General features: G+C 39.1%; 1 protein-coding gene across 2 annotated transcripts; it reads right to left on the bottom strand.

Annotated features, from left to right (window-relative positions):
* Positions 1 to 12,819: 12,819 nt before the first annotated feature.
* Positions 12,820 to 109,330, bottom strand: ttc17 (tetratricopeptide repeat domain 17). Of its 2 annotated transcripts, XM_072592665.1 has the most exons (25): positions 109,156 to 109,330; positions 84,739 to 84,828; positions 82,308 to 82,477; positions 79,475 to 79,586; positions 78,209 to 78,340; positions 75,349 to 75,458; positions 66,500 to 66,647; positions 63,240 to 63,379; positions 62,537 to 62,697; positions 59,524 to 59,636; positions 57,178 to 57,330; positions 56,156 to 56,262; positions 53,880 to 54,054; positions 52,076 to 52,144; positions 48,996 to 49,220; positions 47,260 to 47,446; positions 40,869 to 41,033; positions 37,206 to 37,477; positions 34,694 to 34,868; positions 33,214 to 33,334; positions 30,000 to 30,159; positions 27,002 to 27,085; positions 25,388 to 25,507; positions 18,576 to 18,719; positions 12,820 to 13,320 (listed from the first exon to the last, which is right to left on the bottom strand). In XM_072592665.1, the coding sequence occupies exons 1-25, from the start codon at positions 109,303 to 109,305 to the stop codon at positions 13,189 to 13,191; spliced, it is 3,615 nt and encodes a 1,204-aa protein (XP_072448766.1). In that variant the 5' UTR covers positions 109,306 to 109,330; the 3' UTR covers positions 12,820 to 13,188. The 2 variants fall into 2 exon arrangements, with proteins under 2 accessions (XP_072448766.1, XP_072448768.1); XM_072592667.1 differs by lacking the exon at positions 18,576 to 18,719.
* Positions 109,331 to 133,828: the final 24,498 nt, after the last annotated feature.

Below are 133,828 nucleotides of genomic sequence, written 5' to 3'. Positions count from 1 at the left end.
GAGTTAAGACTGCAAAATTGACACTGAAAAGGCAGATGATTGTGAGTTGTTTCATTAAATCAAAGAGAAATCCTCAGGTGATTAGGGAAAAGGAGATCTCATTGAAGATAGTTTACCACAGGGTAAAAAGGAAACCCAGGAAGGGGAAAGAGAGGTAAAAATAATTTCAGATGTTTACACTTATGAAGTTGTAGGAGTGTACTGTACCTTTTAAGAGAGACTGGAAGCTGGCACAGACTTAGAAACACAGAGTGCACTGAAAGAAGTTGAATGTAACATTTGACTGTCAAACCAATAATGCAGATGAGTTGCCATGATACAAAAATAAATTCAAACTCAGCCTGTCAGTTTAAATTATGCCCCAGATACCAAAATCCAATCAAATTTGAATTTAGTATTTTGACAACATTAAACCAATGAAACGATCTGATGTTTTGGGGTATAAAACCAGGCATTTTGAATAGTTAGGGAGAAAACGACCAAGAAAACAGACAAGTATAGACTGCTAGCCAAACAGCTGTCTGAAAGGTACCTGTTCGTATGAAAGACATGTGAAGCAGAATACTGAAGAAACGTTGACAAAGAAAAATCTACAGAGGAAGATATGAAGAGAAGATTTGACCGCTGGTTGGGTTTGAAATTTAAATTCTTTTGAAAATCTTGTTTTCTGTAAAATAATGCTCTCTTTTGGACTTAAAGAATAAAATTGTTAATTTTTTACTTTAAATAGTGACCTCTGGGGATAGTTCTTTGCCTCTTGAAATTTAACAGATTATAGCTTCTGTGTGTGTCGGGTTTAAATTAGCAGAGGGGTTTACCCCATGTCGTAACAACACTGTAATAAATTAGGATACATGAAGTCAGTGTTGATGGTTTAGAAAAAAACATTGGGAAGATCAATGTGGGAAAACACTATCAGCCAGTGGGCTTTGTTAAAATGGTAAAGGAAAGCACTGGGGAAGCTTAAAAAGCTGAAAAATAATGTACCGCCTGTTCAGAGGTTGGTTGAGAAGAAAGTACCAGACCTTTTTAAAGAATTTACATGCGTGGGTAAGCTTTACTCATGTATGCCAGGAGGAGTAGGTAAAGAAATTTAAGATTTTAAGAGATGCAAGAGCACGTCAATCTTTGGTGAGAGATGAGGATATATGTATTTCGGAAGAAGTATTGCTAGAAAAGATGGTAACATGTAGAATTCATGGTGAGAAGACTCCTGTTCCTTTATATGAGGTAAGGCTGGAGATTCTGATGAAAAGTGGTGAAGTGGTCTAAGCAGTAATAGAAATTCTTGGTTCCAGAAATGGTTAATCCGTGGTAATGAGGCAGCTGGATCACAGGTGGGAGTGATGCCTACCAAGATTGAAATGCCAGTGGAAAATTACACAACTGATGTGCTACAGGAAGTATATTCTGGTATTCTTCCTGACTACGTGATAACAAGGTCACAAAGCCATAGGTTGAATCAGTAGGAGTAATCAAGGAGTAAAGATAAGGAAGTTGAAGTTCAATTATCAGAAAATATTTCATCAAATGTTTGAGAAAAAAACAGGAACAAGTAGAAGACAAAATAGATATTTTAAGTTCAGAGAAATTACCTAAATTACAACAGAAAGAGGAAACACTAAAGTGACTGTATCAAAAGGCATATAAAGAAGATAATTTGAGTGTATCCCAGAATGTTGCTATATTAAAAATGAAGTCTTGTTCAGGAAATGGAGACCATCACATATTCAAGCAAATGAAAATTGGGCCAAAGTTCATCAAATTGTGGGTTATAGAAAGGAAACATTGCAGATAGCACGAGTTACCAGTACAAGGTCACTTGGGCTAAGGAAAACTCAAGCCAAAAAACAAAAATATTTTTATTGGTCTGGATTGCCGAAGGATGGGTTTGCATTTTGCCGGAGATGTCATACTTGCCAGTTAGTAGAAAACCCGAAGACAGTTATAAAACCTATTCCAGCATTTGAGGAATCTTTTACAAGAGCCTTAATTGATAGCATAGGACTCCTAGCATAATAGCATAATGCTAGGATAATGATAGCATAAAACAAAAAGTGGCAATCAGTATTTATTGATCTTAATGAATGTGTCTACTAGATTTCCAGAGGCCATTCTATTATATAGTATCATGGCTAAAAGGATTGTGGAATAGTTGCTTTTCTGTTTTACTAGACACAGAATACCCACACTGATACAATTGGATAAAAAAAATTATTCAAGCTAGTTATGGATTGCTTAGGAATAAAACTATCTAAGCATGCCATCCAGAGTCACTGGGAACATTAGAATATTGGCATCAAACTTCTCCTTAATCCTATTTGGCTCCTTAAAGTACAATACTTCCTGAGTCTCTTGTAAATTTATGCAGTCATGCTCTCTGTGGCTTTGGGTCTGCGAAGTTGCTTCCTTCCTCTCTCTCTGGATGGTCAGTTGGTCTCTGCCTCTTGCCAGGCTGTTCTCCTCAAAAGGTCTCAGATGATTTAAGAGAGACCAAGAGCTTCCACATGAAAGGTCTTCAGGTGAACCCTATTTTTACACCTTTTAGATGGTTTTCTAGAATTTTGACCAATCAGGGAAATACACTTAATAGTTTGAAACAATGTCAATCATTTAGATGATGCTACTGCTAGTTTCTTTGTGTAGTAGGACCCAGTGACTTTCTGTCTGGGCTTTACTTTGTTTAGTGGAGAAGTTGTTGGGAGTATCTGTCCAGAATAACTTGTCTTTTACATTGTGGTTTCAGTAACACCTGGCTGCTGTGTTTGCACTGTGTCTGGCGTGTGGGTTTTTGTGATTTCAGAGTTTTACTTGGCCAATATACCCAGCATCCTTTGTTATTTGGGCAAGTTAGCAATCTGTGTTTTAATAGCCAGGAGGCTGCTACAAAAATGGCCTGATTACATGGGTATGTGTGGGACTAAGCTGGGATGTACTAAACTGATTATGCATGATGCATCCTCATAGACTTAAACCACTAAAACTGGCTGAGGTTCAAAAAAGAATTGAAAGCCAAGCTCAAAGGCGATATAATTGAAGTGAGTTTCAGCAAATGGAGCTCACTCATAGTAATATTGCTGAAACCAGATGGTACCTAACAAATATGTGAGGACTATCACAAAGTCAACGTACTTATGAAATTTGTATTTCTTGCGCTGTTTCTGGTTTCCCATTAAATTGCGTTTCTAATCGAAATTGATTTTAGGTAAACCTCTGTATGTCTTTACTTGGAACAGACAGCATTGAGAAAATGGGACAAACAACCTATGTTCCTAAATTGAACTTAGTTGGAGGATTATGGCAGGTACTCTATCTGAAAGTCGAAGGAAATTTCAGCTTTCGGGATACCGAATGGACTTTACCAGTTTAAAGTCATGCTATTTGATATGAATTGTGTGCCAGCCATATTTCAAAGACTAATCAATAAACAAATATTTTGAGATTACCCAATTATGTGGTGTACATAGATAATCTGGTGAGTTTTAGTCACATATGGAAGGCATCTAGCAGAATTACTTGATCAAGGCAGGCTTGGTGATAAACCTGGCTAACGTCCATGTCATGTTCCTAAGCTCACATTCCTAGGACATGGACAGATGGCCCCACAGGATGCACAAAGCTTACTGGGGAGTTTCCCATACTGTTGACAAAGAGGGAAGTATGATTCCCAGGACTGAATGCTTTTTATCGAAAATTTGTACTCAATTTTAGTAGTGTGGTTGCTACATTATTCGACCTGTTGAAGCTTCAAGTGCAGAAAATTTCAGTGGACAGAGAAATGTCAGAAGGCATTTGACAGCCTGAAAGCTGTGGTGTAACTCCAGAATTAGCAACACCTCATTATGCAAAGCTATTCAAGGTGGCTATTGATGGTGTACTCTTACAAGAGAGGATAGACAGACATATTGGATACTTTGCCTAAAAGTTAAATATTCATTAAAGGAAATATTCCACCACTGAGAAAGAGTCCTTGAGTTGGGTGTTGGCATTGCAGCATTTTCACATTTGTGTTGGTAATAATGTATGAGACAATTGTATATACTGATTATAACCCCTTAACATTTTTGGAAAAATTTGAATGACAGAAATTCCAGATTATTTAGATGGAGTTTATTGTCACAGCCATTCAATTTGAAAATGATACACGTGGTAGGACAAGAGAACATAATTGCCATCAGGTTGTCATGACTCAGATGGAGGTGTTCAGTGGCAGACGAAGTGGACTGAGATGGACTATAGTATTGAATGCTTGCATGCAATGGTTTAATGTATACAGAGTACTAATAACATAAGATTAAAGGTTTTGAAAATGAAGCCATCTTTATATACGGATGGTTCATTTTTTAAAGGGGGGGGGGGGTTCAAGGTGTATTGAAGCTGCTAGATAGAGTTCTTTCTATGCTTCTAGATTCATTATTTCAGTTTTCTTTTCCCTCCTGGACTGGGGATAGAAAAACAGATTTGCTTCACATGCTGAATTTGTCTTTGCCAATGGTGTATTTATAGAATGCCGCTATGTTGGAACAGTTGATGAGTAGTGGTTGCACAATATTATTTTGTTAAGTATTTTCATAGTGAACATTGTGCCCTTTTTTGTGTGTTTTAACTGTGTGGTTAAAAAGTGTTTTGCTGAAAGATTAGTAGCTTGACCAATCAAATCATATCTGGAACCTTACACATGACTTAAATGAGCTAAAAGTTAGGGTCAAGAGTATGTCCTTGTTATGTTTAGAGGGGGGTTTGGTCTGGTCCATAAGACCAGGGATTGTCAATAAATGTTGACCCAGACAGCGACACCCAGTAATTTTGTTTTCAAATGTAATTGTATTAGAAGCAATTCAGAGCAGATTCACTGGACTGATCCCACGAAGTGAAGCATTTGTGTTCTCGTGACAGAGTGAGCAGTTTAAGCCTATACTCTCTAGAGTTTATCAGTATGAGAGATCTAATTAGGGTATATAAGATTAACAAAGTAAACCTGGAGTGGATGTTGCCAATTTAATGGACAATTTAGAACAAGAGGTCATAATTTTAGGATTTGGAGACGCCAGTGTTGGACTAGGGTGTACAAAGTTCAGAATCAGCCAACACCAGGTTATAGTCTAACAGGTTTATTTGGAACCATTAGCTTTCAAAGCGCTGCTCCTTCAATAGGTGATTGTGGAGAATAAGATTGTAAGACAGAATTTATAGCAAAAGTTTAGTGTGATGCAACTGAAATTATATGTTGAAAAAGACCTGGATTGTTTGTTAAGTCTCTCATCTTTTAGAATGACTATGTTGGTTTTGGTGTTTTCATATGTTAATCACAAAACTTTTTTAAAAAAGTTACATTTGCAAGTGAACTTTAACAAGTGGTGTCATGTCAGCCCAGACAATGTCTTGAAGGTGTTAGCTCCCTGTGAGGCTGTCTGTGCCACAATGGTCAGACTGATTCTAATCTAAAAAACAGATTTACAGAATCTTACATGGATTCATGCAGTTTTTGAGGAAAGTAAAATGTAATTCTGCAAGTACAAATTCAACCCACAAACTTATATGCGTATGTGCGCATGGGGGGCTTAGGAGTGTCTGAGAGAGGGTATGTGTATGTGTGTAAAGGGGTTTAAGTCTGTGAGAGAGTGTATGTGTGAGTGTATGAGAGAGGGTCTGTCTGTCTGTGTTAGTGCAGTGGGGTCATCTGTCACGTGACGTGAACCCAAGGTCCCGGTTGAGGCCATCCCCATGGGTATTGAACTTGGCTATTAGCCTATTGGCCACTTTTTGTTGTTGACTGTCCTGAAGTCTGCCTTGGAGGATGGTCACCCAAAGGTCAGAGGTCGAAGGTCATGGACTGCTGAAGTGTTCTCCAACTGGGAGGGAACACTCCTGTCTGTTTATTTTTCTGCGGTGTCCATTCATCTGTTGCTGTAACCTCTGTTTGGTCTCACCAATGTATCATGCCTCAGGGCATTCTTGCCTACAGCATATGAAATAGAGACCATTAGTTGAGTCACATGAGTACCTGCCACGTACATGGTGGAGATTTTAGGAGAAGGAGTGGCAGAATTAGAATTGAGAGAAGGTGAAATTATTTCTCTGAGGGTCATGTATCTGTGGAATTCACTACCCTGAAGTGTGATGGATGCTGGACACGGAGTAAATTTAAAAAGGAGACAGACGTGTTTTTAATTAGTAACAGGTTAAGCGATTATGAGAAGCATGGAGGCAAGTGGAGTGGAGGAAAAAATGAGAACAGCTATGATGTAAACAAATGGTGAAGCTGTCTCAACAGGCTGAGTCGCATATTCTGTTCCTTTTTCTTATGAAAACACACAGATAGAATTAAAGACAGACAGGAAAATTGATTGGAAAAAGCGTTGCTTCTTTATTTTAAAAAAAACAAGTTCCTCGGCAAGAGATATCTCACACGTGTAAAATTATTTCTTTCCAAACCAGAGCAGTTGTTTGAGAGTAGTTTCACTTAAGCCATTAAAAACAAAAAGTGTCTGAATGACCCTAGTTACTCCAGTCATTTTAATTCAGAAATAATGGGGTGTGAACAGCAAGTTCTCACTGTAGCGGTCATTTTAGTGTATAGTCTTGTGTGTTCTTATCCTTATTTACTGCACCGCTGCCTGCTACAATGTTAGATTAATAGTAATTGACAAAATGAGAGAGTACTTATCAAGCCTTTCTCAGTATCACCAATTTTCTTATTAAAGATGAAGAAGGAGGTTTAGAGGCTGTTTTGCTCTAATGTGACAGTTGCATCCCTCAGCAACCTCACGCTCTCGACAATCACGTTATGGAAAATCAGTATAGAAAATAGTGCTGTACAAGATTGCTACAGAAATTCACTGTGCTCGATCAGTAGAAAGCTTGCTTTATTCAAACAATGTATATGATTTGTCAATTGCATCATAGCCTATTTGTGTTAACAAAACATGGGTTATACCGGAACTATCTGTATTTCAAAATTCACAGTTTCAGGCTGGAGACTTTTAAGGACAAAGCCTCTTTGGATCATTAAGTCTGTGCAAACAGGAGACAAACCACAAACAGCCTTGCGATCTGGGCTTTGGCCTTTGCAGTAATTAATATTATTTGTTAATAAAAGCATGATGCTCCTTTAAGTATTAATGTGCAAGAGAATATTAGGACAATGCATTTTTATTCATGTCATGTAATGACTTTAATGTTAAAAAGCAGTTTACAGTGAAGGCTTAAATTAAGAAAGAGACATTTTATTGCAGAATAATTTCCTAACGTTGCAAAATGTTTCTTAAGGACACAATTCCCAGATATTCTCTGCCATTCACAAACAAGCTGCTTCCTTAAACCTGTATTTCATGGCTAATTTTAATGTTCATAAAGCTAGACAACATTTGGAAGAAGTGTTCTATCATGGGCACCTCGTGACTGATTTTTCTTATGCCTGCTTCAGATTGCCTTTTGGAAAGGCATCTTAGATAACTGGGTATACATGCTCCCCTGCTCATCCTAATTTGTTTATACTTCCAGGAATGTTAATATACTTCCAGGCTGTCCCAGGCCTTATCCCACATGAGTTAGGCAAATCATACATCTGTTTCAGTAGCTAGTTCTTCCTGGAACAGGTCATAATGTGACTTTACATCAAGCATTGTTGACAAGGAAACACTCCCACTGCCTGCCATAGGAAAACTGGAAGAAATTGCATGTTGACCAACCGGTCTGATCATATTACAAACTTATCTTCCAAAAGCCATCAAGTCCTGGAGTGAGATAGAAACTTGGAATTTCTGGCCCAGAGGAAGGTCACTGTCTACTGCACAAGACCTTATTATTATTAAAAGGAATAGACTAAGATTCAATACCCAGCGTAATTTTAGCACCTCATTTTTGTACCAGGTTTTCTGTGGTCTTCCATTGGGATAGCCAATTTGTAGGCTATTTTATGGCCTTTAACAGGTTGGGATTGAACTCATATAGAGAAGGAATCTTCATCCCATAGATTCGGTTTAAATTAAAATGGAAAGCTTAAGGAACTGTACTCAGATTGTAGCGATGGGATGAAATAAGTATCACTACTGTTCAAACATTAAGGCATAAATAAAGAATAAAAAGTTATATTTCCTACTTTCCAGAGGATTGATAAGGAGCAGATTCCAATTCAAAAAGGGATTTAGACTGAATCCAGGAATGAACAACCTGCTAGTTTACCATTAGGTGTTAGAAAATATATTACTAGCTACAGTAAAAGAACAAGACCCTGAGTTTCCACTTAATTGTGATGTTTTTCATTACTACCATGTCTCTGACATCAGCAATGACTGGTTAACAAAAAAATCTATAAAATTTTAAGCACAAATTGTAATGAGCATAACTTGAGTTTCATTAATCTCTTACACTAGTTTGTAACAATACCACACTTCGAACAGTCTCCACCCCTGGATGAATTAATCGCCATTGAGAGTTTCCACTCATTTTGATCATTTGCAATCTTCTAGGAATACTATAAAAATGAAGCTAGAACCATTGAGCACAAGAATTCTAATAAGCATATTTTCAATGGCTTTAACTTTTTTTGGAAACATAATATACTAAGAATCTGAACACCATCCCAGAGTCCAACTACAAAGAAATCATAACCAGTAATTGAAAATAGGGTGACTCAGATGGTGGACTGATACAGATTTAAAATGTTCATATTTTTTGTAAATCTACAGTTAGCCGCATTTAACAATCTTGCCACTCAAAACAAATTACACAGATACTTTAAAAATACTTTTCCAAACATTCCAGCCTCACTGTTTCATAAATTGAGACACATGATTAAAAATGAGGAGTTTTGGTATAAAAATCACAAATCACTTATTTTGAAAAGCAAATAATATGGATTGAAGTTGGTTTATAAATCTCACTAGTGGCTTATTTAATTTCCATGAGGTTAAAGTTTTTAAACTTGTGTTGCATCTGAAAATTCATTATTTAAAAACTTTTTAAAAAAATCAATTGTGTATTCTGACACAGAGACATGTTTATCAGTTTAATAACTGTGTGTGGAATTTGTAAACAGGATTAATTTTTGGGCAATGTTCTATTTCAATTGACAGCTCTGTAGCCAAAACATGCCTAAAATTGGGAATGATTACTCTTAATTCATACTAAATGGCCACCTTGGCTTCTTTTCCTTTTTTTGTCCCCTTGAGTTCTCTCGCTCTAATCTTCGAGGAGGATCTTTTTTGCAGACTCGGTAAAATATATCTCTGAACCAGACAAGAGGAATGCGTAGACTGCAATTTGTGAACCACTGCACTAGCAGTTCTTAATGTTTGATTGAAGAATCCCTTTGCATTTGGATCAGTAATCACTTACTGCCCATCCAAATTATATTACTAATTCAAGTCTACTGCTATAGGATTTCCAAAATATGTAAAACGTTTATGACTTCAACTCTGTGGCAGGTCCAGAGTAAAACACTCAGGAATAATAGTTGTATGAAGACATTTCCCCTTCATGTTACTGACATTCACTTTATGAAGGTTAGAGACGTTGGAATCCAAAGGAGACTGGAGGACCACAGTAAACCAGACAGCATTCAGAGGTGAAGTCCTGAAGAAGGGTCCCACCCGAAATATCAGTGTCTATGCCTCCCGCTGCTGACTGGCTTGCTGTGTTCTTCCAGCCTCCTGCCTGTCTACATTGACTTTACTAAAGCAGGACATTCACGGCTTGCCTTAATTGTTAAAAATTTGCTTTCCCACATTCAGCAATTAAGGAAAAGATTGGAGAGTGTGTTTTAATTTTAAAATTTTTGATTGTAATTTAGTGTTAACAACGTAAATGCAACAATTTAATGAAACTTAGAGTCAGATTGAAGGCAATCTTCCATTTTGAGAGGAAAGCTCTTTGCTTCTGAGCACAAAGGAAAATGATTATTTATTGAAGGTCCGTCATCTCAGCTCCAGGACATCTCTGCAGGGAACCAACCATCTTTAGCTGCTTCTTCAATGACTTTCCCTCTGTCATAAGGTCAGAAGTGGGGATTTTCACTGATAACTGCAACTCCTCAGATGCTGAAGTAGTCCTTATTCAAGTGCAGCAAGCCTTAGGCAATATTCAGGTTTGGACTGATGGGTAGTAACATTTTCACCACACAAGTATCAGGCAATGACCATCTCCAATAACAGGGAAGCTAACCATCGCACCCTGACACTTCCAACATGGGGCTTACCACTGAAAAACTGGACAAGCTATGCAAATACTGTGGCTATAAAAGTAGATCAAAACAAGAAAAACAAGAATAGATCACATGGCCCTTCGAGTTTGTTCTGCCATTCAATAAGATCATGGCAAATCCAATTTTAACCCCAATTCTGTATTCCTGTGTATCCCTGATGATCTTTCATCTCAGTAATCAAGAATCTATTTACCTCTACCTCAAAAGTACTTATGATTCCCAATCCATAGTCCTTTGGGGAAAGGAATTCTAAGGAATCTTAGCCCTCTTGCAGTTGGTGGTGGTTTTGCCACGTATCTGCTGCCTCTCCTTTCAGATGGTAGCGGTTGTTGGTTTGGAAGGTGCTGTCTACATAGCCCTGGTGAATTTCTTCAGTGTATACTGGAGAGAACAGCAGCAGGAGCAATGCACACTGAACATCACTGGGGGATGGAGTGAATATTTGGATGATCAATTGAGTTGCTTTGCCTTAGATGGTGTCAAGCCTCTTAAGTGTTGTTGAAGCAAGTTCATTACACTCCTGATTGTGCCTTGTAGGTGGTGAACAGGTTTGGGAAGTAAAGATATGAGTTGCTCATTACAAAATTTGCTTTGATCTGCTGTGTTTAACTTACCTTCCAAGCCACTCACCACCACACAGAAATATGTTGCTGTGTCTTCACTGTCGCTGGGTCAAAATCGTGGAATTCCCCTCCCCAACAGCATTGTGGATCTACCTACCTGAAATGGGCTGCAACAGTTCAAGAAAGGAGCTCACCACCACCTTCTCAAGACTAACCTGGAGTGGGCAATAAATATTGTCCCAGCCAGTGAAGTCCAAATTAACTGAATGAAACATATTGTAATGGTCTAAATCATTCGGCAACTTGTAATTTAGCATTTTGCTTCGTCAGAATTACTGACTTATAATACAGGACCAACGGTACGCACATTAAACCCTTATTTCCTAGCAAATCCTGGGAAATTTTACGTTAAAACCTAAATGTCATTAAACAAATCACTCAACTAGAATCTTAGGTAATTATTTACCCATTTTAATTCTCTGTACATATGGATTAGTTTGCATTTGTGGGTGAAGCACTTGTGCTTTTGGTTGCATAAAAGCAAAATGTATCTCAGAAATTTAAGTTTAAAAACCAATACAACTGCAGATGCTGTAAGTCAAACAAAACAGAAATTTCTGGAAAAGCTCAGGTTTGGCAACATCTGTAGAGAGAAATCAGTGTTAATGTTTCAGGTAGAGTGGCCCTTCCTCAGAACTAATGAGGAAGGGTCACTCAACCAAAATATTAACTCTAATTTCTCTCCATTGATGCTGCCAGACCTGCTGAGCTTTTCCAGCAATTTCTGGTTTTGACATTAATAGGTTTGTTTGATTGCTCCCCTTTATTCAGAAGGAATTTTATATTCCTTAAAGAAAGAGATCAACAGGTGGTGATGTTCATTGGGGAAATGGGAATCAACAGTTCTGCTGAAAAGTGTGTGTTACTGAAGCACATCAATGATAAATGTGAGAATGGAAGAATCATCACAATATCTGCACCAGGAGATGATGTTGTGATTGTTTGAAATTTTGGCATTTTTGCATTAGTCTTTATGAGTGCAAGAGAAAAAGCTTTGGCAACGTCTCTCTTTTTAGCTTTGGAATAATTATCTAGTCTCTAGATCGGAAAGATTTTATGATCTAAGTAGTCCTCCTGTCTCTTAACCAGTTCCCTTTACCTGCAGGTGACATTTCCAGACATGAAAGGTGGGAAATATTCCTGCATATTCTTTCAAATATATTAACTACTATATTGGCAGATTCTAAAAATAAAGAAAATAAGTAGCTTTATGGCAAAATCGAAATGAATATAAGAAAAAATGAATCAATTTATTTCTAAAGAAAGCTTGATAGAACACTGCAAGCTTTAAGAGTAGATTAAGCACACCATCTGAAGGATATACAATTTGGAAAGAAGTCAATAAGGAAGAATTAAACACTGCATTGTTAATTAAGTGTCATCAAGAACAACATTTGTTGCCTCAAGCTAACATGACTTACTGCTTAGGCAACCACAGGAAGAAAAAAATACACCCCAAGAACAATATTCAATGCTTAATATGCAAATAACTCTTCCGGTTAGATTGATTCTGTTCAACTATTACCATGTAAACGATAATTTTTTACAGGACAAGTTACTAAATATTAATTATCATGCATTTGTTGAAATTTATACCTCTCCTTAAGTAAATTATTGAATTAGCGATTATACTATTTCAAAACTAATTCTGGCACATTATATTTAATCTCTGAATTGCCTGTGTTTTTTGTAAACAACATCAAGAATCTAAGCAGAAAACAACGTAGCTTTCACTTCTTCATTAATTTACTAATTTTGTACGTTGCACCTCATTGTGAAAACCTAAGTGCTCATAAAATTACTTGCATTAAGACTGTAAACAGTATTTCTGCATTTTAAATGTTATTTGAAGTGAATGGTATAGACTGTTCTTTTTAATGAATGGGACTGATATCCATTTAAAAAAGTCTTTATCACGAGCAGCACCTACTGGATTTTACAAACATTACAGAACAGATGCACATAAGTATACAAAATAAATAAAAACTTCAGTTGTTAAGAAATGATTTATTGTTCCACCTTCACACAGGTCCCCAGTATTTCCCAAAAGGAATTAGAAGTTTCCTGACTTGATCTGCATACACAAAGCATACTTAAAACCATTTAAAGTTTTGTACATTATCATTTAAAATACAAATTCAATACTGCTGTAATCTGTTTTTAATGTAATTTATTTATTCTTTTCAGTAATTATATTATGGTGTGATAGTTACAATACTTTTTTAAAGCTTTGATCTGTAGCTCATTTCATATTCCATATTTTCACAAATGTAATCTCCCTTAATTAAACTAGGTGTTCACCATTTTAAAAGGTCTGAAGCAGGCACCAGATAATTGTGTCTAATGGTAATAGTGTTACCCTTATGGAGAGCGTCTCTCCTTTTTCATTAACAAATGGCACTGGATAGTGCGAAGACGATCTTTAGCTGGTGCAAACTCTGGTTGTAGCTTCAAAGTAGATTCATACCATCGCATTGCTTTCTCGTAGTCTTCCTAGGAGGAAGATAGAAGATTTTTAACACCTTGACAACAGTGAATCATTTTATCGTGCTTTTAACAAGACTATTTGAATGTGTCTGTGACTATGCTGCCCTCTGTTGATCTCAATCTGTTGATACCAAGATTCTAAACTGTCTGCTTTAGCCTCAGACTGTTACCAGGGAAACAGCTCGGGAATGAAGTTTGTAGAGGAATGAAGTTTGGGCAAGCAGTTGATCACTTAAAGACAGCAGAAGAGTCAAGAAGGTTAGTGGTGAGATCAAGTGTATTGTGGTCAGCTTACTTGTGAAAACTGACATTGTGTTTTCAGCTAACATGGTCGAGGAGCATGCAGTTAAGAAATAAAAGGGGCTAAAGCTACATCTACAGGAGCTGAGAGATGCAGTGGTACAGGAAGCCACTTAAGGAGATGTTCTGGGTATGGTTTGAGAGATGAGAAATAAGCCAAGATAGTCCAATCCCAGCCAGCTGGTGACGAAATGTTGGAAGGGGATGTTGTGGTCAATCGTAACCTAGAGGCTGAAGGATAATCAAAAAAGGAGGAACAGTTTATATTTGTTATAGTTCCTTACTTCCCATTTCAGAACTATATTCTGCTTGGCAGAACATTTTCATATCTTAAGCAAATGACCTTAATTCCACTAACTTCCTCCAGATAAAGAATGTGCAATGATCCCTAACTTTTATGAAGAGCATGAAGTCCAATATACTACAGAAATAAAGATGCCTTGCTTCAAACATAGGTAATCTTGGTGAATTCGCACCTGAAGTACTGTGTGCAGGTTCTGTCCCTGTATCTGAGGAAGGACAGTGCAGTGAAGGTTTAGCAGACTAATTCCCGGGATGGCAGGAGACAGGCCTGTACTCTCAAGTGTGTAGAATAATGAAAGGTGATCCGATTGAAATATACAGTTCTTAAGGGGCTGGGCTGCGTGGGTGCACAGAGAATGTATCACCCAACTAGATTCAGGGATGGGTGGGGATCTAGAATCAAGAAACACAGAGTAAGGGGAAAGCATTTAGGACCGAAGGGGGAGAATTTCTTATATCAAAGTTTGCAATTCTCTACCCCAGAAGGATGTAGAAGCTCAGTCATCAAGTATATTCAAGGCAGACATAGAGAAGGATATGGTGATAGCACAGGAAAATGGCACTGAAGTCAATGATGATCTAGAATGGTACAGCAGGCTTGAGGGGCTGAATGGAATACTCTCGTTTCTTCTTTTCCAGAATACTCAAAAGGTCTTGCATACCTCACTTACCATCTTGACACAAGTACTCTTTCTCATTCCAACTTGGGAAATCTAATTTACAGTACCCTGCCTCCAGCTTTTATCTTTCTCTAACCTTTAGACAGTAATTTCATCACCTACTTGCTTCTTGGATGTACTTTTCTTTATTTGGGGCAACAGGCTTTTTGGACAACATATACTTCTTATGTTATGTTTTTCCCCCTCAACCAATTTCGTTTAGGGTCTCCCTTCTGCTCTTTGCGTTTCACATTTGTGCTGATGACTCTGCCAAGGCAAATGTCTGCTTATTCATCCAGCTAGTTTTTCTCCACAGAAGTTATTTGATTATGCAAGTTCTATTTCCTAGGCTTTTACTCTTGCAGGTTTTGCAGGTCTTCCTCTTGTTTCTACCTTCAATCCCATCAGCGCTGCATTCAGAAGATCATCTGCTACCTCCCATTCTACTTCCTGGAGGCATAATTCCCTCACCCAACATTCACTCGTGACTTCCTATATAACTACAGTAGATAATATTTGCTCATTTACAGTTTCCTATGCTAACCATGACCACCATTTAAAGCCTGAGAGATAGAAAATAGTACAGGCCCTGTTGGTTTTCTTAAGTTCAGGTGTCTAACTTTCTGTTCCCCTTTAAGCCTCTCCATCAAGATTTACCAACAATTCCAGCAAGGTCCTAGCAAAATGACAATGTTCATTATTGACATCTGACTATAAATATCAACCTCTGGATATACAGCATGGGTCATTAATATCAAGAGTATCAACTATATAATTCAGTGATAGTTTGTGCGAACCCTAAAGGTGATCCCATTGCAAGTAGTAAACAAACTAGAGAATACAAATTCTATTCTAACAGTATGGTGCATTATTGTCAATTTCACAGAAAACTACCCCATTATTTTTAGCACTGATTTTAGTGACTGCTTCATTAACGTGCTCTGCACATTGCAATACGAATACACGATAACAGTGAATTGGGGGAAAGGGATACTTGCAGATAAATTGCACAAGATGACTTTCGCCAGCCTGGATACTTGATATTATTCAATATAATTACTTTGTACAAAGATGTAATTGGATTCTATTTCATCAGTAACCCCAAAGGGTAGATGATCAAATGACTTCAAAGCAACAGTGTGAAATGATTGAACAACGTAGGGCTTCACTGTCAGAGAGGGGTCTTGGGACCCAATACAACTTCTAAAGGGTCAGAGGATAAAGACTGAATGGTTCACAACTGTGTTTGCACTTGCTTGATCAGAAAGTTTGGAGATTTTGCTGATTGCTGCTTCTCACTACAATACATTTTAACACCTAATTCCACAAAAAAACTGATAGAGAAGTACCAAGGTAGAATTAAATAATAGGCAATTGGGAAAAGTTCAGTCAAATTGGAAAAAGACTCAAGAATCATGTGCAGTATAAAATAGGTTTCTGATTCATCATGAACATATTACATACTCTTTTTCTGACAATCCTTCTCCACAAAGCCTGCTTCCAATACATTCCAGACCCGATCAACAGTCTGCACGACAATGTTTCTCCTCTCATCTCTTTGCCGCCTTTCAGTTTAAATTTGTACTCTCTCATTCTTGATCCTCCCGATCTACTCCATCCAGACCCTTCATGACTTCCAAATGTAGCCTAACCTAAGTTTTATACAGCTGCAACATGACCTGTCAACTTTTATACTCAATGTGTTGATTGGAGGCAAATATGCCATCTCCTGCCTTTACCACCTTATCCACATGTTGTCCCTTTCAGGAAGCTATGTACTTGCACCCAAGATCCCTCAGTATATCAGTGCTCTTAAGGATCCTGCCATTTACTGTATAATTTCCTCTTGCATGTGACCTTCTAAAATGCATCACCTCATATTTGTCCAGATTAAACTCTACCTGCCATTTCTCCACCCAACTTTCCAGCTAATCTATATCCTTTGAACCAACTTCCTCAATATCCACAATCCCACCAAATTTTTGTGACATCTGACCAGCTACATTTTCATCCAAATAATTTACATATTATTCAGAAACAATAGAGGTCCTAACACTGACCGTTATGGAACATCACTGGTCACAGACCACAAAGTCAGAAAAACACCTCTTCACAACTATCCTCTGTCTTCTAATGACCAAACCAATTTTGAATCCAACTTAGCAACTCACCACGTGATAATTTTCAGGACCAGCCTATCATGAAGGACCTTGTTAAATGCTTTAGTAAATTCTACGTAGACTTCATTACTTCCTCAAAAAGCAGAGACAGGACCTCCCCTGCACAAAGCCAAGCTGACTATCTGATAAGTCCGTTCTTTTCCAAATGCAAATAAATCCTGTCCCTAAGAATTTTCTCTTAAAATGCAAGATCCAATAAAAAGGGGGTGAGAATCAGTCAACCCCCTGTATAGCATCATTCTGTTTTTAGTTTCTTACATTTAGTTTTGGAGGAGGTCTGGGTACATTAGCACAGCATTTCATTGGAATTATGCCTACTTCTGGGTATGAAGAAAATTTATACGCCAATTTAAATTCAACAGATAACTTTTATGTGTAGAGCAGTATTAAATCTTGTGGCATTAAACATTAAAATTGCTTCCCTCATAACATTCAATTAGTAATAACTCTGGGGATCTTTCTTACCATTTCTTGACCAAATTTGATCAAAAATGGAGACTTTGTACACTTTTCATGTACAGTAGTCCCCCCGTAGCCACAGAGGATATGTTCCACAAACTACCGTGGAAGCCTGAAACTGCAGATAGGAGTGAACCCATTCATTTCAATGGGAAATGTTCCTTCCCTGTAGTGACTTGGTGTTGGAAGGTTCCCTATATGTTTGAGCCAAGGCAAACCTCGGGTAACTGAAACCGCGGAAAACAATTCCGCCAATAGGGGGGTCACCCGGTATACCTATACTTGAGTACACAACAATAATATCTAATTCTAATTCTAACCTGGAGCACTGTTCTGACATTTGCTGTAAGCCTGCCAGTATTAACCACTGTTATTGACCTTTGAGCAGCTTGATGATTTTCTGGCAGGCTTTCAAAGAAAACCGAAACTAGGAAGGTGCACGAAGGTTAGAAGCAGTGACACAACAAATCACCTACGCAAGAAACTCACATGGAAGATGAGCTCAATTGTGAAGCTGACAGTTCTGAAACTTTTAAAAAGGAAGTTCTTTCAACTCTGTGCCTATGGATGCTAAATGATGAGAATCCCATTTAAGACATTGAGCTTGGCTCTGCCCCATTCCCAGTCCTGGCTTTTGATACCATATGCAACCCCTTCTCCTGGCTCTGCTGCAAACTGCCGAAAAGCAGTTTCCAAACATTTCCTATTTGCTACTCACATTATGGCTTGGGGAGGTGAATTAGGTGATTGCTTTGAGAATTGCTGTCCTCTGCCCGCAAATGTCATTTCATACTTTATGTGGTTCAATCATCTCACTTTAACCTTGAACCAAGCTCAATGCAAAGTGTAGTTAAAGCATTCCATTTTGCACATAACGTTGTTGACTTCAGATATTTCCTACATCTTTCATTTACCACGTGGCGGAGTTGCCTTAATGTGGGCTAAAGGCTGTCGGTTCCAGCCAGGTGGTGAACTGGATTCGTATTTCATGCTGCAGTCTGCTTATACATATAATTTTCAAAACATAGATTCACATTGGTAACCTTAATCTAGAGGTATAGTGTAGGTTTCACACAAGTGCAATGAGAAAAATATGTTAAATAAAAGCAGAAATTGGACCTAATGGGACCATCGTTAAATAAATCTTGAAGTTTCCCAAAATTTAAAATTGTAAGGAAGGTCAATGGTCTATATCACTTGCATGCAAAACAAACCACCTGTTCATGATAGTTACTCAAATATTTGTATGCGTTCCAAGGGAAGTTTCATTTCACCCAAAATGTGAAGTCTGAAGTCAATATGAACAGAAATTCAGCCATACCAATGGACCATGAGTGATGCTCGAACCAGTGCTACTTACCATTGCTAAATAGACGTTAGCCAGGGTAAAGTGATTGACAACAAAATGGGGGGCAATTTCCACTGCCATAGTAGCGACGATGATTGCATCATCCCAGAGTTTAGCATTGTGAAAAATATTTGCCAAACTAATGAGAGGCACATCCTGCTCAAAAATAACAAAGCAAGTTAAAGGAGGAATCGATAAAGACTTTTCAGTCCAGTTTACTGCATCTCAATGTTAGGTCATCTACAGGAGATGATCATTAAACAACCTGCAAACTTGAATATCAAGGACCGTCTCCAAAACTAAGTTAATCAATAACACAAAATTAACATTTTTCAGATATTGGAAATTTAGAATTAAAAAGGAATTCTGAAAATATGCAGCAAATCTAACAGCATGCGCAGAGAGAAATTATTTTAGATTGAACATCTTTAGTCAAAAAAATTCCATGAATATTAAAATAACTTCTCATCTTTTGTGTAATGATGGATTTGGTATAATTTCATATCACGTATTTCCAAACGTTTATCCCCTTAATTTGGATTATCACAATTCCAAAGGCTCAATACGTTGTGAATCCTGTACAAGGTTTGGTGGATAACAGAAGGCAAAACAATTTTCCTCAGTTTAACAGTAGCATTAGCAAGGTCTGCAAAAGCAGTTAAGGTAGGCATGGTGGCTACAGCTGCAATTTTTATGTCTAGATGATTAATTAAACAGGTTTAAGTCCTAAATCAAGAATATTCAATCTTTTGAAGCTAGGAATGGCAAACTTTAGTCAAAATCTAGTCAAAAGCACAAACGAATGTACATTTACTTAGTGGTACTGAACTTGAATATTGCTGATAAGACACTTGGCTGAATAAACTTTTTTTTGGCTTAGTTCTGGTTTTATAAAGTTTCACAGAGGGCTTCTCTCTGTGAAGTTGCCTAGAATCTCTCAGTGATTTCACCAAACCTATTTCATTAATACGTACCCTGCTTTTGTGGCACAGCTCTTGCCCAGTTCTAGCCCCAACCTACCACCACCCACTGTTCCTGGAAGACCTCCTTATTCACAGGATGTCTGCGTGGGTTTCCACCAGGTGCTCAGCTTTCCTCCCATAGTCCAAAGATGGGCAGTTTAGGTGAATTGGCCATGCTAAATTGTCCCATAATGTCCTGGGACATGTAGGCTAGGTGGATTAGCCAAGGTAAGTGCAGGGTACGGGAAGAAGGGAGGGGTGGGTCTGGGTGGGATGCTCTTCAGAGGATCAGTACAGAATCAATGGGCCAAATGGCCATTAGTTGCACTGTGGGGATGCTGGTCCATGATTCTAAATTTAAAAACATTCAACATAAAATACAAAATTAATATGCCATCTTTCTACTTAAGTTCCACTTGCAGATGATCTTGCTTCCTGAAACCTCTCTCCACCACTAGTTAATCTTGAACCTTACTGTGACCAAGGGCTTTACGTGAGGACAGCTTCATGAGTCAGCAATGAAAGGGTGGGTTAGGGAGTAGTAAAGGCTGAGAGCTGGTAGGTCAGCATCCAGAGAAAGGTCAGGAAGTGACAAATGCCACTGCAAAATGACACAGATCCAGTGTTACAGTCCTACACTAGATTGGGATGAAACTAATTTTGAAAACAAAACTCATGATACTAACCAAGAACACATGCCTCATTAGAAGACATCAAAGTGAAACAGATTAAAACAGGGACCTATCATATGCCCTCCTTAGGTTTGTTAAATCCCCAATGTCCATGATATTTCTGCATTGTACGTAATCTCCAAACTTTTAAAATCATAGATTCTTCATTGGGAACAGAAACAAAGGAGATTGTGAACTCACTGGATTCCCCCCCATGCTAATCTTCAGAAGATGCTTTAAGAAAATGAACATTCACTGAATTTTGGAATTAAAAGGAGAAGTAAAAGGAGCAGGAGGTACACTGAAATATATTATGAAAATTGCTTGGATAAGTTAAGTTTTAAAGGATCGCATAAAATTGATTGATTTCATGTTTTGTGGAAATACCTGGAATCATTTAAAAGTAGTAGCTGCAAGTCCACTGTGGACTCTAATGATTTTTCTCAAACAAGGCTTTTTAGAAATCAGATGACTGGTGATAACTGCTTCCATTGTTGTAGACCATTAGAGTCCAGTTTTGATCAGTGAGTGGCGGAGAGGTTTTTTTAAAAATCTAGTTCAGCTGCAAGGGAGCCTTCTAAAAACAGAGCAGGAGGGAAGGTTACTCAGAACAAGCCGTTTAGCTGATTTTCCATTGCTGATAATGAAACTGTTCTGTTGAATTTAGGGTCAAACGTCTTCATTCGTTTGAAGGGGTGTTTGAAGAAGCATCTTAAGGTAATTTTTCCTAAGCAAGCTGCATCTGAAAAGCTTCACAGACAACCATGCATGATTAGTAACTTGACCACCCATGTCAGGACAACAAAAGAAAAATCCCTAACATTTTATATTTTATCCTTTAGCCAATGGATTGTCCTTGAAGGCAAAAGTGTTGCTTCTTTCAGAAAGTCAATATCAGTAGAGAAATAGGTTTTTTGTTGCTGTTCCTGAAGAGTCACACATATTAAAACAAAAACAGTTGATAGATCTTATGTTTAAAGCCTGATACAGAAAAAAACATCTAATTGGTCATATTGGTAGCTGGAAAAAGTGCTTTAATTTTATATAAAAGTAGGATATGCAGGAGAAATTCAGCATTCTTGTGGTATCAATATGCCTCAGATTCGAGATATTCAGCTCAGAAACAGACCTTTTCAGTCCAACTCGTCCATATATTCTTAATAAATCTAGCCCCATTTGCCAGCATTTGGGCAATATCACTCTAAACCTTCCCTATTGATATCCCCATCCAGATGCCTTTTAAATACTGTCATTATTTATACCAATCTCCACCATTTCATGTTGAAATGAAAACATTAACTCTTGTTTTTTTCAAAAGCACCCTTTTATCTTTTCTAAATGTTATCAAATCTGTTGAGTTTCTCCAGAACTTTGTTTTTATTTAAGATGTCCAGCATCAGCAATATGTTGCTTTTATGCTGTGGTGTGTGAAGTAATGGGAATTTAACTCCTTGGGTCAGGTGCAGCAGATCTTTTTTAGTTTACCTGCTGGTCACTATATAATCCTGCCAAATTAGCTGCATTTATATCCTAGAGATAAGCTGAATGTTTCAATTAAGCTGCAATTGGAGTACTGAAACAGTTCCACTTGGAACATAAGGGTCAAGACTGTGATGTAGTGCGGAAAACAGAAAAGTGAATGGATAATGCTATCAGGGAAACCATAAGGAATGAACGGATCAGGATAGGGCTTTTACATTTTTAAAAAAGTCATAACATAAAATAAGGATAGCAAAGATGATTCTCAATAGGAGCAAGAGTAACAGTAGTTGTTATGGGGGACTTTAACTTCCCTAATATTGACTGGGAATGCTATAGTTCAAGTAGTTTAGATGGGCGAGTTTTTGCTCAATGTGTGCAGGAGGGTTTTCTGACACAGTATGTAGACAGGCCAACAAAGGGCGAAGCCACATTGAATTTCGTACTGGTGAATAAACCTGGTCAGGTGTTAAGATTTGGAGGTAGGTGAGCACTTTGGCGATAGTGACCACAATTCAGTTATGTTTACAACAGCAATGGGCAGGGAGAGGTATATACCACAGGGAAAGAGGTATAACTGGGGGAAAGGCAATTTTGATGCGATTAGGCAAGATTTAGGATACATAGAATGGGGAAGCAAACTCTTGAAATGTGGAGCTTATTCAAGGAACAGCTACTGCGGGTCCTTGCTATCAGGCAGGGAAGTAGTTGTTGAGAGGGGGAACCATGGTTTACTAAAGACGTTGAAGCTCTTGTCAACAGAAAGAAGGCGGCTTATGTGAGGATGAGGTGTGAAGGTTCAGTTAGGGGGCTTGAGAATTATAAGTTAGCCAGAAACAATCTAACGAGATGGCTAAGAAGAGCCAGGAGGGGACATGAAAAGTTGTTGGCAGATAGGATCAAGGAAAACCCTATGACCTTCTATAGGTAGATCAGGAATTTAAAAAATGACTAGAGTAAGATTAAGGCCAATCAAAGACAGTTGTGGGAAGTTGAGAGTGGAATCTGAGGACATAGGAGAAGCGCTTAATGAACACTTTTTGTCAGTATTCACATTGGAAAAGGGCAATGTTAGTGAGAATATGGAGATACAGGCTACTAGTTTAGATGGGATTGCGGTTGACAAAGAGGAGATTTTAGCAATTTTGGAAGATCTGAAAATAGAAAAGATCTCTGGGCTGGATGGGATTTATCCTCAGATTCTTTGGGAAGTCAGGGAGGAGATTGCAAGCCTTTGGTTTTGATCTTTATGTCATCATTGCAGACAGGAGTAGTGCCAGAAGATTGGAGAGAGCAAATGTTGTTCCTTTGTTTAAGAAGGGGAGTTGGGACAAATCTGGTAATTACAGGCCAGTGAGCCTTACTTCAGTTGTGGGTAAGGTGTTGGAAAAGGTTATAAGAGATAGGATTTATAATCATCTGGAAAGAAATAATTTGATTAGGGATAATCAACACGGTTTTGTGAAGGGTAGGTCATGCCTAACTAACCTTATTGAGTTCTTCGAAAAGGCGACAAAACAGGTGGATGAAGATAAAGCAGTTGATGTGATGTATCTGGACTTGAGTGAGGTATGTGATAAGGTTCCACATGGTAGATTATTGCACAAAATACAGAGTTTCGGGACTGAAGGTGATATAGCAGTTTGGATCAGAAATTGGCTAGCTGAAAGAAGACAGAAGGTGGTAGCTGATGGGAAATTCATCCTGGTACTCAATTACCAGTGGTGTGCTGCAAGGATCTGTTTTGGGGCAACTGCTGTTTGTCATTTTTAAAAATGATCTGGATGTAGGTGTAGAAGGATGGGTTAGTAAATTTGTGGATGACACTAAGGTAAGCAGTGTTGTGGATAGTGCCAAAGGATGTTGTGGGTTACAGAAGGACATAGATAAGATGCACAGCTGGGCTGAGTAGTGGCAAATGGAGTTTAATGCAGAAGTGTGATGCAGTTCACTTCAGAAGTAGTAACAGGAATGCAGAGTACTGGGCTAATGGTAAAATTCTTGGCAGTGGAGATGAACAGAGAGATCTGTGTCCAGGTGCATAAATCCCTGAAAGTTAACAACCCTATCAACCTGGGTGGCAAGGAGGTATATGGTGTGTTGGTGTTTATTGGTAGGGGGATTGAGTTTAGGAGCCACGAAGTCATGCTTCAGCTGTACAAGACACTGGGTAAAAACAATGACTGCAGATGCTGGAAACCAAATTCTATATTAGAGTAGTGCTGGAAAAGCACAGCAGTTCAGGCAGCATCCGAGGAGCAGGAAAATCAACGTTTTGGGCAAAAGCCCTTCATTAGGAATAGGTGTACAAGACACTGGTAAGGCCGCACCTGGAGTACGGCGTACTGTTCTGGTACCGCATTATGGGAAAGATGTGGAAGCTTTAGAAAGGGTTCAGAGGAGATTTACTAGGATGTTGCCAGGTATGGAAGGAAGGTCTTACAAAGAATGGATGAGGGAACTGAGGCTGCTTTCGTTGGAGAGAAGTTGAGTGGTGACTTAATCGAGACATATAAGATAATCAGAGGGTTACATGGGTGGACAGTGAGAGCCTTTTTTGTTGGATGGTGAAGGCTAACACGAGGGGACATAACTTTAAATTTAGGGGTGATAGAGTTAGGACAGTATCAGGGGTAGCTTCTTTACTCAGTAGTAGGGGCATGGAACGGCTTGCCTGCAACATTAGTAGACTCGTTGACGTTAAGGGCATTTAAATAGGCATTGGGCATACATATCGATAATAATGGAACAGTTTAGGTTAGATGGGTATTAGATTAATTTCACAGGTCGGCACAACATTGAGGGCTGAAGGGCCTGTATTGCACTGTAATGTTCTGTGTTCATCTTGGAGAAGGCATGGCGTCTTCAGATACTTAGCAAGTTACAGAATTATTTTTAAGTAGTACAATTTTCACATATGCCAAGGCAGCTATGATTCTATTGGTTCAAGATTATGTAAGGCAAATTTAGACTAGATGTTCTAAGTCTTTCTTTGTGTACAATATGACAAAGATATTAAGGGATATGGTATAAAGGCAATTTACAAATCAGCTGCGATAACAATGAAAGACTGGGGGGGGAAAAGGCAAAAGGGCTAAATGGATAACCATGTGACTAAGTGCCCCTGTGACCAAAAACTGCAAGATTGCAATGAGGTGGTGGTTCAGATCAGAAATGTGTTTTTGCCATAGGCTAGAATTACAGTGCATCTGATGCAAAGTTTAAGTACCATTAAACTACTTATTTAACCTGATAATTTTGCCTTCAGTACATTTAAAGTCAAAGTTCCCATCTAAACTTCACTTGGCCTTCAAAAAATGACTTGCATCAATATGAAAGAAGCAATATAAATATCACATAAGAGACCAGACCATTCTGCAAATAAACCTCATTATATTAACTCATCACATGAAAGAAACTCAACTAAGTGCAGTGCTCAAATCAGTAACATGATTTTTATGTGATGGGTCAGTATAAAATAGAACAAAAAGAATTGAAGTGCAAATCCGAAGACCTACCTGTCAAGGAAAGTTATAGATCAAATATTTTTCTGGAATTGCGATAGTCACTTAGAACCTTCATATACACCGAATGCACAGACTCACCAAAGAATAAAATATGCAGTGTCTACTTTACTGCCCAAGATTATGTTTCTTTCAAACCAAAATGTTTGACAATGTTTCATTAAAACATGACATTCGGAATTTCTTACTTTCATGTGATGAGGTGCATAGTGTAATGCTTGACGTAAGCAGTCAATAGCCTTCTTTCCTTGACCTCTAACTCTCCAATAAAGTGCAGCCATACTTGAAAGCACCCAGGAAGTTTGATTCTGTTGAATTAAAAATCATAATAATGAACTGATCAAACATTTTGAAAGGTTTCTCATTCAGCTAGGAGAAATATGTGAAAGCTGTGGTCTCACTCCATGGATAAAAAAAATGATGTTTAGACACTTTTTTTTATAATTACTTCTTTGAACATAGATGGATTTACATCAGTGTGCTGTGTTGTATTTAGATACAAGTGTATATTACGGATCTGCAAAGTGGTACTGAATTAAATATTTGACCATTAAAAAGTACTTCTAATCATAAAATTACTGCTGCTCTGAGCCACAAAGAGTTACGTATGGTCAGGTAGGCTTGCTTTAGGTTTGCATACAGCTTCGAACTGATATAATGTTTTAATGAGAAGCAAAGGCCAGAAATTAACACATGAAAAACTACAGATTCAAACCCACATTCTTTATATTCTGTAACATAACATGATACATTTTGGCAGAAAGGTTGGGGAGAGGGAACATAAATTTAATAAAGGTGGCAGGAGATACTGAAAGGGACAAAGTTACAAGGTACATCATACAGCAAGGAGACTGAGGGGAGATTTTGATAAAGGTATACAGGATATGGATATGGAAAATAAGCTCCTATTAACTGATTGTATGAGTAATAGGGACACAAACTTGATATTTGGGCATGATTTTTTCACTTCAATGTCAAAGAATGAGGGGAGACCTGAAAGAAATTAACAAAATTATGAGAGGCATGGATAGAATACATGGTCAGAGTCTTTTTACCAGGACAGCAATGTCAATTATTAGGGGATATAGGTTTAAGGTTAAAAACAAAGGGGGTAAGTTTAAAGATGTGGAAGGCCAGTGTTTTTTTTTACAGAGGGTGGTAAGGACCTGGAACATGCTGCCAGAGGTGGTGATGGAGCTAGATACATCAACATTCAAGAGACACCTTAACAGATATATGAATAGGCAGGGAATAATGGGATACAGACCATATCGAGGCAAAACATTTTTAGTTTAGAAAGGCATCATGTGTTGGCACAGTCTTGGTGGGCTGAAGGGCCTGTTCCTGTGCTGTACTGTTCTTTGATGTACAAGAAGAATGTGAGAAGAACTTCTCAACACAGTTGGTAATGACCTGGAACTTACTGTTCACAACAATGATGGATGTGCGAAATCAATGATTTCCACAAGAAATTAGGTAGGTATTTGAAGGAAATCAACTTCCAAGACTACAGAGACCACAAGGTAAAGTGGGATTGCTTAGATTTGTCTGCTGGGATTTGACATGAACTGGATGGACTGAACAGCCTCTCCCGTGCCATAAATGATTCTGTGATTTTACGTACACAGAAGAGGAGTCATTTGAGTTCCCTGTAAACTAAAAGATTTGCATGTCCAATCAAAAACTTTCATACTTAGCGCGAATCTTAAATTAGGTCCACAATGAGTAAATGGCAACTGAAACTTGGATGTCATATTCAACTTAGAACTGCAATTAAAAATTAATCACTGGAAGCAACTTACTTTTTCTAACACTTTGGCTATTCGTGTTCCAACCTGCTCAAATGACTGGGATGGATAATTGTCTTTGCCTAGATTTTGTAAAACCTATTGGTAAAAACAAGTAGAACTATTAATACTGTTAAAATTAGCATAAAATGTCACTGTCTCTTAACACTCATCACCCTTTTGTCAATTATCTGCATCCTCTGGTTATTAAAACCCTTGCCAGCGTAAGCAGGTTTTCTTCATTAACTCTGTTGAAACCCTTACTAGTTTTGAATGCCTCTGTTAATTTCCCCATAACCTTCTCTGTTCTATGGAGGATAATCGCAACTTGTCTCATCTCTCAACAAAACTGAAGCTTTGCACATTTAGTGTCTAAGAACGGAGGAGGAGAAGGCAAAGAAAATTGCAATGTAAAAATTTCAATGGTTGATGTTTTAGTGAACTTTTCAAATTTCATGTCATAACTAGCAACATTTACTGTCACATAGTTAAATCAAAGTGCCCTGTTTAAGCGCTGCATATGGTTCTTGATAAGAAACAACTTTTACATAAAATTACATTGGAGACATGGCACAGAAACAGGCCCTTTGAGCCAATCAATTCATGCTGCGTTTGGGTGATAACCTTTTATCAGAATCGCTCCAGTGATGATAATTTTTTTGTAATTTTAAATCCTGCTGACAAAGGAATCAATGGTTTTGAGGGAGAGGCAGCAAAGTGGGGTTAAGACCATAACCAGATTAGACATTATCTTTTTGAAGGGCACAGTAAGCTCAATGGACTGAATGGTATACTCCTGCTCTTATTTCTTATAAAATATCCATGTTTCTTCTGCACTTACACCTCCTCCTCCTTGTCCCATTTAAATCTAACACCATTACCAATTATTATTTCCTACCACATACACTTGCTTAGTACTCCCTCAAATGCATTTACACTATTCACTTCAACAAATCCCAGTGGTAGCAAGCCTCAGGTTCTTTCAACTCACTGGGTAACGATGCTTCTTCATTCATGTTCCTTAATCTCACATCATTACCCTCTCTATCAACTTCTTAAAGTTCCCAAACTATGAGCATTTCATTTAATACATCTGCAAATAGATTAAACTTAAATTTAGATTCTGCACAACTATTTTTTTTTCTGGGATAACCAATCCAATATCAAATAAGTGAACTTAGATCAGAAAATTATAAAACACTGCAAAGCTTGTTATGTAAACAGTACATTAGTGCAAATTTTAAACATTGTCCAACAGAATAATGCCCTTTAATAATATCCAATATAAAAGGGGGAGGGGAAGAGGAGAGGAGAAAATGTGGTAGACCGGGAGAGAGAAAGGGAGAGGGAGACTACTAATCCAGAACTCTAGGTTAATGCCAAGAGACATGGGTGCAAATCCTGTGAACCTGGAATTCAATAAACAACTTAAACAAAAAAGAGGTAAACTTAATGGTGAACACACAGTCACTGGTGATTGTCGTAAAAATCTGTCTAGTTTACTCATGTCCTTTATTTTTGCTGTCATACATGTGACTCCAGGCTCACAGTAGTGTGGTTGACTCTTAACTACACTCTGGCAGTTAGGAATGAGCAATAAATGCTGGGCTAGCTGGCAATGCCCACATCCCATTACTAAATTAAAGAGAATAAATTAAATCTAGTCCAACCTACATCAATGTATTAGAGAGTGTACAACAATGTACCACATGCCAAAAAGCTGTACAATGACTATTGAATGATAGCCTAACAACATCCTTTATATAAGTCGGGTATCCTTTATCAAAAACCTCAGGACCAACTCTTCTCTGAATAGAAGATATTTTTGGCTTTAGGATACAAGGCAGTAAAGAGGTTTGCAAAATTTTAATTGCTTGTTCTATCTGGCAAATAGGGTTAAAATCAAGATTATAGTCTGTTTGGAATGCTGGATTATACAAATTATACATTAAGGAAATACAAAGAACAAACTGCATCTCAGATGCACTGATCAAAGAAACGGATTCTGAATCTTGCAAGAGTTTTTGGGACCTGTTCAGTTTTGCCAGCTGTGTTGGGAAATCTTTGCCATCTTGCTTAATGAATCAGTTAAGTAAGTCAGTTCTGAACAAAGGTCATTGGACTCTAAACATTAACCGTGCTTTCTCTCCACAGATGCTGTCAGACCTGTTATATTTCCCCAGCAATTCCAGTTTTGGTTTAACAGAACATCAGCTTCCACAGGCCTTTGTTTTACTATGTAAGTGATTCAAAATGGTTATTACCTCCTGTGAGGGCTGCACCCAACTATTATTGATCACATTGTGTGCATAGTTTTGTATAGATAATTATTCACAGAGGAGAAGAATTTGGGACAAAATAATGACCACGCTTAGGTCCACTATGGGTCTGATAGGGTCCTTTGAGGAAAAACATGGCTCTTAGTCCAAATAGACGTGAATGGACCTTAAGGCAAAACTCTTTTTTTTCCCTACCGCCAAGGGCCTGACTGAATCCAAATGGCCTCATAGACACACTGGATTTGGACCCTTTGTGAAAAAAAAGCTTTGTTTTTAGGCCTGTTCAGGCCAAGCAAAATTCTTTTCCAAAGCACCTGATCTCGGCATATCTACAGATCTGTTTGGATCTGCTCTTGAAAGACCTTTGATATTTGGACGTGCAGATAAAGGATATCTGACCAGTACTTCAGTCAAATGGCTTCATCCATGTCTTGCATGAAACTATTCCTAGTATCCGAAATCATATTGTGATGAACCAATAAAAGATTGCACTATGACTACAGCATGCTGTAGTCTACAATCAGTCACAGGATCGGGAATAATTTGATTACTTTGCATCATTATATTTGGTTATACAGGTGATTTAATATATTAGACATATATTATAACATACATTATTTGGCTGATCAATATAGTACTTTTTAAGCTTCAAATTTGACTTAACACACAATAAATCAGTAAAGAAAACAGGAAGTTTCATGACAGAGGTGATTTCTTCCTGCATTTCAGCTCACCTCCTTCAATTGGCTTTCTCCAGTATAATGAATACTGAGTCGACTCGCTACACCATGTAAATGGTCTAAAGTGTGCATACTGGCAGGAAGATTGGCATTACAAACAGGTTCTACTGCTGGCTCTTGCAGGCACGTGGCAAAGTCAATATGTTCTGTAATACTAGAAGAAAGTTGCAAAATACATGACAATGAGTTTCTGAAAACTAAAGACAATCATTGGAACTTATTTACAATGGTGACTGTAGTGACATGGAGACTGGTTTTCTCAACATTGAATGTTAGAAGATTCCGAAAGGCACCTTTGGCATATTAGTCTTGCACTCAAAAAATCTGAACAGGTTACTTTTCCTACTGTTTTAATGTTGCGATTTATATCTTTTCCAACAACTCCCATTTCAAACAGAGCCAATTCAGTTTATTTTGTGTAAAAGTAGATGAATGCATATTACATTATCACAGATTGCTATTTGTCCAGGCTTTTGGAAAAAGTAATCCGCTTAGTCCCATTTCTTCTGACATTTGTGTGTCAACTGTTTAAATTTATTTTCTCTTCCAATTATTTATCCAATTCTCTTTTAAAAGCTAAACTTGATGTCACTATAACCACATTTTCTGGTGATATTTTATGACTAACAATAATTAAACATCATATCTAAATTCTCATAGAATACCACGTGGCAGTCAGTTGGTCCATTGAATCTTTGGATGTTCTGAAAAACCAATTTGGTTTGACCCAATTCTCTACTCTTTCCCATTTACTTGCAATTTGAAGGACTGCTTTGGAATCTCTGACTACACTAGAAGAAAAGTCCAATCACTTGTTGCTTAAACACATTTTTCTCTGATATTGCTACCTGTACAGTGTATTAGCAACATGAAATGGTTAGCTTCAATTATTGCTCAAATGTTTGAAGTGTCTTATCCTTCCATTTGTAAACTGTGCAATATCCAGGATAGAAATTAGTGGTCTTAGGCCTATTCAGGAACCTGTGCAATGTAAGGCAAATAATGATCTGACTAAGGTAGCAGGATAGTTTTGATGCAGCCTATTTCAGCATCAAGTCTACACGATAAGCAAATAGCTCAGGCACTATTCACAATGATACTGATAAAGCCAATCTTATACCATGTGGAACTGTAGGAATTCCACCCTGGATATTGACAAATGATGGCGTGCGGACAGAAGTCAAGACCATGACCAGATTTCTCAATAGGCATATCAAAGAACAGAATTGTGTTGGAGTGCTCCATTACAAAAGTGAAAATGAACACATGATCTAGCCCATTAAGGTATGTAAGAAAATTCTGAAAGGCGGTTGCAGATTCAAATATAGCAAGCATATCGTATACAGTATATATTGGAAATAAACCAGGGGTAGGAATCAGGAGTCATTCCATCAAAAACTGGACTTCCCTGCAGAAATGAGGAAAACATTTATAATCGCTGCAATCCCATAACAACACTATCTATTTAGGCATACATGGTGCGATGTTAAAATTGAGATTCAATCCTGGGAAAAAATAGTGGACAAAACTGTAACATAACATTCAGTGTTTAAAGTGTAGATGCACTTTTCAAATTTCACGTCAAATAACAAACATTAACTGCCACATAGTTGTACAAAAGTGTCCTTAACAGCAACACATGGTCTTTGATCGGAAACAACTTTGAAATCAGGCAACATCAGATATTTGGGACAATCAGGCTCACTAATTCAAATTGTAACAATTTGTCAGAACTCATTCCAACCATGGAATTTCTCTCATATTTTAAAATATACTGACAAACAAGTTGAGTTTGTGTGTACAGGCAGGAAAGTGGAGTTAAGAATGCAACCAGATCAGCTATGATCTTACTGAATGGCAGAACAGGCTCAATGGGCTGAATGGTTTATTCTTGCTTCAATTTCCTATAATCTTACGTTGGTGTTTCTGTTCTACTCAAAATTTCCTCTCTTCTTACATCATCCAAAACTCCCGTTGTAATCAAATTCATACAGTGGCAGTTTGTCTAGATCATGATAGTGACACATCACAAATGACTTGAGGACATACTAGTAAATAGGCGCATTGTCCAATGAGCTCAGGGACATTCCACTACTATCAATATGTACATCTTGCATAGTTTTTAATGATGAAGAAGGATTCTTCCACCCCTCAAAAATTTTTGCAGCATGTCTAATTTTCCTGCAAAACTGGATAATTTTAGTTCACGTAAAAAAGTGGTTTAATTAAAAAACTGAAGTGAAAATACCATGAATGAGATAGATAACTTATTTTATTACTACAACACAAATTCGTAATTTTTAGATGATGGTCCGGTCAGCACAGAAAAGTATCGAGAATGTAAAAGAGAAACATCACTGCAAAACTGTTCTAAGCACAAAAACACCACTAACATGTACAAAATAATTTCCCAAACACAAGTAACATGCCTAGTGTCTAAATGACTGACAGAGATTAAGTAAATTCATATCTTGGACCAATGTTTTATCCTTCCACCATAAAAATATTTCAATCAATATTTCCAATGATGAGTTTACAATAGTTTATTATTTTTGATTTTTTGTTATTTATAGCTAAGTTGTCCAATGCAAATTAATTCACTTACTACACATCTTAAAATAAGATGAGGTTAGAAATTAAAAAGTGCGTCTCTGGCAGCTGTGCAAAGAAATATTCTCCTTTACAAGTTATAATATCTATAGCCATGTAGGTTCAGAAATTCATTAATGCCTTGAATGTTTTTGTTACTTCAAATCATTCTGGAAACCAAACAGTATCACAATTTAAAACATTTTTAATTTTGGATAATCACAACTGATACATCAACTCCTTAAAATTATATATAATTCTAAATTTACAGTTACTTCTGAACTATCCTTTCAGGATGGAATTTCTGATAATGTTCAGTAAGACTTAATTCATTGCTGAAGAATAAAGCTTGGATATGTAGACTTTACACTGTTGGCAAATTGAAGTGCACACATGAGATAGTTTAAACACATACAAAAGGAGACTAAATTATTTTATTTCAGCTCGCGCTTTTGTCTATGTTAATTTGGTAAAAGTCCAATGAGGACAACTAAAACTGCTTCAATGTACAATAAACACCAGCCTCGTTCGTGATGCTCCCATCCTGTGTATGCTAAGGTATTTAGGACATATATGCAATAAAAAATTCATATTATCTAAGGAAAGAAATCTGGCTTACTCTATATTTTTGGCAGAAACTGCTAGCCACGTGCTTGCAACCATTGTGAGTTCCACTCTACGGATTTTCATGCATTCATCAGGGCTAGGCCATCCAAGGCTGATATAATCTCGCTTCTTTCCTGTAAGATACACAAATATGAAGCCAACTGAAAGACAGCATCTGGTATTATAAATCTCCTTGTTCTTCATAATGTATCATTCCTAAATTTTAGTCAACTTGGCACAATGCAAGACAAAAGAAAGTGCATGCAATTTTCTCATTACTAAGAAAAAACACGATAGAACAATACTACATGGTAGAACAAGACTACCTGCTAAATCAGACAGTGCATCTATTTGCAGCAAATGAGTTTCAGCAGTACTTCATTGGGCTGCTAGATGGAGCACTATGCAGTGGTATATTGATTCATCTCAGGAACAATGTCTGGAACTAATCTCAGGAACTAAATTTGTTTTGTGACTAATAAAGTGACATTAGCACCACTTTTCAAGCAATGCTGCAAAGATGAGGTTCCCTAATTTTGAGTTAGCATAAACTGGAAGTTTATAGCAAACGTATAGGCAATTCTATTATTTTCACTAATCTGTGTGACAATGAGGATTGGCTGAGAAAAATTAGAGAAAGTGAAATGCACCACATTAATGCTCCTAACATTCAGTGTTCAAAACATGTGTGGACATTGGAGATTTGCAACCACGTAATTTAATGGACACACAAAGTTTCATGAGTATTACCGAGAAGTGTGCTGACCACAAAGAAGTCCACAGGGTTTGAAATTACAAATTGGTAATATAGCAAACATTTCACTTTGGACTGACATGAGGAGAAATCCCTTCAGTTGGAAGAATAGTGTCTTTGGACAGACGTTTCTCTAAGGGAGTCAAGCCACAAGTTAGGAAAGTGGAGCTGAAGTCGAAGATCAGCCATATATTATACTGAATGGTGGATGGTCTAACATTGCTTTTATTTCTAATATTTGCATAATCCTATAACTAATTATTATTATTTTATTCTCCAGAAGAATGATCAATTTCCATGTAGGTTATATAGGTTGGGGGCAGCATGGTGGCTCAGTGGTTAGCACTGCTGCCTCACAGTTCCAGGGTCCCAGGTTCGATTCCAGCCTCGGACGACTATGTGGAGATTGCATGCTCCCCCCATGTCTGTGTGAGGTTTCCTCCGGGTGCTCCAGTTTCCTCCCACAGTCCAAAGATGTGCAGGTCAGGTGAATTGGCCATGCTAAATTGCCCGTAGTGTTAAGTGCATTAGTCAGAGAGAAATAAGTCTGGGTGAGTTACTCTTCTGAGGGTCAGGGCGGACTGGTTGGGCTGAAGGGCCTGTTTTCACACTGTAGGGAATCTAATCTAATCTTATACATGTGTTACAAAGATTCTAGTCCAAAGGGAAGAGAGGCTGATCCATGCACAAAATAAAGTAGCACGAATGAATTCCAAACTATACTTTGATAATCATTTACCTTGTGGTCCTGGTGATGGTATTTTAGGTCCACTTATTTCAAATGCAGAACGATAGCGATCATCTTCCTCAGTTACTAGATAACTGTCACTCTTCTCACTGCTTCGAATACTGTAGTCTGGATTATCTACACTGTCTATTTTTGACTTCTTAATACGTTTAACTTGGACAGTTATCTTTTCAAACAAAAATGAAGGGTTTCAAGATTTAAGAATGTAAACAAGCAGTATATTCTGTCTTAATTGCAAAAGTAATCATTCTTAAGAGTGTCAAAAGCAGTTTATGTAAGAATCGATACACATCTAGTGTAAATGTAATTGCTGACCACAAATATTACTTAGTGAAAAATATACATAAACATATCACAGCCATGCTTTTTTTTTGAGCCCATCAACTGTAATTTTGAAAATAAAGTTGTAAATAAAAATCAAACATTATATATTTCACAATAACATGACTAAATTTAATCAATGAACAGTTTTTAAAAATATTTTAATAGCTTCATTAAATCTTCTAATTCAAGGTCTTGGACTTTCAAACAGCCTGGGCTATGACAGACCATTTATACATCAATAATCGGTTACAGTTTAAACCCCACATATGTGCACTCTGAACATCTACAATTTACAATTTTCCAGCTTCAAATTATGTATCAGTTTTTAATAATGCATAATGGTGTGCTCCTGGGAACATAAGAAATTGGAGCAGGAGAAGACCGCAAAGCCTGATCTGCTGTTCATTACGGTCATGGTCCATTTTACTCACCTACACCCCTTCTCTACTGGATCCCTGAAAGACCAAATGTCTATCAACATCTGCCCTAAATATATTAAATTATACAGAGTCACAATCCTTTAGAACAAAGAATTCTGAAGAGTCACAACCTTTTGCATGAAGAAATTTCTCCTCATGTCAACTCTAAATGATCACCCTTCTATCCTGAGATTTAGATTCCCTTGTTTTAGATTCTCCAGTCAAGTATAATGTTCGGCATGGACTGGTTGTGCTCCGGGGGTGGGGGTGGGGGTGGGGAGAAGAGTGATTTTCAGGGGATACCTTGTCGAGCCCTTTCAATATTCCACTAAAGTCTCCTCTCATTAACTCCAGAACATGTAAACCCAATTTACTCAGCCACTCAAAGGACAGTCCTCACATCCCAGGAATGAATCGGGTCAACATTTGCTGTGTGGCTCCATTGCAAATATATCTTAAAGATACATACAGTATTCTAAAATGTGGACTCTCAAAAACTCTGCACAAATTTATCCTTTGTATTCCAATGCTCCCGCAATAACGTCCAACACACCACTGCCCTTCATTTTGTGAGGATTTATTTAGATATTGTTTTTGCATTTACACGTTAAAAATTGGGGTCCCTCAATGGCTCAGTGACTCCATTCAGTTGAAGATTTTGGGGTTGATCCTTTCCTTCTGTGCTAACTCACTTAATTTTACAATGGCACTAGCAGTTCTCAGTGCCCTAATCTAGGGAAGGAATTAAGGGATGAAAAATTTGACAGGTGCTCCCTGACCTACCTTAAAAGACTCATCTATGAAACTGACACCATACATCCTTCACTCATCTCACACCCTCCTCTCCCTACCTAGCTGGCAACCTATCCCAACACTTTACAGATTACGGCATGCAGCACTATAAAAAGGGGCATGAATTCAGCAATGATTCTCTCCATTGATGGCTTCAATGGTTCCTGGACACGTGTCTGCTGTTTTATAACAGGAGGCTCCTGTCCAAGAATTTCCACAGTAGTAGTCATCTAATTGCAATAATTTTTTTTATGTCTAATTAGAGTTGAAACTAAGAATTCTGATCCTAACTGTAATCTCTTGGCCAATGTTTCAAATTTAGTTAGCCACCTCCAGAAGTAGAATATAGCTAATTTTGAGCAAATATGGACAGTGTGATTTATTAACATTTGTATGACTGTTATTGACAAATGTGATAACTTTCAATCTCAACTTTCAATTTGATAATTTTTTTCAGGGATATTTAAAGAATTGTGAAGGTTCAAACCTGACAGCCTGTTTGAAACTCCCACTGCTACAATCATAAATACAAAACAATATATGTAATTATATTATAAAAACCTCTTGTCATTTGAACATCTTTTGCGTTCTTTTCAAGGGCACAGATACTAAGAGTTCTAAAGAGACTTTCATTCATCCAATACACTTCATGACTTCAGGACACCCTAAGTGGTTCACAGCCAATCAAATACCTTTAAGCTGTCACAATAAAAAATAGGAGATGATGGGCTCAGATACAAAACATCTTAAGAAGCTATCATGACCAGAGACCAATGGAATATGCACGTTTATAGATACATACGTCAATAATTTATGGATCAGTTTATAGATAACAAAGTAGCACATGGAAATAAACAAATGACCAAGTAACATCTACAGACTCTGTTTATCTACAAACCACATTGATTGCAAAAATAGCATTAACTCAAAAAAAGATTGAATTCCCTTTATTACTGAATTTATCTTACCCATTCGGCTTCATCGTCATCATCATCTTCACAATCTCCAAAACAGGATCCTGGTACTCCATCCTGGACACCTTTCTTTAAAACCCGAATCCCCTGTAGGTCCACTCGGTGACCTTTAACCTCAAATGCTCCTTCAAATGCTCCCAAAAGGTCTTTTTCTGAGGGCCAAGTATTTTCAAAAACTTCTGATGTGGCAGATGGATTTTCATCAGTCTCCAAGGTTTTGGGAATTTCTCTTTCATTAGTGCTGTTGTTTTCTGCTATAATTACAGCTATAAACAGCAAGTACCCATTAATTAACAATACTGGAAAGAGAGGTAATGATTTCTTCAGGGTGCAAAACAAATACAACATACCTTAAAGAATCCATAAATGACATGATCTTGAATTGTCTGGAACTAAGACAACAGAACATAGTATCTATACAGCAGAAGAGTAAATGAGTCAAGATATACTGTGGAGAACATTCCAAAGTGTTAGTTGTCTCATGCTTGGTGATCTACATGAAAATGTGTTATTAGCTTGTTTGATCACAGATCAACTACTGTAGTACTGCACAGGCTTCATTACTGCAAACAGTTCTGCAATGGTACAGCATTAGACCAATTACCCTTGATTCCAAATGGCTGAGTTGCTACGTGGACATGTTCCGTTTTATAAAGATGCTCCCTTATCCTACTAATAAGTGCTTCAATTTGACAGGAAGCAATTACAAGTTTCAAATGAACCAAAGAACTATGGGTGCTGGAAATCAAACAAAAACAGAAATTGCTGGAAAAACTCAGGTCTGGCAGCATCTGTGGAGGAAAAGCAGAATTAACATTTCAGATCCAATGAACCTTCTTCAGAATGGGACTTCTGTGGTTCCTGCATGCAATGACTTCTGAATCTGGAAGCTTGTCTATTGGTTTGCTAATCACACCCATCAAACAGGCTGCACAGCTGGGAGAAAGTGAGGGACTGCAGATGCTGGAGATCAGAGACAAGAGTGTGGTGCTGGAAAAGCACAGCAGGTCAGGCAGCATCCGAGGAGCAGGAGAATCGATGTTTTGGGCAAGAGCTCTTGCCCGAAATGTCGATTTTCCTGCTCCTCGATGCTGCCTGACTTGCTGTGCTTTTCCAGCACGGCTGAAGTTCGGTGAGCACCCAGGGAGGTTCATAGTAAGGTTAACAGGCAATATTTCTCTTTAATAGGCAATTCCCCATTTCCTAGTGAGAATCTTGTCATGATGTCCAGAATTTAGTTAAAGAACACAGTGAGTTGCTCCTGCCTTTGAGACAGACCTCGCTGACCACTGGTGTGATATTGCCACATTACTTGATATAGCCCACATACCACGATCTTCACTTCCAAACCTAATGTGTCATGCATAATTTTCTAACCCTTGTGTTTTGTTTAGAAAAAATTAATTGATCAAACCATACCATGGATAGTTTTGAGATTCATTCTACTGATTTAATCCCCCAACTCCTGTCAATTGCCTATAATTGTCATAAATGTCTCTAACCTCACTCCTTGTAGTTATCATTTTTTCATATTGAAGCTTTCAGCATTTATCTGGGTAGTCTCTCATTGCAGCTACAGATGAATCCTCTATCCATTGTGTTACAGCTAAATGATCAATTTAAACCATGAAGGTTGCTCAAATGTGTTGTTCCCCCATACATCGGTTTCAAAAGTGTACTTCTTTCTAAAAATCTGATTCCAGCTAATGTGAAGACTTGATCCATTTTGACACCTGAGCACAGTCCAACATTTTTAAAGGTGATTTCTGAGTTGGGAATGTCCAAATAGAACCTTTTCAATCTTGAATACAGGGGAGTCTCATGTCCAACATTGGTCATATACAGTAGCATCACTGCAATGTTTTAAGTCACTGGGGCTGGAAATTTCATTGCACATGATCAGATTATTTTTTAACATTGTTTACTATGGTACATGACCCAATCGGTACTACTTTACTACTCTCCCTTGCTCAGACTTGAGGTTGCTCTGCTCCCAGCCATACAACTTCAGCCTTTCCATGGTGTACTAATACCTGTGGTTTGCAACAGGGAGCGTCTATCAACCAAGACCCAGCCTATCTCTGACCATGCAGCAGCTCAACAGCAACCTCACCGCCACCTCCAGAAACCACCCATACAATGTGGATATCAACATCAATTAGTGGGCCAGTATTTACTCTAGTTGACTTTGGGAAGTATGATGAGCTACGATCTTGAAATGCCACAGCCCATTTAGTGTAGGTGAACCCAGTGATTTTGTTACCAACAAATAAACACTGAAAAAAAAGCCCATTGGCCCAACAAGCTCGCCAAATCACAGGAACTTAGGACCAAGACGCAGATCATATGTTCCTTCAAACTTGCTCCACTATTCAATCAGATTATGACTAATCTTGCTGTGGTCTCAACTCTACTTTCCTGCCGGAACCCCATAATCCTAAATGCCTTTGTCAATTAAAATGCAACCTAACTCTGTTTTGAATAAATTCAATCATCCAGCCTCTACTATTCTGAATTCCAAGGCTAACAACCTTTGGAGAGAAATAAATAAAAATCCTTATATCTGTATTAAAAGGGAGATCTCTTACTATTAAATGGTGTCTCCTAATTCCAATCTAGTCCAAATGAGGAACCCTATCAATCCATTCAGAATATTATACGTACTTTTCAGCGGCCATAAACTTAGTGAGTAGTGGGACAGACTTGAGCGACTGAAAGACCTACTCCTGTTCCTATTTTTGAGGCTAACTGCCAAGTAAGAAACAAAACTTCCCTTTATTAATAAATGCAACTCAACGATCACATAAACCCAGAAAGATGACCTCAGAAATTCTTTCCTTCAGGATTGCTGCTGACACCCTTAAGAAAAATAATTCTCCTCTGCCTATCTGCTATGCAAAATTCCTTCAAACAGATACTTGCATTTTTTTTTGCTGAGTATGGAAATCAAGCAGATGAAATAATTTTACAGAATCTACATTGTATTTGACCCATGACAAGGTCAACTGATGGATGTAAAATCAAATTATGTTCATTGGCATAAATTGTCTTTTCCAGATCTTTCAAACAATTATTTGTTTTCATTTGTAAGTTGTCAATATAATTCTCTTTTAACTATGTCAATTCTGGTTTTGATTGCAATTGGAAAATGACTGTTCTCAGCTGAATTTCACCAATTTGTATTATAATTTTAATTACTATATAAACACCTTTGGGATCAATAGATCAACACAAGTATCAAGCATGTTTTTAAGTTTATCATGTCCATTACAAAGCCAAGATGCGTTTTGGGGCAGACAGTGATGTTGTGGTGCGATCACTGGGCTGGTAATCCAGAGGACTAAGCTACTTTTCTGGGGATGTGGGTTCAAATCCCACCACACCAGCTGGTGCAATTTAAATTCAGTTAATAGATCTGGAATATAAAGCTTAACTACTGAAAATGACAACTGTCATTACTATGTCACCCAACTGGTGCATGAATGCTCTTTCAAGAAGAAAATCTGCCATTCTTAACTCATGTGACTCTCGATCCACATTAAAGTGGTTGACTTTTAAATCCTCTTTGGAGTGGCCTAACAAGCTACTAACTTCAAAAGGTAATCAGAAGTGGGTTACAAATCCACACCCCATGAAGGAATTAAAAAAAAGACTCACATTTAAGCTCAGATGGTGATGAATCCCCTGTTAAGTCTCCAGACAGCTGGGAAGCTTCTTCAAGGATGGCTTCCTCTGAGGACTCTATTATCTTTTCTGGATTGGTAAAATATTTTTGATGTTCATGAGCTGATAAGTCACGTTCTATGTTGTAACAATGGTCTTCTAAGAATAAGAACATTGACATGCATGTTTTATATTCTTCTTCATTTGTAAGATTGGTGAAACACCATTTTTATTAAAGCTAACAGAAAATTAATAGATCAACACATGTATCAACATAAACATGATTTTATATTGTAAGAAGCTTCATTTTTCAACACATAATGAACGCATTAAATGTTGGAAACACTCAATAAGTCCAGGCTGTATCTAAGGAAGGAGAAAAAGAGCTAATGTTTCAGGTTGACAACATTTCTTTAACAAAAAGCAACCAGCTTGTGTCAAACTTACAATTATACGCGATTCTACAATTAGATAACATTTGGTATATAACCCCAAGTGCTCAAAAAATAATAATGAGAAACAATTAATGATTGTCACTTGGTTTGCAATATGGTACACTTGCTTGTACTGAATGTTCTAATAGACAGGAAGGACCCTCTGCAGGCAAAAATAATATGTACCTGCTTCAAAGCAACAAGCTAAGTGACAACGATTCTCTTGTTCATTTCTCAGGACAATATCTTGACCAGAGTCAACTCAGTGTTTAAAAAAAACCTGATGGCTAATTGTCAAGTCATCATTAACTGATGTATTCTCCATGATAATACCTCTAGCAATCAATCCATTTGCTAACCAATTAGCAGGGAGGAGAAAGTGAGGACTGCAGATGCTAGAGATTAGAGTAGAAAGCGTGCTGCTGGAAAAGCACAGCAGGTCAGGCAGTGTCCGAGAAGCCGGAGAATTGATATTTCGGGCATAAGTCCTACATCAGGCTGGAAAAAGGAGAGCAGTGCTGAGTTGGAGGCTTGGGACTGGGATAATGTGGGGGGGGAGTGGAAATGAGGAAACTGGTGAAATCCACATTGATCCCGAGGTCCCAAGGCAGAATATGAGGCATTCTTCCTTCAGGCGTTAGGTGGTAGGGGTTTGGCGATGGAGGTGGCCCAGGACCTGCATGCCCTTGGCAGAGAAGGAGGGAGAGTTGAAGTGTTCAGCCACGGGGTGGTGGGGTTGATTGATGCGGGTGTCCTAGAGATGAAACGATCCTCAAGTTGGCGCCCTGTCTCCCCAGTGTAGAGGAGACTGCATTGGATGCAACGGATACAGTAGATGACATTGGTGGAGGTACAGGTAAATTTCTGTTTGATGTGAAAAGATCTTTTGAGGCCTTAGACGGAGGTGAGGGGAGTGGTGTGGATGGAGGCGAGGGCACAGGTTTTGCACTTCCTGCGGTCGCAGTGGGGTTGGTTGGTGTGGGTGTCCCAGAGATGTTCCCTGAAGCGATCTGCAAGTAGGCACCCTGAAGGGCTTATGCCCGAAACATCGATTCTCCTGCTCCTCAGATGCTGCCTGACCTGCTGTGCTTTCCTAGCACCACACTCATGACGTTAACCAATTAGCACTCTAATACAGGATGAATGATATATTCCCTTTAAATTGGCAATTGTTTTGAATTGTCCTAATGACCGAAAGATGAAAAGTGTAAACAAAATGTCTTTTTTTCCAGGTTAAGACCAAGACCATGAGCTTTTTAAAAATGCAACTGTCAAATGTAGATACAAACCAGCAAATTCAAATAAACACACACAATCTCCTATGTCATGCATGGCACTGGAGTAAAAACAAACAAAATCTTTCGGTTAAACAAGATTAGAGGAGATAGGAGGTAACTTGACCAAAGAATTTGAACAGACTTAATTTCCAATTTGATGATCATGTTATGTTTAGATAATATTTTCATTTTTATTTGTCTATATTTGATTTGAAAAACAATTTGGAAAGTACAGACGCACACTTGTTTGGACTCAGACATTTGCCTCGGTCTGAGCTTACAAGTTATGAAATGTAAAACATTGACATGAAAGCATCAGCTGATATTACTGTATGTAAGGTTTTTAATAGGCAATATCTACTACTACCAACATGTTTTCTGAAACAATTTGTTAAGAGAGCCTTCAGTCCACAGAAATTATACCACTGTCTAGATATATACCCTACATCCCATTCCTGTGGAACAATGTGAAGTTGTGGTTGCTCATTTTGGAAGAGATATTATTTAAATTGAGAACTGTAGAAAGATGTTACAAAGTTACAGGAGGTGCTTGTGCATGAAACTCAAAAGCTGGCACACAGGTATAGCAGGTAATCGGGAAGGCTAATGGAACATTAGCGCTTATTTCAAGGGAGTGAGAGTATAAGAGGTGGAATGCCTTACTGCAGCTGTACAAGGTTATGGTGAGATCATATCTAAAGTAATGAGGGAGGTTTTGGTTCCCTTATTTAAGAAACTATATAATTTCATTGCAGACAGTTGAGAGAAGCTTCACTAGGATGATCTCCGGTATGGTGGGACTGACGTCTGAGAAAATATTAAACTAGTTGGGTCACTAACTCATTGGAATTATAAGAGTGAGGGGTTCTCTCATTGAAACATTTAGGATTCTTAAGGGGCTTAATGGAGTAAATGCTGATAAGCTGTTCCACCTCATTGGAGAGTCTAGGACCAAAAGGCATGGCCTCAGGATAAAGGGGTGCCATTTAGGACTGAAGTGAGAAGTAATTTCTTCATGTAGGTTTGATCGCTAAGCAGGAAGGTTCATTTTCAGATGTTTCATCACTAAACTAGGTAACGTCTTCAGTGAGCCTCTGGACAAAGCACTGCTGATGATTCCTGCTTTCTATGTTTGGGTTTCTTTGGGTTGGTGATGTAATTTCCTGTAGTGATGTCATTTCCTGTTCTTTTTCTCAGGGATGGTAAATAGGGTCCAAGTCAATGTGTTTGTTGATAGAGTTCCAGTTGGAATGCCATGCTGCTAGGCATTCTCATGCGTGTCTCTGTTTGGCTTGTCCTAGGATGGATGTGTTGTCCCAGTCGAAGTGGTGTCTTTCCTTATGTGTATCTAAGGAAACTAGAGAGAGGGGGGATACTAGTTCCAACCGGAACTCTATCAACAAAGACACTGACTTGGATCCTATTTGATATCCGCACCCCCCCACCCCCAGAAGAAAAAGGACAGGAAACTACATCATCACCCCAAAGAAACCAAAACATACAAATAGAAAGCAGGAATCATCAGCAGTGCTTAGTCTGGAGGCTCACTTAAGATGTTACCTAGTATGGTGACAAAACGTCTGAAAATGAATCTTCCAGCTCAGCAAGCAAACCTACATCCAGAACCTCAACCTGAGTTACAAATCTTCTCAAATCAAGTAATTTCTTCTTTCGTTTTGAAACACCTTGCCACAGATAGCTGTAGGGCAGATTCCTTGCATACATTGAAGGTTGAGGTAAGGATTTTGATCAGCAGGAAAACCAAGGGTTAGAAGGAAAGGGCAGGAAAGTGGTTATAAGGAATGTCGAATCAGACACGATCCTACTGAATGGCAGAGCAAGCTTGAGCCTGCACCTATTCCAATTTCTTACGGCTTTATCTGAGATTCTATTAATGGCTAGTGTCAGGAAACATGCTAAAAGTTTGTTCTGTTATGTGCTTTAAGATCTTTCAAAGTCTTCTAGATTTAGGTAGTTTTCTTCGAAAAGAATTTATTGTGGGTAATAAATTTCTGTTCTGCTGTTAAAATCTGCAGCCCCAAGTAAACATATCTTTGTGACTGAATGTCATGTTACCTAACTAAACAAAATATATTAGAGTGGTGCTGGAAAAGCAAACAGGTTAGGTAACATCCGAGGAGCAGGACAATCGACGTTTCAAGCAAAAGCCCTTCATCCTGACACTTTTGCCCAAAATGTCAATTTTCCTGCTTCTCGGATGCTGCCTGACCTGCTGTGCTCTTCCGGCACTACTCTAATCTCCAGCATTCGCAGTATCCACTTTCACCAAAACAAAATATATGGTTTATCTTTCATTCTAGGATTAATTTGTTAATCTGCTCTGCTGACCTTTAGGAAACTGCATGACCTGAGACTTGGGTGGGGATTCCTCTGACTTACAGATAAATTGTAAGAAATTACCTTATCATCTCCTATTATCCAGAGCCACTTACATGGCCATTTCCTTGCCATTCAAAAGCCTATTTACATTTTCATCCCTATTCAGAAATCAATAAGAACATTATAGTTGGAATTCTGACTACTCCCTATAGTTAAAAAAAAAATGCAATTCACACCACATCTGGCCATTAAGGGATGATTTGCATTACATTGTTTCTGGAGGAGAGGTGGTCACTACATTGCGTCTTGAGTGGCATGTGACTATAGGGGAGTGGCTGGGGTTTGTCTTGTGGGCATTACTAACTGATGTAAAGTTTTTATATAAAGGAAGGACTATTTCCTTTTTTTGGAGAGCTTTTGCCACAGCTCCATAAGCCCTGCGACATGTGTTTTAAAGGTTCCTCCAGAAAACTTGTATTGTACTGTGCTTAATAAATTTGGTTGCTGTTCACAGAAGTTGGTGTGCTGTAGTTGCATCAAGTGCGTAAGAATCTCAGGAAAAAGAACTTAACAGAGCCTGATCTACCATTTAATACAATCACAGCTGATTGAACACTTTATTGCCTTTCACCCACATTATTCCCATAAACTGGTAATTAGAATTCTACAACTCCTTGTTTTGAACATACTCAAAGTTTGAGTTTCCACAGTTCACTGTGGACAATTGCAAAGATTCACAACAGTCTGAATAAAAAACTTTTATCTCATGTCATCCTGAATGGCACCCATCTCATTGTCATGAGATTCCCCTGGTTCTAGAACAAAAGAATAAAGAACAGTACAGCACAAGAACAGGCCCTCTGGACCACCCAGCTTCCAGCGACATGAGACCTTCCTAAACTAAAAACCTTTTGCCTATGCAGTCCATATTCCTCTATTCCCTGCCTATTCATGCATATGACAAGCTTCTTAAACATTGCTGTTGCATCTGCTTCTACCACCTCCTCTGGCATTGTATTCCAGACTCTCGCCTCACAACTTCTTTAAACTTACTCCCTTTTACCTTAAATGTATATCCCTTAGGAAAAAGACTGATTATCCATTCTATCAATGCCTCTCAATTTTGTAAATTTCGAATCAGGCTGTCCGTCACCTTCCAGTGTTCGAGTGAAAACCGTTGTCCAAACTCTCCTCATTGATAACACCCTTCAAAACAAATAACATCCCGGCAAACTTGTCCTATATCCTCTCCATCCTTCATATCCTCTGGTAATTTGGCGACGGAACTATGCGTAATATTCCAAATGTGGCCTAAATAAAACTCTGTACATCTGCAACATGGCTTGCCAATTTTTACCACTTTGTTCTGACCTATGAAGACAAGCATGCCACATACTTTCTTGACCACCTTATCCATTTGTGCTGCCATTTTCAGGAAAATGTGGACTTGTGTGCCTAGGCCCCTCCGCATGTTAATGTTCCTAAGGATTCTGCCATTTACTGTACACTTCCCTTCTGCATTAGATCTTTCAAAATGTTGTACTTTGCATTGCCGGAATTAAATTCCGTCTGCCATTTCTCTACACAAGTCATCTATCTCCTGCTGTATCTTCTAGCAATCCTCCTCACTATCCACAGTTCCCCAAATCTGTTATTCACAATTTATTAATCAGACAACCACTGATCACAGATTTCCAGTCAGAAAAACACCCTCACACCACTAGTGTCTTCAATGCCCAAGCCAGTTCTGTATCCATCTTGCTACTTCACTGCCAATACCATATGACTTCAACTTCTATATCAGTGTGCCATTAGGGAACTTGTCTAAGACCTTGGTAGAGTCCAAGTAAACAACACTCACTGCCTTGACCTGATCAATCATCTTTATCATTTCCTTAAAGAACTCAAGTTTGTGAGATACAATCTCTGCTGCACCAAGCCATGCTGCTTATTGCTAAGAAGTCCATATTTTCCCAAATGTGAATAAATCCTGTTCCAAAGAATCTTCTTCAATAATTTTCCTACCACTAATATAAGGTTTACTGGCCTGTAATCTGCAAGATTACCTGTTACCCTTCCTGAACAAAAGAACTTTGGCTATTTTCCAGTTCTGTACAGTTTGAGATCAGACATAACCAACAAAAATTAAGACTTAATGCAACATTATACGCTTTTAGGTGTCCATGTAGGTGAAGCTTTATAAAACAATGCGTATCTTACTTAGCAGAGATTTTGTCTGTACCCTTATGAAGACAAATATATGCATCCATCTAAAAGATGACATAATTATGGAGCTTTCTTTTTGTTTTCTTCAAGATCTACTCTGTTGCTTACCTGTACACTTAGATGATGTAAGGTTATATAAAAAAGGATAGAACTGTAGGCAGCGGATTAACTTCAGGTTGCTGTCACATTCAGGGCATCTAGTTGTTCTGTCCAGCGCTGTTCTGAAGGCTTGAAGAGCAGCACTAATGTTCCTGAGAGCCAGATAGGCATTCCCTAAGCTTAGAAGTGTTAGTGGCTAGAAAAAGCAACACATTACGGTTAATTCAACGATCAAACTGAAATGATGCAAATTTTATTATTAGATTCCCTACAGTGTGGAAACAGGCCCTTGGGCCCAACAAGTTCACACCGGCAGCACGGTGACACAGTGGTTAGCACTGCTGCCTCACAGCGCCAGAGACCCTGGTTCAATTCCCGCCTCAGGCAACTGTTTGCGTGGAGTTTGCACATTCTCCGTGTGTCTGCGTGGGTTTCCTCCGGGTGCTCCAGTTTCCTCCCACAGTCCAAAAACATGCAGGTTAGGTGAATTGGCCATGCTAAATTGCCCGTAGTGTTAGGTGAAGGGGTAAATGTAGGGGAATGGGTCTAGGTAGGTTGCTCTTTGGAGGGTTGGTGTGGACCCGAAGGGCCTGTTTCCACATTGTAAGTAATCTAATCTAATCAAAGTTTGTCAGCTATTGCAGCTCAGAAATAAAGCAAAATGCCACGTTTAGCAGTTGGCACATTTGTTACCTTTTGCCTCCATTAGGTTAACATCTGAAGTATTCAAAATGTGCAAATGGAAAATTTTAGACATATCTTCATCTCAAATGGAAGTATCAGTATAGATTTGAGTAATTATATTACTGATAGAGATAAATACAGAGGAGATATCATGCTGCAATGTGATAAGTACAAAGTGAAATAAGTCTAATGCTTTCAATTTTTCTACCACCATTTTCAAGTCATTCATAGTTGTGATACTGTATTGATGGATCTTTGTTTGGAACCAAGGAGACAAAGATAAGAAACGACAACAGTTAAAGTGCCATCAATAAAAAAAACTCATGCTTTTTTTCTCAGATGGAATTTGTGCCCACGGGCTCTCATTAATACTCATACCTTTGAAAATTATATCTCATAACTTCTTGGTCACGATAGGGTTAAGATGTCATGATATAGCGCAGGACTAAGTTCTGATTTTTAATTTGTGCTGAGTCAACTAATCTATGTCACAGTTCCAGTTTAAAACGCAAAATTATTCAGCGTGCCTCTGACAATGCAATTTTTACCGAGTGCTGGTGTTAAGATGGCATTAAAAATATTTTTTTCTAGGATGTGGGAAGTGCGGGTAATCTGCAGTACAAAACTCCCCATTTTCACTAGAAGTTACAAAATTTATGTGTAACTAATAACTGCACCACGCTATTCCACTTTTCCATTGAGTTTTCATAAAAAGCAACTAGTTCTTTCTCTGTAACACAGTAGAATCCAAACTTCTATTTTCTAAGTTTATATTTCTAATTCAAATATATGTAGTTCTTACAACTGACAGATCCACTGTTGTTAGCTGACCACAGGGTCATTGATTTCAAATTGTTATTATTGGGTCAGTTTCACTCAATTCCTACTGTGCATCTTTGTTCAACTTGGAAAGGTCCATCGATAGTATGGATCGCATGTGCCAAATGAATCCATAAAAGTGATTTATACTTTTAACTAGCATTTTGAACTCAAAGACAGCACAATTTTTGTGCGTTCTGGCTTGATGCAATATCAGTTTTTTAAAAATCTGGTTAAATTACCTCTGTGCTGTTAATAGCCAGTGCTTTTTGCAAAAGAGCAGCAGCATCCTGATGTAGCTCAATGTGAATTAGTAGATTAGCCAGGTTGACAAGTGGAATATCCATGTAATCTTCTGGAACCAGATTCAATGCTTGTCTTAAACAGCCAAGAGCAGAAGTTGTATTCCCAATAGCTCGCCAGTATAAACCAGCTTCATTCAATAGTAACCACATTGGAGCAGTTTGCTGGAAGAGAAGTAGATCTGTTGATTTTTCAAATAATAACTGCTCACTTCATCACCAAAATTCATTTAGATTAGTCAAATAGTAATATTATATAGTGTTAACAGTTGCATGAACTGAAAACATTTTTCCCAGTCATGTGTACGTTATAAATTTCTACATAGTTTTTATAATCAGAGTAACTTGCTCTGTCTTGTATGAGTTTGAGTGAGACATCAGCATTATGAGTCAGAAGAACTTGTTTCTGTCCTGTACAAAATTACTCGGCATAGAATGAAGTTTGACGTTAACAGGACAGATTGCATGACAGTTGAAAAGTAATTGCTCACGTATTAAAATGGTAAGTGTAAGCCATATAATTATGTAATCAACAAATAAACATGAACCTAAATTGACTGGCTAACCTTCAGGTTATCCAGTGAACAATAGCAAAAGTACAATAATTCAGATCTACCCATTGTGTTCAGGAGACTAAACAGATTCAAGTACCAAACTAATTGGTACAATTTTTAAGGAAATAGAAGCTTGAGATGTAGGAATAATCTTTGAAAGTGACAGGACAAATTTCAAAAGACTGTTAAAAGCCGAAGGCATTCTCGGTTTTACTAATGGAAGAGTACAAAAATAACTGGCCCACTAAGCCCTCATAAATTGCTTATTATACACCTCAACTGGAGTCGTGTGTTTAAGTCAGGACACCAAACTTTAGGAAAGTTTGCCATGACTTTAAAAGGCTGAGGAAGAGATTGGAATGGGTAAAGATACAAAGATAAGAAAGAAATCAAGGTTTGGCGAGTGTGTGGATGGAATGTCATGCAGAAAAATCTGATGTAGTTTACTTTGACAGGAAGAAAAGAATAGCATACTATTTAAAGGGAGGGAAACTATGTAAAGAGGGATCTGGGTGCACTTGTACATGAATCACAAGCAGATCAAATCACAGCATGTAATTAGGAAGGTAAACAGCATATTTGGCTTTTATTGCAAGGGGAATGAAGTATGAAACTAGGCAGGCGTTGCTACTCAGGTACAGGGCATTTGTAAAGCCACCTAGAGTAACGTGTACAGTTCGCGTCTCCTTTCTTAAGCTGGGATCTACTTGCATTCGAAGCAATTCAGAGAAGACTAACTAGGATGAGCCGTGGAATAAAGGAGCTGTCTTACGAAGAAAGGTTGAGTAGATTGTGCCCAAAGTTATCAGCATTAAGAAGGATGAAAGGTGATCTTTTTGAAACAAGATTTTGAGGATGTTGAGATGATGTTCCCTCACATGCAGAATCTAGAAATAGGGAATTCTACTCAAAGTAAGTGCTCTCCATTTAAGACAAAGGTAACAAGGAACATCTTCTAGCAGAGAATCATCTTCAGAAATCTCTTGCATGAAAAGAAGTGGAGGCTGGTTTGTTGAAAATATTCAAGGATAAGTTAGACAGTATTTTGTCAGGCAAGAGCCAAGGATTATTGGGGCCGTGCAGGAAAGAGGAATTCTAATGAAAACCACATCAGCTGTGATCTTGTTTAAGTTTGATAAGCCAAATGGTCTACACCTGCTCCTATTTCTTATGAGTTTATGAATTTGGTTAGGTCTAGAAAAGCTAGGCTCATTAAATTAAAAGTTCATTAAATGGTGTTCAAAATTATGAAAGCTCTTAGGAGAGCAAATATGGCATACACACAGACGAAGAGGGATACTAGTTTTACTAGGACAATACATCCATCCTGGGCCAGGCTAAACAAAGACAAGCACAGAAATTCCTGGAGGCCTGGCATTCACACTGGAACTCCATTACCAAACATATCAATTTGGACCCCATTTACCAACATCTCAGAAAAAGAACCAAGTGATATCACCCATCACAACAGATGAAAACACAAACAGCACAGAACACTAGCTTTCATCGGAAGCTCACTGATGTTACCTAGCATGGTGATGAAACATCTGAGGACAAATCTACAAGCTCAGCGAGCAAACGTACAATCTGAGCTACAAAATCTCCAAAATCGCAAGGAGTAACTATTTCAACTGATTAAGAACTCTTTTATATTTATAACGTTAATAATATTTTTAGACAGTGGATTACTGTGATCTAGAATGAATTGCCTAAAAAGGTGACAGTAGACTCAATAATAATAGCACCAACATTCAAATGAGCATTATAGATGGATATAGTACAGATTAAAAAAAAAAGAGGGAAAGAGCACTAGAACAAGACTGATTAGACACTCAACCAAAGACAAGATGCTATTCATGGGGCCCAAAGTCAATGTTGAGGACTATTAGGGCAATTCTCTCCTGACTGTGCTCCCATCTTTGCTTGGTCTGTCCTGCCAGTAACAGGGGACATATCCAGGGATGGTGATGCTGTTATCTGGGATGAAGGTATGATTCTAAGAGTATGATTATGTCAGGCTAGAGCTTGACTGATCTGTGAAACATCAAGTCTCATATACTGTAGCTTCACCAGGTTGACATCCCATTTTAGGTATGCCTGGTGTTCATCCTGTTAAGTACCCAAGCACTTTTCAGTGAATCAGCTTCACGATAATGGTACAGCAGGGAATATACTAGGCCATGATGTTATATTTGTGGAGAAATACAAAAAAAGTGCACAGGAGACAAAGTACTTATATTGCACATTCATCACAGGTTATGCAGAGAAGAATACTGACAGAGAATGTTAGAGATATTTTTACGTTTGCAAATTTATTTCTGGGAAGCAACAGGAAATTTTTGAAATCAGCTGATGTAGTTCAAAAATATCATTCATATTTTCAAGTATCAAAATAAATCTGTATGTTTAAAGTGCTAGAGACTGTCTGGATTTTACTTCTTTAATCTGATGAAATTATCAGCTTACCTTTTCAATAGCTTGAGAGATAACTTCTCCAACTTGTTCCTCTATAATACTCAAGTGAGAAAACAGAGCCTGTTCAAAGAAAAACAAATTATATTTGCGATGTGAACTACAAAAATGTAGCCAAAGGTTGCATTTTACATCATCTTTGAATGCCTCAATTGAACTTGCATCCACCATACTTCCAAACAATGCATTCCGAATCCTAATCACTCACTGACTGAAGTAGTATTTTTTCATTCCAACTTTTGCTTCTTTTTGTACATTATTTTAGATGTGTTCCATCTTCTGTGCCTTTTTATGACTGGTAACTGCTTCCCCCTGTCTACACTAGGCAGACCATTTATGATTTGAAACTATCAATTTCTTTTGGTCTCTCTAAGAACAGGCCCAACTTTTCAATGAACCCTCGTAACTGCAATTTCTCATTCCTGGACCCATTCTCGGGTGACATATGCATGAAATATGACACTGCATGAATAACGACATATTTTGCAACTGTCAAGTCTTCTCCACTATATCAGCAATGCCTATCCAGTTAGTAAGCTACAAAATGTCTTGAATGCATTGACTTAATTTGGTGCAAACCCTAATAACTTCTGCATTCTATGTTTAACTGAAATAAAAGTATTGTTTGTAGTATTTTCATCACACTTGTTCTATAATTTCCAGTCACTGCGCTGTACAAGGAGAAAACGGCACTTTCAATCCCACCTCTGGTGCTTTGAAAGGCAATTTATTAATTCTTACAATAAAGTGATAAAGAATTAGCGGGTGAACAGGTGAAACAATATGGAGGGAGTTTTTTTCCAAATAACTGGCCTGTTTTGTGATCAAAAAGGAATGATGAGATGTTAGGCTGTGCGTGTTTGAAACCAGGTGAAAACACACGCAAGGAATACAGAGGCGCAATTTTAAAGTGTAAAAATGAGATTGGGGGAAAAGCAGCATCGTGACTGTCCTACAAAAGGTTAAATAAATAGAAGGGATATAATCCAATAAACGTGGGTTAACATACCAACTTAAGATAAAATACTACACCTATTTTTCAGCAAGTCAGACACCAAAGGCCTTGGTTCAAGGGGCCTGGAGTGCACATACAACAAAGTCTTCCTACAAATTAAGAAGACTTTAGTCAGATCACATTTGGAGCAGTGCGTGTAGTTTTGGTCTCTATACTGAAGGAAGGACATACTTGCTTTGGAGTCGATACAATAAAGGTCCAACATATTAATTCCTGGAATGATGTGACTGTTCGATAATGAAAGACTTGAGTCAACCTGGGACATATTCTGTGGTGTTTAAAAGAATTATGTGATCTCACTGAAACATCCAAGATTGTAAAGTGGTTTTGTAGAGAGAGACAGAGAGGTTGTTTCCTTTAACTGGGAATTCTAGAACTCGGGTCACAGCCTCAGGGCAAGGGACTGATTATTTAGGCTTAAAGATAAACTTATTGACTGACAGTGTTGTGAATCTTTGTAATTTTTTGCTAAATAGGATCATGGATGCTCTGTGTTAAATCGATTGAAGGCTGAGAAAGACAGATGTTTGGTCCTTCAGAAAAACAAGAGAGATCAGGAGTGGGGTGAAAACGGAAACTAGCCATGAACTACTAACTGCAAGAGCAGGCTGGAGGGGCCTAAGGTTTACTTTACTCTCCCAATCATTTTGTTCTGGCTCATTGCTCCCCTGCAGGCTCTGGCACCAGTTTCTCTTGAACCGAAAGATGCTCCAACATTAGCATTAACAATATTCAACAAGAGTTATGCAATGTAGCTTTCAGTTAATTAAAAAACAAACTTACCTGTTTGGCATAGTAGTCTGGTATTCCTGATTTCAAGTCTGATGTATTTTCCAGTTCTTTCACTAGTTGATAAAGCTGTTCATTACTGTGGAAATCTAACATGGAAGAGCAGTCAGGAGGTCTGCCAGCCATGTCTCTATCTTGGTTTCCTGAAGGCATCAGAAATGATCGGACACTAATAAGAAAGAAAGAAAATGTCTCAATCGTTTATGTACTCACAATTTAGTAAAATATACCCAAAGATGAAAGTAAGCTATAGATACATAAGATATTAATTAGGATTAGTGTGTTTAATCCTTGTAATTTTCCTGGGTTGTTCCATATATGTTTATATATATGGAACACATCCACAGGGTGGCAAAGTGTCATCCCTATTTGGGTACATGGTTGACATTACATTACACCATTTTATGAAAATAATTATCAAAGGGTTAGACATCAAGGTCAGCATCGTTGGCCACTCTTAATTGCCCCTGAACTGAGTGGCTTGTTAGGTCATTTCAGAGGGCACTTAAGAGTCCACAAGACATTTGAGCAGAAATTAGGCCATTCACCCCATCGAGTCTGCTCCGCCATTCAACCACTTCAAAGTGGTTGGACCATTCTTCTGCTTTCTCCTCATAACCTTGATGCCCTTCACAATCAAGAACCTATCTTCGTCTTAAATATACTCAATGACCTGGTCTCCACATCCTTCTGTGGCAGCGAATTCCAAAGATTCACCACTCTCTGGCTGAAGAGGTTTCTCCTGATCTCTGTTCTAAAAGGCCTTCTCTTTAGTCTAAGGCTATACCCTTGGGTTCTAGTTTCTCTAACCAATGGAAACATCTTCCTAACATTCACACTGTCAAGGCCAGTATTCTGTAAGTTTCAATTATATCACTCCTCACCCTTCTAAACTCCAAGTATAGACCAAGAGTCCTCAAACATTCCTCATATGTTAAGCTGTTAGTTCCTGGGACCATTCTTGTGAATCTCCTCTAAACATGGTCCAGGGCCACAACATCCTTCCTGAGATATGGGGCCCGGAACTGCACACAATATTCCAAATGTGGCCGAACCAGAGCCTTATAGAGCCTCAGGAGTAAAACCGCGCCTTTATATTCAAGTCCTCTCGAAATAAATACTATTATTGCATTTGCCTTCCTAACCACTGACTCAACTTGAAAGTTTACCTCAACAGAATCCTGGACTAGAACTCCCAAGTCTCTTTGCACTTCAGATTTCTGAATTTTCTTCCCATTTAGAAAATAGTCCATGCTTCTACTCTTCCTACCAAGATGGGAATAGGAGGTAAATATTGAATATTTCCTTCTTGATAGGAAATCAGTGAATCAGATTACTTTTATAATTCCAGGATTTATGAATTGAATTTGAAGATCACCAGTTGCTGTACTGGAATTTGAAACGCTATTCCTACAGCATTTGTCTCTGGATTATCAATTCAGTAACGTTACCAATGCACAACCATTGCTCTATTTTTGGAGTTACAAATCACACAACACCAGGTTATAGTCCAACAGGTTTAACTGGAAGCACTAGCTTTCGGAGCACCGCTCCTTCATCTGGTGTTGTGTGATTTGTAACTTTGTACACCCCAGTCCAACACCGGCATCTCCAAATCATGTCTATTTTTGGACTTTTGAAAACATTTTCTTGAAAGCATTCCTATGTCAGAATTGAATTAACTGACAATTTCACTCCTATACTTTATAAATTCTGAACCATTTCTTTTACCAATTTTATAATAAGGTGGATGCTAATAGGTTGTTTCTCTTTATGGGTGAATCTAGGGCCAGCAGCATAATCTCACTCATTGATGACACAGATAAGGAGGAATTTCTTCTCTCAGATGACAGTGAATCAGTGGAACCTTTACTGCTGAAGATTGTAGAGGGTGGGTTAAGTATATTGAAGGCTGAGGGAGATAGATTTCTAATCAGGAAGGGAATTGAGAGTTATGACAAAGAGGCAGAAATGTAGAGTTAAGGATTATCACTCTTTGAATGATGAAGCAAATTTGAAGGCTAAATAGCATACTTCTGCTTCTAGATTTTATGGTTTTATAACATGGTCAAAGCCTTGATATCTCTTGACAAATGACTTTAAAAAAATACAAACCTTTAATAATAGAAAAAAATCTGCATGCATTATTGTTTTGCAGCTCTGCTGTATTTACAGCAAATACTTACACTTTGCTGCATTTAGTTGTTAAGAAGGCATTCCAGTACCTTACAAAATGGTCCAATTTTCAATAACAGTCTCCAAATTCTTACCCAAATCCTTTGTATTCTGGAGGTAGAAAATATGTTGGAAGATCAGCTGCCTTGGGAAGAGTGGGATAAGTGTGTATACAGTCCAATCTTTTTGGCCATAGTATATCCTGGCAACAGAAACAGTGTATGTATAATTATTTCATATTTTAACCATTGTATTTCTAAATGTAATACATCATTTTAACTTGAAAACTAACCAATATTTTTTCAAGTAAATTTGTAAAGAATTATAAAGAAGACAGCTATCTAAACTTGTGGTCATTTCTGAATAATACTCTAAATTACTTTTTGCAAAACAAATACTTTTCACGGCCCCGTTCGGAACAACAAGAGTATATAGGCAATCTGCTAACATAAGCCCGACTACCCCATGTTATAAAACCTAACTGCACTGAAGTATGCAATTGTAAACTGGGGTGATCCCTTCAGCTTTTCTTTTTAATTTCCCTGTATGGGGTTTCGGCAATATTAACTGTCTGCATAATATGCTGATCAAAGGAGCAGACAATGCCTTATTATTTCGGGAAGCAGCACAAATGTCTCTACTTCAGAACTGAAACAAAAATGCCATGAGTAAGAATCATTATATCACAGTACAATGGCCCAAGTCTTTTTTACAGCATTTACCACAAAGTCTAATTACTTACTATTAAAATATGGCATTCCTAAACAAAAACAAAACTGAAACAATTTATCAAATTATTTTAAGTAAATTTTTTTGTTGTCTCAAAGGAAGTTTCAGCAACGTTTTCAAACAATGCGGAATAAAAATAAATTAGAACAAAATAAAAATCGATTGAGATGTAGCTAGGAAGAAATGAAAAAGTTAATGTTATATGAATAGATTCAAACCAAAACCCAAAGGTTTGGTTTAATCTGAATGAAATCCTGAAGAAAAGGAATAGCAATGAAATTTTTACATACAGGTGTTGCCTTGGAAGATTATCATCCTGGTCAGGAACAGTGGTTCCATAAGGATTCAGAATATAGGGAGCACAAAACAAAGCCTCACTGCTACTTACATTGTAGCTTGAGAAATCCTTTCCCCATATATTCAACACTGATCGACCTGTTGGTGATGATGGAAATTGCTGCTGTATGCTGTCCCATGTCATATTCATCGTTAACTTCATCTCAACGGGCATCATACTGGAGGTGGAACTATCCTCTCCAAACTGAAAGGAGAAATGCACTTTCACATGTATTTAACTACTTTTTAGACAATTGTGAAAATGTTGGGTCTGCGCAATATTCCAATAATGTAAAAAATACCAAGTACAGATCCACAGTGCGACCCATTGAAACACTTTCTGTGCTAACCCAAACCAGTTAACCCTTCTGAAACAAATGAAATCTTACAGACATTGAAAAGTGAAAGAATTAAAGAAAGTTTGCTATACAGTGATTTTCCACCAATCTGAAAGAGGACTAAAAATTATATGCAAACTATTATATAGAATCCCTACAGTGTGGAAACAGGCCCTTCAGTCCAAGAAGTCCACACTTACCCTCTGAAGAGTAATCCACCCAGACCCTATTGATGTACATTTACCCTTGACTAATTCACCAAACCTAAACATCCCTCAACAATTTGGGGCAATTTAGCATGGCCAATTCACCTGACCTGCACATCATTAGATTGTGGGAGGAAACCAGAGCACCCAGAGGAAACCTATGCAGACATGGGGAGAATGTGCAGACTCCACAGACAGTCGCCTGAAACTGGAATCGAACCTGGGTCCCTGGCGCTGAGGCAGCAGTGCTAACCACTGAGCCACCATGTCGCCTCAAATAGATATAATGCAAGTAGTGAGCAATACAAAAGGAAGAATACCATAAAATTTTTCAAAAAAATAGAGGCTTCTAAAACATTTCATTGTAAAATAAGCTCAATTGTAATATTTAAAATCTTAACTGACGTTAACATCATGAAACAAAAATCAAATGTGAAAAATAGAATTCATAAAAGCCCCGAATGTTGTCGGTGCATCAATGGTCAAACAGTCGGCATTTGTCATAATTATCCCATGAAACCGACAGCAGTTTCTGCTGCCTGGAAACATGCAGAAAGAGAGTTTCTGTTGAAGCTTTTCATCTTGAACTCATTAGGACAGAAGCACAAGAATACCAAAAACTCAAAGGAACAACAATTTGAAGTGCGTAAGGGTGTTTGATTGGCTGGCGAGTAGACCCTGATTGGTAGAAGTGGATAGATTACCTGGGAATGCCTTTCTTCCAAGCTTTTCTTTGGTTGAAAAATGCACAATGTGTGCACATGTGCTTTCCGCTTGCAAAAGATAGGAACCATGTCACACAGAGATTGCTGGATCTTTATGGGAAGCTTTCTTCAAGGTTAGACATGAGTATTGTCTTTACTTTACTTCTGACTGACTTCTGTTGTTCAGATATTTTATTTTAATTTAGTTTTTTTTCTTAAGAACAATCTTAACTCAACAAATGTACTTAAAATAGTACTTCTATGACCAAATTTTGGTGACTTTACCATTTGTTTAAATTTTGTCAAAATTAATTACTACTTCCTTGCAGTTATCCTGTGGCATTATCCAGAGGTAGTGCTGGAGCGAGACTGGCCTCTGACATTTACACAGTTCTGCAACAACTTAAAAACTACATTTCATTTAGTATTGAAGAAATACACTACAGTTTCAAGAAAATAAAGTGCAATCCTGATGTTGAAAGATAATGGGACAAATATTTCTAACACTACTGTAGATCTGAAAAATGCTTAAACAGAAAAAAAAAGGTTGGTGAAGGATACAGAACAGGATGCCAACTATAATGGGATTAATATAACTTGGAAATGGGAACAGAAATATAGCTTTACAAGTTCACAGATGATAGCAGATGACGTTAGGTTGATTAAAGAGCTGGGCTGATGAGTTGTTCACATTAAGCATCACAGCCGATGAAAGGTGACAGACTAGGGAAGAGAAATAAACAAGCTCTAGTCACTGTGGACATTGCACACCCAGATGAATGGTGGGTACTGACTGCTAGGTCAACCACTGTGCTACTGTTTTTGCTGATAATATTACTGAAATAGCAATCCAGAAACCTTGATTAATGGTCTGGAGACATTAGTTTGGATACTTGCCGGTTCAATAACTTAAAAGTAGCTAATTTTAAAAATCTGGAACAAAACGCAAGTGCAGTAATGGTGACCATAAGCCCTGGATTACCATTTTGAAAAAAGCCTCGAATATCGTGATCTTGCAATGGGTGAAGGAGCTGGATACAGTGGAAGTGAACTGAAGATGATCAGGTACAACAACATTTTAAGGTGAGCCCAAATTGCTATCACCTTATATCAAACATAAATTAAACTACTATTTTATTTTAATTTATACCTGTACATGTTCTACTGTATCAAAAAGATCTCCTCTGGTATAGCGCACAGGCCGATCCCACTGGCAGTGTAAAATTTGCTGTTTGTTAACCCAACGACAAAGCTGGTGGTTTCCTAAAAAATTAAAAAACAAATTTAACCTAAATATTGATTTTTGTACTATTGAGTAATTTCTTACTGATCCCAATTTTGCAGTAACACAAATTAAAGAATGTTCTGTACGCGTACAAAATCTGATCACTTCTCAAGAGGGGTGCTACAGTATATGCGATGAAGCATGTCTCGTTTATGTATATTAATGCAACTTTTGGTATTTTAAATTTTAAAATATAGGCAAATGTGAGCATTGTTTACTTCTTAACAAATAAATCACCCTTCTGCAAGTGACTAAATCCAGCGTTTTGTCAAAAAGCTGGTGAATGTAGAACTCTGTGGTGCTGATGGAAAGATGTTTATAGCATTATCTTTATGACAGGTATCGTAAACATGTAAAGCCATCAGCTGTATTTTCAGATCAATTACAGAATCACAAATGTTACAATGCAGGCGACCATTTGGACTCGTGTCTGCAGCAACTCTCCAAATAAGTCTCACAACTTAGTGCCATTTTCCTGCTTCTTACCCATACTGTTGCACATTATTTTGATTTAAGCTGTGTTCTAGTGTCTTCTTCAATTCCTCAACTGAATATCCCTTCACCACACAGAGGTAGTTCATTCCACTTCCAAACTGTTGGTAGTGTGAAAAGGACTTTTCTCACATCACATTTGTTTATTTTACAATTCACTTTAAATCTACACCCACTTGTTCTCGATTCTTTTACAAGGGGAAACAATTTCTCCCCATCTATTCTATCTAGACCCCTCACTACTACTTCTCTCCAAAACAGACGTCCCAAACTCTCCAATCTATCCACAGAACTGAATTTTCTCATTCCTGGAACTATTTATGTAAATCTCTTCTGCACTCCCTACAATGCTTTCTTCCAAAAGGTGAGCCCAGAACTGTACACAATACTTCAACTGAAGTCGAACAAGTATCTTACATAAATTCAGCAGAAGGTACACAACAGCCCAACTAACAAAGCCCAAAGTACTGCATGCTTTATTAACTGCTTTCATTTCTCCCCATGTTTAAGAATCTGAATGCACGCACACACCCAGGTCACTCTGCTCCTGCACCTCCTTTAGTATTGTATATGCCTTATTTTGTTGCATCTGTCCATGCTTTTCCTACCAAAACGCACCAGCTCACACTTTTGGCATTTAACATCATTTGCTGTCTATCCACCCACTTGTCTATGTCCAGTTGAGGTTCTACACTGTCTACACTGATACCATTTCCAAGTTTTGCATCATTTGTAAATTTGAAATTGTCTGAACAATAGAATTAGATCATTAACACAAATCAGGAAAAGCAAGAGTCCTACTATCTACCCTAATGAACTCCATTACAAATGTTTCTCTGAAAAATATGATTTAATTATTACTCTGTTCCCTATTTTTGAACCAATTTTGCATCCAGATTGCTACAGTTCCTTTTATTCAACACTCTAAAGCTTTTTCACAAACCTATTTTGTGCCACTGCATCGAACAATTACATTTTACCTTTTACAAGATTGGCGCATTGCACGTAATTACAGTAATTACATTTACAGCATTTCTTAAACCCTTTCTTCAACCTCTTCAAGATCCTCCTGCAATACGATTTACCCTTTCAAAACCCATGCTGATTCTTCTCGAATCAATTCATTTTTTTCTATTAATTTAATCCTGAATAATTATTACCAGAAGCTTTCCCATGACTAAAGTTAAATGGACTGGGCTGTAATTGTGGTCTTATCCTTACAAATTTCAAAAGAATTTAGGATGCATACGTTTTTAAAAATTCTGTTCAGAATACAAACTCTCTCTCTCTCAGGAGAGATTTAGGGAAGTTCAGGGATCAGCTACCTCACAGAAATGTTTAATGTTTGAAACTTCTATGTTTGATTATTGGAATTGAGAAAATTTAGGCTCTCAGATTTGTGAAAAAGGTCACACTGCCAGATTTGGAAAGGACTCATTGAATTATTGCACAATCCACAGCAAATATCCAAGACACTTAGTAAGAAATAAAACACACAGACAGGCAAAGTTTCAACCTGTTTCCTGCCATTATCCATTGCAAATACTCAAGTCCAGACAAATAACACCACTTTCTCAACTTTTTAAGAGTTCGACTCAACTGACTACCGACAGTTTCTTGCTTTTGTTTTATTTCTTCCTTTGTACAATAAAGTTCTGTTCTTAAAAAAAAAATCTGCAGTCTTGTGTGATCATACCTTAGTGACCATCACATTAACTAACAAAACAAAAATAAAAATTTATCAAGCTTTCATTCTAAGATCTAATTTGGCCAGAAGTAACATTAGCTGGGAGCGTAACACCTGTAAACTATCTTTTTTATGTTGCCTCCTGGATAATGTACAGATCGTTCTGGTATAATGTGTTTCATCAACATGAATTGGCTATAACGCGACTGACAAATTGTGGACACTGTTAGGATAACGTCAACCTTCTACTGAGTGGGTATAGTGATTCTTTATAGCGTGGTGTTCTATGATGGGTTTCCTTAGAGTGAGCTCACAGAGGAATGTAACTGTCACGTTATAGCAGAACAACCTGTACCGGCTAGTATAACAAGGAAATAAAACAAGTAACTGCAAAACGGTTTTCAAAAAGAATTTACAAATTGAATACGTTGGCTCCAATATTATTGTATTTCCCAAAATAATCGCCCTCGTTATCCACTGTCTTGAACAAAGCTGACCAAATTGTTCCAAAAGTTGACAAAATAATTCAAAATTTACATTGTTGAAACTTGGATGTTGTAAAATAAATTGATTGTTGCACTTATGTCGATACACAAAGTAACCATCTACCTACAGGCAGCTGCGAAAACACTCATTTGAGTATGATGACATTTCCAAAACTGCTATTTGATAATTTGCATCAAAAGACAGTGAATTTACCTAGCTGAGTTTCTTTAGCCATTTGTGTTTCATGGATTATATTTCTCAGCAGTTGCTCATCTTGCATAACTTTGTGCTTCTCCAGCAATTCTTGCTGCCTCAGGTAATTATCATGCTGCTTCTGGTATTCCTTTAGTTCATTTAACGTTCGCTGCAATGATCTAAATACATGAATCATCATATTAAGTTCCAACAATGCAAAGGAAAATGAAACTAAACATGGGATGAACTTATGAGCAAAACATATAAGTTTACTTGCACTGCAAATCAAGATGTTCCCTCTATTGAATGATAAGTACAAAATATCTTTTCTAAGAATATTTTTAGTGGAGCTGAAATGATTCATGAATAATGTTCCAGGTTAAACTTATCAAATAACTGTTATGGATACATTTATGAGATAAGTTGAAGGAGGGTTATTATTCGAATGGAATTACTTGCATGAACTATAAAAGGAAGCACTGAACTTCATGATGTTCAGCAGATTCAAATGTTGTCTTCACAGAGAACTAGATAAATAGTTTAAGGAGAAAACATACTCTTACTCCAAATTCCTGCAGTATGTCAGTGAAACGACGGGATTCCTTTTTTAAAGACTTGGTTCAGACTTTCTGAGCTGACTGGTTTCCTTCTGTACTACACTCTTCTTACAGTACTACATTAAAACAAAATTGCAACCATGTTTCTCTTAAGCCCATCATACCTGTGCTGTGCCTCCAATTTTTGCTCCAATTTCTGCTGGCACAGGACAGCATGTTTCCTTCTCAGAGCATGTTCAAAACCTGGCCTTATAAGCAATGCCTGATCATAGCATAGCACTGAATGGTTATATTCTCCTAACATCTGGAAAAGAAAAAATTGCAAGTTATATCAACATTTCATCTCAAGTTACTAATAATGCTGTAAAAATGTTCTATACTTGTTTGTTACTGATGGTACCATAAAGTACAAATGTTTTCCATTCTGTGCACTGACTACCCTACTTGATCATTCATGTCATTTAGAACTTACTTTTGACAATCTGTATTTGTCCTATACTGGTCAAAATGTTGAATGTTTCAAAGAAATAGTTAGGTGTAGTTCTTAGGGTTAAGGGGATCAAAGGGAGTGGGGAGAAAGAAGGAGCAGAGTATGGAGTCTAATCATACAGACATGGGCTATTAAAAAAGGGTCCAAAAATACTTGTTTAAAATGGTATTATCTGATATAAATAGGTTGGCCAAGTTTCATGAGACCAACATGGAATTGACCAAAAACATTCTGAAATTAATATTTTTCCACAAGGGGTTTGAAATTAGTAATTACATCTGTTTGATTGACATGGTGGCCCTGTGGGTTAGTGGCACTGCTGCCTTAGAGTTCCAGGGACCCAGGTTTGATTCCAGCATCGGGCAACTGTCTGTGTGGAGTTTGCAAGTTCTGCCTTTGTGGAGTTTGCACATTCTTCTTGCATTGGTGTGGGTTTCCACACGGTGCTCTGGTTTCCAACCACAGTCCAAAGATGCAGGGGCTAGGTGGATTAGCCACAGGAAATGCAGGGTTTCAGGGATAGGGTAGAGAAGTGGGACTGGGTATGATACCTCTTTGGAGGGTCAGTGTAGACTCAATGAGCTGAATGGACTGCTTCACATTGTAGGGAATGTTGGAAATGATACATCTACTGCAATTCACAATCTAGAAACAGTAACCTCCACTGTTACAGAGTACACAAACCACTTCAATGAGCTTTTTAATAGATCAATGGAGTTAGAATTAAGAATACAGCATTGAAAACAGGCAGCCATCCCTATAAGCTGCAGTGCTTTGAATGTTACATGCACACTGATTGGCGTGTTGTCGCTGATCACAGCACTGACTTCAAGTTTCAGAAATCGCTACAGGACAAAGATCCACTCAGAAAAGGGAATGCTGAACACAAGCTGAGAACACTTTTTCTCTGTCAAGGTGAAAACAGTCTGGTTGGCAACACTGACTGTAGGAACACAAACCATCCAGAAAATTTTAAACAAACTAAAACCCAATAGATAGTATCAGGGCAACATTGGATTTAAACCATTGAGACAGCAACTTCATGTCACTGAGATCCTGGAAACCACTGAATACAATTTCCTGTTGAACTTTTAAATTCTTCACCTCTCTCCATCCTATAATTTGTTTTTATTTGTAGCTACTTGTTTTCATGTGATGGGGTGGGTTGGAGAATGGACTTTTTTTTTAAAGAAAAGCTTTACTTTTAGTATTGTAATATATTTTATCCTTGAGTGAACCTTATTGATAAACATGTTAAAAAAAAGGAGTATCTCTCTGATTTACATCTTCACATCATGTAGGATTAAGATTGGAACATTAAATTGGAACATAAAATTCACCTCTGTTATACCAGTCTCTGACATGGGAAAAGGAAGGGAATTTATTCACTGCTTTAGACTTGTAGTAACGAGTTTACACTTGAAATCTTTACTTCTGTCAGGGCAAGTCGAATTGATGTATCCATTCCCACGAGGATGCCAGAAATTTTTTTTTGAAAGATCCTGTTTGATGAAATGCTATATGATTTGCCTCCAAAAAGGCAACCCCCTTTTCTTGCCGCAGTGACTGTTGGTTAGAGTCATATTATCACATCATACATCTTCAATGACCCTCTTCCATATTAGATTAGATTAGATTACTTACAGTGTGTAAACAGGCCCTTCGGGTCCACACCGACCCGCCGAAGCGCAACCCACCCAATACCCCTACATTTACCCCTTACCTAACACTACGGCCAATTTAGCATGGCCAATTCACCTGACGTGTACATCTTTGGACTGTGGGAGGAAACCGGAGCACCTGGAGGAAACCCACGCAGATACTGGGAGAACGTACAAACTCCACACAGTCGCCTGAGGCGGGAATTGAACCCGGGTCTCTGGCGCTGTGAGGCAGCAGTGCTAACCACTGTGCCACCGTGCTGCCCACTATCTTCGCATACAAACTATTAAATATTTTAACTGATCCATTATATTTTTCATTGAATCAATCATCTTTTAACTTTTATTCCTGTTACTTGCAGTTGAAAGCATGGTTTAGCTAATCGCTATTTAACGTGTCCTAAAATGTCATAGTTGCAGAACTACTAAACCAAAACCAATTAGGATTTGAAACAATGGAGCAAAGAAAAGAACTGAATTCCAGTTGGAACTCTTATCAATCATCAAAATATTAGCCAGTTACAAGTAATCAGTTATTTTTTAATTGCTTGGCAGTACAGAACTTAAAACATTGCTAAGAGTTAAAAGAGTCTTTCATCTTGCATTTATCCGGGTTGGGTCACAAAACAAAATGGAAAGGGAATGCCAACATGCACAGCATGAGGAAAGCGCACTGAATGCAGTCAATTATAGCGAGCTTGTTAAATTCAGACCAGGCACACAGATTGTAATTGGTCTGGGTATGACCATGGGGAATGCAGCTGGGATTGGCAATGTCTATAACCCTTTCCTCAATGGCAAAGGTGCAACACATAGATAAATTAATTTTGCATTTAAAGAGCAGGGTCCTGTGTGTGATTAAGATTTTTGTGTGAATGTAAAACAGGCAAACTTCAAAATTTATTAATGCATTCTATTTAAAATACCAAAACAAAGTGATACAAATGTAATAATTCTCCTTTTAGTTCTGATGACTGATGTTAGGCAACTTAGAACGCAACTTCTGCGTAAGAGAGATAGACACATCATTTTGGTTCATCTTGTCCTCATTAGCGTAAAGGCAAGAAATCTGGCATCCTGATGATCTGGCATTTGCTCTGATGAAAAGCTTTGGCAACACATCTCTTTTCAGTAGTTCCTAGTATGACAGTTGAATATTTCTGTATGTAAACTATGTCAAATAGAACTGTTGCATAAAACTTTAAAGACCACTAATCACACTAACAAGAATGTAAACAAAATTAAATCAGAAAAATATATTCAGTATACTTACAGCATAAATGTTTCCAAGAGTGTAATGACTTGTGAGAAAGTCCGTGGATACATCCAATGCTGCATGAACCAGTATGGCTGCATCTGCTGAGAAATGGGCTCGGTGCAAGACATTGGCCAAATTCATCAATGCTACATCTTTATGTTGCCTGTTTAAAAAAAAGTATATACATATTCTGTAATGCAGGCATTTCCAAACTTTTTTCTGCTTTAGGGAACCCTTTCCTGTATTATAAAGTTCATGGAAGTTGTTCTTCAGTGTAAAAATATACAAATAACTATGTAGTTTTATTGATCTTTCTTACTGAATTTGAAACTTGTTATTGGTACAGATCGGCTTCTGCCAGGTGTTTAAAAACAGCAGCAACTCTGCACACAGCAAAATCTCAAGACAAGCTCAGACAGATCACCAGATATGATGGACCAGCTAACCTTCTGTTCAGTTCCCAGTGGAAAATGGTACACTTGCAGACAAAAAGGCACACTTCCCCAGCTGTGTGCACCTCATCTGATTGATACATCTAGGATTTAGAAGTTGGTTGGCAAACAACGTTGGGAGCAGAGGCAGTTTGATCAGCCGACCAGTCATTGCAAGTCCTACATATGAGCAGTGGTGCAATGCTTAATAAATAGGTAAGTGAAGTCTGTCATTCATTGACTTTTGATTAATTCCTGACTTATTACTCCACAAAACAGACATCAGATACCATCAACTTCTTGTTCTGCTCTTCTGATTTAAATATGGCATGCAGGAGAGCATGCACCATGACAGGAAAAGAACTCAATCCCAATTATCACACTCAGATCAGGGGAAGAAATTCACTCTCCTTGAATATCAAATGGCAGGAGCCCCATTTATTCCATTTGTGCTTTTTAAAAATTAATTCATGGGATATGGACTTCACTAACTGGGTCAATGATTATTGCCCAACCCTAGATTCCCTCAAGGAGGGCGTGGTTAGCTTCTTGAACCCACTGCAATATATTTGGCATAGGTACAACCACGTCACTGGGAGCGAGTTCCAAGATTTTAATTCAGTAACAGGAAGGAAACAGAGATATATTCCTAGGTCAGGATGGGGAGTAGCTTGGAGGGGAACTTGCAAGCGGTGAGATATGAGCTACCCTTATCCTTCTTGATGGTAGCAGTCATTGACTAGCAATGTGCTCTCGAAGAAATCTTGGTAAAATTCAACAGTACACTTTGTAGATGCTCCACTGCTTCTGAGTGTGGAGGGTAGAGAGACTGGAATTTTGTAGACATAGTGTCAGTCAAGCAGGCCTCTTTGTCCCAGATGGTGTTAAACATCTTTAGTGTTACTGGAGTTGCATTTATCCTGTTATGTAGGGTGCAATGTATCACACTTCTGACTTGTACCTTAGAGATGACAGACAGGCTTTCAGGTGGTGAGTTATCTGCTTCAAGATTCTTTGCCTCTTACCTACTCTTGTAGCAACTGTATTTACACGGCTAGTCCAGTTCTTCTTCTAGTTAGTGGTGATGCTCAGGATGTTGGCAATGGAGGATTAACTGATGGGAATGTCAATTAATTTCAAGGGGCAATGGTTAGATTCTCTTTTGATGGAGATAGGAATTGCCAAGCAATTGTAACATCTGAATGTTACTTACCACTTGTTGCCCCAACTTGGATATTGACCAGGTCATGAAGCATTTGGACATGGACTGCATTAATATTTGAGTAGTTGCTATCAGCGGTCTTCTGAATTTATGATGGAAGGTCATTGATGAAGCAGTTGAAGATGGTTGGACCCATGACACTACTTTGAGCAATATGTGAAGAAATGTCTTTGAGTTGAGATGACTGACCTCCAATAACCATAGCTATCTTCCTTTCTGCTAAGACTGCCTTCAACCAGCAGACAGCATTCCACTAATTCCAGTTTTGCTGGGGCTACTTGATACGACACTCAATGAAATACAGCCTTGATGTTGGGGTTAGTAACTTTTACCTCGCCTCTGGAGTTGAGCTCTTTTGTCCGTGTTTGAATGGGATTATAACGAGGTGAGGAATTCAGCGACCCTAGTGGAACCCAAACTGAATACTAGTGAGCCGACTGTTGAATTATCAAGTGCCATTTGATGGCTGAATTGATGATACCCTCCATCATTTTACAATGATTGAGTAGAATGATGGGTTGGATTTTCAGGCTGGACTTTCCCGTCTTTTGTGTCTAGGACAAACCTGGTCAATTTCACATTGTCGGGCAGATGCTAGTGCTGTAGCTGTATTTGCACAGTTTGGCATGGGTGTGACAAGTTCTGGAAACACATGTCTTCAGGACTATTGCTGGAATTTTGTCCAGGCCCATATCTTTTGTACAGACATGCTGGGCTCCACCAATAAGAGGATGGGGCTACTTGTGGAGCCTTCTCTTCCAGTGACTTAATTATCCAACATCATTCACAACTGCATCTGGCACCACAGCAGAGCTTAGACATGATCAATTGGTTTGGGAATGTGTAGCTCTGTCTATCATTTGCTTATACCATTTAGCAAGCAGTTCTGTTTGGTAGTTTCACGAGGTTGACACCTTATTTTTAACCCTTCACTGAACTGAGAGTGATTACCACTTTTGACATCAGGTCAGAGTAGGGGAATATTCTGAGCCATGAAGTTCAATATTGTATTGGAGTACAATTCTGCAGTCTTATGGTGCTAAATCTGTGAAATTTATCCCACTTAGCACGATCATTGTGGAACAATGGAGGTTGCCTGCAAAGTGAAGACAGAAGTTCACCTCCACAAGGACTGTGCAGTGGTCACCCTTACTGATACTGTCATGGACATATGACTCTGCAGCAGGTAGATGGATGAAGATGAAATGATGCATGTTTCTTCCCCTTGTTAGTTCCCTCACCACTTGCCACAGGCCCATTTAACAATTATGCCCTTTCGGACTTACCAGTTATTCAGTAGTGGTGCTGCTGAGCTTTCATGATGGACAGAGTATATTCTGTGCCATTGCCAGCCACCATGCTTCCTCCAAGTACTATTCAAAATTGAAGAGCACTGATTCATCAGTTGAAGGCAGAGTCGTAGATGTTTATAAACAAGTTTCCTTCCCCAGATTGATCTGATTCTGTGAGACTTCATGGAGTTTAGAGACAATGCTGAGGAGGCCCATGGCACCACCTCTGCTGGTTTTGGGCTGCTTGTGGAACAGGGATGGTGATATCTGGGATTGGTGTGAAAGGAATGATGTCACGAGTATGAAGATGTCAGGCTGTTACTTGACTAGCATGTGAGATAATTCTAATTTTGGCACTAGCCTCCAGATGATGGTAAGGAGATTAAGTTTGCCCTTATGAAAACGGTCTGTTCAGTTATATTCTTTTTTTTGAGACTTGTTAGCAGTTGATGCAACTGAATGTTGGCTCATTTCAGAAGACAGTTAACCACACTGGAGTCAACAACTATCACCTTCAAACTTTCTGTACATGGTCTCCCTCCGTTGCTGCCCATTTCATCAGAATTTTCCTGAAGCCTGATTTTATCATTGCCGTTTACTGCGTGGCACGGTGACTCAGTGGTTAGCACTGTTGTTTCACAGCGCCAGGGACCCAGGTTCAATTTCTGCCTCGGGCAATTGTGTGGAGTTTGCATGTTCTCCCCATGTCTGCGTTTGTTTCCTCCGGGTGTTCTGGTTTCGTCCCATAATCCAAAAATTGTGCAGATTAGGTGAACTGGCCATGCTAAATTGCCAAATCTGGGGTAAATATAGGGTAGGGGAATGGGTCTGGCTGGGCTACTCTTCGGAGGGTCGGTGTGGACTTGTTGGGCTGAAGCGCCTGTTTCTAATCAAACAGTGCTGTGGATCTAGAGTCACATGCAGGCTAGACATGGCAAGAACAACAGTTTTCCTTCCCAGAGAACATTAGTGAAACAAATGGACTTAGACATTTAAGTGAAGAATTTTTAAAAAATTGAATATAATTCCACCAGCTGCTGTGGAATTTGAAGCCAGGTCCCCATACCATCTCCTAGGTTTGTTGATTACTAGTCCAATGATTTCACCACTGTACCACCACCTTCTCTAACAGAGTCTGTCGTCTTACGATTAATCCTGTGCAGGCTTATGTGACGTACACTGCACTGCACAAATTAGGAATCATGCAGGAAATTTTACTGCATAACAGGAATTTTAAAAAAAATTTCCTTCGGGAAGAAGCAGACCCTTGAAACCATCTGAAAGACTCCAGTTGAGAGCTCCTGACGTAATTAATTTCTACAAGAAAAAATCACAGGCCTCACGTTCACTTACCATGGTCATAACAGTTTTTTAAAAAAAGTACCTTGAATCACTGAATAAAATTATACCCTTGGTTTCTGCTCTCATAAATCATTATCAGGTTTTGTTGCACAATGAAAGAATAGGTACAAAATAAATGATGCAGTCATTTATGAATGGACATATTTCTAATGAGTAGAAGTCCAAAATTATGCTTTTGTCTGTTGGCATCACATGCAAGTACACATTTTTTCCCAACATCTTCACATTTGGATTTTTCAACGAGTATATGGAACACAGAAAATATCTAGAAGAGTACAGTATTTGATTCCTTTCCACCTGAAGCTTTTAAAGATGCCATTATAGGGTGGAACTAGACATCACACCACTGAGGAAGTAGAATTAGTCATGGGATGTTGATTCCTGTGCATAAATATAACAATTTAACTCGGTGACAGAAAGTGATGAAATATATTTTTTGGTGTCATCTGCAAATTTACTAACTGTACCTCTTATGCTTGCATCCAAATCATTTATGTAAATGACAAAAAGTAGAGGCCCAGCACTGATCCTTGTGGCACTCCATTGGTCACAGGCCTCCAGTCTGAAAAACAACCCTCCACCACCACCCTCTGTCTTCTACTTTTGAGCCAGTTCTGTATCCAAATGGCTAGTTCTCCCTGTATTCCATGAGATCTAACCTTGCTAATCAGTCTCCGATGAGGAACCTTGTTGAATGCCTTACTGAAGTCCATATAAATCACATCTACTGCTCTGCCCTCATCAATCTTCTTGGTTACTTCTTCAAAAAAACTCAATCAAGTTTGTGAGACATGATTTCCCACAGACAAAGCCATGTTTGACTTTGTGTCAAATCAGTCCTTGCCTTTCCAAATACTTGTACATCCTGTCCCTCAGGATTCCCTCCAACAATTTGCCCACCGGTCTATAGTTCCCTGGTTTGTTTTTACCGCCCTTCCTAAACAGTGGCATCACTTTTGCCAACCTCCAGTCTTCCAGCACCTCACCTGTGACTATCGATGACACAAATATCTCAGCAAGAGGCCCAGCAATCACTTCTCCAGCTTCCCACAGAGTTCTTGGGTACATCTGATCAGGTCCTCGAGGTTTACAAAATTATGAGGGACATGGACAAAGAGACAAAGTCTTTTCCCTGGGGTCAGGGAACTAGAGGGCATAGGTTTAGGGCGAGAGGGGAAAGATATAAAAGAGACCTAAGGGGCAAGTTTTTCATGCAGAGAGTGGTACATGTATGGAATGAGCTGCCAGAGGATGTGGTGGAAGCTGGTACAATTGCAACATTTAAGAGGAATTTGGATGGGTATATGAATAGGAAGGGTTTGGAGGGATATGGGCCGGGTGCGGGCAGGTGGGACTAGATTGGGTTGGGACATCTGGTCAGTATGGACGGATTGGACCAAAGGGTCTGTTTCTGTGCTGTACATTTCTATGACTCTAAAATCCCTTATGCAAACAGTTACGGCATGTGACAGTAACATCACATATACAGAGGAACCTCGATTATCAGAATATCGATTGCCTGAAAATCGGACAATCCGAAGGGGATCTCAAGGTCCTGATAGAAACATTACATCAAACAGCTGTTTCAACACTAATCGTGTCTTTTGCTTACAGGTACAATGATTAAAAACGAACTCGGCTGAGAACAGTCTTGGACAGTCCAGGCACCGCCTCTAAATGACTAACCTCCTGCCCTCTCTCTCACACCTCACACTTTCCCTGGAGTTCTACACAGAGGTGAACTCTGAACCTCCCCACTTCCCCAGATAATCTTTCCAACATTGCCCTGTACAGGACAAAGGTGGAACCTGTCAAAATGTTTTTTGAGTATATGTGCGTTTGCATGCAGACGTGCTATTTGGAGACTTACCCCACAAAGGCAGCAGCAGTCTTACTACTGGTGTACAGTTGGGCTAACCTGGAGTGTGGGGGCGCAGATGTGGTTTGGACAGTGGGTGGGGATGGACGGGGTGTGGGGTTGGGAGGACAGTTTGGGGGCCATGTGGGAGCGGATGGGATTGGGGGCAGGCGGGGGGCATGGTGGGAGCAGACAGGGTTGGGGTAGGCAGGGAGGGGCGGGGTCTTGCGCAAAGTGTGCTGCTGTCTAGTCTCCTGAACAGGGAGCAGACTTCACAGAAAACTCCAAGCCCCAAAGGAAATCAATTAGCCGAATAATCAATTATCCAAATGAAATACTGCCCGCCCATCGCATTTGGATAATCGAGGTTCCTCTATATTCTTGTTCCCCTCTCATGAGAGTACAGGCTTGTAGTTCTCTAAATCAGAATGCAGCTCTCTCCAAGAATGGATCACCAAACAGATTGATAACTAATGTCATTTTTGCTGCAGTAAAGATTAGGAATAGGCGATGTAGCACCTTGAGATTATTCAGTACCATTCAGTGAAACATAATTGCATTGGAAGGGATGGAGAAGGGATTAGTCAGGATGTTGCTGGGTTGGAGCACTGTAGTTCCGAAGTGAGGATAGAAAGGCTCAGGTTGTTTTCTTTTGAGCAAAGGCTGCTGAGGGGGAACCTGACTGAGATGTAAAAGATTATGATGACATGGACAGGGTGGATAGGAAGGAGCTGCTCCCTCAATTGAAGGATCAATAATGAGGGGCGCCATTTTGAAGTGAAGGGCAAGAGATTTAGAGGGGATTTGAGGAATAAAATTTTCATTCAGAGGAGCTGGGAATCTGGAAAGCACTGCCTGGGAGGACATAGGCAGGAACCCCTCACAACCTTGATAAATTATTTAGTTGCACACTTGAAATTCATAGCATTCAAAGCTATGGGCCAAGTGCTGCAAAGTATGACTGGTGGAGGGAGGTCAATGCAGACTCCCTGCAGGGGGGGTTGAAGGATCTCTTCTATGCTTGAAGAATCGACGATTCAGATTTTGATGATATTTAACCCAACCATCAATTGCTTTTCCCTTGTTCCCTTAATACTCTTGGCTAGTAAAATCAGTTTGAAAATTATTAACTGCTTCACCTACAAGCATAGCTAATGGAACAAAGTTAAAACATTCTATCACATTTTGAGTGTAATTTCACTCCTGTAAGATATGGCTGTAGCAGCAGTAGATGCACTGCAGAAATTCACCAAAGATTCACCTTTCAAATCCGTGAAGGAGGACAAGGACAGCAAATACATGGCAACATAACCAGTTACAAGTTCCCCTTCAAGTTACTCTGACTTGGAAAGAGAGTCATACAGCACAGAAACAGACCCTTCAGTCCAACTTGTCCATGCTGATCAAGTTTCCCTAATGGGATCAACCAGTCCCACTTTCCTGCGATTGGTCCATCTATCTCTAAACTTTGCCTATTTATGTACCTATGCAAATTTCTTTTAAGTGTTGTAACAACATCTGTATCTAACATTTCCTCTTTCATTCCACAAACAAACCACCCTTTCTGTGAAAAGGTTGCCTTTCTCCTCTCATCTTAAAATTATGTCCTGCAGTTTTGGATTCCCTAACCCCAAGGAAAAGACCTTTGCTAATCACCTCATGATTTTATAAACCTCTAAAAGATTACCCTTCCACCTCTTACACTGCAGTGAAGGAAGTCCCAGGTCATCAAACCTCTCCTTATAACTCAAATCCTGCAGACCCTGTAACATCCTTGTAAATATTTCTGAACCCTCACCAATTTAATAATATCCTTCCTACAACAGGGCAACCAGAACAGTACACAGTACTCCAAACGTGGCCTCATCAACATCCTGTACAACTGCAACATGACATCCCAACTCCAATAACTCAATAGTCTGAGTAATGAAGGCAAGCAATGCCAGATGCCGCCTTTACCACATTGAAAGTTGTGCCACAGGTAGACAATGAACTATATTGCATTCCAAGAGAGTTGCTAGGTCAAAGTCCTGGAATTCCCCTCTTAATAGCATTGTGGGTCTACCAGCACATGGACTGCAGTGGCTCAAGAGGTCACCTTACCACCAACACCATCTCAAGGGCAATAAGGGAATGAGCAATAAATGCTGACCCAGTCAACGATGCCCACATCTCATGAATGAATAAAAAGCTTGTCCACAATCAGCAGCAGTATTTTCGCCATTTGTGACTCTGAATACCTTGAAAACTTGATCAAGTCTTCTAAATTTCATCAATTACAACCCAAGTTTATTTAATCTTTCCAAGTAACTTAAACCTTGGAGTCTAGGTAAGACTTTAATGAATCTATGTTGCCCTCTCTGTCCGAGGCCAATATATTCTTTTTAAGATGGGATGTTCAGAACTGCTCACAGTACTCCAGGTATGGTCTAAACAGACATTTGCATACCTGAAGCATGACTTCTACCAGACGGATTCAATCTTATTGCACTGCACATGCCGTTGCAAAGCATTTTACATCTAATTCGTTATTTCTTCAACTGCAGCAATTAATAATGTTCAACTAAGCTGCCAGTCTACACAAAGAAAATGAGACAAATAAGCACTGGTTTTGCTGGCTTTGACCTTGAAATATTGGTCAGGATACAAAGAGGAACCACATCGGTATTAATTTTATCACTTGGTTTCTGAAAGCTTACCGTGGAGAAAAATGTAATGCCCGAATGACACATTCTACCACCTGATATGGCTCATTCTTCATCCTCCAATAAAATGAAGCCATGTTATACAATACCCATGATGATGTATTCTGAAAATAATGACAACATTGTAATAACAGAAACATCAGATTAATAGGAATGGTTGAAATGGTGCTTTGCATCATCGTGGGCACTTAATCTGCAATTTTAATCCATTACAAAGTATTATAATGTGATCTTTGGGATCACTCTAATGAACTATTAAAGGACTTATTATTCATGTAAAAAATACATTTCTTTAATAATTTTTATTTAGGTTTGTCAACAGTACAAATATTAAACAAATATTGATCATGATCTTTCAGATTAATGGCATTTCTGAATGTTGCATATTCCTCAAGTCGAAGTAGAAATATCTGAAGCAGTAATTTTATGGAATTTAGGATGTGGCAAGTTGGTGATGTATTAATATGGTAAATTTCAAAATATTTTTAAGTCACTTTCCATTTTACATACATAGAAATTGTACTGAAAAGATAAATTCATTTTATGTTTACCATCAAGCTTGGACAATGATGTGGCTGAAGAGAAGTGGTGCTGAATAAATTGGTATTTAACATACAGAATATAGCTTGTAAAATGAGTTTGGAATCTCATACAATTATGGAAACAACTTTAACAATGACAATTATTTACTGAGTTATTCCTTGGAAGATGTCATCAAAATTAGCTAGTTATTTATTGCTTCACCATCATTTTTACTTAAAGCATATTACAGTAAGCGAAAACTCTCCTTAGAGAATAATAGTATTGGAAGTTGCGGAGACTAAAACTAGTTCTCAATACTTACAGCAGATGAAAAGAAGGACAACAACATACCATTAGGTATAAAGTGACACGATTGAGTAAGCGGTTGAGTATGTAATCCCAAATTCACAACTGGATTTCATTTCAATTAACATTTTGAACATATTAGATAACTAGGTGTTATATTGTTTGTCCAAAATTGTACAGAAGATATTGGTACAAGATATCGGAACTAGATGCTCTGTCAGAGTGAGGAAAGGAGATGGTGTAAGTTTCTCTCAGTCTGTTCATCCCCAAATACTTGGGGGTGGTGGGGTGGTCGGGGGAGAAAAGAAGATGGTTGGGGGGGGGGGGGGGGGAAGGAGGGGTCAGGGGAAAGGGGGTGGAAGAGGAGAGGGTGAGGGCGGTGGGGGGGGGGGGAAAGAGAGAGAAAGAGAGCGACGGATGGGAGGTAGGGTGGGGGCAGGGAGAGCTGAGAGGAGAGAATTTGAAAAAAAGCAAATTGTTTTACATGGGGGGGGGTTCATGGTGTGGAATGAACGTCCTGAGGAAGTGGCGAATACAGATACTGTTACAACATCCAAAAAGCGTTTGGATGGATACATGAATAGCAAAGGTTTGTAGGGAGATGGACCAGGAACATGCACATGAGACGAGTTTAGTTAGGGATTATGATCAGCATGGACTGCTTGGACTGAAGGGTCTGTTTCTGTGCTGTATGACTGTACACAATAAACATCTGGTGAGGGTTCAACTGATTAGAAAAATAATCTGCACTTTCAGCATTAAGTATTTAATGATACATTAATTTTAGAAAGTACTAAGAAGGCAGCTAGTTCATTGACATTTTTATGAAGTAATAAATGATAACCAGCACAATTTTTTAAAGGCAAATTGTGTTTGATTTGATAGAGCTCTAGTAATGAAGGTAGTGTGGTTGATGTGTAAACGGATCTTGCAAAAAATCTTTGATAAATTACCACATTATTAATCTCATTGGCTTCAATTTTTCTCATCAGCTTCAATTTTTCTCATCAGCCTAAGCGACAGCAGTTTCATAAACATAAATTAGTTAAAGAACAAAAAAAGAGAGCTGTGGTGAACTTCCTCCCACAAATCAGAAAGAAGCCAGCTGTGAATATAAACTACTACTGCTCTTTCTGATTTATATTAATGGTCAAGAGCTGGGTATGGAGCTCCAAGATAATGGTCAAGTTTTTTGAGAAAATAGTAATGGGCTGGTAGGAAAAATATAGTAGATGAAATTTAATGAACTCTGAAGGGAAGCATTTTGGTAGAAAGACCAACAAGTGGCAGCATGAATTAAATGGAATAGACACAAATTGCAATCAAATAACTGCAGATGACAGGGCTAGATAAAAAGGCTGTTAAAATGTGTATGGTAGCTTTGGCTTTCTAAATAGAAACATGGAGTATGAAATGAAGTCATTTAACTTCCTTTGAAAGTCTATATTCAATTGCTTTCCCACCACCTTTTAGGTAGTGCATTCCAGATCATAACACACAAAGACAATGTCAAAACCTTAGAGTAGAAAAGGCTTTTAAGTATGGTACCAGTGGAATAATTAGAGGAGCTGGAGGTGTTCTTTCTACAACAGATACGTTGAGAAAAGATATAATAGAGATACTCACAATCACGCAGAATTATGATACAATAAACAAGGAGAAACTGATTCCAGTAGTAGAAGGGTAAGCAACCAGAGGTCATAGATTCAAGGTGATTGGTAAATGATTCCTTTCTTTTTGCACAATGATGATCTGGATCACACGGCGGTGAAAGCATGTTGAAACTGATTCAATATTAACTTCCAAATGAAATTAGATAAACCCAAAAAGGGGGAGAAAATTTGCAAGGCTGTGTGGAAAATGTGGAAGAGTTGGAGTAATTGGATTGACATTTCAAGGCTGATTTGCTTTATTTGAACTTAAATACATTTCTTGACATGCATGCACAGCTTACATTATCTGTATTCATACGTTAACAGCTAATAAAAGTAAGATGTTAAGTGAAGATAAAAAATGTAAATTGTACCTTCAACAAGGCCGCATTAATTCTATGGCCTATTTCTTCAATACTTCTACCTAATCTTCTTGATAAGCTGATAAAGATGGGGTCTTCTTTTGATAACACTGGTGCTGTAAGATTAATCCGTTCTTGGATACCCTAAAATTAAAATTTTAGGTATTACTAGTCATTTCAATTTTCAAATCCTGAAACTCGTTAAGTTTTTTTTTACTAAAACAAAATAGTTCTGTAGTTTCATCATTCTTTAGTCTAAATTGGTTTATGCTACATACTATAGATGTTGATGACTTTTCTTACCCTTCATGCACACTATATAGATAAGTATTAGAACAGGAGTTTTTTTTGAATAGGACAGTTAACTCTTATATGACAAGATGATTGCATTACAAAATACATTAACATGAATGTTAACCTCATTTCACTACTTGATTGTTAGCGCATTCAATTGTTTTCTTAATGTCAATTAAGAAAGAGGAGCAAATTCATATTTTCTTAATGCCTCTCAAAATAAAATTACTAACAGGTACAAAAATGATTCAAAAAGCTTATTTAAACTTAATTCCAATTAGGATCTGTACAACCAGTACATAGCATTTTAAGGTCCTCCGGTGGCGATGGATTTAAATGCAACTCCCAAGGGTTAACAGTCATGTCATCCAGAGTACTCTTCCAAAATAAAGTCCTCATTAAAAATGCTCTCAATAAATTAAATACTGTTGTTTCACATTTATTGACACTGGAAATAAAATTAAACTGCAAATTAGAGCTACACACTTCATTCCAAAAAACCTCCAGGCCTGCTGTTGTACACATTATAGCTTAAAAGCTAGTTTTCAGCAGAACTGGGTTATCCAACGCAGTTCTAGGCTGCAAAGCAAAATGCCACTTTATTGTACCACAACCTTACATACTGACTAAAACACTTTCCAATTATTAACTTAATTATAGAATCATAGAATTTTACAGTGCAAAAGGAGGCCATTTGGCCCATTGTGCCTGTAGCAGCTCCTAAAAGATCTACACAGCTAATTCCCCCATGGACTCCTTACCACCAACTCAGTCTCTACTGTTTTCCTCATGCAAAGAAATTAGATGGTCTTTAATATGAAAAGTATTATAAAAATACAAATTACAACTGCCTTTCATTTAGTGAATGAGCATTACAAATCCATACAGTCCTAAAAAATAATCTTGGAAGTTAAGATTTTAATCAATTGTTATTTTAAGTGCAATTCCTGTTGTAATCAGAAGAGCCTACAGAAAAGCATTCACCCTCAAATGCTGAAAAGCATGAATACTAAATGGAAGATCCATCATTTTTGTGCAATCTGGTGTGTCTAGGTCTTGAGGTAATGGGGCCTTTGTATCAATGTATTCTTCAGGGCTAAGAAAAGAACAAAATGTCAATTTCTGCAGTTTACAAGAAGTCAAAAAAATCTATTAAAAGGCAAATTGGCTTATAAACACCATATTTATAAAATACAAACTGTATAAAATATATATGTACATAGATACATAAATATGAAGTTTGAACATATAAGGAGAGGCTGAACAGGCTAGGACTTTTTCCCCTTGGAGCAGAGGAGGCTGAGGGGTGACCTCATTGAGGATTATAAAATCATGAGGGCGTAGATAAGGTGAAGCAAAGGTCTTTTTCGCAGAATGGAGTGTTCAAAACTTGAGGGCATAGACTTAAGATGAGACACAAAAATTTACAAAGGACCTGACGGCAGAGGTAGTTGCGTATATGGAATGAACTGCCAGAGAATATTGTAAATGCAGGTACAGTTACAACATTAAAAAGACATAGCAAATCAGGGCAGGACTTAATGGTAAGGTCCTGGGGAGTGTTGCTGAACAAAGAGACCTTGGAGTACAGATTCATAGTTCCTTGGAAGTGGAGTTACATGTAGATAGGATAGTGAAAGCGGCATTTGGTATGCTTTCCTTTATTGGTCAGAGTATTGAGTACAGGAGTTGGGAGGTGATGTTGCAGCTGTACAGGACATTGGTTAGGCCATTTTTGGAATAATATGCGCAGTTCTGGTCTCCTTCTTATCGGAAAGACATTATGAAACCTGAAAGGTTCAGAAAAGATTTAGAAGGATATTGCCAGGGTTGGAGGGTTTGACCTATAGAAAGGCTGAATAGACTGCGGCTGTTTTCCCTGAAGTGTCAGAGGCTGAGGGGTGACCTTATAAAAGGTTTATAAAATCATGAGGAATCTGGATGGGGTAAATAGTCAAGGTCTTTTCCCTGGGATGGGGAAGTCCAGAAGTACAGGCTATAGCTTTAGAGTGAGGGGAAAACATTTAAAAGGGACCTAAGGGGCAACTTTTTCACGCAGAGGGTGGCGTGTGAATGGAACAAGCTGCCCAAGGAAGTGGTGGAAGCTGGTACAATAATAACATTTAAAAGGCATCTGGATGGGGAGATGAATAGGAAGGGTTGAGGGGGATATGGACCAGCTGATTGGCAAATGGGATTAGATTAGATTCCCTACAGTGTGGAAACAGGTCATTTGTCTCAACAGGTGAACAGTGACCCTTTGAAGAATAACCCACCCAGACCCATTCCCCTACACTATATTTATCCTTGATGAATGCACCTAACATTATAAACAAGTTAGCACGGCCAATTCACCTGCCCTGCATGTCTTTGGATTGTGGGATGAAACCGGAGCACCTGGAGGAAGTCCAGACAGACACGGGGAGAATGTTCAAACTCCACACAGATGGGAATCGAACCTAGGTCCCTGGCACTGTGAAGTAGCAGTGCTAACCACTGAGCCACCGTGCCACCCTCAAATTAGTTACGATATCTGGTGGGCATAGATGAGTTGAACAGAAGGGTCTCTTTCCGTGCTGTATATCTCCATGACATGTGAACAGGAACATGAACAGAGGGATGCAGGGCTAAATGCTGGCAAGTGGGACTAATTTGAGAAACTTGGTGGGCATGGAGAGTTGAATCAAAAGGTCTGTTTCCATGCTGTAAAAATCTACAATACATATGCAAAGTGAAAACATCCCTTAAAATCAAGTTGCAAGTTTATAACTTAATAACCATTGCAAGAATTAAGAGTCCACACACAAAGTAGTCATTTTTTGTTTCAGTGAAGCATTGATTTCACAATTCAGTGACTTCAGATTTTAAGTCTACATTTATTTATCGGGCATTCAATTAACCGAATTTTGGACGATCTGATCAAGATTGCAAGGTCCCGATGCGAGGCTAACTATGTTATCTGGCATTGGATTAAACCAAGCAAAATACTGCCCGCCAGTGTTCTTCGGATAATCAAGGTTCCTCTGTATGTCTAAATAATACTGTAACCACCATTCCATCTTACAGAATTCAGTCAACTCTTGACGTATGCCTTTACAGTCTCAAAGTAATGGAATTTGACCTCAAGAGGAATTTATCTTTTCATGTTTTTATTTACTATTTCTGAAGTACCACCTTTTGGATAATCAAGTAAATGGCCTAACATGTTCTGGTTTGGAATCACATTTAATGCTAGTTAAATAATAGCATTTTCATAACTTATTGCTAACTACTTAGCACTCAGAAAAAAAAAAACTGGTCATACTGTAACTTTCATCATCAGTTCACCTCTGATACCAAGTTTAACTTTTCAGATGTCCCTCTGTATCAGACACCAAATCTGGTGACATTATGAATAAGGTATAATTTCAGTAAGAAATCCTTGAAATCAAAGAAAAGCTTGATTGGAATGAAAATTAGGAGTTAACTCCGTTAGAAAGGATGGCACCAGATAAACTTTTATTAGCAACTATTTCCCTTCTTCACTAGATCCCACATATTATTAATGGACTATCTTGATGCTGATTTCAAGAGCTCCTTTTGGCGTTATCCCTAAATTGATTCATGGTTAACATCACTACAGCAGCTCCCCGATGTCATCTCAACAGAAATAACTGATCTCAATTACTAGTCAATGTAAACTGAACCCTGAACTGTCATGACGGTCACTGGCTTGGAGGTGAATAGCGCTCTTGTTCGTCAGCTGGTGAATGATACACACAGTTTGGCAGAGAAGCGAAAGAAAATACTTTTTTTTAAAAAAAACGCCTTTTTAAACCTGATATCCTTGTTTTCCAGAGGAATGAATGTTCCATCATATAGATCGAGGTCTCCAAGAGGCACTTTGGCTTTAATGCAGTCAGAATCCTCTTTGTAATGTCTCTGTTCCAAACCTGTGTCTCGATCTTCATTTTCTTCTATATGAATTTTCTGAGCAACTAAGTGTTTCTGTGTATAAAAAGTTGAAATATTGTATCTAATAGCAAAGATGAGGGTTTAAGACTTCGCTTTTCTCTATTTAAATAATAAAGTCACACAATGTCTATTAATAACTGTTTTGGGATTAGATGAATTTATATTGAAATGGTTAAATCCACACATAATTGGAATCAATGAAACTTGGTAATAGATCTTTCTTTGGAAATTTAAGATAATTAGAACACAAGTTTAGATTTTCCTGGAAGCTAAATTCTTTTCTTTACCAAATACTTGAAAACACTCATCTTCTCCAGCTAGCTAAGTTGAAATAATGGAGTGCTTTGCCAATTTGATGTCCAACATAGAAATAAGGAATTAACCAAAATGGAAAAGATAACTTATCTTTTTTTTTCTTTTTATTTAGTAGCAATCTTTTTCTTCCATCTTATTCAAATGCCCTATTCATGAAGATCATTTCGGGAAGGGCTCTGAAATTACATATCAGAGCTGATATACTGGAGAGGACAGTGTAAGCACACAATCAAGGTTGCTCGATGAACCTTTCCTTAATTGCTAGACAACAGACAATAGGTGCAGGAGTAGGCCATTCAGCCCTTCAAGCCTGCACCGCCATTCAATATGATCATGGCTGATCATTCCTAACCAGTATCCTGTTCCTGCCTTATCTCCATAACACTTGATTCCACTATCTTTGAGAGCTCTATCCAACTCTTTCTTAAATGAATCCAGAGACTGAGCCTCCACTGCCCTCTGGGGCACAGCATTCCACACAGCCACCACTCTCTGGGTGAAGAAGTTTCTCCTCATCTCTGACCTAAATGGTCTACCCCGTATTTTTAAGCTGTGTCCTCTGGTTCGGCACTCACCCATCAGCGGAAACATGTTTCCGGCTGCCAGAGTGTCCAATCCTTTCATAATCTTATATGTCTCAATCAGATCCCCTCTCAGTCTTCTAAACTCAAGGGTATACAAACCCAGTCACTTCAGTCTTTCAGTGTAAGGTAATCCTGCCATTCCAGGAATTGACCTCGTGAACCTACGCTGCACTCCTTCAATAGACAGAATGTCTTTCCTCAAATGTGGAGACCAGAACTGCACACAGTACTCCAGGTGTGGTCTCACCAGGGACCTGTACAGCTGCAGAAGCACCTCTTTGCTTCTATACTCAATTCCTCTTGTTATGAAGGCCAGCATGCTATTAGCCTTCTTCACTACCTGCTGTACCTGCATACTTGCCTTCATTGACTGGTGTACAAGAACACCCAGATCTCTCTGTACTGCCCCTTTACCTAAATTGATTCCATTGAGGTAGTAATGTGCCTTCCTGTTCTTGCCACCAAAGTGGATAACCATACAGTTATCCACATTAAACTGCATCTGCCATGCATCTGCCCACTCACCTAACCTGTCCAGGTCACCCTGTAATCTCCTAACATCCTCATCACATTTCACCCTGCCACCCAGCTTTGCATCATCAGCAAATTTGCTAATGTTATTGCTGATACCATCTTCTATATCATTAACATATAGAAGGTAGAACATATAGAACATATATCATTAACATATAGAAAGTGGCCACCCCACTTTCAACTTTGCTCACTAACATTTTACTCATTTAAATCATTAGTAGCTTCATAAAAATGTTCCATTGCCCTCCTGAGAAGTGATGCATTTGATAGCTAATGCATCAAAAGTCGTAGATTAGGAACTTCAATCTTTTATCTGCAAGAGTTTGGCATGCTGAAGATTATAATTGGATATAGATTTTCATTATTTCATGTAGTGTCCACAGCAAGTTTGTTCAGATTATATATCCCTCTATTCAAAAAAATTTCATGAAACCCTGCCTCCATGGATTTGGATTCAGACGACAACAATCTAAATGTGTAGATCAAATAAATACAATAGTTGAGCACTCAATAATGAGTCTTTTGTCTTTCCCATTAAACAAATCAGAAATTTTCAGTGACTCAAAATCTGGATGGAAGGGACAGTGATACAAACCTTATAAATACTAGAAGAAGCCAATGTACAAAAAAATTTTAAATAAGCTAAAATGAGCAAGTTTGCATGTGAGACTATCCAGCTTGATAATTATAAAAATGTCTTGCAAGTTGCTGCTCTTTAGCCTTTATTATAACATAAAACTTGATCGTAACCTTTGCTTATAATAGTTGCAAAACATCTGAAATATTCCAGTTCTTTGATTAAAATTCCTCTTCCACCAAATTTCATGCACCTGAATCAAACAAAAGGATTTCTCAACCTACTTCCAGTTCTTTGAGGTAGTTGACTGTAGCTTCCTGTCTCATAAATACTACCAAATCATGGGGATGTTTCAGATTAAGAGGGGAATCAACCTGCCAAAAATAGAAACATGATGACATTTCCAATAATTTCAAAATACATTTTCACAGTTGCATAGCCACATTCTCACAAGTTGTACACATTTCAAGATAACATTTTTGCAGCATAAGAATAAATTATTTTTCAAGAATTAACAATTTTGATTCCAGTAAGTGTTTTGACCAGCCAATGTAATCAACCTTATTATCACTGGAGTAGCAACATAATTAAATTAAATTAAAATATTCAACAACCCTCAAAATGTAACCAATTGTTGCTAATCAGATGCAATGAATAACAAATCTTGAACACCAAGTTGACAACTGAAACAAAAATCAACAATTTATTAGTACTGTAATTTAGCAGGACAAAGTTAAATGCAAAGTAATTTAATTATCTAGGACTTAAACCCAATCTTCTTTGACTATCACCCACTCCCACAGACAGAAAGACACAGTTAAAGGATATATTAAAAAGAGAAAGAAAAGAGTTGCGATTAAACAGTGTGACACAATGAATGCCACATCTTCACGCAACCCTTTGATGATAAATGTTTGTGCCGGTGGAAAACTTATCTAATTTTGAAGTCACTGGTGACTTCAAATAATTTCAGTAGACTCCCAGAATTATTTACTGATTTCTTACAGTCTGTGACATTCAACAATTCTTTAACTGAACAGAAAACTAGAAAGTTAATAAAAGCCAGTCCTGAAATTTCCAAAAATACCTTTGTATCTGCAAAACCAGTAAGAACTTTTTTTAAAAATCAATATTTTCTGTGGTTAGCTGGCTAGTATTGATCTTCCAATGATTGATCAATTCAATATCAAACCAGCTGCCAGCTCTGGGCATGGCAAAACATTGTGTTGAATAGTCTAGAGTGTTCCCTAGATTAATAATTAAGTTATATTATTTTCCATGCCAGTCACCAACAACCAACGTTCTCCTCCCTTTATTAAACACACAGCTGTAAAAGGTTCAAATAACCTGAGCACCAATTCACAGGTCCACCAAAAAAAAGTGATTTCTCTCAAGTACTCCTACTATCTTTATACTCTTCTAAGGATTGCTGTGGTTCTGTTCGCCGAGCTGGGAATTTGTGTTGCAGACGTTTCGCCCCCTGTCTAGGTGACATCCTCAGCGTTTCGGAGCCTCCTGTGAAGCACTTCTGTAATCTTTCCTCCGGCATTTATAGTGGTTTGTCTCTGCCTCTTCCGGTTGTTCTATTCCTGCATACCTGAAAGCCACACACACAGACCAAGTCCTGAACTACGAAAGCAACCACCCCAACACACACAAAAGAAGCTGCATCAAGACACTGTTCAAAAGGGCTACAAGACACTGCAGTACACCAGAACTGCAAAAAGAGGAAGAACACCTATACAATGTATTCGACAAAAACGGATATCCCCGCAATTTCATCAACAGATACCTAAGGGAGAGACAATGGAACGAGGACATGCCGCAACCCAAAGGACTAGCCACACTACCATACATCAAGAGCATTTCCGAACTGACAGCCAGACTACTGCGACCACTAGGACTCATAACAGCACACAAACCAACAGCCACTCTCAGGCAACAACTCACCAGGACAAAGGACCCGATACCCAGCATGAGCAAAACCAATGTAGTGTACAAAATCCCACGCAAGGACTGCACAAAACACTACATAGGACAAACAGGAAGACAGCGAACGATCCGCATCCATGAACACCAACTAGCCATGAAACGACATGACCAGCTATCCTTAGTAGCCACACACACAGATGACAAGCAACATGAGTTCGACTGGGACAACACTATTATTATAGGACAAGCCAAACAGAGAACAGCCGGGGAATTCCTACAGGCATGGCACTCATCCACAGATTCAATCAATAAGCACATCGACCTGGACTCAATATACCAACCATTGCAGCGGACAGCTGGAACTGACAACCGGAAGCGGCAGAGACAAACCACTATAAATGCCGGAGGAAAGATCACAGAAGCTCTTCACAGGAGGCTCCCAAGCACTGAGGATGTCACCTAGACAGGGGACGAAACGTCAGCAACACAAATTCCCAGCTTGGCGAACCGAACCACAACAACGAGCACCTGAGCTACAAATCTTCTCACAAACTCTTCTAAGGATTCACTCAATCTATCCTATCTATACCTGACATATGCTTCCTTCCTTTTCTTAACCAAACGCTCAATTTCTTTAGTCATCCAGCATTCCCTATACCTACCAGCCTTTCCTTTAGGGATTCTTTGAGCTGTCTCGAGTAGGTACTTTAACAAGTCCTCTGGTTTCTCACTATTCTTTGCCACATTATATGCTTTCTCTTTTGCTTTTATGCTATCCCTGCCTCATCCTCCATGTACCATGCTTCTATTTCCTCAGGATGAATCTCTATGTCTCCTGAGTTACTCCCAGAAATTCCTGCCAATGTGGGCAGCATGGTGGCTCAATGATTAGCACTGGTGCCTCAAGGCATCAGGGATTCGGTTCAATTCCAGCCCCAGTCGAATTTCTGTATGGATTTCCTCCTACAATCCAAACATGTGCAGGTTATATGAATTGGCCATATTAAACTGCCCATAATGTTCAGAGATGTTTAGGTTAGGTGCATTAATAAGGGGTACATGTACAGTAATAGGTTAGGGGAATGGATCTGGGTGGGTTACTCTTCAGAGGGTCGGTGTGGACTTGTTGGGCCGAATGGCCTGTTTTCACGCTGTCGAGATTCTATGGCCCACTTTCTTTCCCACTGCACCTCCTTTCCCAGTCAATTCTACCCATCTCCTCACTCATGCCTCTGTAGTTGCCTTTATTCAGCTGTAATACCATTACCTCTGATTCTATCTTATTCCTCTCAAATTTAAGAGTAAATTCAATCATATTATGATCACTACCGCCTAAAGGTTCCATCCCCTTAAGCTCCCTGATCAATTCTGCTGCACTGGACAACGCTAAATCCTGTATTGCTTGTGGATCACATAATGGAAACATCCCATGGTAGGGTCTGTCCTGAATCTGAAGTTCAAGAAGCTTCATGCTCCAAACAGAAAAACAAATACCTCTTTCATTTTGAAAAGTACATAGGTTCAAGCTTTTGTAGTAGGGGTCACCTTCAGAAATATTTGCAATGCTCAGGCTTACCTCTGCTCTCCTGTATCTATGGATTTGTTTTGATACTTAGAATCCAAGCCTGAAGTGAAGGCTCGCGCATTATATACACAAATAAGATGCTATTCAAAATGATCTCAGTTACAAAGTCACAGGGAGGAAATGACCGAGCTGTACTGTTAATCCAGATAACCTTCTGGGTTTGAATCCTGCCACGGAAATTTAAATTCAATAAATATGTAGAATTAGGAATCTAATGACGACCAATAGTCGATTGTCAAAAACCCCCATCTGGTTCATTAATGTCTTTACTGAAGGAAACTGTCATTCTCAACTAGTCTGGCTTACATGTGACTCCAGACTCACAGCAATATGGTTGACTCAACTACCCTCTGGGCAATTAGGGTGGACAATAAATGCTGCCTAGCCAGCGATGCCCTCAACCAGTGAATTATTTTTTTTAAATTTAGCAACTTGCTAACTTTTTAGGAAACAAATAACTTATTTTTATTCTACCTTGGAGTAAAACATTGAGCAAAATCAGGATCTATTATCAGACCAACAGGGATACAACTTGGAGATTGTTAAAGTGTATTTTTAAATAATGCAATTACTTTTCTTACATTCACAGATAAATTGTTTTGGTAGCGGTAATAACTCCAAACGTTCATTGAATTAATATTGAGTCTAACCAGTAGAATGCGTTGTCACTGTTTATATTGATTTTGAGGCCTTGAATGCATCATGCGCAATGACATACAATGACAAACATGATTGCTGTGAAAGGAGCCCAGTCAGTCAATCACTACAGAAATGTTTAAACATTGCCATCAATGAGTATCAATGGCTTTGAGGTCAAGCAGACTGGATTGACCAGCAAGGTACCTCGTATCACTGGGCTAAACAAGTACTGGCACACAAAGCATTTATGTTCAGTTGTTGCACTTCAAATAATGCCCCTAATGCCTTTAAGAAGTGATGAAAGACATTTCAAGAAATGAAATACAAAAACAAGTGTGGGGTAGAACTTTGCAGCAAGCATCAGGAAACCAGGAGATGAAATAAAAGGCACTAAGTACCCCAGCAAGATAACAATACAATACCAAAAGGGGAAACGATCTATTGCACAGAAACTGATATTTTTAAAATTGAAAGGATACCTGGGAACTTCGCCCATGGGTTGATGGCGATTCTTAATTTCAAGCGGAAGCTAAATAACTAAAGCAGTTGAATTAGCTTCATTTACAAAGAGAGTGGGGAGCACCCTATGAAACAAAACAGTGCAATTGATAACAGACGGTTTCTGGATACAGGCTACTACATCAGGGAAAAAAAGACATGAAACATACATTATCAGTGAATTTGAAAGAGTGAGAAATTGGAGAGTTCAGGCAATGTTTGACTGCCAGCGATCATCACATAGCTGAAATCACATTTTGGTGTGGCAAAGGAAGCAGGAATAATTAAAAAGAATAAACAATTTTAGGACAATCGCAGAATCAAAATGGGATGAATTGAGTAAAATATACTTCGGGGAAAACAATAATAATTTAGATGATATAATGCATGGACAGAAATAAAATGTACTTCTATTATAGACCAGTGAGCCTTACTTCTGTTGTAGGAAAGGTTTTGGAAAGGATTATAAGAGATAAGATTTATAATAATCTAGCAAGCAACAATTTGATTTCAGATTGTCAACATGGTTTCGTCAAAGGCAGGTTGTGTCTCACAAATCTCTGAGTTTTTTGAGAAGGCGACCAAGCATGAAGATGAGAGTAGAGCAGTTGACATGGTATACATGGACTTCAGTAAAGCCTTTGATAAGGTTCCACATGATAGGTTGATGGAGAAAATGCAGACGCATGGAATTGAGGGTGATTTAGCAGTCTGGATTAGAAATTGGCTTTCTGAAAGAAGGCGAGTGGCGGTTGATATTCAGCCTGGAGCCCAGTTACTAGTGGTGTGCCACAAGGATCTGTTTTGGGACCACTGCTGTTTGTCATTTTTATAAATGACTTAGACGCAGGCATAGGTGGATGGATTAGTAAATTTGCAGATGACACTAAAGTCGGTGGAGTAGTGGACAGTTTGGAAGAATATTACAGGTTGCAGGGGGACTTGGATAAACTGCAGAATTGGGTTGAGAGGTGGAAAATGGAGTTCAATGTAGCTAAATGTGAGGTGATCTTGGAGTCCATGTACAAAGATTCCTGAGAGTTGCCACCCAGGTGGATAATGCTGTTAAGAAGGCATACGGTGTGTTAGGTTTTATTGGTAGAGGGATTGAGCTCCGGAACCGCGATATCATGCTGCAACTATACAAAACGCTGGTGCGGCCACAGTTGGAATATTGTGTACAGTTCTGGTCGCCCCATTACAGGAAGGATGTGGAAGCACTGGAAAAGATGCAGAGGAGATTTACCAGGATGTTGCCTGGTCTGGAGGGAAGGTCTAATGAGGAAAGGAGGAGAGACGGGTCTGTTCTCATTGGCATGAAGGCGGCTAAGGGGGGAAATTCGATAGAGACATACAAGATGATCAGAGGATTAGATAGGGTAGACAGCGAAAGACGTTTTCCTCAGATGATGTGGTCAGCTTGTACGAGAGGGCATAACTACAAATTGAGGGGTGATAGATTTAAGACAGATGTCAAGAGGCAGGTTCTTTACGCAGTGTGTGGTAAGGGCATGGAATGCCCTACCTGCTAATGTAGTCAATTCAGCCACATTAGGGAGATTTAAACAATCCTTAGATAAGCACATGGATGATTTTGGGATCGTGTAGGGGATGAGCTGAGAATAGTTCACAGGTCGGCACAACAGCAAGGGCCAAAGGGCCTGTTCTGCGCTGTATTATTCTATGTTCTATATCACAATTAAACATACAACTTGTTAAATCTGGGATCTGCTTTCTGTGCTACAATTAATAAACACATGCCAAATACTTTGAATTATCCTCTTCGCCCCTTTGTCTTCTCTGCTCCAAGGAGAATAAGCCCAATTTCTCTAATCTTTCCTTGTATTTAAAATCCCTCATTCTAGCAAATCTCCTTCAAACTCTCCCCAGAGCTTTAACATCCTTCCTTAAATAAGGTGCCCAGAAACTGAACACAAGACTCCAAATGTGGTCAAATTAATGATTTGTACAGGCATAGCATGACTTCCTTGCTTTATATTCTATGCCTTTATTCATAATCCCAAGAATCCTTTAAACTGTTTCAACTTGCCTGGCCACCTTTAGAGAATCATATGCGAGAACACGGACCTTCTGTTCCTGTACTCCCCTAAACGTTGTACCATTGAGCTTGTATTGTCTCTACATGTTTCTTCTATCAAAATGCAATCGCTCACATTTCTCTGTATTGAAATTCATCTGGTGAACTTGTTTCTGAGGTCGATCAGCATCATCCTCAGAGTCCCCTATTCTCCCTCGCTTAGTATCATCTGCAAATTTAAAGACCTTGCTCTCAACATTCTTCCCAAAACCATTTTACGTAAAGCAGAAAAAGCAAGGGGTCTCAACATCATTCCCGGGGAACACCATTTTCAACTTGTGTCCAATCTGAGAAATGCTCATCTATACCTACAATGTTTCCAATCTTGTAGGCAACTTTAAATCCATGATGCCACGGACCCATCAATCCCCAAACAGCTCTGATTTACTAAGAACCTGCCATTTGGCATCGTATCAAAAGCTTTCTGGAAGTCCAGATGTATGAGATCCACAGCAATGGAGAGGCAATGGCCACATGGTATTATAACTAGACTGCTTATCCAGAAACTCAGCTAATGGTCTGGGGACTTGGGTTCAAATCCTGCCATGGTAGATGGTGGAATTTAACATCAATAAAGAATCTGGAATTAAGGGTCTAAGGATGACCACAAAACCAATGTCAATTGTTGGAAAAAACCCATCTACTTTACTAATGTCCTTCATGGAAGGAAATCTGTCATCATGACTCCAAACCCACAGTGATGTGTCTGACTTTTAATTGCCCTCTGGGCAGTGTGGGATGAGCAATAAATGCTGGCCTGGCCAGAGACACCAGTGTGTCTGTATTCCCCAACTTTTAGGGGAATACAGAAGCAGAAGGTCCAGTTCTCATATATGATTCTCTGAAGGTGGCCACATCCCGTGTGTGAATAAAACAAATGATCCTCATCGACTGCCTGTGGCACATCAAAGAACTCAACTAAATTGGTCACACATGGCGTTCCCTTATGAAAACTGTGGTGACTGCATAGTGTTAACTTACTTTTCTTTAAGTGTATATTTACCTTTTCTCATAGTAGAGCCACCATCAGTTTTCCTACTTTTGATGTCAAGCTGACAGGTTTGTTGTTTCCTGGGTTAATTTTTGCCCCTTTCCTAAATAACAGTGTCACAGTTGTTGCCAGGGTTGGAGGATCTAAGCCATAGAGAGAGGTTGAATAAGCTGCGGCTGCTTTCCCTGGAGGGTTGGAGGCTGAGGGGTGACCTTATAGAGGTTTATAAAATCATGAGGATCATGGATAGGGTAAATAGACAAAGAGGGTGGGGGAGTCCAGAACTAGAGGGCATAGGTTTAGGGTGAGAGGGAAAAATAGAAGAGAGACCTCAGGGGCAACTTTTTCACGCAGAGGGTGGCACGTGTATGGAATGAGCTACCAGAGGAAGTGGTAGAGGCTAGTACAATTGCAACATTTAAAAGACATCTGGATAGGTATATGGGTATATAGGGAACGGTTTGAAGGGATATGGGCCAGGTGATGGCAGGTGGTACTAGATGGGTTGGGATAACTGGTCAGCAAGGATGAAATCAACCGAATGGTCTGTTTCCATGCTATACATCTCTGTGACTCTGATTAAGGTCATGTGGTGATTTTGTAATTTTAATACCAATTTGATGCCAAGAGACCTGAGTAGTCTGGCAATCACTTCTGAGATGTCTTTGATGTAAGGGAGAGTCGCTCAGGTTTCTGGATACGTTTTACCTACTTGTTTGGGTTTGTTGCTGAGAAATTGGTGGACTGTGTTCATTGGGTACCTGTTCTTTTTGAATACACCGTATAGGTGATTTTCCCTGCTCTTTGTAGTTCCTCTGTGCTGCAGAGTGTGGTGGCTCATTTAAATAATGATCTAATGCAGTTTTGTTTTTGGATGTTGGGATGATTGCTTCTAGCATCATGGTAGCCCACAAACCTACCAACACACTAAAACAGCAACTAATGAACTTGAAAGACCCTATGCAGACAACAAGCAAAACTAATGTCATTTACAAAATATCGTGCAAGAACTGTAACAAACACTACATTGGACAAACAAGCACAAAACTAGTCACCAGGATACATGAACATTAACTAGCCACAAAAAGACATGACCCAGTCTCATTAGTATCTTCACATAGATAAGGAAGGACACCACTTCAACTGGGACAACACATCCATCCTAGGACAAGCCATACAGAGACACGCGCGAAAATTACTAGAGGCATGGCATTCCAAACGGAACTCTATCAACAAACACATTGACTTGGATCCCATTTACCACATCCTGAAAGAACAGGAAATGACATCATCAACCCAAGGAAACCTAAACACAATAGAAAACGTAGGCCATACCACCAGTGCTTCATCTGGAGGCTCACTGATGATGTTTCCTAGTATGGTGACGAAATGTCTGAAAATGAACCTTCCAGTTCAGCGAGCAAACTTATACCCAATGCCTTTATGGCTTCTGCCTCAAAGTTTGGCAGGGCCAGTACAAATTTAAACGTTTTCTTACAGGATTTTGGATGATAATTTATGATTTTCCCACTTGAGTCTGCATCAACAATTAACTTTTTTAAAAAATTGCATCATTCTAAGTTTAATTATTTTTCCCTCTCTCCTTTGCATCTGCAATTCCATGCTCTTAAATTCTCTTTCTCGTGCCCTTTCCTCAAATTCCAATCTTTTAGTTCTATTTCCATCCATTGTTTCCATCAAGCGGCAGCACGGTGGTTAGCACTGCTGCCTCACAGCGCCAGAGACCCGGGTTCAATTCCCGCCTCAGGCAACTGACTGTGTGGAGCTTGCACATTCTCCCAGTGTCTGCGTGGGCTTCCTCCGGGTGCTCCGGTTTCCTCCCACAGTCCAAAGATGTGCAGGTCAGGTGAATTGGTCATGCTAAATTGCCCGTAGTGTTAGGTGAAGGGGTAAATGTAGGGGAATGGGTGGGTTGTGCTTTGGCAGGTCGGTGTGGACTTGTTGGGCCGAAGGGCCTGTTTCCACACTAAGTAATTTAATCTAATCAAGCCCAATGTGGTCTTCAGTTATTTTTTCCTTTTTAGATTTGGCAGGCAATTCCACGTCTAATTTGTGTGTTAATTCAATCAACCTGGCTTTTGGATTCTTGTGAAAGTTCATTTCTTTTACCTGCAGGAAGGTTTAAGCAGTTTCTAATGCCATCTTATCTTTCTTGTAGCATAAGACCTGTTTTTCTCCCTTTTTGCTCCTTTATCACTTAATAACTTCATACCCAATCTTATATTGCCTTTGTTATAACATCCCAGCCATAATTCAAATTTTGTCACCAGGGTTAGTGTGCTGAAAATCAGGTCCAACATTTCAGGGATACATCATACATATCAAACTATCTAAAGTCTCCAATTTACTTGATTGGATATCTCAGATTCAATGAGAACGATTTCCATACTTAAGGAAATATTATTCCAAACAAATTATCTTTCAACGACAATTCAGAAATACGTATTGCTAACTTATAACTCTACATCTTTCTAAATACACCCCTTCACAAACTGACACATGCAAAGATTGATAAGACATGGGCATTAACTTGCTTGCTTCCTTTCAAATTTTGCCAGCGAGGGCTAGTTAGATAAATGTCAGTATCTTGCTTATTGTGAACAGCTGAAGAGATAGCTATTTGGTTTGATAAGCTGTATCTCTCAAAGACTAGTATATGTAATTGACATCTCACCACCACTAAATTCATATACCATATTACTCATTTGTGTGACAGGCAGTTTGAAGGCAAAATAACATTAGCATTGAATACTACTCACATTGCTAATGCATTGTAGCACTGTGAGAAACATCCTGCTGCTCAAACTCTGGAGATACTGTACCCTTAAACTTGAGAACATGCATTTTATTCAGGACTAAGAGTGACTCGCTTAGAACCATTCAGGAGTTTACACAATATATAGAGAGAAATGATCTGCTGAGGGTAGCCATTATCCTGCAGGATGGCTCTGATGTATCCTATTTTAGCATTAAGTGTGCACAATGCACAAATGGTTTCGGTGCTAATAAAGAGGTTTCCGATAAGACCAATTTTGCAATGCATGGAACTGTATCAATCCTATGGAGCAAAATGATCCGTGGATGTAGGTTTGCAGTATTCTCAACTATATTGACAAAGAAATTTCTTCCAGTTTTTGATTTGGTCCAGTTAAGCCATTATATTGTTTCAGTCGATGATTACACCATAAACAGGACCTGTTCAAAATATGTCTGGATGTAAACTCAATTAAGTGGAAGCACATAGCTAATGTAATTAACAATGTCACCAAACATGCAGTATGTTTTTCAGACTCTGTACTGTCAAAAAGGAGTTTGTTCTTGCGCATGATTTAAATTTTGGTGAGCGTTCATCTTTATCAAGAAGAAACTTTGAACTCATCTATTGTAAGGCAACAAAATCAGTGTCCACTGAAGGTAGTGAATCCTTGGAAGACAGGGCCAGCTGATCTAGTGTATGGATACTATAAGACTTTCAACTACTTGTCTGATGTTCATACCCAACAAGAATACAGCATTGAGAGGGCCAAAGCAAACTTAGACATTTGAATCAGTAACCCTGACAAAGGGCCTGGAATAGTCGCCCTTAATTAGCATGGCTATATCAAAGTACATGCTAGGTCCAAATGTGTCTCGATCAGACCTCTTGCTTAGCATAAATGGACAAGCCTTACTCGAAAGCAAGCTCAGAAATAGTTTACAGGACTTTGTGCTTGAGCAACGAGCTCAGCATTTATATACAATAGGGTCACACTCATAGCTCACTGCATCCACATACATAAGCTGCTCAAGATGTACAAATGTTTGTCACTTTATACCCAATTTTAGTTATAGCTAGTTTTGCACAATGTGAACTGGACAAATGGTTGGATAAATTGCTACAACTGGTTTTGAGCAAGCAGAATCCATGTACTCATTTGACATTACTAGCCTATTCACCAACATAACACTCAAGAAAGGCATAGAAATCATTGCAGCACGGTAATCTAGATCCCCCACCACTACTGCGTGAATCAGTATTCATTGAACTTATGAATTCAGCTTTAACAATACCAAGAATGCCCAAATACATGGTTTTGTCATTTGGTCCCTAATAGGCCCAGATGCCACAAGTGTCTTTATTGGGTTCTATGAGAAGTGTGTTTTTGAAGGAATAACACTCAACTTCGTACTATTTGCCTATTTCTGATATGAAGATAATCTGTTTCCCATGCTTGGATCCTCACTGGTTTATCTTAATGGGCTCCAGGTCATGTTCAAATTCACATTTAACATGGAAATCAAGTGAGCTATCTGCACTCAATGACCTATTCAAAAGGGCACTCTACTCGTGTCTCCCCTTCTGCAAACTCACCTTCACTGGTCAATAAACATATTAGGATTCCTACTATTTCATAGTAAGACTGGCTAATGGCAACTTTGTAAAGAGGATTCGAGCTATTTGTTCACTGTGCAAATTTGATGTGAAAATAGGACACAACAAAGCCATTCAGTGGCTACCCTGATCAGGTTTTTTGCTGCGTACTGTGCAAACTCCTAAACAATTCAACATGACTCCTGGCCCTGAAAAGTGCCCAGTCTACTTAGTTTAGCCTGGAAGGGCAAGGTATTTTAACAAGAACATCAACAAAATGCGTTGTTCAACACTACAAATATGTTTAGTCTTTTCACTTCATTTTAAAACAGCATTATAAATCCAGAGTATGGAAGAACTTGCATTCAGCTAGACCTCAATACCCTTAAAGCACTTAAGAGTTTATTATCATCTATATTTCTGCAATTTGAGGTCAATGTTTTAGGCCAAACATTGGAGGGCTGACTTTGAAAAGAGCATGTACAGGACTTCCTTTGGATGTGCTGTCACTGTTGCAACCTGGGGAAACACACTCACCAATTACTGCACAACACTGTCCTATAAATTGTACTTACAGAAACAAAAAACTATTCCTTCACTGTTGCTGGGTCAAAAGTCTAGACCTCCCTTCTTCATAGCTTTGTCATAGACAGAGATGGCATAAGACGAGCCCACACTTGCAGAACTCTAAACAAAAATATGTGCTGTTTAGATGTATTAACGCATGCTGAACAATCCCAGCTATACTAGCAACAAGTTTACAATTAGCAGTGAAGTTTTGAAGCTTGTAGTGTGGCTCATTTCACTTGCTAGCAGTGACATACATTCACTGAGCCGTTCTCTAGAAACAAAAGGAATGTGTTCAAACTTTGTCTTTGTTCTTGAATTATCGTGGAGTCTATAATTCCACTTTACTCACACCACATCATTTGGCTCACTTGACAGCTAGTCAAAAACTTGTTTCTGATAGTGCAGATTGAGATATAACATTTGCACCGATATGGTGTATTTCTGGAGCACCGGATATTTCAAAGTAATTTACAGCTAAATCATTCATTTTTGAAATATAATCAGTTTCAATGTAGAAAATGCAAAAGACCTAACTGGACATAGCAAACTCCCACAACAGCAAAGTAGTAATGATCAGATAATTTTTTAATAAAATATGATATTGATAGAGGAATAAACATTTGGCTAGGAGACAGGCGATACCTGCCTTCCTTTTCTTTTACAAAGTCTCTTTGAAAGACAGAACTTTATGAAGACAGATATGTTTCCAAAGCCTTTCATCTCACACTCAACAGGACAACACAAGATTACCAAATTTCATACAGATACAACTATTTCTACCACAGGAGAAAAGGGTACTGACTAGCTGTCAAGTGAACCGAATGATGTGGTGTGAGTAAAGTGGAATTATAGGCTCCACGATAATTCAAGAACAAAGACAAAGCTTGAACACATTCCTTTTGTTTCTACAGAATGGCTCAATGAATGTATGTCACTGCTAGCAAGTGAAATGAGCCACATTACAAGCTTCAAAACTTCACTGCTAACTGTAAACTTGTTGCTAGTATAGCTGGGATTGTTCAGTAAGCGTTAATACATCTAAACAGCACCTAATTTTGTTTAGAGTTCTGCAAGTGTGGGCTCATCTTATACCATCTCTGTCTAGTTCCAGTGCCAGTATGTCCTTCCTGAGGTGTGGGGACCAAAACTGGACACAGTACTCCAAATGGGGCCTAACCAGAGCTTTATAAAGTCTTAGTAGTACATCTCTGCTTTTATATTCCAACCCTCTTGAGATAAGAGACAACATTGCATTCGCTTTCTTAATCACAGACTCAACCTGCATGTTTACCTTTAGAGAATCCTCGACTAGCACTCCCAGATCCCTTTGTGCTTTGGCTTTATTAAGTTTCTCACCATTTAGAAAGTAGTCCATGCTTTTATTCTTTTTGCCAAAGTGCAAGACCTCGCACTTGCTCACGTTAAATTCCATCAGCCATTTCCTGGACCACTCTCCCAACCTGTCTAGATCCTTCTGTAGCCTCCCCACTTCCTCAGTACTACCTAACTTCGTATCATCGGCAAACTTCGCTAGAACGCCCCCGGTTCCCTCAGCCAAATCATTAATATATAATGCGAACAGCTGTGGCCCCAGCACCGAACCCTGCGGGACACCGCTCGTCACCGGCTGCCATTCTGAAAAAGAACCTTTTATCCCAACTCTCTGCCTTCTGTAGATAGCCAATCCTCAATCCATCCCAGCAGCTCACCTCGAACACCTTGGGCCCTCACCTTGCTCAGCAGCCTCCCGTGTGGCACCTTATCAAAGGCCTTTTGAAAGTCCAGATAGACCACATCCACTGGGTTTCCCTGGTCTAACCTACTTGTTACCTCTTCAAAAAATTCCAACAGGTTTGTCAGGCATGACCTCCCTTTACTAAATCCATGTTGACTTGTTCTAATCAGACTCTGCTCTTCCAAGAATTTAGAAACCTTATCCTTAATGATGGATTCTAGAATTTTACCAACAACCGAGGTTAAGCTGATTGGCCTATAATTTTCCATCTTTTGCCTTGATCCTTTCTTGAACAAGGGGGTTACTACAGCCATCTTCCAATTATCCGGGACCTTTCCTGACTCCAGTGACTCTTGAAAGATCTCAACCAATGCCTCTGCTATTTCCTCAGCAACCTCTCTCAGAACTCTAGGGCGTATCCCATCGGGGCCAGGATATTTATCAATTTTAAGACTTTTTAACTTTTCTAGCACTATCTCTTTCGTAATGGCAACCATACTCAACTCAGCTCCGTGACACCCTTCAATTTTTGGGATATTACTCATGTCTTCCACTGTGAAAACTGACGCAAAGTACTTGTTAAGTTCTCCTGCTATTTCCTTATCTCCCATCACTAGGCTCCCTGCATCAGTTTGAAGTGGCCCAATGTCTACTTTTGCCTGTCGTTTGTTTCTTATGTACTGAAAGAAACTTTTACTATTATTTCTAATATTACTGGCTAGCCTACCTTCATATTTGATCCTCTCATTTCTTATTACACTCTTTGTTATCCTCTGTTGACTTTTGTATCCTTCCTAATCTTCTGATTTCCCACTGTTCTTAGCCACTTTATAGGATCTCTCTTTATCTTTAATACATTTCCTGACTTCCTTTGTCAGCCAAGGTTGTCTAATCCCTCCCCGGTTAATCTTTCTTTTCTTGGGAATGAACCTCTGTACAGTGTCCTCAATTATACCTACAAACTCCTGCCATTTTTGCTCTAGTGTCTTCCCGGTTAGCCTCTGCTTCTAGTCTATTTTAGTCAGTTCCTCTCTCATGCCCTCATAATTACCTTTATTCAACTGTAACACCATTACATCAGATTTTGCCTTCTCCCTTTCAAACTCCAGACTGAACTCTACCATATTATGGTCGCTACTTCCTAAGGGTTCCCTTACTTTAAGATCTTTTATAGAGTCTGGTTCATTGCAAAGCACTAGGTCCAGAATAGCCTGCTCTCTTGTGGGCTCCATGACAAGCTGTTCCAAAAAGCCATCCTGTAAGCATTCCATGAATTCCCTTTCTTTAGATCCACTAGCAATATTATTTACCCAGTCCACCTGCATATTGAAGTCACCCATGATCAATGTAACCTTGCCTTTCTGACATGCCTTCTCTATTTCCCGGTACATGTTGCGTCCCTGGTCCTGACCACTGTTAGGAGGTCTGTACACAACTCCAATTATGGTTTTTTTGCCTTTGTGGTTCCTCAATTCCACCCACACAGACTCCACATCATCCGACGCTATGTCATTCAATACCATAGATTTAATTTTGTTCTTAACTAACAAGGCAACCCCACCCCCTCTGCCCACCTCTCTGTCTTTTCGATAAGTTGAAAAACCATGGAGGTTTAACTGCCAGTCCTGACCCCCCTGTAACCAAGTCTCTGTGATGCCTACTACATCATAATCATTCACTATTATCTGTGCCATTAATTCATCGGCTTTGTTATGAATGCTACGAGCATTCAGGTAAAGTGCCTTAATGCTAACTTCCTTATTAGAGATGTTATAAGTCATATGTCCCAAGTTATCCTTGCTTTTTTCTGCATTCTCAGTCTGCCTCAATTTTAAATCCGCCTGGAAACATGCTATCCTGCTGCTTATCTTTCCATTTACCTCCATACTCCCTGTCGCTTTCACTTTCCCTTCCCCCCAACTCAGAAGTTTAAAGTCCTACTGACCACCCTATTTATCCTCTTCGCTAGAACATTGGTACCTGATCGGTTCAGGTGGAGACCGTCCCAACGGTACAGATCCCCCCTGTTCCAAAACTGATGCCAATGCCCCATGAAGTGGAATCCCTCTTTCCCACACCAATCCCTTAGCCACGTGTTTACTTGCCTAATTTTCTTGTCCCTATGCCAACTGGCACGTGGCTCGGGCAGTAATCCGGAGATTATGACCCTTGAGGACCTGTGCTTCAATTTCCTGCCTAGTGCTTCGTAATGCCCAAACAGGTCCTCCACCCTAGTCTTGCCTATGTTGTTGGTACCAACGTGGACCACAACAACTGGATCCTCCCCCTCCCGCTCCAATATCCTTTCAAGCCGGTCAGAGATGTCTCGCACCCTGGCACCAGGCAGGCCAGTGAGCTGAATGACAGGTCTAGCATATGAGGAACGGCTGAGGATACTGGGATTGTATTCGTTGGAGTTTAGAAGATTAAGGGGAGATCTAATAGAGACGCACAAAATAATACATGGCTTTGAAAAGGTGGATGCTAGAAAATTGTTTCTGTTAGGCGAGGAGACTAGGAACCGTGGACACAGCCTTAGAATTAGAGGGGGTAAATTCAGAACAGAAATGCGGAGACATTTCTTCAGCCAGAGTGTGGTGGGCCTGTGGAATTCATTGCCACGGAGTGCAGTGGAAGCCGGGACGCTAAATGTCTTCAAGGCCGAGATTGATAGGTTCTTGTCGTCTAGAGGAATTAAGGGCTACGGGGAGAGTGCTGGCAAGTGGAGCTGAAATGCGCATCAGCCATGATTGAATGGCGGAGTGGACTCGATGGGCCGAATGGCCTTACTTCCACTCCTATGTCTTATGGTCTTATGACAAAGCTATGAAGAAGGGAGGTCTAGATTTTTGACCCAGCAACAGTGAAGGAATAGCAATGTCATTGTATTCCCATTCACCTGCTGCTCTCTTCCCCCTAGGTAGTAGAGGTCACAGGTTTGCAAGGTGCTCCTAAAGGAATCTTGCATTGTACATTGTGTCAATGATGAAGGGAGTGAATGTTGAATTGGTGGATGGGATCAGAATGGAGTGAACGTTGAATTGGTGGATGGGATCCGAATCAATTGGTTCTGGATGATAAAAGTTTTGTTTTGAGTGTTGAAGCTACAACCAATCCAAGCCAGTGGAGAATATTTCATTAGGGTGATAAAGGTGAGTTGCTTGCTGCAGAATTCCTAACCTCTGACCTGTTCTTGTAGGCACAGCATTTATTTGACTGGACTAGTACAATGGCAATGCCCAAGACTTTGATCGTGGGGATTTAATTTTGGTAATGTCATTGAACATTAAAGGGCGATGGTTAGATTCTTGCTTGTTGGAGACAGTCATTGCTTGTTACTTTGGTGGTGCAAATTCTGGGAAAAAGAAAATCTTGATCAATTCTTGCCACAGTGGGTAGTGAACATTTTGCAAAAGAAAAATCATTGATGAAGTAGATGAAGATGACCTCCAAAATCTATAAACATCTTCCTCACCATATTGCAAATGCGCTCACTTGGAGTTTAGCCCTTTCGTCCACGTTCGACTAAGGCCATAATGAGGCCCGAAGCCAAATGATCTGACAGAACCCACACTGATTATCCTTTTGCCAATGTCACTTGATAGCACTGTTGATTACGTTTGCTGCTGAACAACAGTAGACAGAGAGGGTTGCATTAGACCTGTCCTGCTTTTTGGAAACAGAACATGACCAGGCAAATTTCTACATTGTTTAGTAGATGCCAGTGTTGTTCCTCTGTAATTTGTAATGTTAAGAGTGCAGATTTACATATTAATGTATATATTAGCATGAGAGAACATTTAATTCAGCCTAAATTTTCTCAACTATGATATAATCTCAGCTATTTAGTCAAAGATTAGTGATAATTGGCAACCAGCTGCTTCCAATCAGGTTTGGAAAAAACACTCAGAAGGCAAATCAGTTCAATGTATACTTGTACTGCCAAGCAACTATCTAAACTGGCGGAATCACAAAAGTAAGTCAGATGACTCTAAACCATGTAACAGTGCACTGAATAAATAGGGTGGGAGACATACGCTAAACATATTCACTTTAAAAAATCAGCTTTACTAAAAATCTTCCAACATTTATTTTTAGCCATACCAAATTAAATATTTTGGATGTCGGCCATTGTTTTGCTTGAAATTTTGGGTAGTAATAATGGTGGTAACAGTACTTGCTGATGTTACTGCACAACGCTGACAGCAACTTCTGGCACTCACATACGAAATGTGGAATTTTAAAGTTGCTGTCAGCAATAGCTTGCTCCTCTCCAGGCTATACTGTTGCTGTCTTGAAATCATTGGTTCATTGTGAACCTCTGCTACTGATTGAATTGCTTTGCAAAAACCAATGAAAATGTTATGGTCTGTTCAATACAGGAGTAACTGAATTTTGAACCAGCATATAAAGTTTAATTACTGAACAACCTCTCAGTGCTGTAAAATGAATTTTACAAGCTGAAATCTCACTCCCTAAGAAGACTTAAAACTTAACATAATTTTAAAGATTTTGTTCAGATATTTTTCATCTATAAGCCCATATTATTTTCCAATCTTTACTTTGCATTCTGTACAAGGGTTCAACTTTCTGTATTTCATGTCCTGCCTCACAATCAGTATGAAAGCTTCAAACAGTCTGTTACTGCAGTGTTTTTGGACACCGTAGATCCACTGTAGTTGTAGCGAATTGAACTGGCATTGGAAAAGAGGAAACCTACACTCGAGAATCTGTTCAGTCTCTGCAGCCAGCATTTTGTGCCGCTTACAAAGTTGGGCCACGAAATACTTTATGGGTCAATATCAATGAGCATTTGTTACGCATAGAATCTGGTTTGTTCAAATAAAAAAAAAGTATTTTTTCCCCGAGCTGGATTCTGTGAACAGTTGTGTCAAGATCCTGCACTAGCAAAATCGCCAAGAAATTTCATAAATATTGAAAAGTTAAATTTGGCACTGGAATGCAAAATAAAGTCAAATTTCTCTGCTTTGCAAAACTAATTTAGGTAGCTCAATTCAACTTAACATTCATTTTATTAAATTTTACATAAAAAGGTTGTGAGACCATCAAGTTTCCCTTTGGTACGTTCAGACACTGAAAAGCTAAAGTTAATCAACACAAAAATACATACTGTTAGAAAGTTTAATCCATTGATCTTGCAGATAAAGATGCTGTGCCAGCCACATGTGTGCACTTAGTCATTTTGTCAGATTGAAATTAGGACTGGATCATACGGTTACTTAACATTGCCTATATCAGCATTGTACTGTGCTATGCCTACAATGAAATGATCTTTATAGAACCATAGAATCCCTAGTGTGGAAGGCAGCTATTCAACCCTCTCTTTGTTACCCTGCATTTCTCATGGCTGATCCACCGAGCCTGCACATCCATGGACACTATGGGCAATTTAGCACAGCCAATCCACCTAACCTTACATCTTTGAACTGTGGGAGGAAGCTGTAGAACCCAGAAGAAACCCACACAAACACATGGATAATGTGCAAACTCTACACAGTCACCCGAGATGGCATTGAACCTGGGTCGTGGTGCTGTAAGGCAGTAGTGCTAACCAGTGAGCCACCATGCTGCCCTTATCTTACATTTATACTTAGGTATAAATGATAAATTTTCAGTACATATTTCCAAAGGTAATCAGAATTCAACCCACTTAAATACTGCCTGAAAAAATCAGTTCAAAAATACAAGTTATGAATAATTCTGTTATGAATGAGAAAATAAAAGGCTGCAGGAAAAGATCTGAATTGAGTAGTTGCCTTTAGTCCTTTTAAGTGTAAAAATTAACCATTTAATTAGATTTATTTCAGGTTAAAATCAGATTACTTCAATATGCAAAGGTACAGGTAAAATACATTTGATTTCTTACAACTTCAAATGGCTCACAATATTTTAACATACTGAGCAATTGTGAATAAGGACCAGATAGTTTTGGGACAAAGAACTATTTCTGCTTTACTGTCTGGGGGGTAAGCTGGTGAAGTGTATGTGTCACTAATTTTTGAAGCCCCTTGATTCTAATTCCACTATGGAATGTAAAATCCATTTACTTTTCAAGTAGTGACTCAGTGTGTCAGGTTACCACCCAAGCAATGACGTTGGATATTACTCCAGCATGGTTTAAGCTCCAGTCAATGTGCACAACTTACTTTCATCAAACTTGCAAGGTTATCAATCACAGGTCATATAGGTTGCTAGTTTACATACAATATTACAAAAGGGTGCAATCAAAAAGGTGCTCCTATTGATGCCATCAATTCTAACATAAGGTGAAACAATGACATTTTTAATTGATTAAGTTTCCCACTACAATTAAAGGTTCATTTCTCAATATGCAGAAATTTGTCACCAAGTCTAGGTTTTACGTTATGCTAAATGTTAAAAACATCTGAAATTGTGCCATGCCAAATCAAATTGTAATAGCTATTTACTATTTTGCCAGGAGCAACTCAGCACTTTTCAACAAGATTTTAGGAAACTGAGTTTAAGAAATTGACAGTTTTGAAAGATAAAGGAAAAAGCAGTTATATTAATTTTATATTGTTCCTTGGTTGGTACCGTACAAAAATTATTTTTCTATTTGAACTACTCTTTTGTTCCATGGAGAGGTACTGGAAAAGAAACTGAAATGCTTCAGTGTGCTTTTCTGCAAGTTGATCTCTGTAACGAAGATCAACCTGTCACAGAAAATCCAAATACTATATACCGTAGTATTATAGTATCAAAAAGATATCTACATGTGACACTTCAACTTCTTGCATTGTATTTCAAAAACTACCTCACACAAAACATTTGTTGAGATGTCTTTGATTTACCAACACAAAAACAAGCATTTTCATAATTGATTAGATTAAGGTCAATCCACACCTTGGAATCACACAGGACAGAAGAAGCCCTTTGATCCATCGAGTTTGCATCAACAAAGTAACTACTCTAAATCTACAGTAGTCCCACTTCCCAGCATTTGGCCTATAGCTTTAAATGTTTTGATATTTCAAGTGCTCATCCAAGTTTTTTTTTAAAAAAGGTTGAGGTTTCCCGCCTCTACGACCCTCCAAGACGTCCAGATTTCCAGCACACTGTGGGTGAAGATTTTTCCTCAAATTCCCCTGAACCTCCTGCCTTTCAAATTGGAATTATGTCCTCTTGTTACTGATCCTTCAACTAAGGGGAACAGCTGCTTTTTATCTCGCCTAGCTATGCCCCGCAATCCAGTCCTCTCTCAGCCTCCTCTGCTCCAAAGTCAACAACCTGATCTTGTCCAGCCATCCTTATCTAAACTGTTCCATTCCAAGCAGCACCCTGTGAATCTCCTCTGTACACCCTCCAGGGCAATCACATTCGTCCTTTCTAACTGCGATCAGAAACGCATACAGAACTGCAGTTGAGGCCTAACCAAAGTTCTGCACAGTTCCACCATCACCTCCTTGCTCTCATGACTGATAAAGGCAACTGTGCCATATATCTTAATTAACCTGTCTTGTCGTCTTCAGGGATCTGTGGACAGGCACTCAAGATCCCTTGGGGTTTCCTAATATCCTTCCATTCATTGATTACCTATTTTGTTACTGCTTCCAAGGTGTATTAAATCACATTTACCATAGGACTTTCATACTCCAGCTAAAATACATCAAAAATACTTACCATGCATCAGACTTAATACTGACTCTTAGAGGGTCAGTTACTCAGTAGGTTGCATGCAAAGCAGATACTTATCAAGCATTTTTTCTGACTACCTTAAATTACGCATGCCAAGCCTAGATAAATTCACTGAAGTAACTCTAACGTAGATTTTACATTTACATATGGAAATTGTTAAATCCTGTTAAACTACTTCTTTGGGAACTTGACAGGGTAGGTGTAGAAAGGTTGTAGCTGAAAGTGTGTTGCTGGAAAAGAGCAGCAGGTCAGGCAGCATCCAAGGAGCAGAAAAATCAACATTTCGGGCATGAGCCTTTCTTCAGGAAGCTGCCTGACCTGCTGCGCTTTTCCAGCAACACATTTTCAGCTCTGATCTCCAGCATCTGGAGTCCTCACTTTCTCCTAGTAGAAAGGTTGTAGCCTGTTTTGGGAGAGTGTAGGATCAGAAGGTATAATCTTAGAAAAAGCAGTCATCTCCTGAAAATAAATGAGGCAGAATTTCTTCTTTCAGAGGGTAATGAATCCGTGGAAGTCTTTAACTCAGACAGCTGTAGAGGTTGGACTGTTAAGTACTAGTCAAAGTTAAGGTAGACAGATTTTGAATCAAAAGTTATGGGAAAGGCAGGAAGGTGGAGTTGAAGTCTGTCAGATTGGCTATAATCTCACTGAATGGCAGAGAAGACTTACAGAATCATAGAGACATACAACACAGAAACAGACCCTTCAGTCCAACTCGTCCATGCCACCAGATATCCCAGCACCCAGCCCCCAGCCCATATCCCTTCAAAACCCTTCCTATTCATATACCCATATAAATGCCTTTTAAATGTTGCAACTGTACTAGCCTCCACCACTTCCTCTAGCAGCTCATTCCATACATGTACCACCCACCGCGTGAAAGAGTTGCCCTTTAGGTCTCTTTTATATCTTTCCCCTCTCACCCTAAACCTATGCCCTCTACTTCTGGACTCCCCGACCCCAGGGAAAAGACTTTGTCTATTTATCCTATCCATGCCCCTCATGATTTTATAAACCTCTATAAGGTCACCCCTTAGCCTCCAACCCTCCAGGGAAAACAGCCCCAGCCGATTCAACCTCTTCCTATAGCTCAAATCCACCAACCCTGGCAACATCCTTGTAAATCTTTTCAGGTTGCACAGCATTGTTCCAACAGGTTGACAGGCTGAATGACCTACTTCTGCTTCTATGTCATATAATCTGAAACCAAACACAAATGTAGAATGTGATTTTCTTTTAAAACAACAGCATTCTGGAGCACAGTGCATAAATAATGGCAGTTGGAGTTTTAATTGCATCATGGCTTTCTAAAATCACAAGTACCAATGCTACATTTTGATCAGCAGAATAGAGAGATTCAGCCGTTGTCTGGAAGACAACACAAGCAAAAAGTGAATGTCTCTTCACTTATCCAGTGTAAATTCATAAGCTTGAATTGCTTCTGATGTGAATCATTGACAGCTAAGTGATGACTAGACAAACACTCAAGCAATGTGGTCGTTAGTCATGCTACACTCATTAATTCAGAGACCACCCTCCAGGACACAGTAATGAGAGAGGCAGGCCATGTCTCCCACAAAGGTGACTACATAATCACTCAGGGCAAACCATATCAAGGTGATCAATGCAAATAATACAATGACCACTCAAAACAGGTCTACATGACAGATCACCTCTCTGGGGAAATCACTATAACTAATCTGGCAACAAGCTGAAATTTGGGGTATAACACACAGGAATAACGTTATCTCAAACTGCCCTTGAATATGGTAATGAGCCACCCTGAATTGTTGCAGTTTTGATGCAGCAGGTATGTCCATAGAGCTGGAGGAAGTAAGTTCTGATTTCCCCTGGCAACAGTGACAATACCGTATATTTCCAAGTTGGGGGAAGTGTGTCGCTTAGAGGTGAACCCTCATGTTACCATGCATCTACTCCCCATGTTCTTCTAAGCTGCAGAGAATGGAGATTTGAAATCGGGTGATGGCACATTGCATGTGACATACCCAGATGTGGGCAAGAACTACAAGCTGAAGGAAGAGAAAAAAATAACCCAGAAGTTCTGAGGAAGGGTCACTCGACGTTAACTCTGATTTCTCTCCACAGAAGCTGCCGGACCCGCTGAGCTTTTCCAGTAGTTTCTGCTTTGCAGCATCCGCAATTCTTTGGGGGTTTTTTGTTGTTAAGATTAAAAGAAGGGCCAGTTCGGTGGGCGCCCATGCCACCCTGCTCTTCAGTCACGGGGGGGTGGGCACAGTGGAGGCCGGAGTCACTCACAAATTCGAGACGGGGTAATCATGAGGGTTTTAACCACAGGTTTCGATCAGCAAGTGAAACCGCCCAGTGGGCAGGGAGGAGGGGGACATCAACAAGGCACCGCACAGGTGACACGACGAAATGGCCTCTCACCTCCACGGTGCCAAGTGCAGGCCCGCTTCGTCAAACAAAACACACGCGAACTTGTCCAGCACCGGCTCGGCCCGTCTCAGCAGCAGCCCAGAGAGTGTGTGTGTGTGTGGGAGAGAGAGAGAGAGAGACAACGACGGAGAAATCACGGAGAGGGACACTCATTCCCCTCACGCACCGTCAGCCGCCGGCCCGTACCTGCTGCTGAATCTTTCCGTCCTCGGTCACAATCCAGTGCGTCGTGCCCAGCGAACTCCTCAGAGTGCTGAGGAAGACGACCAGAAGGAGGCGGGAGTGGCAGTGCCCACCACTACTACTGCCGACTGCGCCCTGGCTCCGCGCCGCCATCTTCAATTCCAACCGCCCGACCTTCTCCCGGCTCACCGACCGGAAACACGTGACGCAGCGGGGGCGGGGCGGGGGCAACTCAGGAAACGCCGCCATCATTGAGCAGGGCATGCAACCAGGCCGGGCACTGCGGGCAAGATGCCCCTCACAAATATGGCCACCGGCCATCCCGGCACATTGTACATCAGGGCAAGATGCCCCTCAAAAATATGGCCACCGGCCATCCCGGCACATTGTACATCAGGGCAAGATGCCCCTCACAAATATGGCCACCGGTCGTCCTGGCACACTGTGCATCAGGGCAAGGTGCCCCTCACAAGTATGGACGCCGGTCATCTTGGCACACTGAGCATCACCACACTAGTCACTGGTGACCAAGGGTTAATGACCCCTCATTATAATGGTCAACATGCCTCACTGCCCTTACCATATTGGTCACCTCCCACACTGTTTCACTGTCCCTCAGTGTTATGATCACCAGCTCAATCAACCCCAACATAGTTCATTTATCAGAGAATTCCCCCCATTTTGGCCCATTGAGTTCACACCAGCCCTTCGAGGAGAACTTCACCCAGACCCACCATATCTCTGCATTTACCATGGTTAATCTACCTAGTCTACACAGCCCTGGGCACTATGGGCAATTTAGCATTGCCCATACAGAAGAACATGCACATTTTTGGAATGTGGGAGGAAACTGGAGCACCAGAAGAAATGCACGCAGACACTGGGAGAATGTGCAAACTCCTACACAGGCACAGTCACCCAAGGCATTGACCCCTCACTATAAATAGTCACTGTTTCACTGAGCACCGCCATATCAGCCACCGTGAATCACTCAGCATCACAGAGCCAGGTTCGATTCCAGCTTGGCGACTGTGTGGAGTTTGCACATTGTCCCCATGTCTGTGTGGGTTTCCTCCCACAGTCCAAAGTGTGCATGTTAGGTGAAGTGGCTGTGCTAAACTACCATAGTGGTCAGGGATGTGCAGATCAGAGGTATAGGGAATGGATCTGGGTGGGTTACTCTTGCGAGGGTTGGTGTAGACTTGTTGGGCCGAAGGTAAAAACAAGGACTGCAGATGCTGGAAACCACAGTCTAGATTAGAGTGGTGCTGGAAAAGCACGGCAGGTCAGGCAGCATCTGAGGAGCAGGAAAGTCGACATTTCGGGCAAAAGCCCTTCATCAGGGCCTCTTTCCACATTGTAAGGATTCTATGATTCTAAAAGGGGAACCATGCCTTACTGTCATGACCATAGTTGCCATCTCTCGCTATGTCTCACTGATCCTCACTGTAATGGTTACTGTGTCTCACTGAGTGTCATAACAATGGTCACCAGTCACTGAAATTACTGCCCTTCACAACAATCACCAAATTGCAACAAGAAACAGACACTGGAGCAAGTGCAGATGTTGACAAAATGCCATTAGACAGGAAGCATGACTTCATATTCTCTCACCCTAACTATAAAACAACAAGCTTAATAAATTTGTGAAAGGTATTTTGATGAGTTTGCCAAATGATCTGCAAATTGCTGCCACCCTCAGGAAAGCAAATACAGTAAACAACCATGCAGCCTTAATAAGCAAGTTCCACAGTTGTGCACCAGTCCACCTTGCACCACAGCACTTATATTACCAGCTGTTACCATGTATGTAAATACCACAGGAAGCATTATTTTGACGAGTTTTCTGGTGCAGTGGCAGTTTTCACAAAGTCAAACTGACTAGCCTATAATTATTGGGCTTACCTTTATGGGGCTCTTTTTGTACAGTGGTAAAGTCTCTGCCTCCAAGCTAGGAGGCCTGGGTTCAAATTCCAACTGTTGCAGAGGAGTGTAATAACACCTCTGAACAGCTTGACTAGGGAAAAAGAAAATATTCTTTTGGTCATCCATAAGACCCAAACAGACACGGAGCTGCCAATATTTGCCTAATTTATTATTTAATTTGCAAGCTTGCGGAAAGAGAAAACATTCTTTTGGATGCGACGTTGGTTTACCTTTTGTGTCATGACATAGCCTGTCGCAACACAGAACAGAGCATTAGAATGGCTACATTTCCATAGTGAATGTAAGGTGACTTTGTAAGATGCAATCAATTTCATCCTTTAGGTTTACATGCTAAAACTAATGCTGTCTTGCTGGTTTTCCAAGTAAATTATTGAACTGTGCATATTTCTGTGCAGCACAGAACAGAAAATGCTAACTAAAAGCATGGGGTTAGCATTCAAACCAAATTGAACACACAGCTAATGGGTTTTGTTAGTATTGTCTTCTGCATAGTTGCAAGGTTCAACAGAAGTCAGCAGAACCAGGAACAACATATTGAACTTGATGCCAACATCAGCTAACTAGGCCTTTGACTGTTGATGGAAATAAATTCCAAACAAAAAAAGGAAATACACTTGAAATGATAGAGTGTTTGTAATCAAATGGAATAGCTGGCCACTATTGACTGGTCTAGTCGGAGTAATGCTCTCATATGATCAGATATCACTTCTTCAAACCTTCAACATATGCAGCAGGTGTTGCCGAACCCTTTGTCAGAAAACTTTTTCCACAATGGTTGGGAATTGGGGGTGGGAAACAATAAAAATATGACAGCACTAATAAATCAATTAATAATTTGAGTAACTTCTTCACTTAAAGTGGTGGAAATGTTGTTAGATAGCATTGCTGCACTGAAGACTTGATGTATAAATGAGGCTACATGTCAGTACATGAATAAGTCATTAGACAGGGAGAAGCTCATGTATAAACACTGGTATGGGTCATTTGGGCCAAATAGATGGTTTCTGTGCTGTAAACAGTAGGTAATTTTAGTTAATCACTGTTCACAGCTGCAGATCTAAAGTAAACTAATTACGTTCCCTGGAGTATGAAGAAGCAATGAGCAGATTGTATGGGATGAAGTGGAGAATAAGAAACTATAGAAGACAACCTTTGCTTTTAGATTAACACTTGTCGAGAGCCAATAAGATCTAGAAGTTGAATTTTACTTTTGAAGCCAGGACAGTAACCCAGCCAAACCTTCATTCCACTGAAATAGTCCATACCAACAATTAGCATAACTATAGCTTCTCTAGGGTGGACAAAGTTTAAAGACACTTTCAGAGAGTCATGAAGAAGTATCAATACCTGGTATGGCTACTGTACCATTCAAGGTCGAAGACAGTTACAGAGAGTGGTGAACTCGGGCTGGACAATATCAAAGGCCAACCTCCCATCTATAGAATCCATCTACCAGGCCTGCTGTCAAGGACAAGCTGCCAGCATTTTTGAAGATCCATCCCACCCTGACAAGGATTTTCCACAATCTCTACCATCGGGGAGAAATATGGAAACCTGAATACACACAGCAGCAATTTTTGCAACAGTTTCTACTATACTGTTGTTAGAATACTGGATGGCCTCACAAACTCTCAACATTCGCCTGTACCTGTGTTTTTGTTTTGGCTGCTGTTTACCTATTATTTACATATCTATGCTATTTAACTCTGTGATCTTCCTGTATTGCTCGCAAGACAAAGCTTTTCACTGTGCCTCGGTACACGTGACAATAAATTCAATTCAATTCAATTCAGTTCAGAATAGATGTCACACAACAGTACATTAAGAGCAGCAATCAAAAGTTTGGTTGAAGAAATGGGTTTTTAAACAGTGACTTAATCAAGAAGCAGAAATCATGCAACACCAGGTTATAGTCAAATAGGTGTATTTGAAATCACAAGCTTTCAGACCATAGCCTCTTCATCAGATGTAGTGAGAGGGAAGCACACAGGACACAGAACTTACAGGCAGAGAGATCAAAAGATCATACAACTGTCTGTGTGAGGAGTGTCAAATAAGTCAAGTAATAAGTGACCAAGGGTGTTAGACAGTGTGAGTAAAGTGTGTGACAAAGCTGCTTCTTTAACAAGGTTATGTTGTCCTTGGCTTTTTTTCCAGAGAGCTCATAAAAGCAGCAGTTCTGAAAGGTCTCGGTTTGAAGGGTTTTAGGATCAGTTTCATTATAGATAACAGATACTGCCTTAGGAAAAAGGCTTTCAAGTTTTAAAGTAAATACTTGAAATATTAAAATAAATAAGTAAATACAACGAAAGGGGAGTGGTCAGCTCTCCGTGCTCAGCTTTTCTCTGGTTTGGTTTGGTTTCAAAAATCTAGCTGTTCACTGAAAACAGTCAGTCAGTTTTGAGGCTGCTGTTTTCCAAGAAACAGCTACATGGAGGAAGGTGTTCCATGCTGAATCTCTCTCTCTCTCTCCTGTAACACCCTGTGTTTAATTTTGCCTTTTGTGCCAAAGGGTTTTAGTGGGGATTATTGCAAGTATTTGGAACAGCATAATTAGGTTGGAATACTCTGTTGGGTTTGCAGATAGGTTTAGTTATTCTATATTCTGTTCTGTTTGTAATTCATCCAGTGATCTTGTAAATAAATTCTGTTTTGTTTAAAACTAAGTGGTTGGGCCAGCTCCATCACTCCTGGAGTATCCACTTTCCATCTGCTTAAAACCACGAGGAAAGTTAGGGTCTGGGCTACTTTCTTGAAATGTTTTGAGGGGGTCTGGCATGGTCCATAACAAGTGTCAATTGCTGAATAATGAGTGAATCCAATTAATAACGCAGAGAGATAAGTATAAAAAAACGGTGATGCTAGAGACAAACAAAATAATTGGAATAACATGGAGAAAAAACAGAAGCAGCTGGAGAAGCTCAGCAGGTACAGCAGCATCTGTGAAGAAAAACCAGAGGAAGGGTCACCAGACCCAAAACATAACACGGATTTTTCTGAGCCAAACACCCCCACCCGCCCCCCCACCAGCAACCCCTGCCTCTAATCAAGAGGATAGGTGGTTTTATAGATCAATTAGTAGTGCCTAATAACTGCTTTAAACACTTGCCCATCTTCCTCAATATTTAGTGTATAAAACAGAAATGAAAAAATTGAAAGTTGGAGATCTAGAAACAGGTACATTAAATATGAAAACAACATAATATCATTCTCTTGTATCCAAGGAATGGTGGGTAAATGTCAATAGACACGACAAATTAAGCTACAAGATCACCCACACTCTTGATTAAGGCTAGAATACAGCAATTATCTATTGATTTCCTTTTCTATGTTGTCCAATATTGAAGTGTTATTTTCTTCAAAATTTTAATTATATCATTCATTAAATAAAATGAACAAAAGCAAGTGATAAATCCTTATCATATGGGTTATTTAACCCACCAGATCTACTTCAGACTTTTGCCAGCAACAATCAATGCATTTTTTCTAGTATCTTTCAATTTCCAGTGTTTTCTCTGTTAATCCTAGCCAAATAAAACATTCTTGGAAACACTTCAATTGACATTCCATCTATGACCCCAATAAATCATTTCATATTCTATGAAGACATGTTTAAATATGCTTTTGAATATTTTAACCACAATATTATCATAAAATCAAGTATAGATGGGGAAAGAAGCCATTTGACAAACATTGCTCATTCTTCATATAAATTACAATTTCACTTAGTCATGTTATTTAACTGCATCTTAAATACAATAATTTGTCTCACTACCTTTCCAGAATTTAATCATTATCAACCTTGTTAACCAGTTTATAGTTGCTACAATTTGCATTTCATAAATCATACATAGCAAAGGTAGACCACTAAAAGAGATCATGGCTGACGTCCTTCTTCAACAAGATTTTCCTACATGATTGACATATGTTTGATGCTTGTAATATGTAGAAATGAATTGATCTTAGTCTTGAAAACACTTAATGACTGAACCACCCCGGTCCTTTGGGCACTTCCAAAGACTCATCACCCTTTGAGACGGTAAACCCCGGTTCGAGATCCATCAGTTCCAGCTTTATTTTGTTGAAATATAGGTTAAGCATACATTAATTATTTGTCTTTCGCTTGGTAACTAATTACATATAGACAGTTTTCATTTTGGAATATTGTGTGCAATTCTGGTCTTCCTATTGGAAGGATGTTATGAAACTTGAAAGGGTTCAGAAAAGATTTACAAGCATGTTGCCAGAGTTGGAGGATTTGAGCTATAGGGAGAAGTTGAATAGTTTTCCCTCGGAGGCTGAGGGGTGACCTTATACAGGTTTATAAAATCATGAGGGGCATGGATAGGATAAATAGACAAAGTCTTTTCCCTGGGTTTGGAGAGTGCAGGAGTAGAGGGTACAGATTTAGGGTAAGAGGGGAAAGATATAAAAGTATAAGGGGCAACTTTTTCACGCAGTGGGTGGTGCATGTATGAAATGAGCTGCCAGAGGAAGTGGTGGAGGCTGGTACAATTGCAACATTTAAAAAGCATCTGATGGATATATGAATAGGAAGGGTTTGGAGGGATATGCTGGCAAATGAGACTAGATTGGGTTGGGATATCTGGTCGGCGTGGACGAGTTAGACTGAAGGGTCTGTTTCCATGCTGTACGTTTCTATGACTCTACGTAAAGTTGAAATTGTAATCGAGAACCAAGGGCAGTGATGCCCAGGGATGTAAGGGAACTTAAACGATCAACTTCTGGTATCAATGCAGAAAGAGGAAGTGGTGTGAAGGACAGCTGTAGAGAGGTGAAGTGCATTCTATTTTTGGTGCAATAGAAGCTTGAAGAGAAGGTCCAACCCAGCCAAGAGTGATGGAAAAGTTTTGAAGGCTTCGGAGTGGAGTAGAGAAAAAAACTGTAGCCATAAACAGCCAGCAGGTTGCAGCAAAGCAGAATTCATTCAGCAGCATGGCAGCAGAATGTAGAGAATGAAATGCAGCTGCAACAGACCACAGTTAAACTCAGCTTCAAGTGGAACAGGTCCTAAAGCAGTGGAACATTAAACACATCAACTAAACGAGATGCAGCAAGAGGAAACCAAATGATTGCATGAGAGGATAAAGGTAAACGCTATGTTAATGAGGTTAGATGAAGTACATTGGGGTGAGCTTTTGTGAAGAGTAAGAGAATCTGTAGAATGTATAATTGTGTGCAATATGTATGAATAATGTATAATGATGCCAGTGTCACATGATTATGTGGAGATGTTTGGAAAGATGCAGAAGATCTACCAAAGTTTTAAAAAATGTGAGAATCTGCTTTGGTGTAAATCGTGGTTTGAGGAAATCACCTTGGACATAAATAGTAATTCTTGCACAATACTTATTATAAATAGTTTCTAGCTACTGGTAAACAATTATGAACCATTGACATCATTTGACTTTTTGTCATTTCAATACATGATTTGGATGTGAACATAGGAGGTCGAGTTAATAAGTTTGCAGATGACGTCAAAGTTAGAGGTGTAGTGGACAGTGAAGAAGGTTACCTCAGAGTACAATGGGATCTTGATCAGATGGGCCAATAGGATGAGGTGTGGCAGATGGAGTTTAATTTAGATAAACGCAAGGTGCTGCATTTTGGAAAAGCAAATCATAGCAGGACTTATACACTTAATTGTAAGGTCTGAGGGACTGTTGCTTAACAAAAACCTTGGAATGCAGATTCATAGTTCTTTGAAGGTAGATTCACAGGGAGATGGGATAGTGAAGAAGGCATTTGGTATGCTTTCCTTTATTGGTCAGAGCATTGAGTATAGGAGTTGGGAGGTCAGAGTGTCAGAGGTTGAGGGGTTACCTTATAGAGGCTTATAAAATCATAAGGGGCATGGACAGAATAAATAGACAAGGTCTTTTCCCTGGGGTGGGGGAGTCCAGAACTAGAGGACATAGGGTTAGGGTGAGGGGGAAACATTTAAAAAGGACCTAAAGGGCAACATTTTCACACAGAGGGTGGTGAGTGTATGGAATGAGCTGCCAGAGAAACTGGTGGAGACTGGTACAATTGCAGCATTTAAAAGGCATCTGGGTGGGTATATGAATAGGAAGGGTTTGGAGGGATATGGGCCAAGTGCTGGCAAATGCGACTAGATTAGGTTAGGATATCTGGTTTGCATGGACGAATTGGGCTGAAGGGTCTGTTCTGTGCTGTACACTCTATGATTCTATGACTAGCTGAAACCACCCACCACCCCTCCCCCGCTCCCCCAACCAAACCCCCACACACAGACAGGCAGACAAATATAAACATGGGTGTTTATGGATAGGGGGAAAGACGGAGATTCGTGGAACAGATCCCTTTGGCTTGTCAGGACCTGTTACTCCTCATCCTTCCTTGGCCAAGTACTTTCACTTGCTTGCTGGAGGCATAGGATGACTGATTCACATTTGTAAAGCCTCTGACTCACTGGTCAGGAGCCACAGCATTTAACACCTAGCAGAGCCATATAATTAGGAAGAACTCTAGTGGAATGGCAGATTTGGCAACATAAAAAGTCATCCTGAGAGGACCACAGATTCAAGTATCATCACATACAGCCACTACACAAAGCAACACCACACCAATCTCAGCAATCTGCTGGAGTGTGGATCACTCAGGTTATTGGCTTGTGTGGGAGAACTTGAGCTGGAAACAACTTTGTAATTACCCTGATTTAAGATAAGCAAAGGAATGGGGGCAAAACTGGTTGGACTGGACAGGTAAGAGTCTAGCAGCACATACAGATGAGAAACAATGGCGATGTTAAAGACATTGCTGGCTGTCAGCAAAGACATATTCCAGTAAGGCAGGAGGATTCTAGGAAGGGAATAAGCCAAACATGGTTAACAAGTGAATTAATGATATCTTCACATTGAAAGAGAAAACATACAATGTGGCAAAAATTAGTACTGAGCCAGAGGATTTGGAAAATCTTAAAAACAAAGGATGACTGAAATAACAAGGGGGAAAATAAACTCTGACCTTATTGTATGGCAGAGCAGTCTCTATGGGCCGAATGGGCTACTTCTGTTCCAACATTTTACGGATCACTTTGAGTGCATGCATACTGCTTTGAGCACTGACTCCCATAGCTATGATAGCAATAGCCTTAGCAGTAATCTAAGCTTCCAAGCAAAGATTACAACCAAATCATCATGACCCTATTGAATGGTACACTACACTGAAATGCTCTACTTATTATGCTAAGGCTTTATTCCATCAATAATAATAATTATTATTTCAGGGATTCTGTCAGGATTTGCTAGACACAAAGCTACAAAGTTACATGGTCAGATTTATGAAAAGTCATAGCTAAGTGAATTAAAGGAAAGGACTGATCAGGTGCATACAAAAACATATGGAATTGACTGGAATACTGGCCAGCTGGTCTAGCAATTCCACACTAACAATGCATTGAATGACTAGATAGCATCCCTAAAAAAACAAATAAAGAACCAAAATCTGTTGTCTGTGTTAGTATTAATTGGCAGATTACCTATCTTTCACAATGATGAATTGACCGGACTGTCTTCTATAAATGTGCCAAGAATCAGTACTGCACAAGCTGAAAGTTTATTTCAAAGGTCCAACACACTCTGGATAAAGAACCAACCAGTACATGGTTTTACTGATACTTGCGTAGGTTAAATACTTCACTTTGGTTTGCTTTCTTTAGAGCAGAGAAGTTGAAGGGGTACATGATTGAAGAGTATAAGATTATGAGGAGTATGCCGATGAGGGTTTTGGATATGATGAGCAGGGAAGCAGTGATTTCCCTTGGTTGAGAGGTCAATCACAAGGAGGCATAATCTTATGCTAAGTGGCATGATATCCGGAGGGAATTCAGAGGGAATCTTTTTCACTTAGAGGATGGTGGGAATGTGGAATGCACTGCTTGAGAAGGTAGGGGAGGCCAGAAACCTTACAACCTTTAAAAAAGTATTTGGATGAGCATTAAACTATCATAACATTTAAGGATATGGGATAAGTGCAAGAAATTTGGGATTAATACACCTTTGGTGGTAGTTATTGTCAGTGCAGACTTGATGGGCTGTGCAACCTTATGTCCTTTCCAAGCTGTTAAACAGAAATAACTTATCAGTGACCATACAATTTAGCCCTTGTTAATTTTTATATTGCAAAAATATATTATGAATATTAAGACTTTTTATGAATATAGCAACCAAACCTCTGTAGTCTTTGCACAAGAACAAACATTGGAATTGTTCCCTCCCGTTGCAAAAAAAATGCAAGGCATTTCTTTATTCTTATAGACACTATTTACATGCATTGAGGCACCGAGAGGGTCTGATAACCAAATGGACCCCCATTTTACTTCTGAAGAAAGACCGTAGACAATGACCTTTCCCTACTACATCTTGGCAACAGCTGCCCCAAACTTTAGTACATCCCTCAGCACGTAGCCCTGGAGCTTGGAATTTAGCCCTTATTATTTCCTAGCAGACTCCTAGGATCTTCAGGCGAAAGTGAGGACTGCAGATGCTGAAGATCGGATTCAAGATTAGAGTGGTGCTGGAAAAGCATAGCAAGTCAGGCAGCATCCGAGGAGCAGGAATATCGACATTTCGGGCAAAAGCCCTTAATCCAGAATGAGGCCAGCAGGAAAACCAAAGTTTTGGGCAAAATCCCTTCATCAGGAGTGCAGTCATTAAAGAGGACGATAGCTGCTTTGATTTGGCATGTGTGAGGAAGGCCCTTTCATTTAGCAACCATCACTGCGCAGATGCATTTGCATTATGGTAGAACCTCACAGTAACAGGCTCTCATCGGTGAAAATAGCAAATTGTGATAGTATTCAGCAATGTTCAGGTCTGGAGTACCAATAAAGTGCAGCATTGACCAAAAAGGATTCTAGAGAGTGTGGTTGCATTATTTGGAAAGATACTTGGGGAGATAAGTGGGAGTTGTCATTGACTAGAAAAAGGAAAGAGATTTCCAGGTGTGGCAAAGAGAGTAGGGAGGTCACATTCACGTGTCTGTTTTTTATCTGTAACTTCTGTTTTTTGCTTTGTCTCTATCATCTGGGGTGGGGCACTAGCACCAGTACTGGGACAGGGTACATAGATCTCATTCTGGTAGGATGTAATTCACTTGAACTATGCTGACATCAATGAATCAGGTAAATAGGGCTGTAGAGAAGTCTTTCAAATTAATTTGAGGGGTGGGAGAGGGGAGAAGCATGGTTCATGTAAGCTCACAAAGCAAGAGGATTTGACAAAATTAAAGTACAGCTATTTGGGTAATGATATTCAGAGTGGGATAGGATATACTGTGATGGTGCTGTCACTTTAAAAAGGAGACCTTGTCCTGGGTTTTTTTTGTAGAGGTTGTAAAAGCAGAGGTGCCGAAGTGGCTAGACAGCTGGCTGAAATTAATAATATAAGAGGCCTTGAAGTTTTTTTTAAAACAGTTGTACAACGGGGAGCGGCCAGTTCTCTCAGTTCAGGCTTTTTTTTTAGCTGTAGCAAGCGCAAGATGTTCTAGTACCAGAAGGGTTGCAAATTTCAGGAAATGATTCCTGACTTTCTCTGAAATCTTTCTGGATGTTGTTCCCTCCTGCTTGTAAGAATCTGCGTTTGAATTATCTTTTTGACAAGGAATGTGTTTATGGGATGTCACTATATTGGAACAGTTAATGAGCTGTTACTGTATAGAGTATTTGGTTAAATTTTCCAATAGTTCAGTTATTCTAAATTCCACTTTCTTTTGTTCATGTTTCAACTATAGTATAAATTGTTTTTCCTAAAGCCAAGCGGTTTGACCAGTTGCATCATCGCTAGCACAACTACTTCACATCAACCTTTAAAAAAAAGAAAAAGTTTGGATCTAAGCTACTGTAAAATATTTTGAGGGGGTCTGGCTTGGTCCATAACGGATTGGGGTCTCTTGTTGGAATAATTCTATAATTCCAATTTGGGTTTAGGGCTGTTGGACTCAAAAAGGTGGCGAGTGGTAGGTGTTACTGTCTTTTGTTCCGAGTGTTGAATTTGGTTGGTTTAAACAGTGCTTTGTGGAGTAATAGCTCTCCTAGTCGTGAAGAGATTCCTGGAGGTGGAAGAAATTACTTTGGGACTTTTACAAAAAGTGAGCAAGACAAAGCTGTTGGAATTGGCAGACAAGTTGGAATTGGGGTTGCCTTTGTCTGTGAGGAAAGAAGAAATAATTACAGCAATAGCACGGTATTTGAATTTGGTGGAAATGCCACTGGAATCTTTAGAAATGGATTCAATTCAATTGTAGATGAAACAGCTAGAGTATGAAAAGGAATCAAAAGAGTTTGAATTACGATTAAAAGCAGAGTAAAGAGAAAAGGATAACAGCTCTGGCAGAACAAAATGAAAAAGAGTGGAACGTCTATACTGAAGAAAGAGAAGAAAAACAAGGAAAAAGGGAGTTTGAACTTCAGAAGTTGACAATTAGACAGGAAAGTTGACTTAAGAGGGTAGACGTAAAGGAAGAATGTAGCCTTCATGATAATGAGCAAACCTATCATTGCCAAAGACCCTGGTGGGGATGTGTTTAAATATGTCCAAGCATTGTCTAAATTTGATGAGGAGGATGTAGAAGCCTTTCTCATTTCATTTGAGAAAGTAGCTAAACAAATGAAGTGGCCGATGACCAGGTGGGTTTTGTTGATCCAAACAAGGTTGTTAGGTAGAGCCAGTGAGATATTTGTGTCACTATCAGAGGAGATATCTGGGGAGGATAAGGTGAAGAAAGCCATCTCAAGCCTTCACATGAGCTAGTGCCAGAAGTCGACAGATTTTTCAGGAATCTAAGGAGGGACCCTGATCAAATGTACATTGAATTTGAAAGCATCAAACAAAGTGTGAGGGATAGAAATTGGAGAAAGAGAAATCCTCAGGGTGTAAGGGAAAAGAAGATCCCAGTGAAAATAATAAAGATAGCTTACCACAAGGTGAAAAGGAAACACGTGTTGGGGACAGAAAAATGACAAAGCTCAGATGTTTTCACTGCAATAAAGTAGGCCACATGAAGTCAGAGTTGGAGGTTTAAAAAAAACATTAGAAAGACTGATGTAGGAAAACAGGATAAGCCAGTGAATTTTGTTAAAGAGGTAAAGGAAAACAGTGTGGAGGCTAAAAAGCTGCACTAGAATGTACAACCTGGTTCGAGGTTGGTTAAGAAGTGCCACAGCTTTTTAAACCATTTACTTGGTAAGGCTTCCTTACTTAGGCCAGGAGCAGCAGGTAAAGAAGCTACATTATTAAGAAATATGGGATCATGTCAATTTTTGATTTTGAGAGATGAGGCGATATGTAATTCAGAAGAACTATTGCTAGAAAAAGTGCTAGCACATGGCTCTGAGATGAGAAATGCTCCATTATATAAAGTGAGTTGGAGTGTCTGGTAAAAAGTGGAGAAATGCTGGTCGGTGCACTGGAGGAACTCTAGGCTCCGTGAATACAATTTGTTCTTCGTAACGATATAACTGGATCATAGGTGCCTACTGTGGCTGAAAAACCAGTGGAAAAATCAGGCAACTGAGGTATTACAGTAAATATATCCTAGGATTTTTTTTTCCCTATGTGATAATAAGATGACAAAGCCACCAATTGAAGCAGGAGGAGATAAGGAGGGTGAAGTACAATTATCAAAGTCCACGTTTGATCGAATGATTGAGACAAAACAAGAACAGGTGGAGGACAAAGTGGATATTTTTACTTCAGAGAAATTAACTGAGTTACTACAGAAAGATGAAAAAGTGAAGCAATTGTATCAAAAAGCATGTAAAGAAGAATCTGAGTGTATTCCTGAATGTTATTATCCTAAAAATAATGTATTAATGAGAAAATGGAGACCATCACATATTCAGATGGATGAAAAATGGACAGAAGTTCATCAAGTTGTATTACCAGTGGGTTATAGAAACATGGTGTGTTGGGTAGCACATGAAGTACCAATAGCAGCATTTAGGAGTAAGAAAACCTCAAGCAAAAACAAAAGCATTTTTAATTGGACTGGACTGCATAAGGATGTAGTTTAATTTTACCCGATATGTCACACATCAGGTAATTGGAAAACCTTAGGCAGTGACAAAACCAGCACCTTTAATACCCAAACCTGCATTTGAAGAACCTTTCACAAGAGTCTTAATTGATTGCACAGGACCCCCTACCTGAAACACAAAGTGGGAATCGGTATTTGTTGACAATAATGGATGTGTCCACTATGCTTCCAGAGGCCAACTATTATCCAATATCACAGCTAAAAGGATTGCTGAAGAGTTACTCAAATTTCTCACTAGATACGGACTACCCAGAAATACAACAATAAAACAATTCAAATCCACTGCATACCATCCAGAATTACAGGGAGCATTTGAATGGTGGCATCAAACTAGATGATTGGGAAAAAAATTCTGTTTGTACTTTTTGTAGTTAGGGATGCACCAAATGAATCGACCAAATTAGAATTAGATTTTGGGCATGACATGAGAGGACTACTCAAGTTAATTAAAAAGAAATTGTTGAGTTTAAAGATCACATATTTAGACTATGTGTCAATTTTTAGGGCAAGATTAAATAGAATGGGGGAGTTGGCAAGACAGCATTTAAAGTATCACAGTACATGAAGCAACAGGAAGCAGACAAGAAATCAAAAAATTGCAATTTTGGCAACAGAAATAGTGCTCGTATTACTTCCAGTGAAAGGTGAACCTTTAAATGAAAGGTTTAGTGGACCTTATCAAATTTAAATGTGAAGTGAATTATTTAATAAGGAGTCCAGATAGACAGAAAGCTGACAGAGTATTTCATATGATGTTGCCAGAGTTGGAGGATTTGCGCTATAGGGAGAGGCTGAACAGGCTAGGCCTGTTTTCCCTGGAGCATTGAAGGTTGAGGGGTGACCTTATAGAGGTTTACAAAATCATGAGGGGCATGGATAGGATAAATAGGCAAAGTTTTTTCCCTGGGGTTGGGGAGTCCAGAACTAGAGTGCATAGGTTTAGGGTGAGGGGGTAAAGACATAAAAGAGACCTAAGGGGCAATGCTTTTACAGAGGGTGGTACGTGTATGGAAAGAGCTGCCACAGGATGTGGTGGAGGCTAGTACAATTGCAACATTTAAGAGGCATTTGGATGGGTATACGAATAGGAAGGGTTTGGAGGGATATGGGCTGGGTGCTGGCAGGTGGGACTAGATTGGGTTGGGATATCTGGTCGGCTTGGACGGATTGGACCGAAGTGTCTATTCCCTTGCTGTAGATCTCTATGACTTAACCCTCTAAAATTGGCACAGATTCAGAAAGAGATTGGATGCGTGTTCAAAGATAATATAACCCAAGTGAGTTGCAGCAACTGGAGCTTACCCATAGTAATGGTGCCAAAACCAGATGGTACCCAAGGATTATGTTTGGACTATTGCAAAGCTAATGCAGTTGCAAAATCTGATTCATACCCTATTCCTCATTTGAAAGACTGTATTGAGAAGTTGCGACTTACTCAGAGGATAGTGGCAGGTCGCTTTATCCAAAAGAACAAAAACATTTTGGCTTTCATAACACCAAATGGACTATATCAATTCAAAGTCATGCCCTTTGGCGTGAAAACTGTGCCAGCCCCATTTCAAAGACTAACCAATAAAATGGTTTCTAGATTACCCAATTGTGTGTGTACATCGACAACCTGGTGATTTTTGGAACGAACATTTGCAACCTTTATTAGAATTATTTGATCGATTTTGGGAGGCAGGCTTGGCAATAAACATGGCTAAAAGTGAATTCACCAAAGCCCAAGTCATGTTCCTGGGCCATGTTATCGGACATGGATAAATGGCCCCACGGAATGTGAAAACAAAGGTTATTTGGGAGTTGCCCCATACCATCAGTGAAGAGAGCAGTACTATTATTCCTGGGATTGAGTGGATTTTATAGGAAGTTCATACCAAATTTTAGCAGTGTGATTGCTCTACTAACTTTTTGAAGAAATGCAGAAAAGGTCAGTGGATGGAAAACTATCAGAAGACATTTGACAGCCTGAAAGCTGTGTTAATCACTGCACTGCAGTAGCCACACCGAGTTATGCAAAGCCATTCAAGGTGGATATCGATGCGAGTGATGTGGGTAATGCTGCACTCTTACAAGATGACGACAAAAAGATAGAAACACCTATTGGGTATTTCTTTAGGAAATTGCACATTCATCAATAGAAATATTCCATACTTGAAGAGACCTTGAGCTTGGTTTTGGTATTACAACATTTAAATTGCCAGTAGTGTGCCTGAAACAATTATATGTACTGATTATAACCCACTAATATTTTTGGACAATTTTAATGACAATTCCAGACTGTTTAGATGGAATTTATTATTGCAGCTATTCACTTTGAAAATTATACGTTGCAGACAAGAAAATGTGATTGCCAACACATTGTCGTGACTTGGAAGAAGAAAGATGAAAGTTTGGGTAGCAGGAGCAAACTGACTGAAATAGAATGTAATAGTGAACGTTTGCATGTTTAGAGTCAATGTGGTGTACATATAGTCTACTAACAGAGTAAGACTAAGGGGTTTTAAAATAAAACCATCTTTGTATATTGATAGTATGCTGTTTTTGTTGGGGGGGGGGGGGGAAAAGAGAGAGAAAGAGGTGTCACAAAGCTGACACTTCACATGGTTATTTTATCCTGGCTTTTCCTGAAGTGAGGATTAAAGATAGAAGTACTGCAGTGGCTAGACAGCCAGCTTAAGTCAATAATATAAGAGGCCTTTAAGTTTTTTTTTAAAAACGTTGTCCAATGGGAGTGGCCAGTTCTCCAAGTTCAGGCTGTCTCTTGCTGTAGCAATCACAAGTCGTTTGAGTACGGTTGCAAGCTTCAGCAAATGATTCCTAATGGACCTTTTCTGAAATCTCTCGCTGGATGTTGTTCCCTCTGGATTGTAAGAATCTGTGTTGGATTTGCCCTTTTGACAAGGGGTGTATTTATGGGATGTTACTATATTGGACCTGTTAATTCGTTAAGTTATTGTATCGAGTATTTGATTACGTTTTCTAATAGTTAAGTAACAGCAAAAAGGAAAAAAAAATGGTAATCAGGCAAGATTAATGGCTCTTTACTTGAAGGCATGTAGTATTCAGAACAAAATAGATGAATTAAACACAAATTCAGGATGGTAGGGATGATCGTGTAGTCATTACAGCGACATGGTTACAAGGGGATCAAATCTAAGAACTAAATATTCAGGATTGTGAAGCTTTCTAAAGGGACAGGAAGGAAGGGTGTAAAGGAGCATTGATGCTATGAGATGGATTAAATATTACAGTTAAAAATATTGAATCAGAATAAATAAAGAATCCTTATGGATAGAAATATAAAATTGAAAAAAGATACTTCAGAGGTTCCCTAACATTAGTTGTGTGGGCACAGGATGGGGACAGAGAATAAACCAGAATACAAAGGCATGTAACAAACACAATACATTAACCATGCATCACATCTTCATGTAGAATATGGCAGAAGGGGGCCATGAGGAAAAATGCAGAGTGCATTTGGGACCAAAACATGGTAGAATTTAGCATCAGTTTGAGAGACAGGGCAATTAGGTCAGAAACAACTGTTCTAAGCTTAAAAGGTAACTACAAAAGAATGAGGACAGAGCTGGCTGACAAAAACTTGGGGAGCAGATTTTGAAGAAGCCATCATTAACTAGGGAAGTTAAGGATGGTATCAGAGTAAAAGACAAAAATTATCAAAGATAACTGGTAAGATAGAGGATTGGGAAAGTTCTAAAAACCAAAGGATGACCAAAATCATAGTAGAAGAAAATAAATTTAGGGTAAACTTGCAAGTAGTATCAAGACAGACAGCAAGAACTTCTTTAAATATGTAAAAAGACAAACACCGAAGTGAAAACAGGCCCCTTAGAGAAAGGGGCCAATGAAATGTAAACGGGGAACCAGAAAGTGGCAGAGGAGTTGAATAATTACTTTGAATCAGTCTTCTCGGTAAAAGATGCCAATGGCGTTCCAAAGTTACTAAATATTCAGCAGGAGAGGAAATAAATACAATAACTGCTAGAGAAAAAGTGCTAGGGTAAGTAATGAGGATAAAGACCGATAAGTCACCTGGATGAAATGGCATGAATCTTAAGATATTAATGAAAGCAGCTAGAGATAGGGAATGCATTGGCAGTAATCTTTCAGGAATCCTTAGATTCTTGAAAAGTCCAAGACTGGAAAACTGTCCACTTTTGTTTAAAAAGGGGAAGGAAATAAAAATACATATAATAATAGACTGGTTAGCTTAACGTCTGTTACAGGGAAAATGTTACAGTCTATTGTAAAGCATGTTATAGCAGAGCATTTAGAAATGCATATGATCAAACAAAATCAGCATTGGTTCATGAAAGGGAAATTATGTGCAACAAGTAGAATTTTTCAAGTTAACAAGCAGAACAAAGAGGCTCAAAGTTGTGAGATTTGTAGCTCGGGTGCTGTTCGTCGAGCTGGGAATTTGTGTTTCAGACGTTTCGTCCCCTGTCTAGGTGACATCCTCAGTGCTTGGGAGCCTCCTGTGAAGTGCTTTTGTGATCTTTCCTCCGGCATTTGTAGTGGTTTGAATCTGCTGCTTCCGGTTGTCAGTTCGAGCTGTCTGCTGCAGTAGTTGGTATATTGGGTCCAGGTCGACGTGCTTATTGATTGAATCTGTGGATGAGTGCCATGCCTCTAGGAATTCCCTGGCTGTTCTCTGTTTGGCTTGTCCTATAATAGTAGTGTTGTCCCAGTCGAATTCATGTTGCTTGTCATCTGCGTGTGGCTACTAAGGATAGCTGGTCATGTCGTTTCGTGGCTAGTTGGTGTTCATGGATGCGGATCGTTAGCTGTCTTCCTGTTTGTCCTAACTAGTGTCCCACATGAACAAATGCGAGGTCTTGCACTTTGGCAAAAAGAATAAAAGCACAGACTACTTTCTAAACGGTGAGAAAATTTGTAAAGCCAAAGTACAAAGGGATCTGGGAGTGCTAGTCGAGGATTCTCTAAAGGTCAACATGCAGGTTGAGGCTGTGATTAAGAAAGCAAATGCAATGTTGTCACTTATCTCAAGAGGGTTGGAATATAAAAACACCATTGTGCTACTGAGGCTTTATAAAGCTCTGGTTAGGCCCCATTTGGAGTACTGTGTCCAGTTTTGGTCCCCACACCTCAGGAAGGACATACTGGCACTGGAACGTGTCCAGCGGACATTCACACGGATGATCCCTGGAATGGTAGGTCTCACATATGAGGAACGGCTGAGGATCTTGAGACTGTATTCATTGGAGTTTAGAAGATTAAGGAGAGACTTAATAGAGACGTACAAGATAATACATGGCTTGGAAAGGGTGGATGCTAGGAAATTGTTTTTGTTAGGTGAGGAGACTAGGACCCACGGACACAGCCTTAGAATTACAGGGGGTAAATTCAAAACAGAAATGCGGAGACATTTCTTCAGCCAGAGAGTGGTGGGACTGTGGAATTCATTGCCGCAGAGTGCAGTGGAGGCCGGGACGCTAAATGTCTTCAAGGCAGAGATTGATAGATTCTTGTTGTCTTGGGGAATTAAGGGCTACGGGGAGAATGCGGGTAAGTGGAGTTGAAGTGCCCAGTAGCCATGATTGAATGGCGGAGTGGACTCGATGGGCCGAATGGCCTTACTTCCACTCCTATGTCTTATGGTCTTATTCTTAGTAGCCACACACGCAGATGACAAGCAACATGAATTCGACTGGGACAACACTACTATTATAGGACAAGCCAAACAGAGAACAGCCAGGGAATTCCTAGAGGCATGACACTCATCCACAGATTCAATCAATTAGCACATCGACCTGGACCCAATATACCGACCACTGCAGTGGACAGCTGGAACTGACAACTGGAAGCGGCTGATTCAAACCACTATAAATGCCGGAGGAAAGATCACAAAAGCGCTTCACAGGAGGCTCCCAAGCACTGAGGATGTCACCTAGACGGGATGAAACGTCTGCAACACAAATTCCCAGCTTGGCGAACAGAACCACAACAAGAACAAAGAGGAGGCAGTGGGCATAATATATTTGGATTTTCAGGTGTTTCACGAAGTATCACATATTAGGTTACTTAATGAGTGTGCATGGTGTTGAAGGTAGAATGTGAGCATGGATAGAGGATTGGCTACCTAATAGAAGTTGGACATTTAAAATCTGGTGGGGGAGGGCACATTTTCAAGATGGCAAACTGTAACTAATGAAGTCCAACAAGGATCAGTGCTATTATTTATAATATATACTCATTCTGTGTGTGGCATAGTGACTCACTGGTTAACACTGCTGCCTCAACACCAGGGATTCTGGGTTCAATTCCTGGGTGATAGTCTCCATGGAGTTTGTACCTTCTCCCAGTGTCTGTGTGGGTTTCCTGTGGGTGCTCTGGTTTCCTCCCGCTGTCCAAAGACGTGCAGGTTAGGTGAATTGGCTATACTAGTGTTCAGGGATATGCAGGCTAGGTACAAAGTTAAAAATCACACAACACCAGGTTATAATCCAACAGGTTTATTTGGAAGCATGTAGTGCTTTCAAATAAACTTATTGGACTATAAGCTGGTGTTGCATGATTTTTAACTTTGTACACCCCAGTCCAACAATGGCGTCTCCAAATCATGACTAGGTGAGGTACATTAGTCAGGGGAAATGTAGAGCAATAGACTAGGGGATAGGTCTGGGTGGGTTACTCTTTGGAGGTTGGTGTGGGCTTGTTGGGTCAAATGGCCTGTTTCCACACTTAGGGAAACTATGATCTAGATTACTTATGCAAGGAAGGTGAATGCATTACAGTTAAATTTGCAGAGGGCACAAAAATAGTGGGCAGGCAAGTGGTGAGGATGACAGTCTCCAGCGAGATATTCACAGGTAAAGGGAGATGTCAAAAACTTGGCAGATGGACTATTATGTAGGAAAATGTGTGTTTATGCACTTTGGCAGGAAGAATAGAACAGTCAAATATTATTTGAATGGAGAAAGACTGCAAAAAGCTCTGGGAGTCCTTGTCCATGAATCACAAATCATCAATCATCAAGTTTGGCAGGTAACAGAGAACACAAATGGTCTTTTTTGCAAATGAAGTGGAGAATGAACATAGGGATATTTTTCTAAAAACAGCACAAGGTATTAGTTAGATTACAGCTGGAACACTGTGAACATTACATCCACTGCTTCCTCTCTATCTTTGATGTGGAAGTGCTGGTGTTGGTTTGGGTGGACAAAGTCAGAAGCCACACGACACCAGGTTATCGCTCAACAGGTTTATTTGAAATCACAAGCTTTCAGAGCAGATTTCAAATAAACCTTGGGCCCATGGAACTTTTTCGCATTGTTATAAAAATGTCAACATTACTCGGAGTAAATTGGACTGAGCTATCACTGGAAAGAGTAGAGAGCAGTTGAGACCAATACTTTTTGTAGCCCTGAAAAGTGTTCATTATACTGGGCTTGCAAGTGAGGCAAGAGTTAATTTTAACCATTATATAGGAAGTACTTCACAAAAAAAAGCTAAATTCTTGACATTGTCATTACATTAATGCAACGTTTTAAGCAACGTTTCAGAGGCATCCCAAGTCTGACAGCATTCAAGAGTGTAAAAGGACTTTTGCTTCTGACATGAAATCCTCTGCTGTTTCACTTGCAGTTCCAAAGTACGGTGAGAAGGTGAAGTATAAATACATCTGTAGAACCTTTTAACAGCACAAGTAATGCAGCCAGGAAATTAAAGTTCAAGTTGATCACAAAACAACATGATACCATGAATTGAAAAGACATGTTAATTACTCAAAGTCTTATGAATAACTTCCAACCTATATATCAACTTGATCAGGACAATTACACTTCAGTAATCATTAGCCTCAGATGTGCTGTTGCATAGGCATCAAAAAACAAATTGTTTTCTGGTGAAGTGTTGATAATTGGATGACACATTTGTATATAATTCAGTTCCCTTTTTGTAAGTCATTTTATTACTGCATGAAATTTGATTCTGTTATGATTAGTTTAAAAATTAACTGCAATTTGAACATTTAAACTTTTCTGCATTAAAAGTGGTGATGTAAAACTCTGGTAATATGTTAGCACTATTGTCAGAATGACAAGTACAGTGAAACTAATTTGCATGGCAGTTTCTACACGAAACGTGGACTTGGGAAAATTATAATGCCAGAAGTTCACAAATAACATTTTGCAGACAGGAAGTGTGTGCAGACAAATGGTTAATATATTAAAGATATAATTGATAGTTTATTTTTGTACATCGATAATTCATCACACATTGCATAGATTAAACTCCACACAATATGAAACTATGCAACATGGCAATAGCTTTTTATGTTCTGTTTGTAATTCCTACAGAATAGAACGGTTTACTTACTATAGGTTTTAAACTGCAAAAAAACCAAAAAAAAACTTTTTATCCAAGACACAGCAAATTCTAGATAATTACATCTTTTGATGTCATATTGCCATATGGCTCAATTGAATGAACTTCTGCAATATTAAAGCTAAAATGTTTGTACAAATTAATTGTTAAAAATAAATACATCTTTATTGATTTCCTGAATATACTTCATGCAATTACTTTGCAACAATTACTAGTCCTTTGAGTAACTGTTTATTTTGTGAAATATATAACTTGGGTTGGTTTATCAAAAGGGGCCGATACTTTGCATTGGTGCAAAACAGATGAGAGTTTGGTTGCCTGTTTTGTGTCTTTCCTGTAATTATTTCCATTACAGACTTGTAGTCAACCATTTTACACTTGCAAAGTAATGATTCACCCCATTAGGTTGAGTATAACCCACACAGTCAAAACATCTCACTTTTACTATCTATTCACAGATAGTCATAGAGTCCTATAGCACTGACCCAGACCCTTTGGCCCAAACTGGTGCATGCTGACCAAAATGTCCATCCACACGAACTCGGTATCCTTCTAAACCTTTCCTATCCATTTATTTGTCCAAATGTCTTTTAAATGTTGTTAATGTACTGGCCCCAACCACTTTTGCTGGCAGCTCATTCCATACGCGTACCATCCTCTGTTTAAAAAAGTTACAGAAGACATTTTGTAATTTCATCATTAGGTTTAATCTCAAACTTTTTGATGAGATTGGTTTTGTACATTTTCACCTTCATTATGCCGTGTTCACAGTAAACGTACCTCATGGCCTTCATCTTAATTCTGATCCTTCTGACTGGTTCCTCAAAATTTGCTCAGTGGATTCCTTGTAGTTGTTTCCTTTCTACTTTTATTTATAATTATTATTTGGTGCATTCTCACTTATTTTACTTTTCTCAGCTGCCCTGCGTTCATGTGGGTTCAGAATGTGCAATTGCAATGCTCAAGTGCTTCAGCGTGAAGTTTGACCGTATGTGCATAAATGATCCAAAGTAATAAAAATAGTTTTAAAATTCAGAAATTTGAGACACATTCAGGTGTCAGGTGCATCATCTTGGAAGGGCCAATTAAAGGGAAATTGGTTTTGTATGGCTGTTCTGCAGTTGGTTGATGGGTTGAACACCTTTCAGAAACAATGCATGGCATATAGGATAGACATACATGCCTGGAATTCACAAGTATAAACCAGGCAAGTATAAAACTAAGTGGACAAATCAAGAGAAAAGCGGGAAAATCCCACAGAAGGCAAACGGAAGGTATTAACTGGGATTAGTATAAAATAAGTATCAAATACATGAAAAGGATGATTGGAAGACAAAGGGATCCCTAGAAAAGAAATAACTTCAGACCCAAAATGTAACGAAAGAAGATCCTTTCAGAATGTTAGCAAATGTGTAATCAGGAAATATGTAAGAACCATAGGGTATGTTGACAGGCTGTAAAAGAATGAACACAAGTATTAAGCATAGCGAGTGATCATTTTCTTCAATAATTCCATTCGGAGTATGTTATCAATTTTTTGCACACAAATAATCCCAGCAAAAACAAAGATTCTGATATTTAGAAAATGCAGGTATAGAATCAGAAGTCCTTCAAAAACAGTACATCTCCATTGACAGTGTCCAGGATCAATGACATCTAAGAGTAAATGTGGAGATTTTGGAGATATTGATAAATTAGACTCACTAGATGTTGAAGAGGTGCCAGTAGACTGGAAAAGAATCATACTCAAAACAAGGTGATAGACACAGGCAACTACTTCAGTTATGCAAGACTGGAGGGAACACTTTATCTTTCACCTTGGGACCCTTCAAGCACATGGCATCAACATCGATATCATTAGTTCCCAAACCTCCTCTCCCAGATCCAACCCTCCAACTCAGCATCGCCCTCTTGACATGTCCTATCCGTCCATCTTCCTTCCCATAGCCCGCTCCACCGTCCCCACTGAACTATCACAATTAGCCCCCATTTGCATCCACCTATCACCTCCTTACCTACCTTTCCTCCAGCCCCACCCCCATATCCTCCATTTATCTCTCATGCCTCTTCCCCTCCACATCCTAATGAAGGGCTCATGCCGGAAACGTCGATTCTCCTGCTCCTCAGATGCTGCCTGACCTGTTGTGCTTTTCCAGCTCTACCCTTTTCGACTCTGACTTTCCAGCATCTGCAGTCCTCACTTTCTCAAGGCTGAAAATTAGCTGGGCAATTCCGTAAAACAATAATCAACATGGGCGGAGAATCAGAACTTCTGACT

This window comes from Chiloscyllium punctatum, chromosome 22, assembly GCF_047496795.1.
Source record: "Chiloscyllium punctatum isolate Juve2018m chromosome 22, sChiPun1.3, whole genome shotgun sequence".
Classification (NCBI taxonomy): Eukaryota; Metazoa; Chordata; class Chondrichthyes; order Orectolobiformes; family Hemiscylliidae; genus Chiloscyllium; species Chiloscyllium punctatum.
Note: the sequence above shows the minus strand (reverse complement) of the source record. Positions and strands in the feature narration are given on the sequence as shown.

Bases quoted from the DNA above. Each gene is read 5' to 3' on its own strand.
- ttc17 (XM_072592665.1), bottom strand. From the start codon at position 109,305: ATGGCGGCGCGGAGCCAGGGCGCAGTCGGCAGTAGTAGTGGTGGGCAC. The intron at 79,587-82,307 runs GTTTAAAAAGGC...TTCTTTTCTTAG, and splicing joins CTGGAAAACAAGGATATCAG to CCCTGAAGAATACATTGATA. The intron at 56,263-57,177 runs GTAAGTAGCAGT...TTCTGTTGCCAG, and splicing joins AGGATTTCTCAAGCTACAAT to GATATACTATGGCCAAAAAG.